This window comes from Elaeis guineensis, chromosome 14, assembly GCF_000442705.2.
Source record: "Elaeis guineensis isolate ETL-2024a chromosome 14, EG11, whole genome shotgun sequence".
Taxonomy (NCBI): Eukaryota; Viridiplantae; Streptophyta; class Magnoliopsida; order Arecales; family Arecaceae; genus Elaeis; species Elaeis guineensis.
In genome coordinates, this window is record NC_026006.2 from 25515701 (window position 1) to 25659879 (window position 144179).

A 144179-nucleotide genomic window follows, 5' to 3' on the forward strand; every position below is an offset into this window, starting at 1 on the left:
CTTAGGGCTGAAAAGCAAGCTTGAAATCCTCTTTTCAAAAATCTCTCTTCTTAATTCTACTTCATGATTCCCACCTTTTTGTCCCTTTTATAGCTTTAAGGAATGGTGGAGAACAATCTGGGCTGAAATAGAGCCATTAGACCACATTAAATGAGCATTAAAAATACTTAAAATTGGTTAAAAACTAGCCGTTATGGAACATTCCCGTCATAGGGGTCGACTCATGGGTTGACTCATGCTCATGGGTCGACTCATGGGTCGACCTCTGTAAAAAAACAACAGAAAACAACCAGAAGACAAGGTTTTGTAATTTTTGGCCTAAAAATAGCAGGGGTCGACTCATAGGATCGACTCATGCTTGGGTGTCGACCCCATGGGGTCGACTCACAGACTGTGCCAGCCAAAAAAAATCTGCGTGCCAATCAGCTCATTGTGCCATGAGTCGACTCATGGGTCGACTCAAATTTTCAAACATGGATATCTTTCAAAATACAAGTCTAAAAATAATAAAATTTTCATCAATGGATCATAAATCTTTTGTTCTATCACATGATGCTTTCAAATCAGAGTTTTGGTAAAATTACAATTTTACTCCTGAAAAGCAATAAGTCTTTTTCAAGCGAAAATTATTAGTACCCCTTCAAATGCTTTGTAATCATCAAAATCAATCCAAGGAGCAACAAGATATTAATCTGATTTTTGGAGCATAGAATCATGAGGAGAAGATATTCCAGATCCTACCTGAGTGGATACTGGTAGAGGCCAAGCGCTTGCGTGGCTACATCAGAACCTCAGACAGTGCTGCGATCATCTACAAGGTAATTAGATTACCCTTAAGGTATGTCTATATTTCTCATACTTTTAGATTTAATTTTAGATTTTAAATATCAGATAAAAAATTAAATCTAATAGATATTAGATCTCAAATAGCATAGGATAAAAATTCTTTAATTTATTTTACCCCAGATTTGATGAAATCTGGAAGATCCTACACAGGAAAAAGACAGTTTTTCTTTCAAGTGGTATCAGAGTCAGGTTGTTGGCTCTATTTCAGATCTATTTTAGATCTGATTTTAATTTTAATTTATTTGATATTAAATGATTTCAGATATCATATCAGATCAGATAGGATCTAAAATCAAAATATCTAAAATTAAATCTAAGAAGATCTAACATGCATGAGATGCATAACTAGACTAGGATTAATTGAATCCATGAATAGTCTTAAGTTTTATATTTTAATGAGATTAAAATATGAATTAAATATAATTTATTTTCTATTTTTTAATATTATAATTATTATAATTAGATCAAAAAATATAAAATAAAATTTTAATTATTTCATAAAATTAATCTGTTGCATGCTTAGACTAGTTATAGAATTGTTCAAGTAACTTGTCTAGAATAGTTTTTATTTTGAATAGTTCAATTTAAATTCTATTTTTCAGATATTACATGTGATGTATTAGATCTAAAAGCATGTTAATTAGATTAATTTTTGATACATGAGATGTATGCAAAGCATGTATTAGTTAGATCTTAAATTGTATATGTGATATGTTAATTTAGATCTAACTAGTTTTGTAGTTAAATTTATATTTTTGATTAAGATGTTCCTCATGGACGTCCGATCATAAGAACAAAGTAGGGTTTTAAGACCCTCTCTTCCCATTCAATGGGGTGTTCATATGACATGTAGGGGTGCCGCGCATTCATCCTTAATCAGAAATCAAAACTTACTTTTTTGCAAAATCTTAGATCCTGAAACCTGAGGATTTATTTTACATGCTTTGTTTAAGAACCCAAACTTAATTAATGTATTGAGCTTATAAAATTAAGTTAGATCTAAAATTGAGAATTTCAGATCTAAGACATTTTCATAAGATTGGGTTCGGACTTGGGTAGCTCAATTAGGTCTAGCGGTTGATCAAACCGAATCAAGAGTTGGTTAGGTGGGATCATGAAAGCTAATAATTGACTAGCCTAATAGGATTAAGTCTGAGTCAAGGTTGAATCATATTTAGATGTGATTCAATCAAGTTAAGACCTAATTTAGCTCAGTGGTTAGAGCCTGGATTTTAGACTAACTCAATTAGTTCTGGTTCGATAATTTGGTGTCTAAGGTAAGTTGGACAGATGCGACCGACTGATTTTTAATTGAGAGCTACTCGACTCGAATGTGTTCTTGTCGAGTTAATGGCATATCCCTCCCATTGGTCTCACTTACCTGGCCATATGTGTTGACCCAGTTCTGATTTGAGGTAGCTAACAATTCGAGCTGACCCATGCCACTAGGTTAGTCATAATTGTTATGACTATGTCAAGTCAAGTTTAAAGAGACCTAAATCAAATCTTCCTAAGAAAATATTAAGTCTAGATCTTCCACCATTGTGGATGTGCGGGCCCTTCCCGGAGTTGATTGTTCTCGGCTGGTTACAGTGGCTCAGTTGCACCGGAAAGATGCAACCATATCCATTAGGCATTGGATGCTACAGATTAGAGGATAGGTTGGGCTAAATATTTCGGATACGATGAAAGACCCAATCAGGAATCTAGTTCGTGCAAATGGTGGGTTTGGCTTAACTAAGGATTGGAGCAATATCCCGGATACGGTGAGCTTCATGAATTAGAGACCAAGTTTTGGGTGCACCATGATTAGAGAATCATTGAACAAGAGTTGTCCACTCATCGGTTGATCCATCATCAATAACTGTTAGGTGAGGTGATGAGCCAGTCGGTGAGACTGCACCACCCACTAGAAATCACTAATCATGGAGATTTTCACATCTCTACCAAGGGAGTGTAGGGATCTAAGAAAATAGTGGGAGCCTAATTTGTTTAAAAATGAAAATCCTAAACAAATTGGTTGAGTCTAATTACAAAATCTAACTAGAAATTTTTGACTCTCTACAGGAAACATATCTGCCTCAAACTCCTTGACCAAAATTCTAGACACTTATAGACTGACTGGACCAAATTTTAAGGACTGGTTGAGGAACTACAGAATTATTCTGGATTTCGAAAAATTGACTCATGTCTTGGATCAGGACCCACCTGCCATGCCAACATGTCCGACTGCTGAACAGAGAGCGTCTCTAGAAAAGTGGACGGATGATGATAACAAAGTCAGGTACTACATGTTGGGTGCAATGTCTGATGATTTGCAGCACCAACATGAAAATATTTTGACTACCCGTCAAATGTTGGCTCACCTACAAGAGTTGTTTAGTGAACAGAGTCGCGCGGCCAAGTATCAAGTCTGTCAAAGACTTTTTAAGACCAAGATGCATGATGGACAGTTAGTCCAAGATCATTGTTTGACAATGATCAAAGATCTTGAGGAGCTTGAGAAGCTCGATATCATTTTAGACAAGGATTTTCAGATTGATGTGATCCTTCAGTCCTTGTCTGATGCATATGGTCAGTTCATCATGAACTTCCATATGCATAAGATGCAATGTACCTTGGTCAAGTTAATGAATATGCTGGTTACGGCTGAGCTTTCAATGAAAGGTTCAAAAGGCTCAGTTCTTACTGTGGAGCGGACTTCTTCCAAGAAAAAGTCTTTTGGAAAGAAAAAGAAATCCATGAAGAAGCAGAAGGTGGATGGCAAGAACAAGAAGACAGGACCGAAGAAGAAGGCTTCTGAAAAGAAAAAGTGTTTCCACTATCAGTCAGAAGGCCATTGGAAGCAAAACTGTCCTCAGTACTTGGCCACCCTGAAGAACAAGAAGGATGGTCCTTCTGGAGGTATGCTCATTATCGAATCTAATCTTACGATTTCTTCTGCATCCAGTTGGGTGCTTGACTCTGGTTCTAGTGCTCATTTGTATACTTTTATGTAGGGTCTTGAGGAGAACAGGAGGCTGAGGGATGGGGAGATGATCCTATGTGTCAGGAATGGAGCAAGAGTTGCTGCTGTGGCCATAGGAACCTACCCTCTGCGATTACCGTTGGGATTAGATTTAGTTTTAAGAGAATATTATTATGTGCCAGCAGCAAGCAGGAATTTGATTTCTGTTTCATGTTTAGCACAAGAAGGCTATGTGATTAGCTTTTATAAGGACCATTGCAACATATTTTATGAAAATAATAAAGTTGCAAATGATTTTGTTATTAATGGTCTCTATCAGTTACATGTTGATGTATCTGTTTTTAATATTGAGCAAAATATGAATGCCGTAGGAATTAAAAGGCCTAGAGATAGTCTAAATGATAAGTATCTATGGCACCTAAGGCTAGGTCATATAGCAGAAGACAGGATTAACAAATTTGAGAAATTCGGACTACTGAGTCTGTCGACTTCCGAGTTATATCCAGTTTGTGAATCATGCTTTCAAGGCAAAATGACCAAGCTCCCTTTTGTGGGACATGGGGAAAGGGCCACAGACCTACTTGCCCTAGTACATATGGATGTGTGCGATCCATTTGATGTACCGGCTAGAGGCAACTTTGTCTACTTCATTACCTTTATCGATGATATGTCTAGGTACGGGTATGTGTTTCTAATGAAACACAAGTCTGAAGCCTTTGAAAGGTTCAAAGAATTCAGACATGAGGTAGAAAAACAAACATAAAAGCCCATTAAAGTTCTTCAATCAGATCGAGGAGGTGAATACCTTAGTCGAAAATTCCTAGACTATCTTAAGGACAATGGTATAGTCTCTCAATGGACTCCACCTGGAATGCCTCAACTCAACGGGATTTCAGAATGGAGAAACCAGACCCTATTAGATATAGTCCGTTCCATGATGAGCTTCACGGACCTCCCAGAATTTCTTTGGAGATATTGTCTCATGACAGCAATTTATGAATTGAATAAGGTTTTCTCTAAAATCGTTCCTACCACACCGTATGAAATATGGCATGGTAAGAAGCCAAGTCTGAATCAACTCAGAATTTGGGGTTGTCCGACTCATGTCAAGAGACAGCAGACGGACAAGTTAGAGTTCAGATCTTTTAGAGCTCAGTTCATAGGATATCCTAAAGAGTCATTAGGATATTATTTTTATATTTCGGAAGACCACAATGTGATTGTGAGTCGAAATACTATTTTTCTTGAAAAATAATTTATTCAAGATGGTGGCATCGGAAGAATAATTAAGCTCAAGGAGAATGTCTCCCAAGAGCAACGAGCTAAAGAATCTGAGGAACCTAATCAATCAGAACCAGTCCTAATACAACCTCTTCCACCTCGTAGATCGACTAGGATTTCCCGTCCTCCTGAAAGGTACTTAGGTACTATACAAGAGGATGTAGAGAAAATGTTCCTCACGGGAAATGAGGTTCATGGTGATCATCCCAAGACCTATGACGAGGCGATATCAGATATCGACTCTGAGAAATGGTTAGAGGCATTGAGATCAGAAATTGACTCGATGCACTCAAACCAAGTCTGGACCTTAGTAGATCCACCTGAAGGTATTGTACCTATTGGGTGTAAATGGATCTTCAAGAGAAAGATAGATGCAGATGGAAATGTGGAGACATTCAAGGCTAGGCTTATAGCGAAAGGTTATAGTCAGCACGAAGGCATTGACTATCAGGATACCTTCTCGTCCGTAGCCAAGCTAAAATCTATCCGCACATTGCTTGCTGTTGCAGCCTATTTCGATTATGAAATATGGTAGATGGATGTGAAAATGGCATTCTTAAATGGATATCTTGAGGAAGATATCTATATGGAACAGCCGCTTGGTTTCACATCCAGTGATGATGATCACAAGATCTACAAACTGCAAAGGTCCATTTATGGACTTAAGCAAGCATCTCGAAGTTCGAATACTCATTTCAATGATGTGATCAAAATATTTGGTTTCATCAAGAATGAGGAGGAACCATGTGTGTTCAAAAAGGTCAATGGGAGCGCAGTTATCTTCCTCGTATTGTATGTAGATGACATCCTTCTAATTGGGAATGACATTCCCATGTTGACCTCAGTCAAAGTATGATTGTCTGAGTTCTCTATGAAAGATCTAGGAGAGGCATCCTTTATACTGGGTATTAAGGTCTATAGAGATAGACCAAATAGGATGCTGGGACTTTCACAGAAGATGTACATAGAGCACTGGACTTCTGTGAAATGTGTCCTTAAGTACTTGAGAAGGACTAAGGATATGTTTCTAGTCTTTGGGAATGAAGAACTCCAGATTCAGAAATTTACAGACTCAGACTTTATGTCTGATATAGATGATCGAAAGTCGACATCTGGAAGTCTGTTCATTTGCAATGGTGGTGCAGTTAGCTGGAAGAGTTTCAAGCAAACGGTAATTACAGATTCTACCATGGAGACAGAGTATATTGTCGCATCAGAAGCTGCGAAGGAGGTATTGTGGTATAAGAAATTTGCCGCAGAGCTTGGAGTGATGTGATCGGATGTCATACCTCTTTACTGCGATAATAATGGCGCCACAGCCCTAGCTAAGGAGCCAAGATCTCACCAGAAGTCCAAGCACATCGAGCGGCGATTCCATCTGATCCATGATTACCTCGAAAAAGGTTATGTCGAGGTCAAGAGAGTCGACTCCACAGATAATGTGGCAGACCCGCTGACTAAGCCATTGGACCAACAGAAGATCGAAGCCCACCTTGAGAAGATGGGACTTAGATATGTAGCCAATTGGTATTAGGTTAAGTGGGAGTTTGTTAGATGTGTGCCCTAGATGCCAGATCGGCTGACACATTCCTGTACAGAACTAAGGACAAATTTGTAATTTTGACTATAAATAAATAAAAGGGTTATTCTTCTATCACATTATGTACATTGTGTCTGTGATACATCCTTTGAGTTAGTAGAAATATAAATTCATATTTTCAAGAGTTGAAAATTTAAGGCATGAATTTACATAACTAACTCATAAACTGCTCCTGACCATAGGATCATCATGAGGATGGTGATCGATCCGGAAGGTTGGTGTACGATCGCTTTCTTAGGATAGATGAGTCTTGAGTCTACGGTGTGTAGACACCAGAGCGAGAGTACAGGTATTCATTGAGAACGAGAGTACTGAGCGTGACCACCTCGAGCAGTCATAAGGAAATCTACCTTCTCGTCGATGACTAGCTCGATGTTACAGTTGTGTGTCAGTTCTTTGACCTGAGGTGCATCGATGGTTCACCTTGAGTATGTTATAGTTTGACTATACCATAACTCGATCTTCTAGCTATTCAGAATCCTGAGGTGTATGTTGGCTATAGCATATCCATTGTAGGAACCAGATCGCATTAAGATGAGATCTATCAACCTCGGTAGATGAGAGGAGTAGTCCTATGATGATCGAAAGATCGAGTCCTTAAGCCCATGGCCATGGCAGAATGAAATAATGAAAAAGAGTTTTCCATTGAGTTTCACATCGGACTCGAATCGATCGATTGATTCATATGACTGATGTTGGGTTTGACGAGTTCACCTTAACCCTAATTCAGTCGGGACTCATGATAGAGGAACTCAATCACACAGGTAGCTGCACCAAGAGGTTCATCTTCAGTTCTGATGGGTTACCACCATATACTGCTAGGTGTCACTGATAGATTTTGGGAGCAATTAGAATGATTTTGATGATCGATCATTCTAATTGTCTGAATCAAAAGAGTTCTAGTCCATCGAAAGGAGTTTCGATGATGTCGATGATGAGATCACGACATGTCTCATTACCATACAGAATTGAATCTAACTGGATCATACAAATAAGGGTTAGAGTCTGGATGTCATCAATTAGGCTACCCCAATTGATTTGGATAAGATCCAATTAGGTTCAAGGTAATCGTGCTAGCACTCGATTGAGCCTAACTTTCTCCTCGTGTAATCTTTTCTGTCTCTACTGAGCTAAATATGATCTGGCTCATCCAGAGAACCTTGAAAAGGTTTCTCTCAGTCTAATTGAAGCTTGTCTAGCTCAGAAAAGGCTTGTCTTAATTCATGAGATGAATTTAAGACAATACCTGCTAATTTCTAGCACCTGCCAATTTCATTTTAGGACATCTGTCAAAAGTTGACATATGGGTCTTAAACTGAAGAGGATTCATTGAAAGATTTTTATGGAGTGTCCACATATCCAAACCACTTCAAATTGGGTGCCATAATTAGATTATGACATGAGCTCAATTGGATTTAAGTGGGCGCCCCAAATGGATAAGAACCAAAGAGTCCTGATAAACTTGGACTCTTTGGCGCCACCTTATTTGTGCTTATCCAATGTTGGTGCCAACATAGGAGAGAGCATGGAAATTTTTATCTGATGTGATCAGATGACATCATTCCATCAATCAGAATTTTTTCAAAATTTATTAAAATTTTTTGATTGGTCGAATGATGTGGCACTGCGCAGCATACAGGATCTATATAAACCCTGCTGCACCTAGGGTTTCGAGATAGAACTTATTTTATGCAAAAAATCCATTAGCTGCTACCCCCTCCCCTCTTCTCTACATCCTCCCTGCTCTCCTTTCTCCCCTCTTCATGTCCAAGAAGTTGGACGTTCATCTGGCAAAGGTACAAGGCATGGTGATGCCTGGAACAGAAGGCTGCAGGACATCTTCGACGGCTGCTGCTCCAACTTCAGAAGGAGTTCTAAAGTACTTCCAAATCAGATATTGATCTAATTTTTGGACTGTAGAATCACGAGAAGAAGACGTTCCAGATCCTACCTGAGTGGATACTGGTAGAGGCCAGACGATTGCGTGGCTACATCAGAACCTCAGGCAGTGTTGCGATCATCTACAGGGTAATTAGATTACCCTTAAGGTATGTCTATATTTTTCATACTTCTAGATTTAATTTTAGATTTTAAATATCAGATAATAAAATTAGATCTAATAGATATTAGATCTGAAATAGCGTAGGATAAAAAATTTTTAATTTATTCTGCCCCAAATTTGATAAAATTTGGAAGATCCTACACAGGAAAAAGATGGTTTTTTCTTTATGATGCCCCTTCCCTCATTCAAGCGTTAAAGATGGCACAACTTGTCTTATGCCTCCCAAATCATTGGGTATGCTAAAGCACTCGTTCAATATTTACAACATATCTTGTGGCTGAGCATTATCGAATCTATGGCTAAACTCATCATTTATTACCATCAGCATAATGTAACAAACCATAGTTCGATCGTTGAGCCACTTCTGATAAGTATCTCGGACTGTACTGTGGGTGTTCGAAGCTAACTCCTCTGATACCGGATCTATCAGTACGTACAAGATCTGTTCGTGCTCTAGGACTATTTTTAGTTTTCGATACCAACTATCAAAATTGGGTCCTATTAATTTATCACTATCCAATAGTGATCGGAGTGACAAAATGGTGGCCATAACTGTAAAAAAAAACCAAAACTTAATTAGTATATGAATTGATTAAGTCTAAATATATAAATTTTAGTCTAAAGATTCTTTCATTATTTTATTCGAATTGATAGTCTCTACCTCCAATTCGAGAAATTACATTAATTTCTTAGTGGGTACCAGAATCCTCACAGGCTGTACATGAGCGCGAGTATGGCTCGACCAACCCCTATGCATCGATGGATAGATTCTTAACCAATTGTTCCATCAAATAATTTTTAGCATTTAATTTTGCCCCAGACACCTCTTCAGCAGGCGTGTGACGTCTCCACTGAAAGTTCTGATTAAGTCCAACTATTAAAATGTCAAAATTTAGTACATCTCACAAATAAGTGACTAGGCCTGAGTGTGGCTCGGCCAACCTGATCATCATTAAAAAGACACAACTAAATCAATATATTATGAATGATAATTCTGACAGTCAAATAAGCACCAGACGTGTGGTGCCTCCAATGATTATCTAAACTGTTGGATCCATTATCATCCAACTTAATGGAAGGCTATAATCTAGTAATCATCATAACTATTTTATTTTTAAGGGTCTAATAATTTTAAAAGATTTAATTAGATGAAATAAAAGATGAGAAAAGACTTGACCAGTTAATCTTAATCCTCCCACTAACTTCACCAAGTCAGATCAAAGAAGACTAGGCATAAGCTGGTCCAGTCAATCAATCATAAATCCTCTTACTGACTTCACCAAGTCATGAAGAGGACTTTAGACAAGTTGAACTAGGGGCACCTAAATCAGTCATACTGATTTTCTAGTTAGCATGGGTCAACCCTAATCATTAAGTGATTTGATCAAAATATGATTCATCATATTGGCCAGATAAGTAAGATCGATAAGAAGGATATGCCATTAACTCATTATAGACTCAACCTATGTGAGTAGCTCTCAATTAATGATCATCGATCAAGACTACCACACTTATCTTAGACACCAACGGGTTAATCCGTTTCAATTAGATAAACTTATAGACTTGGGTTCGACCACGGAGCTGCGATCAAGGTCCATCTTAGTCTAATCAAAGATATGGACTCTGACTAACTATAACTATTGAGAATTGATCAATAAAAAAATTAACCCAATTAGAATTAACCATTAATTAGATTTGATCAATTACTAATATAGTCCATTATCAATGATTTCTAACCTTAGGTCTAGCTCAGTTAAACGGACCTAACTCAAGCTAACCCATAAACCCATGATTTATGAAATTTATGCCTTAGATCTTTGATTCTCAAATCTAGATCACTTAATTCTTAATTAAGTTTTAAAAACAAACCGACAGTACTATCACTTGTTGGGCACATCAGCCTTTCGAAGATCATGTCACCACAGACTGAGGTGGAAGCTCAGAAGATAGAGAGAGTGCCATATGCCTCTGGTGTGGGAAGTATTATGTAGGCCAGATTCAACCTATGCAGTGAGTCAGGTGAGCAGGTTTATGGCACAGCCTGGCAGGAAGCACTAGCGAAGCACTGACGGGTATCTTCAGATACTTGGTGAGTTCTGTTGGAGTTGGCATCTACTACAAACAGCTAGGAGGTGCTGAGAGATACTTCAATATGTCCAAGAAAGCTCAAGAGCAAATACAAGAGTTTGTGGATGCAGATTTTGATAAAAATATGGACACCCGACGTTCAACAATAGGTTTTGTGTTCAACCTATATGGAGGTTCCATTTTATGGAGATCTTGCTTGCAACCCATAACGGCCTTATCCACTACTGAAGCTGAGTATATTGATATCATAGAGGCAGCGAAGGAGGCCCTATGACTGAAGGGCTTGACGTTGGAGATGGGCATCCCACAAAGGGCCATCAGAGTGCATTGCGACAGTCAGAGTATACTGTTGCTTGTACAGAACTTCATTTATCATGTGAGGATGAAGCACATCGACATCAGATACCATCAGATCAGAGAGCTCACCGAAGATGGTGAGGTGAAGCTGGTGAAGGTTCATGCTAAGGAGAATCCAGTTGATGCACTTATAAAGGTACTTCCGTGAGACAACTTTCACTATTATATGGGACTGATGGGCTAGATAGACAGGACGGAGTTTGCTGAGGCCTTGAGGCACCAAGATGGAGATTGTAGGATCTGGTGTGGTGCTCTCAAGGCTCAAGGGACTAAGAAAAAGGCCAAGGTCTAAAGTCCATGAGGCATTCTGGGAGTTCTAGGGCTAGTTTGGGCCCTAGGGTGAAAGGCTGTCAGCTTTCACAGTTTCGAGATCTAGGAGGTTTGGACCTTGAGGGGCTAACTTGTATTAGGCTAGGCTTGAGTCTAAGAGAGGTGAGATTGGGTCAAGTCATGGGTGTACATGAGCTTAGATGAACACAATCTCACATTGGGTTAGCCATGAGAGTTTTTGGGTTGGGTCACATTAACCCTATATATATATATTGTATTGTGATTCTGGTTGAACCAAGCTGAATACAAAGCTATTTTCTCTCAATTTTTCTCTCTCTATTTCTTTGTCTTCTCCATGCTACCAGCAGCCATCCTAGGGTTTTCTAGGATTTTCTTGGCTGCCACCTTCAAACAAGGAAAGTTTGAAGGCGCTAGCTTTGCTTCCTTATATTGTTGCCGTATGTCCAAGGGGTTCCACGAGTTTGTTGCCATCTAAAGAGGATTCCTCATCTTTGATCCTCTAGTCTGAAAGTTTTCAAGGTGGAGTTTCAGATCTGGAAGCAAGAGGAAATGATCTAAGGCTCTTCCAAAGACCCTTGTTGCTAGTTCCACGATCATCATGCATCAAGGAAAGATCCCAACATTTTGGGCATGAAAAAAATTGCATAAGAACCTTTCTTGCATGAAGAAAAGGTGGGTGCAGAGAAAAGGTGGTGCATAGATTGGTTCAATTCGAATTCGAATTCTTATTTAGTTAAGTTTTTAACCCAACCAAATTAGGTTACACCCAATTAGACCACTGAACCTAATTCAATTAGGTAACAAATAGTCTCGATTGAATCTTAATTAATTCAAAAATTAATCGAATTCAAATTTCGATCAAATTAGGAATCGAATATCCTTAGCGATTAGATTATCTCATAACCTTATCAGATCAAATGAAATTGAAACTAATTCAATTAGATTTGATTCAAACCTCAATACTTAATCAAATTAAGCTAATTGACAATCTAATTGCTAATCAATCCTTCTACAATTCACCAACAATTAGTGAATTAATTTATTATAACTTTTGTACAAGATTAATTATCAATCGAGTTGATGATTATATCCTAGAATGATTGTTAATCATTGATCAGCCATACGATCAGTCAGCAACTTCTTTTGAGAGTGATCCCATAGGTTTGAACCTAAGTCGATAGCACAGAAATAATTTTTCTATATGAATCAAAGTGACCATCTAGCAATGGTATCCGATGTCCAGATAGGCCGAAAGATTGTAAAGTAATATTCAAGAATCTATTGGTATATGGTTACTATATAATTCATTTCTTTGATCCTAATACTCAAGGTGACTAAGGATTTAACTGTCAACTCTGAAAAAATCATCCATATTGTATTTCAACTTTCAAATCCATTATATGGATTGCTTCGATCGGAGTTTTACTGAATTAAAATACACTGATGTATTAACTCCTATTTATTTGGAAGGATCAATTCCATCTTGACTCACACACCGACTTCGCAAGTACTTGATTGTGCCTAAAAATTTTTTATCATTTAATTAAAAATTTAGATAGTCTAGCATAAAAATATAATGAGTTGCTTACAAGTCACCGTAGTGATCTCAGATCGGAGGAACACTTACACGAATATCCTTCACGAGCTACTCTTAATAGTAGAGTGCTCAACAGTTGGTCACGTTCAATGAAATGTACCTCTACGTCTCACTTGCATGCCATGCTAGTGTCTCCACATTTTTTGGTTAAGAGGACAACCAACTCACATGGCACACAATGATTTATACTTGATATAGCTATCATTCTAATAATAGCACATCATTTGGTCTTAAACCAAGTTTAATAACTAAACGATATATCCTTTTATATCGATTTAAATAGTCTTTAAGAACTTCATCATGAAATAGAAGTTCAAATAAGATGTACACAGAGTGATGAACAAATTAAATAATATTTATTATTTTAATAATTCATATATAATTATAATAATTAACTCAACTGTCAACAGACTGACGATTAGCTTTGAGACATAATTTCCAACAGCTAGCACCCCAGTGACTTCGACAACCTTTGATTGGGCAAAGTACTTCGTGTGGATACCTGTGGAGGTCGAACAATTGTGCGGCTTAAGGAACCTCATCAAATCCACGGATCATCAGTTGCGGTATATTTTGACCTGCGCAAAAGTGAGATCTAATCTCAACTCACATAGTAGATACGATCTGTTAGTAGATGTGATCTAGATTACATAGATGTAATCTATAATTTAATTTTAAGATTGCATGCATGTCATAAGATCCATGATTAGGTAGTTTTCAGATCTGATCTGATGCATATTAGATTAAAAGGTTTAATCTAGATCTGTTCCGCTGCGTGCTTGATCGAAAAATTTTTGAACTACATGTATGAAACTATCGGTTTCTAATATTATCTATCCGAAGGAAGTGATCATACACCAATCTTTCGGATCGATCACCGTTTCCGTGATGATCCTACGATTGGAATTAATATCAAAATCAATTTACAAATTGTGTTCTAAAAGTATTTTACAAGTATCAGCTAATTTGATTCTTAGGACATACATCCAACAGACTTCTCATCGAATAGATTCATCCATGGAGCCTTCGAGCTCTCAGTGGCTTAAGCTTGGGGCATGGAGCTTGACCCCTAACCCTCTAAGCTCGACTGTTGGCCCGGCTCTTAGGATCGTAAGCTCTACTCTTAGTTTGACTCTTAAGATCCTGAGCTCTACTCTTGATGAGCTTTGGGCTTGAAATCTTTGCTCTCGAGAGCCCTCTATTGTCTCGATTGCTGCTAGGTCTTCTGTTGCACTAGTCGCCATTGAGCTTCTTCATGTGGTTGCCATAGCTTAACACATAACTCTTTCTTGGGCTTCAGATGCTACAATCACGGTCTCCTAGAGGAGAGCTTATCCGAGTTGTCCTTCATTGCCCTCTTCCTCCTCACCTCCCAAGTAGGCTTTAGTAAAGTTTTTTTGGGGCAATCTCTTTGGATATGAAAAAAGTATAGCTCAGTAAGACACATAAACCAAGGTAAAGATTAGAATAATAATTACATATAATGATGATGATGTGGTTTATCCAGAGACATAAGCTTTCCAAACCCAGCTTGGGCCAAGTTCTAAGTAGAATAGGGCTAATTGGGTGTTAGTGCTTCTAGTCATTCTATGGTATGGATTATGTCCTTTTCCAAGAAGTACATCTTGTCACATTTGCTAGAGACAAATCTCCAACTAATTTCAATCGATTAGGGTTCATATAGAGAGACAGCTATAACAAAACCTACCTTTTCATCTTGAAAGAAAGATGGATTACTGGGTAAAAACCTAATTTCCTTCTTAGAGGTCGAGTATCCCCATCCTTGCTTCTTGGGTTACTTCTTCAAAATGAAAAGGAGACCTAAATACACCTATACCGATTCTAAGTTGATGGTAAACAAAATAATAGATGAAAATCTATAATTATCCTCCAAAAATTGGGGACAAGTTGTGTAGGGGTGAGCTTATAAGATCTCAACAAAGCTTCTAAAAAGGGATAAATAGGGATCTTAAAGCCCTCCCAATAGGGCAAAGCAATCTAAGACTAACAAAAGCTACGATTTTTTAGGATCTTTTTATCTAATCGAAGTTGGCCTTGGGATATTTTATAATATGATCTTAGAAGGTTATAGCACTCCACACGATGGTTACCATATTATCTAAAGGGAACTCCAAATTTTATGGCTATCAATAAATCCATGATCTCTGTATGAAAGGTGAGAGAATTATCTTTCTTATTTTTTATTTTTTTTATTATAATTTTTTTTTTTTTTTTAACTTGAGCACCCAAAAATCCGTTGGAAATAGCTCCAATGGGTTCTCTGTCTAACCAATTGATTAATCACATCCAAGTAGGGCACGTTGATGCTTTTTTATCAAGCACCCCCGGAAGGCAAAAGAAGTACGGCTGCCTATTCTCCCGCATGTATAGAGTATGGTGTGCGGTTGTCCGGAGCGTCCGTGGCAAACGCCGAGTCAGGAGCTGAAGGAACAGCCCGTCGAGCCCTTGATTTTATGCTCGACGGTTCTGATCTTTAAAGCGAGAAAACCGCAGATGTAGTCTATCGGCGCGAACGGGGGAGTCCCGTTTCGCGTTCTCCCTTCTCACCCACAGCTAGGAAACAGAATACCCCACAAGCATCGTACTATTTACGCCATTCCCTCCACCCCCTCCGGATTTGGGCCACGCCCTTTAAAACTCTGAGACAGCTGCGATCTGAAGGGGAGACGAATCGAGAGAAAGAAGAGAAGCAAGACGAGGTGACAGAATCGAAGGTAGCCTCCTCCTCCTCTCTCGAATCCTTCCACGTTGTTTTCTTGTATATTTTTTTCTACCTGGCACTTCTTTTTCTCTCTCGGCCCCTCTTCCCGTGCTATTTCCCGACCCCCAAACCCAGCGGGCGATCAAACCCTGCTCTCTTTTTTCTTTCTCTGGGAATATATTCGGTGATGGGATGTTGGTAGAGAATCACTTCATCAAGAATTTCTGAAGGAGATCGATTCTTGGCCCTGGAGAGGTTGGAGGTAACGCATGCTTCGGATTGAAGCATCCTGGCCTTCTCGTGTGATTGCTAGCTTTGATCGGATGGTTTTTTTTGTTTCTTTTTTTCTTTGGAGAAAGAAGATGGATTTTTTGCTTGAATTTGTGTTAACAGAGGAAGATGTATCGCAGAACTTTTACGATTTGGTGAGAGCAACAATTTTGATGAAGATTGTGTTGATCACTGACACTCGATTGGAGCAAATGCCATCGGAGCTCGTGTTCAGTTCTGTGGTTTTGGCAACTAATAGTAACGTTTCAATGAGAAATTCTTTGATCAAGTTGTTCTTGCTGTTCTTTCTCCCTTTCAAGTACCGGCAGGGTCTGGAAGCAGAGATGGGAGAAGTAAGAAATAAACCAGAAAGGGCAGGGGCACAAAGGAGGGGTCCACATGTGAGGCTAGGGCATGGCTGCCTATTGTCCTTCGAAGAAATTTATTAGAGATATTATCAGGCTTTCTGAAGTCATTATGCTGTTGTTTGGGACTCTTGGTGTCAATTCTTATTAGACAAAATTGGTGCTTTCTGGTTCTTGGACTACTCACGACAGTGGAAGGTCTCACCCTAGATTGTGTCTCAGGTCGTTCTTGCTGAGTTTATACAATGTAGTTGACCTCAACTGTTGTCTAGGTCTTGATTGGACTTGGTCGGTTAATAAAGAGGTACAAGTGGTAACTTTAGGGTTCACAGTTGGTTAGGGGATAAAATTGGTTTGAACATTGATATATTGATGAGTGGCATGGAAAGATGAAGAGTGTGCCATATGGTGGGGGGGAGGGGGGATAAGACTGAAGGAAAATGTTTATTTACTGCTGTTCTTTGCTATTATTAGAAGGGGTGCAAACATGTTTTAATATTTAGAATATGCCTATTCTGGTGAGCATTACTTATTGTTTTAAAAGGCTTACACAGGCCAACTTGTGTGCTTGTGTGATGAATTTCATTATAATTTTCTTTCTATTACATGTCTGCAAGAAATTAATGATGTGACAGTGTGATAAGTGGTTTCGGTTTGTTTTAATTTATATAAAATATACTTGATTTACTTTGGAGAGAACAGGGGGATTTGTTCTAGTTAAGAAAGATTGAGTACAAGTTAAGAAGACAGTAGAAAAAGTGGGGCCCAACCCATAGTGTGAGATCTAATTCTTATGTTCTGATGTGTTGATCATCCTCAGAAAAGACAATGTTGACAAGTTTTGTATGCTTGATCAATCTTGGGTTAGTCAAAATTTTGTTATTGAGTTATTACCATAATGTAACATGAAAAAAAAGTGAAGAAATTGATAGGTTATCCAAAAAATAACATTGTTTATGAAGCTCCTTATGAAATCATAAAAATAAGTTTAGTGTAGCAACATGCAAGTAACGAATTGATTATGCTAAAACCTCGGTTTGCAGTACTGTTTCTGTACCCATACCGATACACAATCGATATAGTGTTGATATGGTCGGGTTCTTGGTATTGAATCGGTATAGGTAGCATATCGAGTATTGATTCTCTATCTCTACAAGTTAGTTATGCTTGGAAGTTGGAATAGACCAATATGGTTTGATACCACAAACCATGGTCTAGACATAGCAATTACATGGAGATAATTTAGTAATTCCTAATGAATTCAATAGAACGAACTTGTAGCATTTGGTATTTAGTCAATTGTGAAAAATCTTGCAAATTATTGGGTATCATTGAAAAAAAAGACTTGTTAGTTGTTACTATTTTCCAACATGCTTCATTATCGAGATGGTAAGACCAATGGAAAGACTATTTGCTGGGGAAGAACTTGTCAATTGATGGAGCTGCGTGTTAATCTTATTTTCCTATTCTTTTATTTTTGAGGTTGTGGGGCTTCAATATGTTCTCTGGCACTTTATCTGGTGGCTTAGCTAGTTCCATTGGCCAAATTAATAGATTTCCTGAATGCTTATTTTCGTCTTTTAATGTTTTTCTGAATTAGTTAGGTTATGTGCTTTTTTCATTTTTAACTTTTTATAATTTATTCTCTTGAATATCTGAAACTTTGTCTTGACTTTTTTCTTCTGATCTCAGCATTTTCCTATTGCAGGAGTGATGCTTACCTCAGACTTAAACTTGGGGCACAGTCATTGATGATCCACCTTATGGGCCTTTTCTCTTGTGTCCTGTTTAGTTTTGAGCTTCTCTTGACAATTGTATATCAAGGGACAAATTTCATTTGAAACATTCCATGTTGTACATATGTATGTAAAGCTACAGTCATGTTAGTATCAAGTATTTTGGCTTCTCAACTTTGTTGGACTCTGTTATTTTGTATGTGAACCAAGATTATGTCATATCTGCATACTTTCTCACTGAGTTTGTGACAGCTTTCATCAAAATTCGTGGATGTAATTTTGATTTTACGCGGGACGGAGAATCAACTTGCAATTAGTCCTGGAATCTTGATCATCTGAAATTTGGAAATTCTGGCTGTTTTCTGATCAATGGAGAGCTTAGCACAGCTGGAAGCCTTGTGCGAAAGGCTTTACACTACTCAGGATTCAGCTGAACGAGCACATGTGGAGAGCACCTTGAAATGCTTTTCTGTGAATTCTGATTACATTTCACAGTGCCAATACATTTTGGACAATGCTTTGACTCCTTATGCTCTGATGTTGGCTAGTTCAAGCTTGTTGAAACAAGTGACAGAGCACAGCCTTTCTTTGCAGCTACGGCTTGATATCTGTAATGTTCTTACTTCTTATCTACATTAGCTTGTAAATAGAGCTAATTTTGCCACATAGACAGGCTTTTAATTTGTTGCCATATTCAGTTTAATTGAATGACTTTATTTAGTTCAAGACATGAAACTTTCACCTTACTGCTGCTGTAATTGCCACATTTCATTCTGCACATGATTAAATTGCTATAGCATGGTCTTGCTTTTGGTAGAGATAATGAAGCCTGTAAAAATAATGTATTATGTAAAGTTTCATCCTTTCATGTAGTTTTATAATTATATTTTTTTTTCATTTTTTTAATACTTTCCATTTGTATCCTGATTTTATAATTTATATTATGCACATCAACATACTTTCACTACTTCCCTTGCCATATTCGAAATTGACTTGTCTGTGATCTTATGAAGGGAATTATGTGATAAACTATCTAGCTACTAGAGGACCTGAACTGCAGACCTTCATAACTGGATCTCTGATTCAACTATTATGTCGAATTACAAAATTTGGGTGGTTCGATGATGACAGATTCAGAGATGTTGTTAAGGAGGCAACAAACTTCTTAAGTCAGGTACATTCTATCTAGCACATTATGTTTCTTTTTGTACAATCCCAATCTTTGTATGAAACTCAATTTGAATTCATGAGATAAATGGAAGTATGGAACAACATAGGTGTTTAGCATCTTTAATATTTGTTGATGCATGTGTTATTTAATGTCACGGCAAATTCATTATGCTTTCTTACTGCTTCTCCCATGCTAATTTCACTTTGAAAGATAATGATACTTATCTTTTTCTCTATCCAGTCATTGGTTGGCTTCTTTAGCACTTAGAGGCCAACTCTCATGCGGAGTGAGCAGGATTTTAATGATGACAAGGATGCATTACTAGAAAATCATGATATAGTTTTCCAGAATCTATTCCTGCATTTTTTTTTCAAAATTTTTATAATTTTATTGTTTCTTTAGGTTGCTGTTACGCTTCTGATTTCACGTGCAACTTGCATCCTGCCATCACTATCATGGCAAATGTTGTGGCCTAGAGTAGTATATTGGTGCTTTTCACCAAGTTGACCATTTTCTAAGTCTAGAAATTAACCTGCTTATGCTAGAGAACCTACTTTCAGTCATTAGAGATGAGTAAGCAGGCTACTGTCGCGTAAATAACAAATGATTTGGCCTAGCATTGTGCAACACTCTACCTATCTTTCTTATTGCCACATTCACTTTCGTCCAAGCCTGCAGCTTAGCATGTGCCAGTTAACTAGACACAAGCATGCACCCTTGACTGACAGTGTAGGGAAATTTGTCTTTTAGTGCACAGGGGCCTTAGGAGGCTGGGGACAAAACCTTTAGCTTGCTGAAATCTTAGGTTCATACTGAATTTTCAATGAAAGTGAACTAGTAAATCCCAAAAAGATAAGTAAAAATCTAACATATGATGTGTGCTTAACTTACAGTTATGAATTTAGGGCTTAAACTGATCTTTAGATCTGCTTGTTTGTGAACTAAGAAAATTGATTCTGATGATATGAAGAATATATGTATGATTATGGAAAAGATCTAAAAAGTAAGATTTTAGGCTTTGGTTGATGGAATACAGATTATTAACCCCCCACCTCCCTGCGAAAAAAAAAAAAAAACATATCTGAGTGTAAAAGGAGAGGATGAAAGAAGCAAAACAATGTTACTGGGATTTGCTTTAGAGATTTATTCACCCTTGAGACTTGACACTCTAAAGCTACGTTTGGTTTGCACCATTCTAATTCCCTTTCTTGGGCACAAAGTGACGGAGTTTTATAGAAAGGTATGAAATTCCATCTATTATTTAATTTAGCTTATAATTAGAATAGAATCAGTTTATATTAATTTTTTGAATATATCCATGACCAAGAATTAAACCAGATTTTTAAATAACAAGCAGTATAATGGTTTTGGAGGCTGCCCATTGTGAAATATTTTTTTAATTTTTCTATTTTGTAATAATAGTTTGTTTCACATTTCATTTTCTTTCTTTTATATTTTATATTTTCATTTATCAAATTTTCTTACATCTGTGTTTCTCTGGTATCTTCTGGTGTTCTATTCTATGTTTTGTTCTTCTATTTGGTGTTTTGTATTTGTTTCGTTTTAACTCGATTATTGATTGCATCTTTTGTACACATATTTATTTCATCATGGGTTATTATATATATATATATGTGTGTGTGTGTGTTTTGTATTTGTTTCGTTTTAACTCGATTATTGATTGCATCTTCTGTACACATATTTATTTCATCATGGGTTATTATATATATATGTGTGCGCGCGCGTGCGCGCACGTTTCGTTTTAACTCGATTATTGATTGCATCTTCTGTACACATATTTATTTCATCATGGGTTATTATATATATGTGTGTGCACGTGCGTGCGTGTATATATGTGTGTATGCATGCGTGTGTGCGTGTATCTCAGACTTAGCATTTTCTTTTTAATTAATGTTGCCATTGTTCTTGTTTGTTATTATATGTACATAATGGACACTAAAAAGTAGCTGTTTTATTGTTATACTGGTCCTTTTTTCATTTTATTTTGCATCCTGATGAAGTGTTATTTCTAAGAACTAAATGTTTAATTAAATCATTATCTTCATTCTACATCATAAATGCTGCTAATTAATTCATACCAAAGACATCATTCATTCTCATTTTATACCATCAATGCTGCTAATAGTTAGTACCAAAAATATCCCTACCAAAAATAGTTAATACCATCTTGCCCATTAAGAGTGGATTGTAATTCCTTTATTTAAGAGAATGATAATTTCAAAGGAAATATGATTTTGCTTGTTGTGCAAACCAAAAATTGGAATGGGTCCAAAGTTGAAATTCTCATTCCATTCGAACCCATATTTGGTGAACAAAATTTAGTGCAACTCTTTAATCAATGGATTCACATCACAAAGAAAAAGTATGTTAAAATCATAAGTTCAGGTCAAATAACTTCATCGTTTTCATTTTTTGGTTCATTAAGAGGTTATAACCATGCATAGTTGGTGCAGGAGCATAATTTTATTTTTATTAGTTTAAGTGTTTTTTTCTTCTTTTTTAGTCTTTCCTTATGTTCTTTGGATTAATAAGTGGTCATGTGATTGGCATGTGACTTTTAATGAGTTTGGACTGCTCAGATTAGAAGTTGCTTATGTTTGATCAAGGGTTAAGATCTGTTTATGTCTGAAATCCTAGTATAAATAGGTCTTTTAGTCTCTTTGTCATTAGTTATTTTTCTTCTCAATAAACATTATTGGTTTCTCTAAACCCTATACTATCAAGTCTCTGTTCCGGCTTCAATCTTTCTCAATTCTAGCCTTGTTTTGGTTCTTTTTTGCTATCTTTTGCCACTCCAATTACGTCAAGTGGTATTAGAGTGAAAAAAGATCCTAACTTTCAATTAGGTTTTTCGTTCGGATGCAATGGTTGGACGTGGAAGAGGTCGTGGAAGAGGCAATCAAGCCCAACAAACAGTGTTGGCTTAGATGTGACTTATGATTGAGGATTTGTCATGGGCTGTTTAAGCCTTGCAGCGGTAGGAACTTGTGGAAGCCCGTATGGAGATTTTGGTAGACGACCACGATCCCTTGGACATGCAGGAAGGTGGTCTCAAGGATAATAATGATGATGGATTTGATGAAAATCTTTTTCATGATGTCGGACCTGTGAATAATGCGATAAGAGGTGGATTGGAAGAGCGATTGCTTTATACCCTAGATTTGAATGGTGGTGGAATAAAGGTAGAGGTTGTTGATTTTCATGGAAAGATGCATGCGGAAGATTATTTAAATTGGGAAGCTATCGTGGAGAATTATTTTAGGTGGAAGCCGATGGTGGATCAGAGGAAGGTGCTGTTTGTCAAGGTTAAATTGAAATGTACAGCGCTTCAATGGTGGAAGAGAGTTGAGGAGCAACGTGCATGATAAGGCAAGCCAAAAATCAGTACTTGGGAGTACATGAAGGGTAAGCTGCGAAAGCAATTTTTGCCTGCAGATTATGGCATGGAGTTATATGAGAAATTCCACTCGCTAAAGCAAACTTCTATGTCGGTAGAGGAGTATACATAGAGTTTAACAATCTTTCTATTAGGGTTGGCTGAAGCGAGACTAATAAACAGATGACTTCTCGCTATTTAGCGGGTTTGAATCAATCTATTAGAGACAAGATGGGGATAGTTCGTTTATTTAATCTGGAAGATGCTCGTCAATATGCTTTAATGGCTGAAAAGAAAGTTGCACGTTATGGGACAAGAAGACCGACCTATAGCAAGTTGGGTGGCAGATTTGATGCTGTTCGGAACAATTAGAATGTTCAAGCAACTAGTAAAAGCAGTCTGGGGGCTGCCACTGGTTACAAATTAGGTCGGAATGTTGAAAGGAGTAATAAGGGGAAGAGTTTAATGCCTTATGAAAAAAATAATGGCTTTAGTAGCAATTTTTCTAAGGCTGGCAGCAATTCACAAATTTGGTGTTTTACTTATGGCAAACGTGGACATAGTTCTTATGCTTGTCCTCAAAGAAGGGTGCACTTAACTGAGGCCGAAGAGGAAGTAGATGTAGAGGGAGAACCTATTTATGATGATGATAATGTCGTGGATGATGAAGTTGATGTGTATCCTGTTCAACGGGGGTCTTTGGTGGTTTGACGGGTGATGACTATGACAACCAAAGATGAGGAAGATTGGAGGCGACATAGCATATTCAGAACACATGTCCTTTGTGGAGGTAAGGTTTGTGATTTGATTATTGATGGTGGATGCATGGAGAATGTTATTTCCAAAGAAGCCATTGAAAAATTGAAGTTACAAATAGAGAAGCATCCTAATCCGTATAAAATTAGGTGGCTTAAGAAGGGCAATGAAATACCAGTGACATCACAATATTTGGTGAAATTTAGTTTTGGCAATGATCTGGATGATGAGCCCTTGTGTGATGTTGTACCTATGGATGCTAGTCACATTCTTTTAGGCCGACCTTGGCTGTATGATCATGACATGGATCACCGTACCAAACCAAATACTTATTCTTTTCTAAAGGGAAATAAAAAGTTCATATTGCATCCTCTTAGGGAAGATGGTATAGTAGCAGCACCTAGTTCTTTAAAGTGCAGCAAAATTAGTAGTTTGTTGTCTGCAGAAAAGTTCGAAGCAGAAAGTAGAGAACTTGGAGTTGTGTATGCATTGATTGGCAAGGTAACAAGTAATGACCAGCCCACAGAATTAAGTCAATTTTCTCTTAAAGTACGACAAATTTTGGAGGATTTTGCAGAGACAGTCAATGGTGATGCTCTATGGGGTTTATTGTCAATGAGTAGTCAACATGCCATTGATTTGATTCCTAGAGCATCTTTACCAAACCAACCAGCATACAAAATGCCACCTATGCAGCGTGCTGAGATGCAAAAATAGGTGGAAGAGTTATTGACTAAGGGATTGGTGCGACAGAGCAAAAGTCCTTGCGCTTGTCCAGCTTTACTTGCTCCAAAGAAGGATGGTTCTTGGTGGATGTGTGTGGATAGTCGTGCTATAAATAAAATCACTATCAAGTACAGATTTTTTATTCCACATTTGGCCGATATGCTTGATCAACTGACCGGTTCCAAATTGTTCTCTAAAATCAACTTGAAGAGCGGATATCATCAAATTAGGCTGAGAAGTGGTGATGAATGGAAGATGGCATTCAAAACACCTGATGGGCTTTATGAGTGGCTTGTGATGCCATTCGGACTTTCAAATGCGCCGAGCACCTTTGTGCGAGTTATAACTGAGGTACTTAAGCCTTTTTTTGAAATCATTTGTTGTTGTTTATTTTGATGATATTTTGATTTATAGCCAAAGTGAAGATGAACACTTGAAGCACTTGCGTCACGTTCTCGAAGTTCTTTTTGAGGTGCAGCTTTATGTTAATTTGAAGAAGTGCACATTCTTACGCTGAGAGGTCATCTTTCTTGGCTTTATTATTTCTAAAGATGGCTTAAAGCCAGATTCTGAGAAGGTGCATGCAATTAAAGAGTTGCCAACACCTTAATCCATTAAGAATGTTCAAAGCTTTCATGGGCTAACTTCTTTTTATCGGAGGTTTATTCGAAATTTCAGCTCTATCATGAGTCCTATCACAGAATGATTGAAGAAGGACAATTTTGAGTGGCCAAATTTAGCTGAAAAAGCTTTTCAACGTATTAACTATTATGACTGAAGCTCTAGTACTTGCACTATTTGATTTTGAGAAGCTATTTGTTATGGAGTGTGATGCATCTCATAAGGGGATTGGGGCTATTTTCAGTCAAGATGGGTAGTCAATAGAATTTTTCAGCGAGAAATTGTCTGATGCTAAATGGTGATATTCAACCTATGACTTGGAATTCTATACTTTGGTGCAAGCTATTCAACATTGGCAGCATTACTTAGCTTATTGTGAGTTTGTGGTTTATTCTGATCATCAAGCTTTGTGATATTTAAATTTCAAGAAGAAGCTTACCGGCAAGCATGCAAGGTGGAGTTCTTTTTTGGATGAATTTAATTTTTCGCTGAAATACAAGTCGGGAGAATCTAATGTTGTAGCAGATGCATTGAGCAAGAGATTTGTACTATTAACTGTGATGAAAACTCAAGTTACAGGCTTTGAAGAGCTCAAAAATCAGTATCACACTGATCCATATTTCAGCCACATCCTAGCTTAGTTGCAGGAGAAAACAAGTGCAAAAACCTTATCTTACAGATTGCATGATGGTTACTTATTCAAAGGTAATTAGTTATGTATTCCAGAAGGCTCTTTGTGTGAACAAATTTTTAGAGAGCTTCATGGTAATGGCTTGGGAGGACATTTTGGCCGAGATAAAATCATGGTGATGGTGGCTGAATGTTCTTATTTGTCGAAAATGGACAAAGACATGAGCAAATTGGTGGGAAGATGTTTAGCTTGTTAGTTTGACGAGGGAAACTCACAGAATACAGGTCCATACACGCCTTTACTAATGTCGGAAGCACCTTGGGTTCATTTGAGCATGGATTTCGTCCTAGGACTTCCCAAAAGAGCAAAAGGATACGATTCCATTCCTGTTGTCATGGATTGGTTTTCTAAAATGGCTCACTTTATTCCCTATTCAAAGTCATCTGATGCAACAGATATTGCTGCGTTGTTCCTTCGAGAAGTTGTGAGGCTTCATGGAATTCCAACTTCGGTTGCATTAGATAGAGATGTCAAATTCATGGGCCATTTTTGGAGGACTCTCTGGAGGAGATTTGGAACACAGCTGAAGTATTCTAGCACTTATCATCTTCAAATGCATGGTCAGACAGAAATGATGAATTGAAGCTTGGGTAATATGCTGCGATGTCTTGTTGGGAATAATGTGAAGACTTAGGATTTTGTATTTCCACAGGCTGAATTTGCCTACAACAACTCAGTGAACAGAAGCATAAAGAAGACTCCGTTTGAAGCTGCCTATGGGTTGAATCCTCAACATGTGCTTGATCTAGTTCCACTTCCACAAGAAGCTAGAGTAAGCGATGATGGTGAGGCTTTTGCAGAACATGTCTGAAGGGTTCATGAGGAGGTTAGAGCGGCATTGAAAGCTAGCAATGATGCATATTCTTCTGCTGCCAATCAATATCGTCGATTGAAGGAGTTCAAAGAGGGGACTTGGTACTTAGCCATTTGAGGCGAGAGAGGTTTCCCAAGGGCACTTATCACAAGCTAAAGTCGAGGAAGTTTGGACTTTGCAAAGTGTTGAAGAAAATTTGCTCTAATGCTTGTGTTATATAGCTACCACCTGAGTTACAAATCAGCCCTATTTTTAATGTTTCTGACTTATTTGCTTTTGAGGGGTTTGACAATGAGGTTGTTATTGAAGATCAAGTTAGTAGCTTGCCAAAGGTTCAAAAGGATACCATCGAAGATGTGTTGGATGTCAAAGATGTGAAATCCAGAAGAGGCAACCATTATCGAAGGTTTTTAGTCAAATGGCTAAGCAAACCAGCAAGTGAAAGCACTTGGGTTGCAGAGGATGAGCTGAAGAGGATTGATCCAGAGATGTATGCTGAAATCATCAATGTCTTCACACCTGAGCTTGATTTTTTTCCACCCGGAGAGAATGATGCAGGAGCATAATTTTATTTTTACTAGTTTAAGTGTTTTTTCTCTTTTTTAGTCTTTCCTTATGTTATTTGGATTAATAAGTGGTCATGTGATTGGCATGTGACTTTTAATGAGTTTGGACGGCTAAGATTAGAAGTTGCTTATGTTTGATCAAGGGTTAAGATCTGTTTATGTCTGAAACCCAAGTATAAATAGGTCTTTTAGTCTCTTTGTCGTTAGTTATTTTTCTTCTCAATAAACATTATTGGTTTCTCTAAACCCTAGATTATCAATTCTTCGTTCCGGCTTCAAACTTTCTCAATTCTAGTCTTGTTTTGGTTCTTTTTTGCTATCTTTTGCCACTCCAATTATGTCAATAGCTACATAAGACAATAAATCTTATGGTTAGGAACTTTCCAAAATTATAAAACTTGCATTCTAGGAAACCTATGTACAAATCCAAAAAAAAAAAAATCACTTGAAAGCATGATCTTAATTACCTTTTTACTTTCCTAATTCCATTTGTACATGAAGATTGACAAAAATCCTACTGAATAATGACACCAAAGGCCTACCAAATATATAGCCTAAAAAAAATTAGTTAATATAAGAAATTTGAGACAAAAATTCCTAAATTACCATTGATTCTACCCAAATTGGTAAAAAGGAAAAATCAAATCAAATAGTGCTTCTGCATCAAATGCCTTAGCCTTTTGCTGTGTAACATTGGAATCTTCCATCTCCTTGCCAAGTCTGCCTTCCGCCAAACCTATATTTTAACCTAGCTGTACTGGGGATCGATGTTCAGTCATTGGATCAATCAAACATATGGAAAGTTTGTGTCATCTAACTCCTCTTTGTCGAAAATCTTACCTTTTCCAAGGAAGTTGTTTTTTCATAAACCATGATGCAATTCGTCAATGGATAGAATTGCACTAATTGGTAGATATACACATATTGTAACTGTTAAATTTACTGTTCATTAAGTCTTTTGTTTTATATACAGCAATAAGAAGTCATTTGCTACTTCAAATTGTTGCTTGATCCCCTTCATCTTCTTGAAAAGCAAAATTGAGTGGCCTCCTCCCCTTCTGGTTGTATCTGCTCCTTTTAAGATTTAGATCATATGGAAATCACTAGGTATATTTAGAGATTTAGATCATAAAAAAATAAGTAAGTTAATTTTCCAAAGCTCTCAAGATATTCTCGATGATGATGGTGATGCTCAAGGTTCGTCGTTTCAGTATCAGACCCCGAATTGGTACCGGATCTGAAATCAGTACCATGCTGTTATAGTGTTGGTATGCCTAGTACATGAGTCGGTTCGGTGTGCTGAGAATCGGTATGCCCTCCATAGTCCATACTGAGCTTCGGTTCGGTATTGGTGCGATACAGTATGCTGGTATGGGGCAATACTGATTGGTATGGTGAACCTTGATGGTGTTACTTGTTTGTGATGTATTTTAATTTGATATACTTTGGATAAATGCAGCTGTGCCTTTAAAGTATGTGTGCATTACTAATTGGTTAGAATTTTAGGTTTCTTTCAGTGATTTCCATGAATCTATATTGTCATAGAAGTTACCATGTTTAGACCATTTTGTGATAGCCTATTTTATTTGGTTTATACATAGTACACTTATCAATATAATTTTACACAAGACTATTGTTTGCTGCTAACTTTAGTGTATCTGTCAATATTTATTTTTCAGGCAACACCAGATCACTACTCCATTGGTTTGAAGATATTAAATCAACTTGTATCTGAGATGAATCAGGTTCTTTTTTATTTAGAATTTTGTAATCCCAACTTGCTTTTCTCTGCATGTTAAGGCTTGGTATAATGATTCTTAAAAATATAGTATAATTTGAAAATTATTTTTTTTAACGGTGAAGATATTTAGGTGATTGTTATATGTTTTCTCAGAAATGTGAGGTTATCCAGAAATTACTGGTAATTGTAAACTCTGTTTTCTTGTATTTTGTTTATGCAGAACGTGTGGTTAAATAAAATGTCCCATGTACCAACTTCTCTTTGAATCAATGATCCCATTGATCGGTAAATACATGGTTAGATGCTTGGGAATCATATGGATCAGCATATTTTGATTTTCGTCCTTGACACAGAAAACATCTGAATAGATATAATATTCGAAAGTACATTTGTTGAGGCATTGCTAACATAAAATGACTAACATATTAAAATTCATCTTTTTATGTTGTTTTCTGTAGATTATAATCCACCTATAGTTTCTATTTTAGGCTTTAAGATCACCTTACATTTTCTTTGGATGGAATGTATGTTTAAGTGAAAAATAGTCTATAGCTATGGTCCCTTTCTTCTGTTGTATGTCTATAGTTTATATTCTACATGTAGTCTCTACTTTATACTTCAAGATCAATTTGCATTTTATTTACATGGAATGTATGGTTAAGTAAAAATTGGCTACAGCTGTGGTCCTTTTCTCCTGTTGTATCTCCATGTACAAACTGTTTTTAAATCATCTAAACCATCAATTGGGAAGTACATAATTAACCCATTTTTCCTGCTTTCCAATCTACCTGGATTAGCAGAAATGCAAGTCCGAGTCAAGTTCCAAGATTTTAAGCACTATCTTTTCCTTTAAGGCTTAAGATAATAACCATAATAATGGTTTTAGAGGCCTCCATAACCTTTAATACATGAATAATGTGCTTTTAAATGGCGATTGTGACTAAGGGGGTGTTTGATTCCCCATAAGTGAAAGGAAGTTAGACATGAAAGCAACTTCCATGGGTGTGATGGTAGTCAACAAATTGCTCAGTTTATGCCTTGACTTCCAACAAGCACCAGATTGTTTTCATCTGGGGTGGTCCTAAATCACTTTGGCCAATTTACAGCCTACACAACTGACCACCTACAGGGAACCAAACATTCTCTAATCCATTATCTTATCCTAACAATTGCTACATAATGAAAATAATGGCCATTGTTCATGTGAATAAAATAATATTTTTCAAAATCAAAATTATGTGCTAGCTGAGAAATAATTAATTATTTGGTGAACAGTGATTGGTGCAAGTAACTCAGTTAATTTTGTTTATTGTTTTTTATACTGTTATAATGGGGAGTGGAGACTATTGTAAGCTGTTATTTTTTATTCCTTATAAAACCATTCATGGTTGAAGTGCATAAATAATATCATTACTTCTATTATAGTGGAATGTAATCCTTTAAGAGGAGGTCCATTACTGAAGCATTTGGTGAGAACTCATAATGCTAATGGACTTTGCCTCCTTGTCCCCCGCAACCCCACCTCTCACTGTAATATATATATATATATATATATATATATATATATATATATACACATATATATATATATATATATATATATAAACCCCCAAAACAATGGGGGCCTTATCAACCACATTATCTTCAACCAGTCCATCTTTGTCATCTTGGGTCCCATTTCATCACCTCCTTGGGTGCCACTCTAGGATACCTTGGCATCTCTTTTGGTGCAACAATGTCTGTTATGAGTGATGAACAAAGGAAGATAAAGAATTGGTTGGGATTGAGGCCAGCAGAGGGAAGAGGGCTGTACGAGAGTGAGAGTGGACTAGAGAGTTAATTCAAAATAAACAAAGGATGGGAAGTAGAGAAAAGATTGTGTCAAAGAACATTTAATTCTGATTTTACTATAATTTTGGATAAAGATAGCTCATGAGATAAAATGGCATTGATATAAAAGATTAATACCTAAATTAAGCTTTTGGGGGTGGGTGAAATGTGGGCATATATGGAACTAAGCGAGCTGTTTACCTCTTTTTATGAGCTGGATTGTGTGGACTTTAGAGACTTTATAGATAAGTTAAGTTCATGCCTAGATTTTTTCAAACTTCACATGCCATTGCCTTTTTGTTTTCAATTTTTCGACATGTATCTAGATTCGGTCAATCTGTTTTGTCAAATCATCTAAAATATAGTCTTATTTTTAAATTTTATTCATTCAGTTAGCAATCCTAGAAATCTGTTAGGTTTCTAGGCATATAAAGGTTGAGTTCAAGAATTTTATCAAGGATGTAGATCGGCTAGTTATACTTGCATGTATGTGTATATATATGTGAATGTTTGCCAAATATTTTTTGAAAAAATAAGATAATGTGCCATTTTATGGGATTCATTACATCTTAAGCTTTACTATCTTCAAATGATATTATGCCACTTTTAACTTGTCATCTGTAATTAGATGAAGTATATAATATTTCATATGAACAATTTTGTGCCACATTTTCACCTTCTTGATTCTTGACTTTGGCAGCCAAGCCCTGGATTGCCTTTGACACACCACCGTAGGGTCACCTGTTGTTTTAGGGACCAATCATTGTTCCAGATATTCCAAATATCTCTGACTTCATTGGGTCAACTTAAAAATGATGCAAATATGCAAGGTTTTATATCAAGTTTTGTTTATTTAAGATTTTCATACCTTGTGGTTGGTTTCCATATTGATTTAGTATTTACTTTCTTAATTTCTCTATTCCATCCTTATGCAGTGTCTAATGTGTTGAGGCAACTTACTCTTTCCCTTTCACTGAGGTGCTTGTCTTTTGATTTTGTTGGAACTTCATTAGATGAAAGCTCTGAAGAGTTTGGTACTGTTCAGGTAATATATTACTTGACTTACATAAATTTGGGCTCTGAGTTTATAAAACTCATTCTTTATGTAAATTATTTGATTGTATTCTCTTGTTTCTGTGTCAACTATATATTATCTGGTTCTTGCAGATTCCATCTTCCTGGAAACCGGTCTTGCAAGATCAATCCACCCTGCAGACTTTTTTTGATTACTATAAAATTACAGAACCTCCTCTCTCAAAAGAGGTATATGTGTGTAAAGCCTATCTCCTGTTTGCTTATTCTACAGCTGTCATGTCTTACTGTTTAATTCTTGTAATCAGTTTGCCATGTAGCATAACCCTCACAGACTTCCTTAATAGGCAATTTGTCTTTCCAGTTTCAGATTTGCATTGACTTCATGTGTAAAATACTTTTTAATCTCTTTGATCTATCTATTTTTGAATTTTCTTTGTTGGCAACTGTTGATTAAATTGAATCAACAACATCTCAATTTACTTGCTTTTGATGTGCATGACGAGAATCTTAGTCATTTGTGTTAGCAGTATCAATATTTCTTCACTTTCATCATTTTGAATTGTGCCACGTAGTCATTATTTGCTGCTTTTTATTGCTTTGCTAATCTCTTCTATTTTTATGTCATTGTTAACATAACATTGATGGTGATTGACTTGCTATGTTTCTACATCTTGGCTTCTGTAATATAACAAGATCTCCTTAATCATCTTACATTGATGCAAATTTCTCCATTTTGTACTTTTGCACCGGGCCCAAAAGTTTTCTTGTTTACTCTTTTCCCTTCCAAATAACTTTAAAGAAGCAAGAAATGATTAAGCTAGAATGCTACCAAGAAGACTAATATTGATTTGTGCCTGAACCCTATTGAAGCAAATTATATGATGTACCATTCAAACTCTGAATACACACTATTAGTGATGATTCGTAATATTTGAAATGTTTAGAGTGCAAAACTCAAATTCTATGCAGGTTTTGTACTGATTCACCTTATGATCAGAAAATTGACAGAGCAATATAATGATTTAGAATGATTGACAGCTTTGAAGAATCAAGCCCATTGAAATTCTTGGTTTGTAGTTGTTACTGGTATGCATCCTTAATGTATATTGCCTGCTATGTATTTTTTTCCTTTTCCATAAGTTAGTTCAATATTTGCAACCTATGATTGGTCAGTTCATTGATAAGAAGCCTCCCTAACAATTCTCTTCTAGTTTATAGAACTTTCTAATTGTTTGGATTATGATCAGTGGCGTGGATTTTCAATGTAGATGGTCTGTCATTTGATTCACACTGCTAGGATTCAAAGTTGTTTACTCCTAATAAGATTCTAGTTTAATTGAAGATAATTATTTCTCAGTCTAAGATAAATGCAAGAGTTAACATTATTCAACCAATATTCTAGACTCGGGAGGTCTCTTCATGTGGGAGAAAATGAAGCCTTTTGGATGACCTGCATAATAGTTCTGCTGTAATGATTATGTTGTGGACCTGTGGTGCTTCAAGGATTTAAATCCCAGTGCTGACCATCTTGTTAGTTTGATCTTGGGTTGGTACAGTACTAGGACATGCCAATATTGACTCTTGGGATGGTCTAGTGTAGGGGTGGCAATCGAGATGGGTCGGGCCATAAATGGGTTGGTACAGATGCGGGTCGGGTCAGAAAAGTTTAAACCTAAACCTGACCTGTTTATTAAACAGGTCAGATTTTGAAATCCAAACCTATCCTGTTTAATAAACAGATTATCCGACCCGACCCATTTAACCTGTTTATTAAACATATAACCTGTTTATCCAGCCCAACCTGACCTATTTAGCCTGTTTTTAGGAGAACAAAACCATTATGATCCTGATTGGGAGTCATCACCATCCTCCACTAACAAAATTTGTATTAAAATCTTAGATATCTCCTCGAATATCGTAATAGTAAAAAGCCTACTGCTAGCACCAAAAACAATGGATGGATCTGATAGATTACAGCCTTATAATTGGATGCATCTGCTAAATGAATCAACTGAAACCTGATGCAATACAGTTCTAATATAGCAAATTTAAGGGGGGAAATTAATGTAAGGAAAAGAAAATATTTTCAGGAGAACAACACAAATGCTAAACAAATCATGAAATAGCCACTTTTCATTCTGGAAAAAAACTTGAATAAAGAGCTTTCTAGGAACTCACCAGATGTTGTTCCCTTCTGTCTGAAAAACATTAGGCTTCGATCCAAGCTTCATATACTTCATTGTGCCGAAAACAAGAAGGTCACCTCTTCTTCACTACCAGAAACCTGGTGGTGAAACCTTACGCCTCATTCCCCTGTCCCTAGCTCATCATATGCATAGCTACACAACTGCCCCACGTGCCCGGCAATCTATAGCAACAGAAATAAAGAAAATCCACATTTGGGGGAGAGAAGCTTTGAAGGTGGGGTGGTTGAACCTGAGCCTGATTTCGATGATCACATCACCTACAAAAGCAAAGACAGCATCTGGAGGTGAGGGGAGGAGATGCATTGAAACCACAGACAATGAGCATCTTTTCCAACAGTGGAGAAGGGGGTGTAGGGAGAGCACATGAACAACTGCTGAAAGGAATCTTTCTCAAGTTGAGGAAATCCATGTTGAAACTCCTATACATAATGATCAAATAAAAGCCACAAAGAGTTGAAGAATGATAGTAGCAGGACAAAAGACCAACTTCAAATCAACAAATGCAAAACCGACATTACAGTGAAAAACTAGGAAAGGAAATTGGATCTTGTGTATATATAGGATGAGTTCCAAGAAATTGCAAGCTTAAAAATAAATTAAACCAGATGAATGGTAGAATTCAAGGAAAATTTATTACTTTTAAAAAAAAAAAGAAATCTATACGAGCATGCAATAGAAATTCATTAAATGCAACCAAATTATATGGGGTTGAAAAGGAAAAACATGGAACAGATCTCCACCAACCCAGCAAAAGAAGAACAACTACTGAAAAAATGGAAAATTTTTCCCAGAGCAAAACACCAGCCGAGAGGAGCAGTTTCAAGATTGATTAAATGCACCACAAATGATGATAATAAGCAAAAATTTATAAAAGAATACAATGGAAGAAGTGGTAGAAAGAAAACGACGATCTTTCTTCATAAAGTGGGGGAAAAAGATCTTTTTCATGAAATAACCACAAAAAGGAACTAAATCCAAGACCTTGTGAACCTATCAAAAGAAATTGAGAACAGATACATGAATCTTTAGAAAAAAAAATGTTTTGCTATAAAATCTCCAAACTTCAAATCGCAAGAAAGAACAACTTTAAATCTCGTGCGTCTTCTCTTTCCTCCTGTTCCCTTCTTTCCCTTGGGGCTTGGAGATCCTTTATTTTCTAAGAAGAGAGAGTGAGAAACCCTAATTAGAGAAACTCATCTGTCGATGGAAAATTGGAACCAAGGGTTCGTCCGGTAGAGGAAGGCATAGGGGAAAGCGACAAAAATCTAGCCATTGATGGAAGTAGCAAAGGCCAAAAGCTCTAACGAGAGAATCTTAAAACCCTAACAATGGAATAGAAGCCTTTGGAGTTTGGATAGAAAGTGGGTGGCGTAACTATGCAAGGCTCTGCATGAGGCTAGTGGCTAGTCAGCACTCTCTGCAGGAGGCGGACGGGTTCGATCCAATTTCCCACAGAATGATTGAAGGTCCAAAAGCCTAAATGTCGAAAGGCTATATAAAGTATAAATCCTGTTTAAATTTAAACGGATATAAATGGGTTTTATACTCGATCTGATCCGACACGTTTAGTAAACAGGTTAAATAGGTCAGCAGGTCAGAACCCAAACCCGACCTATTTAATAAACGGGTTAAATAGGTCGATTCATTTATGATCCGAACCTGTTTAGATCAAATCCAAATCTATTTATGATAGGTCTAACATGGGTCTGGTTGGCAGGTCGGTCCATACTGGATTTCTATTTTTTGTTTTCATTCTTTTTTTTTTGTCAGATAAATTTTTAATGAATATTGATATGTTTTAAGGTCCTTACAAATTGTTGAGCCTTCTTCCCTCCTCTCTCTCTCTCTCTCTGAGCCTGAGGCATGAGCAAATGAAGATAGGAGAAAAGAAAGCGTGACCTACTCCCTGCTATTTTCTTTTTCCAAAGATAAAGAGAAACATGCAGTTTTATTCCACACATCTTGCTTTTTGATTTGGTGCATTTTTTTTGGAGAATCTCTTTACTCTAGCTGATATATAATTATATGTATTTAATTAGCCTTCATGATCTCTTTTGGATGTTAAATTCTACAAACGTATATGTTGTCAGGGATTCAGGTCCTAGCGGGATGTCTCGAGATGTCCGATGGGACACCGGGATGGAATACCATCTTATGTTTTGGGATAGGCCATCTCGTTAGCGTCCTAGCATTCCGATTGGGATGTCTTGGGACATCCTCTATCCTAAGTGTCGGGATGGGATGAGACGGCGATGTATTCCGTTTCATAGAAAAATCAAGACAGTCTCGTCTCACGGGATTTAAAACCTTATCTGTTGCTGCAGAAATTTATTTAGGTCGGCTTGATTGGAGCTGATCGGTGACCACAGGTCAGCGACGGCAGGACGGTGGTGGTAGAACCTGCAAGATAAGTCTCTGATCGGAGTTGGCTTTGGTGGGGACCCTCCAACGCTCAAGTTAGAGTTCTGAAATAGATGGAAAGGAGTGAGAGTGTGTTGGGAGAGAAATGATTTTATACTTTGGAGGTCCCCTGTGGGCTTCTATTTATGGGCAGAGGTTGAAGGGCTGTGAGAAAAAAGGAGAATCAGATGCTTATCCTTGACTTATTTGGTGAGATACTCCCGTTGTCTTCTACTTTATCTGAAGAGATATATTTATTATCTCCTGTCTCATTGAGAATAAAGGAGAATCAATGGTTAGTCCTGCTTTGTAGGATTAAATATTCTTGTTATCTTTTTTCTTATCTGCTCATAGTAGGTTGTCATGTGGATTCTGAAATTTTTTTCGGTTGGCGTAAATCAAGGTAGGCTCTGATACCACTGTTGGGTTCCGGTGGTGCAACGGAATGCCCAGGTATTTAAAATTTTCTTTCAGAACACCCTAATGCCCAGAAACCCTTGATAATACTAATCAAAGCATAGATCTACAAGAAGTATTAAGAAGCATATCTTTTGAAGTCTGATTTGGTGAAGAATTACTTCCATAAGACACACAAGTGTCTGTCTTCCAACGATGATCCACACAGGAATCGATCCAAGGACAGCGCTCCTTCACTTTGCTTCAAGAGTCCTAACTCTTAGAACTCGATTAGCCTCCAACTGATCAGACCCTCCTTTAGATCCAAGTCTAAACCTCTTAGAATCTCTTTTTGACCTTGACCTCCTTCTTTAGGACCTCTTAAACCCTTTGTCCTATTAGGAATAGGCTTGTCTTAAAAGAACAAATCTTGTCCTAAAGACCTAGAGTTGTGTGAGAGGGAGAGAGAGAGTGGATAAGGCTTGCAGGAATTAAATGATCAACCCATCTGCCGTTCCCTATTTATAGAATTAGAAGGGACGTCAAATGAGAAGTCATGCCTCACCTGAAAAGCGATATCACAATAACGTATCAGATATCTGAGAGTCTTCAAGCAGAAGGACTTATCAGAGTTGATATGTCGATTCCTGCCTTCCCACGCGCCTCGCAAAGTAAATGGATGCATATGGCGTCCCATCTGGAATCAGATTCATCCAGAAATTGCCACGTGGTGAGGGCATTCGAATCAGATTTTAGATGATAAAATAAGCAGATATAGGGCACCTCCTTTTGCCAAAAGCAGGACTCTTCATGCGACTCTTCGCATGATCTGCTTCTCACCCATGCATGCCAAGAAAAGTCAGGCATCCCACACCCCATTCAAAGGCATTTCACTTTTTAAAAAGTGTGCCAAGGAAGTAAGAGTCTGATCTCCATGTCCTAAGGGTTAGAGATCCAAAGGACTCTAGTCCTTCTGCATGCCAAAAAGCAAGTGGGCATGCGCCGCACTTTATTTTTAGTGCCAAGAGTCCCTAACCACTTGGACTTTTGGTTTCTTGATGTGGATAAGGGCTTTAGGAGCCCCATTTTAGGTTGCCTCTAGATGGCTAAACCTAATCCAAGTGCTCATCAAATTGGGTTAGCCAAAAAGCAAGATTTGAGATCAAATCTGATCTCCAAAGGAGCTAGGGTTAGCCACATGTGCTAGCATGCTTACCGGCTATCTGATTGGATCCAAAATTTCAATCAACCATATAAAATGAGTCCTTGGTCAATTTCTTTGTATGTGACCCATTGAGTTCCACATTTAGCCAGCAGTAGGTCTGGATGTAAGTTAACCTAATTTGATTAGACTCTTTTTTAATCGATTAAGGTCCAAATCATTTCTAACCCGAGTTCAGCAATTAGAACTCTTTCTAATTGACGATCAAATTAAACTCTTTAATTCGATTAAACCTACAAATCAAGATTTACATCTAGCAACGTATTATAACTACCTAGAAGATATGAAATTTGGTGGAAATGCCAAATATATCCTTCAGTGGTAAGTTATCGTATAATTCAATCCTTTGATCATCCCGCATCCCGAATATGTTCACGAGTATGAAATTATGTCAAACTCAAACACATATTCACATTGATTCTCCATCAATCAGTGATGACTCCGATGATAAAGCATTAGAAATTCTTTTTAATCTTCATCTTGCTTTGGCTAAAGACTTTCTGAGTTATCTAGAGATGAGAATGCACAGCAAGGTATGCTGAACCGGTACTGCCGGTCGTTTCGGCCGGCCGACGGTACGGTTCAGTATGGCTTCATACCGTATCGAACCGAATCGAACCGACGACCCGAACCGGAAGAAAAAAAGAGAGAAATAGAGAGAAATAGAGAGAGAAAGAGAAAGAAAAAAAAGAGAGAGGGGAAGGAGCCGGTGGGGCCGCCGGATGGCCTCCGACTGGCCGCCTGGCCGTCGGAGGGCACAGTCCACGCGCGCGGCGCCGCAGGCGTGAACAGGGGCAACGCCCTTGTTTCGCAAATTTTTTTACAAAACATGGTTTTAAGTGAAGTCAGCAAACGATTTGCCGGCTTCACGATTTTTGTTTTTTTTTAAAAAAATTTTTAAGTCGGCAATCCAGTTGCCGACTTCATAAGTTTAAAACAAAAAAAAAATATTGAAACAGACATCGCCTGTTTCGAAGAAGGGGGTGGAGCCGCGGAGTCCGTGGCTCCACCCGCTCGATCGGTCTCAGACCGTCGGTGTCGGCTCGCCGGCCATCGGGAGCTTTGCAATAGAGGCACCGTTTTTCCGGTAGGTTCCCCGCCCTCCCTCCGAGCGCTCTCTCTTTTTTGCTCTCTTGAAAGCCCTATCGGGCGATACGGGGCTCGGAAGCCCTCCGACGGCCACAGCCAGCCTCTGCTGGCCTCCAACGGCTCCCACCTCTTTCCCTCCCCTCCCCTCTCTCTCTTTCTCACTTTCCGTTCTTTTTTCTTTGATACCGCCGGTGTACCGATTTTACCGGTCGAATCGTGCTGGTTCCCCGTCGGTCCGGTACGAGATGGGGTGTACTGGCCGGTTCGGCACGGTATGGCAAATCTTGATGCACAGGATGTCATCTCTTCTTATTAGGAGTGATTGATTTTTTGTGGACCGACTCACAACCTCTATATACATTCCACCATATCTAGAATATCTCGTACACGTCTTAATGTCATGCCTGGACATGAACCAAAATATGGATTCATGTGCATAAGATTCCATAGTGGTCTCAGGTTTAAGGATCACCTGCACAACTCTCACTTAGAAAATCATCTTTTGACATGCAAGTAAGGCTCCATAAGATATTTTCTGTCGGCGAGTCAATTCAGTGAACTCATTTCCTAATGAGCAGCCACATCTTTGTATTAGTCTCATACAAGTGACTTATGAAATAAGCCACCCTTTCCATCGAGCATACATAGGATGTGCCAGTCTATTTGGAATATTGATCCTTGACTCAATGTTCCTATGATCAGGAATGTTTTGGATTAGGATTTTAGGATTTTAAGTTTCACAAGCATGAACTCTTCATGACCCTAAAATCATTACCTTAATCTATGGGGTTCATCATAATCTTAAACACAATAAGATGCAGCTATAATGATGAATCAATACCTCATTGCATTAACAAATGAATAATGTTATTACATAAGTTGGAAGTTTACAAAGAAAAGTCTCATCGCATCACTCATGCGATTGGTTTGTAGGGTACTCTTCTTTCAATTTATCTCCTGCCTCGTTGGGAATGAAGGAGAATCGATGATTAGCCTTGCTTCGTTGGGCGAGATATTCTTGTTATCTTCTTCCTTATTTACTTATGGTAGGTTGTCACGTGGCTTCTAAGATTTTTTCTAGCTGGCATTAATCAGGTACAATAATTTTTCGAAATATTAGCAGATGTCGGCCATCATCAAAATTGGACTGGGCCCAGCTTCCTTGTGCGTCTGCTTTATTTGAGGAAAGAATTTCCTACACATAATAGTATCATTTCCAAGCCAGACCTGAATTTTATATGATTCTTAGAGTTATGCCTTGTTGCTTAGTCTTAATTGTATTACCAAAATAGAATAACTAAATATATGTTTCTGTAGCAAGGATTAAGAACTAGCATGAGTCTTGTCCGTGTTAGTCAAAAGACAACATGTACATATTCTTCTGTGTGACGCATGCTAGTGATGTTCCCAACCATGTGCTAAGGCTCGTGGCCGCTGAAATTGGTTTGACATGCAATGGCATGGACTGATAGGGGTTGGCATGGACTGGCACACACAACACAAGGGTAAATACCTCTGTGTCATGCTGTGTGAGTACCTCACTGGCACTATATGTATTGTATAGCATGGGTATAATATGGACTGGGAAGATACTTTAGTACATGTTTGGTTCTATAGCAAATGGCTTTTGTTGAAGCATTTCATGGAATTATAAGTGCTTTAAAGAAACGCATGTTTTTCATTTGTTATTAGTTGCCTCCAAAATGCAAAAGCTCCTTTTAAATGATAGTGGAATGGGAGATAAAGGAATTCTAGAAATTAATGACTGAAGCATCATGCGCTTGTGCTATGTTGGCCTAGCATTGGCCTGACATGTGTCATGCCCTGCCCTGCCATGCCAATGCCTGGCATACCTGGCGTGCACTAGCATTTGCTGGACTCTGCTAATGTTGGCTATTGGTAAGCCACTAGCGCAATACTTGCTCTACTGTTCTGATGGGCACTTTAAATTGTGATGGAGATATAGGAGTAATTAGTTCTGATGGGATTTGGTCTTGATATAAGCCAGATATAACCTAAATGGTTTAGGATTTTGGCTTGAAACCAACCCATTTATTTGAGGGATGGCTTTGCATTTGTGCTTGAGTTTAAATGTTTGACCTTGTTACTTTTGTGCCTAAGAGCAAAATATTAGTTTTGCTTTTCTTTCAATGCAACTGTTTGATTTCTGTTATCAGACTCTGTTGTTGATTACTACAAACATTTTGTTTTTTAATACACTTATTACTTGTTTAAGCAATGTCAAAAACACATTTTTACCTTTTGCTGCCTTAAAAGTTTGCACTTGGAACAATTGGCAGCTGTTTGCTGTCAAATGGCTGCGACATTTATCTGTTTCAGTCCTACTTTTCCTCTCTACCTTCTCTTATAATTCTATGCTGGTGCTTGGCTTGTCCAATAACTACCAGTATGTCATAAATTCTTTGACTTGTTCTTTTTAGATAAATTTGGAACATTAATTTTACTTTATAGCTGTATGTTATCTTACAGTCAATCCTATTTCACATGCTGTTCCTTTTGAATGTTCTCAATTTTTGTCCAGGTCATCAATTTATTTTGTTCAACTTTTGCATGTTTCTGAGTCTCTCTCTCTCTCTCTCTAATTGCCTATTTGCTATTTCACTGCTTCCTATTTCTGACTCTCAAATTTTCACGGTATCCCTATTTGTTATTTTCCAGGCTTTGGAATGTTTAGTGCGGCTTGCTTCTGTAAGGCGGTCTTTGTTCACGGATGATTCTGCACGATCGCAATTTCTGGCTCATCTAATGGCAGGCACCAAAGAAATACTTCAAACAGGCCAAGGTTCATGTTACAGAATGCTGTCATTTTCATTAGTACTTGTGCATTACTCTTTGAAACTTCTTTCTTAAAGATTTTTTTTTCCTATATAAAACTTATCTTGACCCTAAAGATCTTATATCATCATCATGAGTCCAACAATAGCCAATAAGTAGTTCATTTTTTTTGAACCAAAAAAAGTAGTTGATTTATTAACTAGTGTGGAACAACAAAAGGACTAAGTTGCATAGGTATTCAATTTATTTTTTTAGAGATGTAACTGTAAATTGCTCTTGCCAGATTGTTGGCGCACAAAAGATGTGGTATGCATGTAGCGTCGGGAAATTTAGGAGTAAAGAGTGTACAATTGAAAATTTGAAAGCAGATGTTATCCAATAACTTTTTGAGAATTTAATGCTAACCATTAACAATACACATGGAAGTTTAAGGTATCACATTAACCATTAGCATATACACAAGGATGGCTTTGAAAAGAGTTAAAGTACGCTGGACTAGTATCATGCTCCATATCAGTCAGCTACCATTTCGGTACTGTATTGACATACGGTATGGTGTGGCATGCCGATTTTGAACCAGCATGCCGATTTCGAACCAGCACACCATTTATTTTAATTTGTTTGGCATTTAATGAAAGGTAATCAATGTTTTTTTGGTGTTTTGAATGATTTTAACTCTAATTTGATGTTTCTTGATGTTTTTATTAGGTTAAAACACTAATTTGATATTTTTATCACCTAGTACTACTTAAATGATTTTTGTTGACCTTGAGTTGACATTGGAGTTATTTTTCTGCATTACCATGGCATTGTGCTGAAATAATGCTACCCTGGGGAAGCAAAAATCTGGCAAATGTGTTATTGGGTTTGCTACCCTAAGTGATACTTTTTGCACGAGTGGAAAAAAGATTCTGATCCAAAGCTGACCATAGATCTTTGAGTAGGTAGTTAACTGGCGACAAAATTTCATGGTAGTATAGAATCAAAACAATGATGGTTTTTAAAGCATTAGGCCAAAACCAAAATGAAAAGGAGAAAAGCCAGAGATTCCAACCTCTTACACTTGGATAAGCAACATACAACATCTAAAATTAATTAGTGATATTTAAAATATGCAATGATACAATAAATTAGATATATTTAAAGGAAGATTCGTCATTTTGGTATCGGACCCTATATCAGTACCATCTTATTATCGGGTCAGTATGTGGTACTTTATGGTAAGGCTCAGTGTAATGAGTGTCAGTATGGTATGATATAGCGTATCGGTTTGATACAGCATACCAATTCAGTATTGGTATAGGACGGTGCCGATCAATATAGCAAATAATTTTTTTAAGTACAACATACATACTGACATCTCAAATTTGGCGGAGTGTTCGTAGATATCGTGATCATTAGCAAATCAGGAGACATTAATCAACCCCTCCAACTAGGTGGCATTGTAATCCTATACGCTCATCCCATAAGGAACATGTCTTGGTTTATAATGATCCCGAATCTCTTACTGAAATTCTAGCTTTGAGAGATATCCTTTATTTGATAATACGATTATGGAGAGGCCCATCCAAATATGCCAACAGTAAAATTTAACTTGTAAGGTGCTTTATGCTGCGTAAGGTAGTAGTCACTAGAAGATGACACTCCAGATATATCAAATTCATATTTATATGGATCATAGGCTACCTATGGTTGCACGTAATAGCATCTAGCATACAACTCAAAGCCTAAAATGTCTAAGGATCCTACTCTACGTGTGAGGGTAAGGATCCTACTCTACGTGTGAGGCTATCTATAGCTTCTGTGTTCTCCTGAACGACCTAGAAGAGCCCATATCCATGCAGTCCTATCCTCACAGGCTTTCCTTGCTTGTGCACTGTGGTCCTTATTCTGTTTGGCATGCATAAATTGGGATTCATGGTGAATGGAAGACCATTATGTGACTGTCTCATAAGTGCTGGTCTCATGTTCTTCATTTCCTCGCTTGCCACTAGATCCATGATCATTAGAACTATCATTGTTGCTCTCCCTGGTCTGAGTCTTAGTGAGCTGACTGCACCTCCACTCTCTCCATTGGGGCTGCAATTGTCTTTACTTTGCCTTTCAAGATGCTTTGAGTTGATGCATCCTTTTCCTTCATCCCTCTCTTTGCTTGACTATTCTGGAAGGATTGATGTCGCCCTCTTGACTGAGTCGATCGGATAGCGTGGTAACCTCATCTAAGCAACTCTCAATCATATCTTTGGGAGGATGTCTCGGATATATAGTCATGAGATGAACGGCTCCCCACTGATCCTATGGCTATGCCTGATCGGTTAGATGCATGCACGAAATGTTGTGATTTGCCTATTGCTCTGGATCTGTCCTAATCTTGTGGGCTATGAAATTAGTTTGTCATGGAGGTGATCCTAGCTCATTGAGTTCCTGCTCCTACTGGCCCACAAGCCATCCAATGATGGAATCATCTTAATCCTGAGCAAAAGCATTGTGGATTAGATCCATGTACTTTAGCTCTATTTCCTCCTGAATTCACTTCAGTCGGAACCTCAAATTGTAGTGGACATATAAGAAGTTATTAAGGTGCCACCATGTTAGACGATTCCTCTACTTGCTGTGGATGAGAGTAGAGGTAGACTAGATGTGCTTGGCCACTTGAGAAGACTATTTGGAAGAGGATCCGAATGGCTAGTTGCTTAAGATGTCTCGCTGATTGATCAAAATGAATCCACTATTCAGCTGTAAAAGTATTATAAAATATTACATGAAATATAGTATCATATTAGTAACTATAAAACATCACAACACGTAATATTTATCGTTGATATCTAATGTACTTGAATTCATAAATTTTTACTTATGATAGCTATTGAGACTCCAAAGTTATCAGTGCCCTTTCTAAATATTTTTCTTTATAGAAAAGAGACATGTTATAATATGTCAATGATCGAAAACACAAGTCAACTTATGCATTTCACTTAAGTTAACTTACATCTTATTAGACACAGGGCTATGACTTTTGGATCAGGCTTCATCTTATAGCTCGCATTGTGCAGGGTGGTCAGAAAGTTGTCTTTCATATTGATCCCAGGTAGTTTGGTTTAGGTAGCAAGCTACCAATATAATTTGCAATTGTTTAAATAAAATTTTTATAAGTAGGACTGTAGTAGTCAAATTTTCAATGTTTTTTTTTATTTACTCGATGCAACTCTCTATCTATCTGGTAGCTCCATCTCTACTGAATGATATCAATGTACTCTTGGGCATGCTTTGGATCTACCTCTTTGATCGGTTCTTTGTTTTCTCCATCATATGATATAGCAAGCCCATCTGGAGGTACTTGTCATTGTGCACAGTTTGAAACATGGTTTGCCGTATCGGGCCGAACCGCCTGGTACGGGACGTACCGAGTCGGACCAGTCCGGTTCGGGCCTGCTTTTCGGAAAACGACCTCGAACCGCACCGAACTGTCCGGTTCGGTGCGGTTCGAGCCCATACCGCCCGGAATCGGGCGGTATAGCTCGGTTCGCCGTCGGTTCGGAGTGAACCGAACCGTACCGCCCAGGGGTTCACATTGGGGGGGAGGGGGGAAGGTGGGGGTCTTTTCACGTGGTTGGGGGGAGGGAGGGGGAGAGAAATGGGCGTGACCCACTTCACATGGGGGGACTTCACATGGGGGAGGATCTGGTGCTTTAATAAGCACCAGGCCTTCGGTGTTCTCTGAGAGTTCTCAGAGAACACCCATGGCCGTGGGCAACTTAATCGTTGAGACCTCCAAAAAATTAGAAAAAAAGGCAAAATTTCGTGAAATTGGAGTGATTTGAGAAGAGGCTGATCTTTGGTCGGAGGTAAGATAATCTGTTATTTTGTTAGTAAATATTTTTTTTTTATTTTTGTTGTTAGAAATAGGATAAAAATGAGATAAAATAAAAATAGGAGAAAATCATGCCAAAATCTTATGATTTTGGTATGATTTAATTATATGTGATAGATCTTTGGAAGATTTACACGATGACACCAAAATTGTTAATTTTTGTTAATTATATATTTTTTAAATATTTTTAAATATTTATTTATTTAAAAATTAAAAAAAATTAAATTTTAGAGAAAAAAATTAGAGTTTGAGAATCATGTTTAGAATGATTCAAGCTACTTAAATCTAATTTCAATTTTTTTTTCAAATATTTGAAATTAAAAAATTATTTTTTAATTATTTAAATTAAAAAATTTAATTATAAAATAAAAAATATATAAAAATAGTGTTATATTTTAGTTAATTTAAAAATATTATTTGAAGTATATAACATTTATTTTGAATTTATAAGTTTTAAAATAATTATTAAAATTATTTTAAAATTATATATAATTATTTTAATTATCATTAAACTATCGTGTTTTGTTATACTTGCATATATTTTAATTATATATATATACTGCGAACGATCTTGCACGTGGAGTAGGATCCATGGATGTATCTGGATCATCCTCGCATTATGGATCCTATTATCTACAACCACCTTATGATCCATATGCATATGGTGCATCCGAGGCATCATCTTCTAGTGGTTACTACCCTATCCAGTCTGGAGCATCTTACGGATCAGATTTTGCTACTGGCATATTTGGATGGGCTCCTCCACAACCATACCATCATCTTGAGGATACTTCTCACAGTCAGAATTTTAATGAGAGGTCTGAGATGTCTTACAATTCAGAGAGGATGTCTTATGGGATGATGAATATTCGAAAGTACAGTGCAGCTTGGCTAGAGGGTTGGACTGATATCCCTTCAGACTATGTTGATGATCCAGACATCTACGAGCGTCACAGACACTCGACAAGAAATTAAATACAGAGTACATCTTAAGGTTCGTATATCAATTATTACGCTTTGTACTTAAATATTTAGATACATTTTAATGCGTATTTTATATATTTTTTCTTTAGTTTTAAGATGACATAGTTGAAATATAATATAAATAAATATATGTTTGAAATTTTGGATCAAAAATCTTTGTACCGCAACCTAACTCCAAATTGAACCCAAATATGTCAATAATATGCAATATAATGCCATATTGAGGTTGTATTTATCAATTATTAACTTCAAAAATCCAAAAAAAAATTAAAAATCGAAAAAAATATTGTGTATCGGTACCGGACCGGTACGTCTGGGCATACCGTGTGTCGGTACGGTATGGTACCATACCGTACCATACCGATTTGGCACCGGCACGCCGTCCGGTACCGGTACAGTGAACTTTGGTCCGAAACACTTCATAAATGGCTTGATAGCCTTCATTATTTTCTTGGCCCACTGTCAGCGTGCCTGCCTCATCACCAAGCTCTCTACATGGCTCACCTTAATGTTGACCCTCGCAATCTACTCTCTTACCACTCAGCACTAACAATCATCTGACACAGGCCTGCTGTCCTCCCAAGGAGCCTATCAATTGCATTGTAGTTAGTAAAAACCATGTCATAGCTAGTCTCAAGATCCTCTCTTATGTGTCTCCTCATCAGTGATAGGATCCATGTGTAATTATAAATAAATCTGGTGATGGATCGGGCTATCTCCAGTGTCTGCTACATCCTAAAAATCTTCCTAATCTCCATCAACATGAGATTGATACAATGTGCAGCATATGGGATTTAGAAAATATGTGGCCGTCGTTCCATCAAGATCTTCCAAGTGGTCGTATATGATGGCACATTATTAGTGATGACCCACACGATATTCTTCTCTTCTATCTGATCAGTCACCTCCATCAATCTGAGGATGTACGTGGTGTCGTGCTCCTAATTGGAAGCATCAACCGACTTTTGAAAGGAAGTCTTTGTGTCACAATATATTAAAAAGTTGATGATGCTTTATTTGGTAGAACTGGTCCAACATCACATATCATCGTCAGTTTATATATGGATCACTTGCTCTTATATGAGGCAATCCACTTTTGCAACTTGTTGTTAAAGAGCTCATCATTGCTGTCCTTCAATTTTGGAGGATCTGCAATTGAACTGGGAACTTGTATGGAGAAAATGGTAGACCTATAACACGTGTTGCTTGCTACATTCACTAAGATGTGGCTAAAGTGGAACCAAAATGAAATAGCTTGCCACATATCATTCTTCTTGTCCTTTTTTAGCATGGTATTAATCTTCTGCTGCTTCGAATCTTGATTAAGCCATGTGACTTTAGATCATGGATGGTGGTTTCTGGGGGAATCTTTGTAGAGGACTTCGTTCGATTGCCAAAAGCCCCTAGCATAGATGCAAGTCGGCCACCACCTCTATGATAGCCTCCTTGATTAAGGAGGTTCTCCTGAACTCTACATTTGCTTCGTCGATCCCAAAACCAGAGCCCCACTCGTACTGTGAGGGCCAACATCAAGCCCTTTGCTTGGCCACCTTATCTTGTTGCTACTGATCATCCAAGTTTGCCTGAATGATAGCTTGGATCTGTGCCTCCTTATCATGTGGAACGAAGGCCTTCTTTGACTTTTTGGAGTAATAGGAAGATGGTTCTATTGCTTGATGATCCACCTCCATCTTCTGGTAGTCCTCTTCATTGCTCTGAAATCACTGGTGCTTCTTCATTTGCTGTCAAACCTTCTATAGGTACTAACATTCATAGATGTATTGGGATAATCACTAGCTAGGTGTTGCGTTGACTTGGTTACCCATCTTTTTTTGAACTCTATGTTGCACTAGTTGCACCTTTAGTGATGCCAATATGAGAGCACTTGTCTATGATCTCAACCAATGTCACACTCTGCATCTTTCTTTCTCAATCAATCCATTCCTGTAGGTTATTGAGCACATGTTAGTATATTAATTATTTAAAAATAGTAAAATTTCACTATGATGAATTTTTTTTTTGTACGTTAGAAAATACTTTCAACTTATCCATATATAGTACTAATTTTTCATATTTTTGTATTATTTATATATTTTTAATAACTTTTAAATCTAAAAGAAATTAAATACCAAATATTATGAAAAAAATATTTTCTACTTCAAAAAGTACTTTTGAATTATCTAATACGTAGTACTAAATCTTTATTTTTTGTGTATTGATTATATTTTTAAAATAATTTTAAAATTAAAGAATATTTTTTAAGTATAAAAATTTTGAAAATTAATTTGAGCTCAGATCCATGTAGCATCTATTGTGGATGCTCCATATATTTTTCTAAGTCCATCGGCATACATCAAAGGCTACTTATTTCTCAATTTTATCTGAATTTGAGCCTAGACTACTGTGCGCATGATTGTCCAAACTTGTATAAATGAATGCCAAATTTAGAAAAAAGTAGTTTGTAGCCCTTGAACAAGCTTCTAATTTTATAATTTTATAATTTTTAATTTTTGTAATTTAAAAATATATTTTTTAGTTTAAAAATTCTAAATTTAATGAAAATTAAAAATTTTAGTCTTATTACGTAGATTATTCATAGATCTGTAATATATCATGAAATCATACCAAAACAAAAAATTTTGGCATGACCTTTTTTTTTCATTTTTCTTACTGATTTCAGCCTAAAATAAAAAAAAAGAAGAAATAGAGAGGGGGAGAGTGGGAATACCTTGAAAGAGGCTTGGATCTTGCATTTTATTGTTGAAATCAGTGTTTATTTTTGATTTTTGGGGGAAAACTGGGGTGGACTTTGAAGTGGGGGGCATGAGAAGCAACGGAAGCTTCTCATGGACTCTCTCTTCAATTATAAGTGGGTGGGGTCTGGTTCAATATTGAATTGGTGTGAGTTGGGCAGTTCACACTGGTTCTGCTTCAAACCAAGCAGTTTAGTGCGGTTCACACTGTTTCGGTGCCTATTTCAAATTTTGGGGGCAAACTAACCCGATTTTCGGGCGGTTTGGTTCGGTACGTCATGAACTAGGTGGTTTGGTATGCACCGAAGTAGGCGCTTTGGGACATTACCATATACATGGTTAGAGTTCACTTTCAAGAGCATAAGGAATAAATATCAGTTCAAAATAATTTAAATGGATATAGCTATCGGTGTACAAATGGATTATAAGTTGATAAGAGAGCATCATGGACTTTGTAATAGGTTTTAGATTTTCTACCATTTCTGAAAAGTCAAAATTTATGTTAACCTGTATAGTAACTACAGTAACTGAACTTTGTTAGAACTCTTTGATAGAAAGGAGTTTACCATGAGTGGGTTAATAGGATGAACAAGTGAAATGCTCATAGCATGGCAATAGTTTTATTTGGCTACTGGCCCACAGGCCTCTCCAAAACATGCATTGCTGGCATTGTCCCTTGTGTGCACAAGATTTGTTCTTTTGATTTTTGATTGCTATTTTAATGTTTTGCTATTTTAGTATATTTAATCCTTGTGCCAAGAATTGGTCATCACACAAATTTTATCAAGCTCTTATAAACAATTGCATACTTGCTGTATTTTGTTTTTTAATATTTGTGAGCTTGCTAGCTATGCAAATCCTTGTGCATAAATTCTTATTATGTGCTTACTCAGATCCACAGAGAAATGTTATTACTATGATGCTTCTGGTTAGTGAATTTGGGTACTGTTTATTTTCGTGCTAAGCACACTGCATTCCCTAACTTCGTTTTGTTCGATTGACTTTGAAATCCTTATATTTCCAAGTTTTCCCATGTTAGGAATTTAAATTAGTCCCTTTTCCTAAATTTGCCATTGACATCAGGTGCAATTAATTCATTTATAACTAATGTCATGTTTAGAGCAAACCATTAATCATACCTTGGTTATAACCAATCCATATAGATATCAACCAGGCAACGAGGCTCACAATCAAACATAATCTATCAAGGTTTGACTACTGGACTGCATAATGATAGAAGATCGGTACAATATAGGTACTGATAATATGTCGAATGGTACCAGAACTCTAAAAGTAACATTTTTTTCTGTTTTGAAGGCATTTATGCTTTGTCCCTGATATTTTAAGATTAAAGACACCATGAAACTAGGCAGCCCACCTAGTTGTCATAGGACTGGCACCTCTTTCGTGGATTTTGAAGTTTTGAACCATAAGAATTTTATTTATTATTTAATTTTAACCATCCAACTAGATAGATATAAAATAGGTATTAATCATTTTGAGGATGAGTGTTACACAATAACATTTTAAAGACCAAAATTTTGAAGACCAAGATTTTATATAAAATAATAAATATGAAATAAAACTTTATATTTATTTAATTTTGACTAATTAGTTTAATAATTTTTAAAAGAATATGAAATAATAAAAATATTTTAAGATTTGTTTAATTTATATTTTATATTGAAAATGGAGTAGTCCAACTGAGAAATTATATGACTTTAGAATATTTGCTTAGTTGAAGAAAAAATTTTATAGGATGTCATACGACAGCTATGCTTTATGTTATAGAATACTGCGTAGCTAGAAAACAATATACACGAGACAAGTGTGACCAAAATGAGAACATTGAGATGGATGTGTGGTAACGCAAGAAAGATAGACTAAGAAATTAAGTTATTTATAAAATATAGAGATAACATCAATTGAGGACAAATTGAGAGAAGGATGACTTTGACGTGTTGGACATGTACAACATAGTCTGAGCAACGTGATAGCATGGAGTGATTTGATAGGTGAACAAGGAAAGAGAGATAGAGGTAGACCTAAAATTATATGGAATGAAGTAGTGAGGAAGGACTTGATATTGCTGCATCTTTTAGAAAGTGTGGCCCTAAACAGAGTATAGTGGAGGAAAAGGATTCACACAGCCCATCCCAAGTGGTTTGGAATTAAAGCTTAGTTGAGTTTGAGTGTTTACACAAAGGAAAATAAGAAAGAAAATAAAAATTAATGAGTGGCTGTTACCTTACTAGTGCAATTACTTATGGGCCTCAGTGCAGCTGGCCCTTACTAATTTTATTTCGGTGCTGCTCACAGAAGAAAGGAGGGTTTAAAATGGTACAAACATTCTACTTTCTTTTTTAGACTTTCAACAAATTATGAATTCTTCTTCTTGACTGAATTCTTTGTCCTTTAGTATCTTTGACTGATGGTCAACAAAAGAATTATTTTGCTTGTCTATCCCTTTTGTAGTTCTCGTAGATTGCAGGTTAACACCTTGGAGGTTTCACGTGTCTCCCTTGTCTGATTAGAACTGTAAATTAAGCAGAACTCTCTTCTAGCTGCTCCTTTTGAATTTGTGGTTTTGGTTAACTGGTTTGTTTTGTGGGGCCCAAAATGGGTGCTTTACTTTCTTCTCTCCGTTTCACATCCGAGGCTTCTTTAAGAAGGGATTTCCAATTGCTAAAAAATTTGCTGGGAACACCAGCTAGTATCTTTTGATTCTTTTATTTGGTCCTGGCCATCAATTAGTGGATCGTGTAGCTGCATCCGTTCTTATTTAGAAAGTTGATCAATTGGTCGAAATGGATGATCTCTTTGTCCAAAGTCGATCCTTGCTACTTCAAATAGATATATAGCCTTCTCATAGAATCCAAGCTATGATTTGAAGATTGAAGGAATTGAACATCTTCTGCTCAGTCAATCTGGTTTCCTCCTATTCCATGATGCCTTGCGCTAAAGCTGTCCATAAAAGTTGAGCAGATCCTCTTGGAAGACTAAATTGTCAAGCACCAACAATTATTAGCGTCTTGAGCATTTTTGATGAACGTTACATTCCTCATCCATTTAAACCAACAATATTTATGTTTGTTCAGCATTGATTTAAATATTTGTTATGTCATAATATTAATCTAATAAACCATATATTTTTAAAATTATTTTTTTTAGGTCTTGCTGATCATGATAACTACCATGAGTTTTGTCGCCTTTTGGGGCGTTTTAAAGTAAACTATCAGGTAAACTTTGTCCCTTCTTTGCTGATTAAATTTCTAAACTTATACAGTTCTACAAATATTGGTTGATTGCTCGTATACCATGATTATGAGATGCAAATGACCAATGCTGTGATGTGGAAGAATGTAATAGAATTGGCTGCCTTATTGTCCATTCTACTTGTTTCATTTTTTCTTCTAAATATTAATTATATAATTATATATTATATCAATTGTGTTATTTTTCACGCTCATGTGTATGTATTTATGTACATACACACATACATATGTATGTATATGTGTACATGCATATGCACGCCCACACACATATATGTAGATAGACAGACTTGACTACACTTGAGCAGATCTCTACTTAGATTTGATTAGGTCAAGATCGGATGATGGGGATCCCACATGGATGATCCAAAGCATTGGATGTGATCTACTATCTATAAATTTCATACTCATAAAAAATCACGTGATTTGGAGACCCTTAACCCACGCATCAAATGATTAAAATATTATTTTGGTTTAATTCACCTATTCAATTTTTTGACCGCTTGACACATGAGCTAAGGGTCTCTAAATCACATGATTTTTGGTGTGTAAGCAATTTAGAGGTAGTAGATTATATCCATTGTCTTGGATCATTGATACAAGGCCTCCATTGTCCAGTCTAGACTTGATCAGATCTAAGTGGAGATCCACTCGAGTGTAGCCAACTCTACCTCTATATACACAAGCACATGTGTACCAATACATATGCACATACATAAACTTATATCCATGCATACATGCATGCCTATATGCCTGTGCATGCATCTTACAATTGAAGGTGAGATTTTACTTTATGCAGGTTTTAAGTGCAAAATGTTGATCATCTTTAATTATTTATCAGTTTTTGACCATTGTGTACTGATTTCTCCTTTGTGTTAGAATAACATGCTGGTTTCATGGCAATATTGTGCATTGTTTGCAGTTCTAGGGCTGCTCCAGTAGATATTTGTAGACAGTGTTTCCAAGGTAGTAATGGACTATCTTCCTTAACTAGCAAAAAGTACTACATTTTCAACTTCTTGTATTAAAGGGTTTCCTTAGACTCATAGCGCAGTGGGTTGTTATTCTGTTTGTTAGGTACTTGTTTTTCTGCTTTAATACTTTTTGATGTACCTATTCCAAATTCATTTTGTTGCTTTAGTGTGAACTGTGATGATTGCTGATGGGTTCTTCCATTCGTTTACATTAAAAGGAAAAAGAACCATGATCATTGCGGCTGAGAAAGTTCCTATTGTTTAGCCATTTAATCCTGTGGTTTGCCTTTAAAGAAATTGAAATTGCACGGTTGATTGCCTTTGAATTCTTTTGTTTATCTATGTTGTTTCTTTAGTATCTCGTATATTTAATTTTCTTTTAAAGGTTAAGAATATATGGACTTGTCTTTCATTATTCTGATAGGAGAGGCTTCTCTTAGTATTGGATTTCGCTCAAAATTATATTGATGTTAGATAATAATTCAGAGATGACCCCAAGTAGTTTTGGTATGCTGTTTATCTGTGGAATATACTCTAGAAATGTAGATATGGAATTGGGTTGTACAAGTAGCAAAATTAACTTGAAAATGGAAAAAATGGTAGTAAACAGTTACCATCGTGCTTAACTTTTATTTGTTATTTTGTTTCTTTATTTAATTATTCATATATTGTTTTAAATTTGTCTTCCTTTTGTTAGTAACTCAGGATGGAACTATTCACCCACCATCTATGCAATCAATGCCCTAAGGTAGGAATATCTGTACAATGTCCTTTCTTGGGAGGTGTTGACAACCAACCATAATAAATCTGTTTAATTCTTCATTAGGAACACCATCTCCCTCCCAACTTACAGTTCTGCTCCATTACAAGGCCCATTTTGATGGGAAAAAGGCTGTCAATCATCACCATGGTTGTCGTTGTATAACATCACGTTGTGGACTAAGCTTAGCCTTCAACAAAAGAGCTTGAGTTGTGTATAGTATTTAATGCAAAGTTATCTGCCTCATATTGGACCATATTAGCCAAACACTGGATTCAGTTATTTTAACTTTGTTTTATTGACATGCATTTGGTTCCTTCTTTTCTTCCAAGCACGAGCTTTAGTTTATACCATTGTTTGCTGAACCATCCAAACAGATGGTTCAGGCCGTGCCGAACCATATTGGCAGGATACCGATTCGGTTTCGGCATGAAAAATGGCATAGCGGCCATCTCAAATGGAGGGAGAAGAAAGAGAGGAAGTGAGAGAGGGGGGAGAGAAGAAGAGGGAGAGGAAGGGAGGGCCTCTGATGGCCGTTTGAGCTCTTTTCGAGCTCGGTAAGGGCAGAGGGAGGGAAGAAGAGAGAGAGAGAGACCTCGTCGGATCACTGGAGGCCCTTGGAGGCCTTCGAACGGGCGGAGATGTCACCGCGAGCTCTCCGACGGCCGGCAAGCCAGCGTCGAGGGAGCGGAGGGCGGTTGTCTCCGGCCTCAGCCACCCCTTAGCCTCCCTTTGCTTTGGACGGGCGGCGCCGCCGCCGTGAGCTCTCCAATGGCCGATGAGCCAGTACCGAGGGAGCGGAGGGCGGCTGCCTCCAGCCTCAACCGTCCCTCGGCCTCCCTTCACTCCCTCGATGCTGGTTCGTGGGTCATCGAAGAGCTCCCAGCGGCGTTGCCACTCGTCCGGAGGCCTCCAAGGACCTCTGGTGATCCGGTGAGGTCTCCCCTTCTCTTCTTTCCTCCCTCTGAAAGAGCTTCGATGGCTTCCGACGACCGCCGGAGGCCCTCACCCTCTCCCCTCCTCTCCCTCTCCCTCTTCCTCTTCCTCTCCTTCTTCCCCCCTCTCTTCCTCTCTTTCGTCTCCCTATCCCCTTCTCTACCTTGTTGGTTCGCACTGGTTTGGTCCGGTACGGACCTGTACCAACTCGTACCGTCGGTTAGCCGGCATAGGTCCCGGTTCCGGCTCCGAGAACCTTGGTTTATACTTATATCAAGTTTCTTCTTTTCTACTCATGTTTATATAGAAAAAATTTTGAATTCCTTTCTGGAGCATTAGGTCTTGTGTTATGCATGTACAGCTAATAATTATATCTTTACTCTTTAGAGTTTGAATCCTAGAAGCAGGTACTAGTACATCATTGTGCTGAACACATTAGTTTCTGTCCTAACTCCCTCTCTTGCTCCTCCTCTCTGTGACACATTAAACTGAGAACAACAAAACATATATTGTATTATGCACTCTATGAAACACATTCCTGTCCTCACTTCTAAGATATAAATAATGGTTTTGTCACCATTTCCTTTATATTTGTTCCATAATCTTGCAATGAGCATCTCTACGGGTCTACATCTTGGCATCCTGGGTTATTTGTCTGAGATGGACATCATGCAATTATTTATCTCGTTCTTGCCAACATATTGGCATCTGGAGTGATTTGATGGTCCATTTTGCAGGATTATTGAGGACTTTGAGCATAGTGATAAGGGAGTATTATAGTCATAGTATGGAATGGGTTTAGTTACAGGCCTGTTTGAATGAACTCGGTGTTTATTTACTAACTTTGGCCTTACTACTACCACTGGTTCATATAATTTGAAACACGTGGTCCATGCTTTGCTTCATTATAGTTTGAAACATGTGTTCCATCCATCAACAAAGTAGTCGTTACTACTCTTAAGTCTGTTGAAAGCAGTAAGCTTGGCTCCTGCTTCATATTGTTTTGAGTTTGAGCTCCATAATAATATGTGGGTCCTTTCATCTATGGATAGTTACTTGGAAATTCTTCAAATATGAAATTTCCTGCTGTATAAAGATCTCTTTAAAGTCCCAACTGTTATTTATTTTAATGGAATTTTGCATACATGTATCTGTACCTTTGTCAGTGTGACTTGCCACAAACACTGTGAATTACTTGGTATACTCTGAATAATAGAATGATGTTGAATATTACAAAAATAGGCTTGATACACTGTTAATAATAGATGAGATCATGAAAATGACATTGAAAATTTTACGAAGAAGTAAATTTAAGCTGCATTCTTCATTCTGTCCTGGTCAGATGTTATATGAAACTTTGTCTGGGATGGTGTAACCTCCAATCAATCAAACATCAAATATACAGTAATCTAATTTCTGTTGCTTGAAGTGTCTCATTATGGATTTATACTTTGGGGGGCTATTTAGCTGGGGAAGAGGGTAATTGCTTATCAGATGTTTTGTCAGCATTTTTCCCTTTGTTTTCTTAGTTTGGGTGAGAACTTGGGATAGAAGAATTTATCATCAAGTGTGGAACGCCTTTGGGGAGATGTGCATTCTAAATGGTCTACTATGTTCAGTATTATGTTCAATGAAATGAGTCTTAACACTAGGTTTTAGATTCATCAGATTATGCATGTTATCTAATGTTAGCTCTGCTCGTGCCTAGTTCAATTACATCTATAGTTATGGCTTTGTATTCAAGATTGACTTAATCTGATGTCATATGTAAATGCCTAGTTGTGTTCTAATTGGAGGATTTGTTAACATTGATTGATGTGTAAGATAGGAATGTAAGTTCTAGGCACTAACTGCATGTTAATTGTTTCATATGTTCAATTGTATGCTTCAGTTGTCTGAGCTTCTGAACATAGAAATCTATGGTGACTGGATACGTTTTGTAGCAGAGTTCACTACAAAATCATTGCAGTCATGGCAGGTTTGTTTGGTATCCTTCACTCTTTTTGTGTTTTTTGGTGGAATAAGATGTCGATGTTTATTGACTGTTTACTATACAGTGAGCTTTCTACAATGCAGACAACTAATGTTGTTTTATTGCCTCTTTGCTAGTGGGCTAGCAGTAGTGTGTACTACCTTCTTGGGCTTTGGTCCCGGTTGGTGACATCTGTGCCTTATTTGAAGGGTGACACACCAAGTCTGCTAGATGAAACTGTGCCTAAAATCACTGAGGGTTTTATCAACTCGAGATTCAATTCTGTTCAGGTATAAGTTTGTCCTCTGGATTCCTTTTCTCATGCAAAAGTGCAGTCTTGTACTGACTATATCCATATCAGGCTGGTTTTCCAGATGACCTCTCAGAGAATCCCTTGGACAATGTTGAACTTCTTCAGGATCAGCTGGAGTGCTTTCCTTACCTTTGCAGATTCCAGGTTGGTATCTTTTCAGTTTTGTGCTTTCTAGCTTCTTCAATATTTATCTGGGGTCCCTGGTCTGTGTGGAAAATTGATATCTATTCAGTCTCTAGGATTTTTATCATTTTAGTCTTTGGAAGATGTAGAAAGCTGATCTTCAAGCTTGCATTGTTGTTATTAATGCCTTATTTTACTCCTGAGCTGCAGTATGAAAGCAGTAGTTTATACATTATAAAGATTATGGAACCTATTCTGCAAGCTTATATGGTATGTTCTCATTGTAGATTTGAATGCCATTATTATTTTTACTGAATTAGATTTTTTTGGAGGGACATCAGATTATTCCCCTCCCCTACGTGAGGATCTACAGCATCTCTTAACATTTGTAGGAAAGAGCAAGATCACCAGTTCCTGGAGATGTCAGTGAACTTCCTGTGATTGAAGGACAGCTTGCCTGGATAGTTCACATTATTGCTGCTATTCTCAAGATCAGACAGACCATTGGCTGTAGGTATGTAAATGTTTTTTGTGTTAGTTTTCTAAATAATGTTTGAAGTGGATGAGGTAATTTTATCTTTTCACTTTGCTGTTTCAGTATGGAGTCACAGGAATTAATAGATGCAGAACTTGCTGCACGAGTTTTACAGTTGATAAATATCACAGATGGTGGGTTGCACTCTCAGGTAAAGAAGCAGAAAATGGGCTTCTCTGCCATTCAAAATTTGTGATACGCAGTAAACTTAAGCATGGACTAAATACTTCCAATATCACGATTCGTTTATGCTTTTGTACATGCATATGATTATTTACTGTTTTGTCCTTTGGTAATATGTAAATGGTATAAACATGACATGGACACCACAACAACTGGGGTATTTTATTTGAATGTTTGAAAATGAAGAAAATGATCTGATATTCAACTGGGTTTCTAGTTGGTTGGCCAGTTATGCTTCCATAAGGGAATTAGCGAAGGGAAACTTATTATAGTCTGTCATTTACCCAGACTGCCTCTACACTCTCATCTGATATGTAATTATATGTTAAAATATGCTGAAGCATCATTTTGGTTTACTCTCACATTCCCTTTTTATGTTCCTACTTGTCCCATTTTGGTTGACTTATGCATAGCTTGTGAATTGTATCTGGTGCTAGTATTAAAGAAAAGGACTGTCAATTCCTATGTTGAAGTTATTGTATCCTTATGGATGATGAGAATTTAGATATTATTTCTTAGTTTTCCTTCTCTGTTCTGGGTTGAAAAATTTGGGAGGGAGCTCTAATTTGGTTCAGGTTGCTCGTTTGCAAGCTGGATGAAGTTGGAGTTGGATATAATGTAGGTAGGATTGGGCTTGGTTCAGCCCTTCACCCAACCCAACATACCTAAATTTCACATGTTGTTGTATTTGCTATAGGGTTCCAATGCTGGTAGCTCAATGAAGATTTGATATTATATTATTATATATTTGGAGAGAGATGCACCCACAGGTCTGTCACTATAATTACCTAGGTCCAAATATATAGGATGTACCTCCCATGACTTGAACCTAGAACCTCCAGTTGCTAGGCTGAGGGGTGTGACCACGGGCAAACTCCAATTTATGATATTCTATCGTACGATACTATAATTATCATGAATGTCGATTGTCAGATCAATATCTGATGGACCTTGTGTTCAAATCTGGATGGTAGCATTTGGACCATGTCTTACACAAAAGAAAGGGAGATTGATGTTTATATGAATGTATAAATTTATACACTAGAACTCTGTATAACCGTTGATAAAAATTCATATTTGTTTGTGTGAAATGTCTGATCCTTAAAAGATTTGGATCCAGGTTGATAATCTGTTTGATTAGTCAGATTATTGGATTTGATCTGGTTAACAGGTCAGTTTCAGGATGCCCTCATTGCGGTCCAAACCTGATTTCTTTCTTGACACTTTTATCTTTAGTGACTGATACTTTGATCAAATGTTATAAGTAGAAATAGAATCAGTATTTCTCTGGTTATTATTGTGAGGATGAGATCTCATTTCAAAATTTCCTTTTTGATCCTACATTTTTGCTGCTTTTTGTCTCGTTATAAAGGTTTTGCTGTTTAAAAGTCAATAAGGAAAGCACATATTGTTTGCTGCATGTAATCCAATTTGTAAAACATTTAGATATCACACACCTTAGGTGATCTTTTGACCATTTGAAGTTGGATTTATATAGACATCCCTATTCATTTCCACGAGCACTTTCGCCTCTATATAAGTAATTTTTTACATCCCTTGTGTTAAGAATCTATGTATAGGTTCTTCTCTTCTGTTATCCCCCTTTTTTCTGCTAGTGCCTTCCAAGGTCTTTTTCACCATTGCTATCCTATTTTGTTATATTCTGCACCACATCATCCTTGATTAGTATAACTCCTATCTGTGTGTTTCACCATTTAGTTCTAAATCAGGTGGTTAGTGTTGTGCCTGTTACTGACCTTTTTTTTGATGGATATCATAATACCTGTATAATGAATTCTTTTCTCTCCTCAGAGATATTGTGAGATAAGCAAGCAAAGACTTGATCGTGCCATTATCACCTTTTTTCAAAATTTTCGGAAGTCATACGTTGGTGATCAAGCCATGCATTCATCCAAGGTAAGGGCATTCAGTATTCAAGTTGTATGCTTAGATTTATTTTTTATATACAAGTTTGGTGCCTTCACTTTTCCTGCAGCAGTTATATTCAAGATTATCAGACCTTCTTGGTCTCCATGATCATTTGGTCCTGCTTAATGTCATTGTTGGAAAAATTGCTACAAATTTAAAGTGCTACACAAAGGTGAATGTTCAGCTGTCCTTCTGTATTAATGTCTCGCTTTAAGGATCTAGTATTGAATTTCTTTTTGCATATGCATGCAGAGTGAGGAGGTTATTGAGCACACTTTGTCCCTTTTTCTGGAGCTTGCCTCTGGGTAGCTTCTGTTGCTGAAAATTTGTCCTATTTGTCCAAATTTTGGTGCCAAGTTTCTCATTATTTGGAGTTGCTTGCAGATATATGACTGGAAAGCTTTTGCTCAAGTTAGATACTGTAAAATTCATCATTGGACATCACACAGTAATTCCAAACCCCAGATATAATTTTCTGCTTCATATTATTATTTTGTTTTGGTAATTGTTTTGGAGTTCTCTATAGGCTTTTACCATGACCTTACATTTCAGAGAGAAAACTTTCCATTTCTGGAAGAATATAGGTGCTCCTGCAGTAGAACGACCTTTTACTATACTCTTGGTTACTTGATCTTTATGGAAGATAGCCCTGTGAAATTTAAGTCTTCTATGGAGCCACTTTTGCAGGTGATTGAGTCCTTCTTGATAATTCTGAGAGTTGTCCTTTCTTTTGGCTTTAACACTTCTTTTAATGCCATACTTAAGCCCTGAAGTGATGTTTGTGCTATCATAGGTCATGGTTAGATTGGAATCAACTCCTGATGCTGCATTTCGCACTGATGCTGTAAAATATGCATTTATTGGTTTGATGAGGGATCTTAGAGGAATTGCAATGGCAACAAATAGGTACCATTTCTTGCCATCTTTAAAATTATAGGTTGTATGAGATGGTGTCGTTGATATCTTTGTGGTTCTTTCACAGTCGTAGAACATATGGGCTCCTTTTTGATTGGCTATATCCATCACATTTGCCACTTCTCCTGAAAGCCATCTCACATTGGTCAGATGTGCCAGAGGTGAGTTCTTGTAACTAATTACTATGTGAAGGCAAGTAATATCGTCTCTTTTCATCTCAAGCCATGCTGCTTGTCTTTGTCGATGCTACATGCATCTTTTGCCCTCTTTATGCCATATTCTATTCTTGCCATTCTGATGTTACTTTTGAAACAATGAGATTGACAAATGACAATGTTGTGTTTTAAACTTACAAATCTGGTAGGAGGGTAAGAATCCTTGTTTTAAATAATTTTTTACTGTGTCTACTAACAATTAGATCATATAAAATGAAGAAAAAACTTGAGCACTCTTCAAGATCTGGACCTGATTCCTGTTCATGGGAGTAAATTGTCTTCAAAGAACTCTTGCCCTGTTGATTTCTCTGGGGTCATTCTCTAGGATTAGAACATATACATGTTATTTTGCATCGTGATAGGAAAGGAAATCTTTTTTGGACAACTCCTATGCGATTGCTGTTAAGACTTACAAGTTTTAAGATAAGTGTCCTCTGTTTCTGAATACACTGAACCTACTAAGATATCATTAAAATTTCAATTGAAGAGGGAAGAGAACCTGAATACTGTGGATCATGAGTATCTATTTTAAAATTTGTAAATTACACAGCAATTGAATTCTTTTGTGAATCTTTTCTAGATCAACCAATTGGGGTTTTTAAGAAGTGTTATTACATTAAGGTTATTCCTATTTCCTGGTTTATTAGGATTCAGGTTCAGTTTTAGCCTTATATTTTTCAGTTTAGCATGCTTATTTGAAATTTGAACATTTAATTTCAATTATGGAGCTTTAGAAGAGTTGAAAAGACGGCATCTAAAGCTTTCCATCTTAAAGAGTTGAAAATATGGCATCTAAAGCTTTCCATCCTAAAATCAATAAGCATGTTGCATGCTTATTGGAGGGCCAGTTGATAGAGAATAAAGGAATAGAGACAAAAGAGGGGAGTCACTGATGGACACCCGATGCCTCTTAGGCACTCATAGAGCCCTATCATGCCTCTCTCTCTCTCTCTCTCTCTCTCTCTCTCTTTGTGCAAACCCTAGGAATGGCCATTAGAAGGTAATTTAAGGTTTTTTTTTTCTTTTTCCTCTAAAGGTTCTTTCTCATAGTCTAGTTACGAAAGGGGAGTTCTTTGATATTTTAGGGTGGGTGAAAGTTCTTCAGAATAGAAGTTGATACTGCTTCCTCTTGAAGCTTTATGAGGATAATTTTCTCTTTAATTTCTATCTTTGAACCCTAATACGTCCTCCTATATACACTTCCATCTCTCTCTTGCCTTTGTCTTTTGGATAACTTTGCTGCCTTTTCATTTCTAAAATAATTAGTCGTAAGTCTGAAAATAATACATCGCAATGGCCCTATTCATTGTTATCGTATCAGTAGGGCTCTGGGTTAGCTTCTGGTATTACAGATTATTGGGAACTGTTGTTTAGGCTATACCCCTCACAAGGTTGTCAAAAGCAAACAGTGCAGATAAGGTGATAGGACATCACCCATATCGCTTAGCACCAAAAAGGCACTCACCTGTAGATAGCAAGGCATTATTTTTTGACAAATTTAATAAATAGGTTAAGAAATAAATATTGTGGGCATATGAAAATAACAAAAACATCCAAAAATATTCATTATTCATGTTCAGCATCTGAATTCATAATCATCTAGAACATCACACATCATGTTCTGCATTTGTTCAAGCATCACCTTAAAATACAATTTTTGTAACATGTCATCAAAAAGGCAGCAAAAGTAAACATTTGGACACCCTAAAGTAGCTTCAAAGTCTAACTTGACGTCAAAATGCCACTTTTCTAGACTTGTTTGTAATCAGAAGATAATGCAAAAATAAATTAATGGACATCCTAGAGTTGCTTCAAGTGTTCAAACATTGTCATCATGAAAGGGATGTAAAGAATAGTGCTGGAATTAGAAAGTTGCTTGTGAGAATGCCTCTCCCTTTGACCAGGCACTTATCCAGATGGTGCCTCACTAAATTTCCTTGCTTGGGGTCTATTGAAGTGCTCCGGGGTTGCCTCACCTTGCCCGAGCATCTAGATAAGTGCTTGGAGAGCATTTGATAAAACTGAGCTCTCTTCTTTTCAGACACTAGTGTAATTTGTAGTTTTCTATATTGTTCTTCTAGTACAGATGCTTTTCTTATGCCATAGTTCCTCCCCCATTGGGGATTATCACTATCATACGGTGTTTTTCATTTATGTTTCAGTTGATTCTTTTTTTTTTTAGTTCTTGATATTCTGCGGCAACAAACTGCAGCCAACCATGATAAGGCCTTTTGGGGGAAGATGCTGTTGTGAAGCTTATGCTTTATGCAGTTGAATATATTTCATGTTGTAGTACAGGAATGTTTGTTTTATTTTGTATTTTGGCTTTTTTGGCACGTGCTTGATTATATGTTGACCTTAACAGATGCTTATAACTGTTTTGTCAACAGTCTAGTACTAGACCATGAGTGCACTGCAAATTAGTAGATGGACTGTCACGCCCCCGATTCGAGATTGTGAATCGAGGGTCATGGCAACCGCCGTATACTTATGAAGAACTCTCTCCATAAGCATGCAAGGCATCTCATCACGATATCAATGCATCACAGCGGAATAAATTCAAATATTTATTATTCGACTCTAATTCAAGTAATTAAAATAAATATCTTACATTCAATAAAATTTTACTAAAAATAAAACAATAGGTCTAAGTTCAATGAAGTTGACAATGCTAAATCTCGCCTATAAAAGCTCTGTCCCAATATATCTTCCCACGCTCGAAATTAATTATCTGAATCTGAAAAATAGAAAGAAAAGTAATAAGCTAGACAGCCCAGTAAGTAACAATTATCTCAACTAGATATTTCAGATATTATATAATTTTCAAGAACAATATTGCAAATAAACATAAAAATATATTTCATGCTAATTTAATACAAATCCAATATTTTCAAATATTCACATATAATATAATCATAAATCCGATTCGATTCAAAAACACTCGTAACTCAACAGCCTTGACTATGACCAACGTTTAACCCCCATTGGCGGGGTCCACAGAATACCAGCACACAATCTCCACTGGCAGGATCCACAAATACCAGCGCACAACCCCCACTGGTAGGGTCCACAAACATCAGCGCACAACCCCCACTGGCAGGGTCCACTGAGTACCAACGTATAATCCCCATTGGCGGGGCCTACTGAAACATAGTTAGGCTGAGAGCATAAATCCGATCTGTATCAAAATACTTTGTATCATAATATATCATAATTTTTCACTGAACATGTACATAAATCGACATACTATAATATTTCAAAAGCACTTTTCTTTCAAAACATAATTTCATAAATCATGCATAATTTCAGAGAATAATTATTTATTTTCAAAATAAATATGGAATATCTCGAGAAGATGATTCATTACTTACCTTTCACGGAGCACTGAATGAACAGATCGATTAACTTCTAGGAGATTCTTCAGTGCCTATTATCCAAAATTATATTTTTACATTAATTTTAATTCAAAATTCAATCTAAACAGATCCCAAATCAAAACCTTAAAATCAGACTCTTTCCTAAACTTGATCAAAATCATCAAATGAAACCTTCCACTACGCTAATCCTAGAGGAATAACTTTAGAGAGAGAGGAATCCACCAAGAGAGAGAAACAATCTAGAGAGAGAAAATTTTAGAGAGAGAAAGTAGAGAGAGAAAGTCTAATTTCAGAGAGAGAAAGTAAGGGTTCAGACTGAAAAGAAGAGAGAGAAGAGAGAGAAACTCTTTCTCATTCATTTATTTATTTATATATATATATATATTTTTTTTCTTTTTTCTCTTTTTTTTCTTCTTTTTCTTCTTTTTTTTTTCTTTTCTTTTCTTTTCTTTTTCTCTTTTTCTTCTTTTTCTTTTCTTTTCTTTTTTTTTCTTTTTCTTCGGGCTCCTTCCAGGCTGAACAGGGGACGGCAGTCCCCTCCTTGTGCCGGGCCGTTCAGGCCGCGGTCGCCGTGGCGGAGGCCGGCGGCAGAGAGGGGCCACTCCCCCGGTTACGGAGGAGCATGGCCGGCGGTCGATTGCGATCGCCGGCACCGGAAAATCCAAGAGAAAAGAGACCGAAACAGAGGTCTCTTTTCCGACCAAAAATCGGCGACTACCGTCGCCGGCAGCCGCGCACAAATGCACGGGAGGAAGGAAAGGAAGAGAGGAAGAAGAGGAAGACTCACTTCGGCCTCTGGTGACCCCACCGGCGGGCAATCACGGCGAGAATCAAAACGGTGTCCGCAGCTCCGATCGGGAAAAACAGAGAGAGAGAGAGGAAGGGGGCCGATGTTGGGTTTTTAGGAAAAAGGGGGGCTTCTTATAGAGGGCCCTAGGACTTCGAGAGGTCCTAGGACTCCCAATTTGTCCGGGTCTCACCGGAGAAGAAGACTCCTATCGGGAGTCTTCTTCCCGATTTTTTCTCTATTTTTTTTTTTTTTTAATGGGCTTGGGTCTTAGATAGTTGGGCTTGGGTTTGGTTTTGGGCTATGACATTCTTCACCCCTAAAAAGAAATTTCGTCTTCAAAATTTTTTATACTTGTCACCAGTGTATTGGAAGCCTGTGCATTCTGTTGAGTAAGCGCATAAACTCTTCCTTGGATTTTAGAAATCTGTCCACCACCCTTATGTTGTCTTTCATGAGTTCTTTGGCCAACTTGATTTTCAGTATTTAGTGGGCAGCTAGCAATTTTATGATCCATCTGACCACATTTGAAACAAGCATCTGTATTCCAATAGCAATCCTTGTCTGCATGATTTTTGCCACATCTGGAGCATTGCTCACCATCAATCTATTGAGTCTTATTATCTATTGCTCCCTTAGCTGATCTTTTGATGTTTTTATTATTCTGCCCTTGTGTATCATTTGATTTTGCTCTCTTTCTTTGCTTTCTTTCTCTTTCCATGCGTTCTTCATTGACTTCCCTTTCAATTATCAGTGTTTTGTTTACCACATCTGCATAAGTTGTCAATTCATATGGAACCACTTGTTTTCGAATCTCAGTTCTCAGTCTCATCTCAAACTTGTGAACACGTTCTTGCTTACCATCCACTAATCTCGGAGCAAATTTTACGAACTCTATAAATTTTGCTTCATATTCAGTCACACTCATACCCTTTTGCTTTAAATAAATAAACTCTTGCTCTTTCTGGATCCTTATCTCCGAGGGAAATATTGATCGTAGAATGCAACCCGAAATCTTTCTCAGGTAAGTATTTCGCCGTCTTGTTCATGCTTGCGCTGTAGTCGCTGACACCAGTTGTATGCTTCTCTTTGTAGTAAATAAGCTGCATATCGAATCTTTTCTTCATCAAGACTCTTGGACAGCGAAGGCCTTCTCCATCTCCATTATCCAGTTATCAGCCTCCAAAGGTTCAGTAGTCCCCTTGAAAGCTGGAGGAGCAAGCTTTTTAAATTCTGAAATGTTATTCCGTTGTACTGGTTGCTCTCCATGTTGTGGTGGTGGATGCTGATGTTGTTGTGTATCTCGTTGTATCTGCTGTTGTTCAAGCATTTGCTGTTGTATTTGTTGTTGTGCTTGTACCATCCTGATTAGGATCTGCATTAACTGAGCCATATCTGGTTCCTGACGTGCTCTCGAAGTACTTCCATTAGGATTTACGACTCCCTCCTCCTGAGGGGTGCCACTGATCAGATGGAGAGTGCTACCATCCCGTGGTTGTGATGTCTCTCTTGCAAATCCTTGAGTAGTTCTTGTCATTCTACGGGGAGGCATGATAACCTTGTAGTAGTAAAACCTTATTAGATTCATTTATCTATTTGTTAGGATAGATTTATTATGATGCTCATACTTTAACGTCCCAATATTCCTAATGTTTACCCACCTACACTCATACTATGTCAAATTCTATGTGTCATAATTTATCCACTTATGCTCTGATACCATATTAATTGTCACGCCCCCGATCCGAGATTGTGAATCGAGGGTCATGGCAACCGCCGCATACTTATGAAGAACTCTCTCCATAAGCATGCAAGGCATCTCATCACGATATCAATGCATCACAGTGGAATAAATTCAAATATTTATTATTCAACTCTAATTCAAGTAATTAAAAAAAATATCTTACATCCAATAAAATTTTACTAAAAATAAAACAATAGGTCTAAGTTCAATGAAGTTGACAATGCTAAATCTCGCCTCTAAAAGCTCTGTCCCAATATTTCTTCCCACGCTCGAAATTAATTATCTGAATCTGAAAAATAGAAAGAAAAGTAATGAGCTAGACAGCCCAGTAAGTAACAATTATCTCAACTAGATATTTCAGATATTATATAATTTTCAAGAACAATATTGCAAATAAACATAAAAATATTTTTCATGTTAATTTAATACAAATCCAATATTTTCAAATATTCACATATAATATAATCATAAATCTGATTCGATTCAAAAACACTCGTAACTCAACAGCCTTGACTATGACCAACGTTTAACCCTCATTGGCGGGGTCCACAGAATACCAGCGCACAACCCCCACTAGCAGGGTCCACAAATACCAGCGCACAACCCCCACTGGTAGGGTCCACAAATACCAGCACACAACCCCCATTGGCAGGGTCCACTGAGTACCAACGTATAATCTCCATTGGCGGGGCCCATTGAAACATAGTTAGGCTGAGAGCATAAATCCGATCTGTATCAAAACACTTTGTATCATAATATATTATAATTTTTCACTGAACATGTGCATAAATCGACATACTATAATATTTCAAAAGCACTTTTCTTTCAAAACATAATTTCATAAATCATGCATAATTTCAGAGAATAATTATTTATTTTCAGAATAAATATGGAATATCTCGAGAAGATGATTCATTACTTACTGTTGGGTATAAAATACCCACAGCCGAAGTCCTCAGCGGAATCGACTACATGACAACTCCGCCCGGACTCCTACGGGAGCCGGACTCCGCCAACAACTACAACCGCGAGCAGACTTCGTCCGGACTCCTACGGGAGCCGGACTCCGCCAACCACTACAACAGCAAGCGACCTCTACCCGGACTCCTACGGGAGCCGGACTCCGTCCTCAACTCCAACCACTGGTAAGCCCCTGTCTGGACTCCTACGGGAGCTGGACCTCTCCTTTGACTTTAATTGCAGGAAGACTCCGCTCAGACTCCTACGGGAGCCGGGCTTCATCCTCGACTCCAACGGCTGCAAGACAGACTGCGTCCGGACTCCTACGGGAACCGGACTCCGCCGACGACTTCAACAGCAAGAAGACTCCGCCCGGACTCTTACGGGAGCCGGGCTCCGCCCGGACTCCTACGGGAGCCGGGCTCCGTCCTCAACATCAACTGCTGGTAAGCTGTCCGGACCCCTACGGGAACCGGACTCCGCCGATGACTTCAACAGCAAGAAGACTCCGCCCGGACTCCCACGGGAGCCGGGCTCCACCCACTACCCCAACCGCAAGGAGGACTCCGCCCGGACCCCTACGTGGGGTCAGACTCCGACCACGGCCGAACTTCAGCCGGCAGATCTGCACTCCCAGGCCGCAATCACGGCCACGATTCTGCTACACTTCCTGCGGCGGATTCCGCGCAGCTCCACCACTCCCTGACAGGCCGCAGTAACGATCGCAGCACTGCTCCACTCCCTACGACGGATCTCACGCGGCTCCATTACTACCTGACAGGCCACGATAAACGGCCGCGATCCTGCTCCACCTCCTGCAACGGATACCGCGCGATTCTCCCATTCGCTGGCAAATCACGACAACAAACGCCGCCCCACTTCACGCGGCAGACTCCACGTGGCACGCCCCAGTGATAGCCACGGGTCCATTCCACTACTCTTCGCAGCAAACTCCGTCTGACCCTGGGCAGCCCACTGCCAGACGGTTACAGATACCGCCATCAATCCGTTATCTTCCCCGCCTATAAAAAGGGGGAACCCAGATACGTTATTCTATAAGCTCATTTCTTATCTCAAAACTCTGCTAAATTCTCCGTTCGAGCGCTCCATTCTTGTTGAGGCAGAGAACTGACTTGAGCGTCGGAGGGTCTTGCCGGAGCAACCCCACCTCCGGTTTAGACTTTCCTTGCAGGTCCCGGCGGCGACCGCGACTTTCCCGACTCCAGCTTCTCCGGTGCAAGCGGATTTTTGCACCAACAGGATTGGCGCTAGAGGAAGGGCTGAACCTTCGCAGTACCCTTGTTCTTAAAGGAGCGTTCAACGGAGCCGCCTCCGATCATCTCCTCCGACACCCACTCCTTATTTTCCCCCGCTGGGTCCACACTCGATGCCTCCACGCAAGGCGTCCACGCGACGGTCCACGGCCTCCGCGGCCAGGTCTCAAGCTCCAGCCTCCCCTCCTATTTCTCAACCTCTTCCTCCTCCAGCGGCGGCGGTCGGCGCGGAGCAGTTTGACTTGCTGGCACAGCAGGTCAGAGGCCTCGTCGAAGCTGTGCAAGCAATGCAGCAGCAGCAGCCGCAGGCGTCAGCGCACCCGGAAAGGGCGTCTCCGGAATGCCAGAACCCGGCGGCGGGGCGGGCCACCTGGGCCAGCCGTCCCGTCCTTCCTGGGAAAACAAACCCGAGGGTAGAGAGCCCTCAATCGGACCACGACTCCACCCCTGGAAGATCCCTGCCCCCGTTCTGTCAGAGGACCCTCGAGACTCGAAGTCGAGAGGATTTCCTGGACCGGAGGCTCCAGGAGATGAACCGGCGGATTGAAGAACTCCGCCATGCGCCCCCCGCTTATGGTGAGGACATTTGTACTGACCCTCCCTTCTCCCAAACGATCATGCAGGAACCGATCCCGCCAAACTTCAAGCTTCCCCAGTTCGAAAGCTACGACGGGACTTCAGACCCGGTTGATCATCTGGAGGCCTTCCGGACGATGATGTTGCTTCACGGTGCTCTTGACGCCATCTTATGTCGGGCTTTCCCGTCTACTTTGAAGGGAGCAGCGAGGAACTGGTATTCGGCTTTGAAACCGGGTACCATCTTCTCCTTCGATCAAATGAGCCACCAATTTGTGGCCCATTTTGTCAGCAGCCGGCGCCCCCGGAAGGGTTCGGAGTCTCTCATCAACATCAAGCAGAGGGAAGGGGAGTCCATACGGGCCTACATCAACCGCTTCAACATCGCGGCGTTGGAGGTCCGGAACTTGGACCAATCAGTTGCCATGGCCGCCCTGAAAGGCGGCCTTCAGAAGAATGATCTTTTGTTCTCCCTGGAGAAGAAGTATCCCAGGGATTTTGCCGATTTGCTGGCCCGGGCTGAGGGATACGCCCGAGCGGAAGAAGCCTTCAAAATGAAGGATGAAGAGACAGCAAGGGAGCGGCAAGCGGGAGATTCGAGTAAGCCCGCAGTGGAGAAAAGGCCAAAGGAAGTCTGGCCGCGTTCTCGATCCCCTCCTGGGCATAAGCGCGCCCATACTCCACCCCGGGCATGCAGGCAGAGAAGCCCGGACCGCGGGGTTCGGCGGGGTTCCCCACCAGGGAGATTCCGCAACTACGCCCCTCTCAACGCCTCGAAGGCCCAGGTATTAATGGAGGTCAGGGAGCAGCTCCCTAGGCCGGAGAGGATGCGCACACACTCCGGGAAGCGCAACCCCAACAAGTTCTGCCTCTACCACCGCGACCACGGCCACGACACAGAGGAATGCATCCAGCTCCAGGACGAGATCGAGGAGCTCATTCGGCGAGGTCGACTTGACAGATTCATCCGCCGCAGGCCTGAGGGTAGGGGAGACCGGCCAAGAGCCCTTCCACAGCCTGAACCGCCGAGAAGGGAGGAGCAACCCGGGGACCGGCCTCCCATCGGGACCATCAACTCTATCATCGGAGGGCCTCAAGGAGGGGCGGGCCACCCGCGACCAAGGAGCTCGGAAAACCTGTAAATGTATCACTTACGATTTCGCCTTGAATCTAATTTTCTTTCTACTTAACGTACTGGCATGGATTTATTATGACTGGATACGACCCCACCGAACGCTTAAAACATAGCCATGTCAGGAACAGGAGGAGAACCTCGTCCTGACATGAGCAAAGTCAAAGGCCCGGTTCTTTTAGACCGGATGGGGGGAGAGGCCTTACAACGCCCTAATGTGCCCCCACAGCCGTGTCAGGAACAGGAGGAGAACCTCGTCCTGACATGAGCAAAGTCAAAGGCCCGGTTCTTTTAGACCGGATGGGGGGAGAGGCCTTACAACGTCCTAATGTGCCCCCACAGCCATGTCAGGAACAGGAGGAGAACCTCGTCCTGACATGAGCAAAGTCAAAGGCCCGGTTTTTTTAGACCGGATGGGGGGAGAGGCCTTACAACGCCCTAATGTGCCCCCACAGCCATGTCAGGAACAGGAGGAGAACCTCGTCCTGACATGAGCAAAGTCGAAGGCCCGGTTCTTTTAGACCGGATGGGGGGAGAGGCCTTACAACGCCCTAATGTGCCCCCACAGTCATGTCAGGAACAGGAGGAGAACCTCGTCCTGACATGAGCAAAGTCAAAGGCCCGGTTCTTTTAGACCGGATGGGGGGAGAGGCCTTACAGCGCCCTAACGCACCCCCACAGCCAAGCCAGAAACGGGAGGAGAACCTCACACTGGCTCGAACAAAAAGGAAGACTTCACTCGGACTCCTACGGGAGCCGGGTTCCGCCCACAAGGAAGACTTCACTCGGACTCCTACGGGAGCCGGGTTCCGCCCACAAGGAAGACTTCACCCGGACTCCTACGGGAGCCGAGTTCCGTCCACAAGGAAGACTTCATCCGGACTCCTACGAGAGCCGGGTTCCAGCCACGATGCCAGGGAAGACTTCACCCGGACTCCTACGGGAGCCGGGTTCCGGCCACGACGCCAGGGAAGACTTCACCCGGACCCCTACGGGAGCCGGGTTCCGTCCACGACGCCAAGGAAGACTTTCGGCACCGATTAGGAAGACAACGACATCCCCGAAATAATGTGGGACCCAGACGGCCAAGCTCGGACTTGCGGCCACGCACGACGAGAAAGGCGAGCTAACGCATCGACGACCGGGCGCCCCCTGACGACGTCTACATCAGACAAGTCAAACGACAAGAAAGGTTCGGCAGACGGCAATATTAGTGCAACGCGCAGACGAGGTAACACAAAACGCTCTTTTTATTCCATTTCCGATATACACACTACAAAGCCAGGAAGGCCAAGGAAAGAAGGGCAAAACGACAAAAAGGAAGTAACTACATGACAAGACAGAAAGACAAAAAGAGCTCTAAGAAGGCCCTGCTCCCTCCGACCTAGAGTTATCTATTCCGTTCCTCAACCAGGACTGCCTCAGATTCTCAATCTCCTCTTCTAGCTCTTCCCTCTTCCGCAGCGCGTCCTGGAGCGCCCGACGAAGTTGCTGGCTCTCAGCCTCCGCCTCTCGACGCCTCTTCCTCAAAACTTCGGACTCCGCCTCCGCATCCGCGATGGCCCGCCGCTCGAGTGCCAGTTGGATCTTCACTTGCTGCAGCTCGGCTGTTTTTTCCCCGAGAGAGACAGAAATCCCCTCCATGGTGCCTCTTAGGGCTTGGAGCTCTTCAGAATCTTGGGCGGAAGTAAGCTGTGCCCTGCTAGCCAGCTGTTTCTGGAGACGGACGACTTCGTCGGCTGCCGTCCTGAATCTCCTTTTGTATTCTTCCACTTGCCTGCGCCAGCTAGCCCGTTGCACGTCGTGGCTCACCTCGGCATCCTGAAGCTGCTGCTGAAGGTCGGAAACCTTCTGCGACCATCTCTGGTCATCGTCGACCCGGGCCAAGAGCCGGGATGAATTTTCTTCCAGCTGGCCGATCTTCCCCTTCGCAGCTGACAATTCCACCTTGAGGGCGCTGATCCTGGCGGCCTGGGCCCAAATCCGGTCGCTGGAGCTCTTCTTGCATTCCTCGAGCTCCTTTGCGAAGTTCGCCTTCCTCCGGCTATACTCCATGATCCCCTTCACATGGAGACTCCGAAACTGGGCGGCCTCAGCGGCGGCTTCAGAGTGACCTTCTTTCGATTTGCGGAGCTCGGCTTCCGTCTTCTTTAACTTCTTCGTCAGGTGAAGGGCCTCCTTTTTCAACCGCTGGATCGTCGATTTCAGCGGGACCCCCAAGGGCAGAGGGAGTGCTTTTGCAGGACACTGCCATCGGAAGGTAAAGGCGTCAAGGAACGATTCATTGCAGGAAGAAAAACAGAGGAGAGGGAGGAGGAAAGAGAAGCCGTCCGCAACGAGAAATTCAACTTTATTGACTGAATGATTTTTAAAGACAAATGGAAAGGAAAAATTGCGACGAAATAAAGGTACAAGATCGGAGGTCTCAGACCTCAGGGGCGGGGGGTGGAGAACTCGGCGCGGGGGCTGCGACGGCAGTGGCGGCTGACGAGGGGCCGGCCTCGTCCTCAGACTCCTCGCCTAGGAAGCTGAGGTCGAGCTCTGAGAATTTTCTGGCCACCTTCTCTTGGCAGAGCTCGAACCCCTTAATGAACGCTTCCTGGCCGAACTGGATATTCAGGTCCTTCATCTCCGCGGAGGCCTTGAATTCCTCCACCGCAAGGGCTCTGGCCTCCGAGACCAGGACCGGAGTTTGCTCGACCAAGTGGGCGACCTCGGCCTCCGCCTTCCTCGCCGATTCCTCCAAGATCTGCCTCTCCTCCTCCCGGGCTTTCTTCTCCCTTTCCAGGGCCTCCTGGAGGGCGGCTACTTCGGCCGTCTTTGCTTGGAGGCGAGCAACCTCCGCCCGACAGCGTTCCTCCACTTGGAGGATGTCCCTCGTGCGGCTCATCGCCTCGATATAGGCGAGGAGCTGGTGCCCAATCTGCAAAGACAGCTAGGGAATCAGTACAAAGGCCGAATAGCCATGTAAATGAAGAGTCGCTCACCTCAAGGAAGGACCCCAAAGAATCCCAAGCCCGCTGCTCAGGATCGGCGCGGTCGATCCTCTCCACGACGTCAGGCAGAATGCAGCCGTCGATCAGCCGCCTGATCAAGTCCCTATCATTGAAGGGATTCTCTGACCCCTCCTCGGAGCAGAGGGACTCGTCCGCAGCATTTCGGCGGCTACTCGCCCTGCGGGCCACCGATTTCCTCCTTTTCCCCGCGGCGGGCGCCTCCGTGGGGCGGACCCCCGAGGCGGGGGCCCCAATCGGCGGACTCCTCGAGGAGGCCCGGGGAGCTGTTGGCTCGGCATCCGAGGGAATGTCGATGGCCGGAGCCGCCTGGACGGGTGCCGCTGAGCTCGTCTCCTCCGCCCTGGCCCTCTTCGCCGATCCGGAGGTCGTAGCGCCCTTTCTCTTGTGGACCCTCATGCCCTTGGCGAGCCTCCGCACTGCTTCGGCGTCCATTCCTAAAAAAAAAAAAAAAAAAGAAGAAAGAGAACAAAAGAAGAGAAGAAAAGAAGAGAGAGAAAAGGAAAGAAGAAAAAGAAGCAAGCCAATCAGTCAAAAAAAAAAAAAGAAGAAGAAAGAGAACAAAAGAAGAGAAGAAAAGAAGAGAGAGAAAAGGAAAGAAGAAAAAGAAGCAAGCCAATCAGTCAAAAAAAAAAAAAAAAAAAAGAGAAGAGAGAAAGAAAGAAACAGAGGGGAAAGAGAGAGAGAGGGAAGAGGAGGTAAAAAGAAGAAGAGAAGGGAAGTATGAAAAGAGAAGATAAGGTAAAAGATGAATACTCGCTGGATCCTGGGGACTCAGGCCGATGTTGAAAAGAAACTGCTCCCTCAGAAGATTGGGAAGGGAAGGAGCGGAATAGGCTAGAAGCTTCTGGGCGGCCTGGAGGTCGTCCTCCCCCAGGCTGGGAGCCCGGCGGACAGAATCCCTCAGAGAGCCCCAAGGGGGCAGACCCAGTCTCAGGGTCGGGCAGTGGACGAAGAGGAATTTTCCCTTCCAATTGTGGATCGAAGAAGGGGCGCCTTTCAGCAACCCCTTCTTGCCGAACTGGGGGGAGAAGTACCACCAGTCCTTCGCCGAAGGATGGCGTTTGAAGGTATAGAAGTGCCTAAACAAGGAGAGAGACGGCTGGACCTCGACTACGTGGCAGAGGGAGAGAAATCCTATCAAGAACCTAAAAGAATTCGGGGCCACGGAAGCCAAGGAGATATCTAGGAAACGGAAGAGGGCAACGACAAAGGAAGGAAGCGGAAGCCGGAGTCCGGCACGGAATGCTTCCTGGTACAAACAGAAGCGACCGGGTGGGGGAGTGCTGGCCCGGTCAGAAGGGCCCGGCAGTTCCAAGTCGTACTCCAGAGGAACTCCATACTGAACCCTTATCAGAAGGAGTTCCTCCGAGGTCAAGGAACACGGAATGGCACCCGGCGCGAAAATCAGGCGGGGCCCAGCCCCAGATGCAGGTTCGTCTACAGAGACGGGGACCTGGGGGTTTGAGGCAGAAGAGCTCTCAGAACTGCCGGGAGCAGAAGAGCCAGAGGACATTTCGAGTGGTTTCGAAGGGAGGCTCTAAAGGACCCTAAGAAGACGGACAGAAGGGGGAACGAGAGATCACAGACTAACTCGGAGGAATGCAAGAAAAACAATGACAGAAAAGAAGTCCCTAGGTGATGAGAAGAAGGTTGGCGGTGCTGGAACTAACCTATTTCACTCTGAGGGACTTGAGGGACGAAAGCAGGAGATGCCTACGGCTCGAGAAGACGCTCACTGAAACAGGGCTCTCGAAGAGAAGGCAGACGCTGGTGAGAACTCAGGAATGGAGTGGGACACCTAAAGGTGGGAGGACGGGTTTAAATAGACCCTGGGATCCGGCGTCATAATGATCGCGAATCCCCCCAGGCCGGTCCGCATCCGACATGTGTCCCACTCCCCCTGGCAGGCGGCTAAAAGCGGCTGGCGGTTGGCAGGATTATAATTGCGTCGTACCTAGGCCAGTGTACCTGCGGGAATTTCGAAGCGTCCCCTCGTACCACTCCAATTCGAAAAGACTCCGGCATGCGCACATTTAATGCCGAAATATCTGGGTGCGGCAGTGCGCAGGATTCGAAGGGACGGCTTCGGCTGTGCCCATCTCTCTCTCTGTACTTCCTTCGTTTGAAATTCAAACTCGGAAGTAGGGGGACTGGTGTTGGGTATAAAATACCCACAGCCGAAGTCCTCAGCGGAATCGACTACGTGACAACTCCGCCCGGACTCTTACGGGAGCCGGACTCCGCCAACAACTACAACCGCGAGCAGACTTCGTCTGGACTCCTACGGGAGCCGGACTCCGCCAACCACTACAACCGCAAGCGACCTCTGCCCGGACTCCTACGGGAGTCGGGCTCCGTCCTCAACTCCAACCACTGGTAAGCCCCTGTCCGGACTCCTACGGGAGCCGGACCTCTCCTTTGACTTTAATTGCAGGAAGACTCCGCTCAGACTCCTACGGGAGCTGGGCTTCATCCTCGACTCCAACGGCTGCAAGAAAGACTGCGTCCGGACTCCTACGGGAACCGGACTCCGCCGACGATTTCAACAGCAAGAAGACTCCGCCCGGACTCCTACGGGAGCCGGGCTCCGTCCTCAACATCAACTACTGGTAAGCTGTCCGGATCCCTACGGGAACCGGACTCCGCCGACGACTTCAACAGCAAGAAGACTCCGCCCGGACTCCTACGGGAGCCGGGCTCCGTCCTCAACGTCAACTGTCGGTAAGCTGTCCGGACTCCTACGGGAGCCGACCTTCGCCTTTAACTTTGATTGCAGGAAGATTCCGCCTGGACTCCCACGGGAGTCGGGCTCCACCCACTACCCCAACCGCAAGGAGGACTCCGCCCGGACCCCTACGTGGGGTCAGACTCCGACCACGGCCGAACTTCAGCCGACAGATCTGCACTCCCAGGCCGCAATCACGGCCACGATTCTGCTACACTTCCTGCGGCGGATTCCGCGCAGCTCCACCACTCCCTGACAGGCCACAGTAACGATCGCAGCACTGCTCCACTCCCTACGACGGATCCCACGCGGCTCCATTACTACCTGACAGGCCACGATAAACGGCCGCGATCCTGCTCCACCTCCTGCAACGGATACCGCGCGATTCTCCCATCCGCTAGCAAATCACGACAACAAACGCCGCCCCACTTCACGCGGCAGACTCCACGTGGCATGCCCCAGTGATAGCCACGGGTCCATTCCACTACTCTTCGCAGCAAACTCCGCCTGACCCTGGGCAGCCCACTGCCAGACGGTTACAGATACCGCCATCAATCCGTTATCTTCCCCGCCTATAAAAAGGGGGAACCCAGATACGTTATTCTATAAGCTCATTTCTTATCTCAAAACTCTGCTAAATTCTCCGTTCGAGCGCTCCATTCTTGTTGAGGCAGAGAACTGACTTGAGCGTCGGAGGGTCTTGCCGGAGCAACCCCACCTCCGGTTTAGACTTCCCTTGCAGGTCCCGGCGGCGACCGCGACTTCTCCGACTCCAGCTTCTCCGGCGCAAGCGGATTTTTGCACCAACACTTACCTTTCACGGAGCACTGAATGAACAGATCGACTAACTTCTAGGAGATTCTTCAGTGCCTATTATCCAAAATTATATTTTTACATTAATTTTAATTCAAAATTCAATCTAAATAGATCCCAAATCAAAACCTCACTTAAAATCAGATTCTTTCCTAAACTTGATCAAAATCATCAAATGAAACATTCCACTACGCTAGTCCTAGAGGAATAACTTTAGAGAGAGAAGAATCCATCAAGAGAGAGAAATAATCTAGAGAGAGAAAATTTTAGAGAGAGAAAGTAGAGAGAGAAAGTCTAATTTTAGAGAGAGAAAGTAAGGGTTCAAACTGAAAGAAGAGAGAGAAGAGAGAGAAACTCTCTCTCTCATTCATTTATTTATTTATTTATTTATATATATATATATTTTCTTTTTTCTCTTTTTTTTCTTCTTTTCTTCTTTTTTTCTTTTCTTTTTCTCTTTTTCTTCTTTTTCTTTTCTTTTCTTTTTTTTTCTTTTTCTTCGGGCTCCTTCCAGGCCGAACAGGGGACGGCAGTCCCCTCCTTATGCCGGGCCGTTCAGGCCGCGGCGGAGGCCGGCGGCAGAGGGGGGCCACTCCCCCGGTTACGGAGGAGCATGGTCGGCGGTCGATTGCGATCGCCGGCGTCGGAAAATCCAAGGGAAAAGAGATCGAAACAGAGGTCTCTTTTCCGACCAAAAATCGACGACTCCCGTCGCTGGCAGCCGCGCACAAATGCACAGGAGGAAGGAAAGGAAGAGAGGAAGAAGAGGAAGACTCACCTCGGCCTCCGGTGACCCCACCGGCGGGCAATCACGGCGAGAATCAAAATGGTGTCCGCGGCTCCGATCGGGAAAAACAGGGAGAGAGAGAGGAAGGGGGCCGATGTTGGGTTTCTAGGAAAAGGGGGGGCTTCTTATAGAGGGCCCTAGGACTTCGAGAGGTCCTAGGACTCCCAATTTGTCCGGGTCTTGCCGGAGAAGAAGACTCCTATCGGGAATCTTCTTCCCGGTTTTTCCTCTGTTTTTTTTTTTTTTTTTAATGGGCTTGGGTCTTAGATAGTTGGGCTTGGGTTTGGTTTTGGGCTATGACATGGACACATAACTCATCTTTCCCGGTTTCTCTCCTTTCCTAGATCCTCATCTATACACCTTAGTCTTACACCAATCAAAGATTCTCTGTGGTTCTTGACAAAGGCTTTATTATATTGACACCATGCACCTTTTTAAAAGAGAATAAAAGGCCCCCTCACATTTTGGGTGAGAATGTTAAAAGCTTATACCATTTAATGGTGCATAGGTTGTATGGTACTTACTGCAGGTTTAAATGTTACTGGTGGTAGGCTTATGTGAGTACAGATGTGCTTGTCAACTGAATCTTGGAATTGATATCCAGAATTGGCATGAAAGCAGTTATTATTTGAACATGAGTAGCATTTGAGGTCACATAGATTGGAATTAGCCTTGGGCTTGGGAAAATAAGAAAGGTGAAAAGGAAGAATCAGCAATAATTGCAATTCTATGCTGTTTTTAAGGTTGTCAGGAGTTTCATTCAAGGACAAGTGAAATACTAACACTGAGCTGTCTTAAAGTTCTTATGGGAGTAGTTTAATAAATGATGAGATTTAACTTTACACCCATATCTAGAAAATAAAATAATGCTGTGTCCATACTCAGCAAATTTGATTGATGCTTAACTTTATTACTATATATGGGCTGCTGCTTGTTGGGATTCGGATGCGCAGTGGAAGATGGGATTTAAAAATTTATACATGTAATCAATGATTGAAAACATAAGATCTAAACCCAAAACCAAGATCACCTTGACGATTACAATCAAATACCAACCAAACAACAATCAAACAAGAGAGAATAATATGGATACCTCCAAGAAGATCTTAGATTGAATCTTGCTTGATTGATTTCCACAAGGCACCCAAGCAAATGCCCTCCAATGCTAGTCCACATAGGAACAGATCAAGGACCTCTCCTTTAACTATTCTGCCGACTCACTTCTCAAGGAAATCAACCACCCACCTTATTTATGAACCCTCCAGGACGTCCGCTCTCTTTGCCATGAACTCCCTTGGGTGTGATACAATCACGCGTGAGGAGACGTGAGGTGTGAGGTATTTTTCATGTAATCCCCACTTGGGCGTGAGGGTTGTGGCGTGTAGCACCTTGGGCATGAGGCCTCAATCCTCTTTATTACGTGAGAGGTTTTCTTAATGTCAAACTCTTTGACGTGAGAGGGGCATTAGGGACTCTTGGGCATCAACACTTTGACACGTCAAATCTTTGATGGATCACAATTGTTAGGCATCCAAACTCTTTGGTGTCAAACTTTGATTGTCCAAGTTGTTGAGGGATTAGTTAGGGTTTGACATGTGCTAGCATGCTTATAGCCCTCTTTAGGATTTCACATAAATTTATAATCCTAGTCCTTGATAATGATTCCATAAGTGTATGATCCATTGGGTTCCATGTCTAGCCAGCAGTATGCCTAGGCTCATATCCACCTAACTTAATCAGAACTTTTCTAATTAGTTAGACCCAAAACATGTTAAGCCCAAGCACATCAATTAATTAGAACTCCCTTCTAATTAATTACTAAATTGAACTCTTTAATTTATGAGAATCTATAAGTCAAGATGGACGTTTAGCAACGTATTATGACTATTCAGAAGATGTAGAATTTCAGTGGAATAACCAAAATATCCTTCTGTGGAAAGTTATGTGTAATTTATTCCTTCGATCACATAACATCCTAGATAACCCATAGGCATGGAATCATGCCAAATCCAAATACGTATCTATATGTATCTCGATCTAATGATAATGATTCGGTTGATAAAACATTAAATTTTTTTTTTAAATTTTCATCCTGTGTTGGTTAAAGACTTTCCGAGTCATGATCCTATGAGATCATATAGGATGTTTTTTCCCCTTATAAAGAGTGACTGATTCCTTGTTGACCGCTCACAATCTCCATGCATACTTCATCATGCCCAGAACATCCTACATGTCTCGAAGAGTCATGTTAGGGTATGGACTAAGACATAGATCCATATACGTAAGAAACTATGGTGATCTCAGATTTAAGGATCACTTGCACCACTCCTTACTAGAGAATCATCTTTTGACATGTTAGTCCCATTAGATGTTTTTCCTGTGGATCAGTTCAGTGAACTCATTCTCCGATGAGTACCTACATTCTTATATTAGTGTCCTCATACAAGTGATTGTGAGATCAATTATCCTCTCCTTTGAGCATACATAGGATGTGCCAGTCTTATCAGTATCATTGATTCCCAACTCAATGATCCTATGATTGGAAATATTTTAGGTTTGGGCTATCAAGGTTTTAGGTCTTACTGACATGATCTCATCATGGTCCTAAAAATATTGTCCTAATCTATGGGATTCATCATAATCTTAATTAAATCATAAATGAAATAATAAGATACATGATATGATGAAACACAGTGTCTCATAGTATTAATAAATAATCAATGTCATGTATATAAGTAAGAAGATAAAACAGAAGTCCCATTACATCATCTATGTGATTGGCGTGCAGGACATTATTCTTTCACTTTTCTGACAACTTAATACATTTCATACTTTTCTGTATTCATTTCTATATTTACATGTTTCTTCTTGTTGCCTGTGGTAAAATTTTAGAACAAGTTACAAGGTGAAAAGATTTGTGATTCAAAAAGTTGATAACTGATAATGTGAGAAAGTAGAGGGAAAAAAAGAAAAAAAACAAAAATCTACATGTGGGATGTGTGAAAGAAGGGGAGAATGTAATAGAGTAGGATGCTGAATAATTTCAAAATTTTGTAGTACACTTCAATCATTTGAAAGGAATACTTGAAATTATCATTCCTTGGATTGACAAATTGTCATTTTCTCATTCTGTCTGATCTGATTTAGATTCTTTGCTCCTTGCCACTATCTTCCATCTTGTTATGTGAAATGTTCTGTTTCTTGTTAGCATTGTTTCTCCTTGATGTTGTTAACAAGTAGTTGTACTGATAGGTTCACAAAACAATCAATTGTTGCAGGTTACAACACCATTGCTAAAGTTCATGGCAGAATTTGTTTTAAACAAAGCTCAGCGATTGACTTTTGATTCATCATCTCCTAATGGGATTCTTTTATTCCGGGAAGTTAGCAAGTTAATTGTGGCTTATGGATCCAGAATCCTCTCTCTCCCAAATAGCACAGATATGTATGCTAACAAATACAAGGGAATATGGATCTCATTAACCGTTCTTTCAAGAGGTGAGCGCATGTTACATTTTCATGCTCGTGCCTTTCTTGAATGTGAAGTGGTAATAGTAATAACATGACCTTGTTGTTTGCCTTTATAATATTTTTTGTACTGTACTAAAATCCAGAACCTTTCTTCCAGTTGATATTTACTGCTGCATATTTGCTTATTACACATGCTAACTAAATAAACAACAAATTGATCTTGCTCATCCTTAATTTTTTAAGCCTGCATTCTTGTTGAGGATTTGACACCTTTACCTTGTGTCAACTTGGTGTGGCACATAATTGGTAATTAGTCTTGCTAGTGCATGCCAAGCATTGGCATCACATGCCAGTGCATGATGTGACATGTATTGTGCTAGTGTTGAACAGGCATGCCCCATCATGCGGCACTTACAAACATAACTTATTATGTAAATCAGCTGTTTTTGGTGCAATGCTATCTTCACCAACATGCGGGTCCAGATGCATGCTAATTGAACGTGTTTCATCGCTTGTCTTTGTTATTGCTGGTGTTCATTGATTTAGATGCATTCTTCTTGTACTGTGACTCGATTATGGGCTTTCACTATTGGTTTGGCTATAAGGAAGTTTGCTTGCAATAAACCTCAAAAGCAAGGTTTGCCGTCTCGCTCCTGGACCTTGTACTGGTATAGTGGTGGTATGACCAGCACGGGGTTGGTTTTGTATACCGAGACTTGGTACGCCCCTTGTACCATCTCAGTTCAGTACTGATATAGGGTGGTACCAGTGTTGGCGAATGATGCTGGTGTTGGATGTTGCCCTGAGGTATCTGTTATTCATGGACTAGTAGTTTTAAGTGATTAGCTATGGATAAAGTGGATGCTATATTGGTTTTATAGAGGAAAGCATTTACAGACAATGAATTTGAAATATTTCAAAGTAAAGGTTTCAAATGCTGGCATTTTTGTGATGCATTTGCCTTTGGCTGCAAGGTGCTGTTAAAATGGTTTTGTTTGATGTATTGGCTAGTATGCTTCAAGCTGAATTGGGAATGCTGATTGAATAGAGACATTGACAATTGGTCACAAAAGAAATAAAAAATTGAAATATATTAGGAAGTTTAATGTACTAAATATTATATGTTGGGATGATGAGTCTGTCAGACAACCTCGAAGCCACCCCAACCCTTGTACAAGGGATTGAGAACGATCCTCTACAGCCCTCAATCTCATGAGATCTGGACCGTTAATCACACTCTGGCAACAAGGTTCTATGTCATCCACCAGACTGAGTTGCCCGTCTCTTTTACAATCAAGGATACGGTTGTATGAGCCTATAGAACAGATCCTGTTCAAGTAAGGTCGTGTACTAAATATTATACATAGAAGAGGTTTTTGACAGTATGTAGAGTAAGGGTTCAAATAGTTAACTATATTAAATTTAATTAAGAGTATGTGCCCTCATACTCTGTTGTGCCGACACATGGTAGTTGGTGTGATGTTTGCTGGCTGTCACCAAAAATTGTACCTGTGTTGCTGCAGTATGGTATGTATTGGTATCATGCTACACCAGTCCCTGACCAGTATGGGTACTGTCACGAGTAGTTCAATGCTTGTTGAGAACATTTTATGATTGGCTGTCAGTCTTTCAGAACCATTAATTAACGCTATACTGGTTTACATGTTAAAACCATAAGAATACTAATGTTGGGACAAAATGGCCTCTTTGTAACACCACCTGTTGGGATTTTATTTCATAGTTGAACCTAATGAGGTTACATATGATGTAATCTTGTTTGACTGTTGGAGATACGAATATAGAACTTTTTCCTTCTCAAGGAAGCTTTTACACATCCAAGTATTTTCATCTGCAAGTGGTTAGTACTCTTGATCTCCATTATGCAATATAAATATGTGAACTGATTTCCTGATCTACTTAATGCCATTAAAGCTGATACACAATGGTACATTTTTAAACAAGTCAATTGCTGGACAGCAAATTTTAGCAGGCCATTGTTGTGCTGATATTTTAAATACTGTTGCTTATATTCAGTTTGAATTTCTAACTTGTGTTTCAGTGAATGGTGTTCCTGAATATCTAGACCTTTGTTTATGATGTCTGATTAGTCTAATATTATTCATGTAACATATCACAGCATTAGCTGGGAATTACGTCAATTTTGGTGTATTTGAATTATATGGTGATAGGGCACTTGCAGATGCCCTTGATGTCTCCCTAAAGATGACTTTATCAATTCCTCTGTCAGATATATTGGTGTTCCGAAAGGTGAGATGTCTGATTTGGTTTAAAATCATGACTTCTTTTAAACTGTCATATAGTATTTTCGAAAAGTTGCTTTTTCTTTTTATGTTTCTCTCTTTTTTTTTTTGGAGTCAGAGATGGGTCAAACTTTACCTTTTCAGATGTTAATATTGTACCATCATTTCTAGCCTTACTGCAAATTGAATTTTAGGTCTTGTATTCATTCAGCACCATGACCATGTGACCTGTGCTATGTGATGTCCAAATGGCTAGGAGGAACTATCTGTGCATGTAAATGCATGTTTATGTTTTTTATTAATATTTTTTATCCATGTTCTGAGCTCATGAATATACTTTCTGCTTGTCTAATATTTGGACAAAAAAGTTGTATTATATGCTTAAATTTATGGTTGTATGTAAGCAGCTCAAAATGTTGATGGCTAAACATGATTTTACATGTGAGCCCATGACATCAATTGAAAGATGATTCTAGTTTATATTTGCCTATGCAAGTCCATAGCAAAAGGGCTTTGGACATAATGCATAAGATGCCTTTTAACATCTCTCTCTCTAGTTGTTGAAGGCTTTTGTTCATCTGTCTGACAGGTATTATTTATACTAAACTTTTATATACATGATATTTATAGGCAGCTTTCCTTTGTAAATATTATAATGTTGGTGCATGTGAAATATGAGTTCAGTGCTGATAAAATCCACTCCTAGTCCATTTAAGTAGATGATGATTCTCTGCTACCAAACCGTCACTGATTAATTAATTTTACTGAATTTTGGTATCCTAGCAATTTCCTAAGTTTCATACTGGTACATCAGCAAAAGTTGACGGACATATATAATAGTTAATAAGTTCATATGTTTTGGTGTTTGAGGTGCAGTTATATTGTGCCTTGAATCATAGGCCAAGTCTATTGTTGTTGGATTGGCTTGAATACATTGTACTTGTATGCAGGCATAATGCCATTTTGATGTCTAATGAGATTTTCAAAAGCATCTAACTGCCACATCTGTTTATTTACAAGGGTAATTTGCTTATCAAATCGATGCACTTTGTAGCTAAAAGGAATTTTTGCATCTCACGTGATTTTCCAGATTATTAACTGTTAATAGTTGTCACTGATTTCTTGTCCTTCTTCTGTCTTTGAACTGATCTTTTAGTATGTGTCATAATTCTTTACTCCATAATTAGAATGTATTTTTTATTTTGTTTTACCCTCTGAAATATTTGAAATGAACCACACTTGAGCTGTTGTTATTCAGCAATCTGATGAGTGTCCATTTGTAGGACCCACTAGAAAGGCCCAGACAGCAAATAATTTATACTTTAGAGACTGGGTGGTCCATTTGTAGGGCCCATTAGCAAGGCCCCAAACAGCAAATAATTTATACTTTAGAGACTCTGCTTGGTAAGTGCATTATTATGATTTGCCACTAATAATTAGAGCACTGGGGGCTGAACCTAATAATCATAGTGGTCGCATTCTTATTTGCCCCTAAAAGGTCTGCTAGCATACTGGCAATGACAAGCTCCTCTTGACAATCTTGGATTTAGAATAAAATAATTATATCAGCTGGAAATGAGCTGGATCCAGGCCTATATTTGGAAGCTTGGCCTTGGGTTGGCTCGTGTACATTCAAGGACCTGGTCAATACATGGACCTCATGATTGAGGTAACATGAGATCACTTTTAGGATGACTATGTCATTTTTGTGTCATTTGGTAATTAGTGTGTTTAAACAGGCCTTTTTTAATATTTTATGTTTTATATTTTCATATTTTTGTATTCTAGTGTGTCCAGAAAATTGCTAATTTTTGTTTTTATCTATATATTTCTGTCTTATGGATTGGAGAACCATCTCTAGGCATGCTTCCCATTCTTATTAGGGGATTGGAGACACTGAAATTGAATGATGGAATTGTGTGCAAAAACAATTCTTTTTGGAACATATTTCAGTTATAATATTTTATTAAGCTTTTCATATCTTTGATATCACATACATTTAGGGCTAAAACCGGATCGGATACGGATTAGATATCACCATATCTATATCCATATTTGTTTTGTCTGACGAATACAAATACGGATACGGATATTACTCGGATGCAAAAATTCATATCCATATTTGTTTTAAACGAATACGGATACTAGAGGTATGGATATAATTATAAATATTACTTAGATAATCAAACTTTATGACCATAGAATCAAAAATATTACTAAATAGATGATAAATCAAGTTAATAACATGTTTATATAGTTGTATATTTTTCTTAAAAATTAATAAGTACTATATAAAATTATATAGGATTACATATAGATTCGGATATTCGGATACGGATCGGATAGTTTTCTATCCATATCCATATCCATTTTTCTTTGATGGATACGGATATTAGTCGGATCCTCAAATTTCTATCCATATCCGGTTTGATTCGGATACGAAAATGGATCCGGATGGATGATATCCATATCACTTTCACCCCTACATACGTTGATTTGTTGTCTCAAGAATTGCCTTTCTCCTATTGGTTTTGAGGACCTTGTCAAGTGAACTTCACATATGTTCTGTCTCTTTCAGCTTATGAAGGCCTACTTTGCATTTGTGGAGGTTTTGTTCAACAACCATATTTCCTTCATTTTGAACCTTGACACAAGCACATTTATGCATATCGTTGGCTCACTTGGATCTGGTTTAAAAGGGTTGGATGCTGCTATCTCATCTCAGGTATATGTTGGAATAACTTTTCTATCCTGCTCGAGAACTAAGTATATAATTTTATAATTATATATTTCTATTTATTTAAATTTGGTTTTTCTCATCACCTATTCTTCACTCAAGGACTCATCATAAATGTTAGAACAATTGTGTTAATTTATTGTGCACCATTTGTATGCCACATGATTATAACATTCTTAACAAAACATTTGTTTGTTTTGTATGTATAATTACTTTTAAAATTCTGGTTTACTTTAACTGATTTTGTTTTGCTATCAGTGTGCATCTGCTGTTGATAACCTGGCTGCTTTTTACTTCAACAACATAACGGCAGCAGAGGAGCCCCCGTCACCAGCTGCACTGAATCTTGCTCAGCATATTGCAGAGTGCCCCAAGTTGTTTCCTGAGGTGTCTGTTACTAGCTTTACAAAAAATGTTATTTGCTGACGTTTTTATTAATTTTTTTGGTACAAGATACTTTTATTAGTATATAATTTATTATTTTATTTTCCTTGTCCATTTTGCATGCACACAAAGTCCATGAATTAAAATAATGTTTTGATTTTTAATGCTTGTCTCTTTATCAACCAATTGCTGATTTTTTTTTTTCCTTTTCATGTAATAGAGGTAGTGCATCTTCCAAATCTGGATAGATCTTTGCAAAGTTGCAATAAACAGTTGCCATGAAGCTATTAAAATACAGTGAAAGCAGTCACAACTTTTCCTTGCTCCATGTTTCAGTTTATAATAGAATACCTTGCTGCAGTTCCGGGAGAGGTCGATTTAGTTCATATGTTTATGAATTTATCCTGGTTTTGGTTGGAGCTTAGTCTAAATGCATTTTTTCCCAAAAGTAAGATTTACTAGTGAGATGAAGATCATGCCAAGAATTAGCCTCTGCATCCTACACTTCATTTGCATGTTTTGTCTAGAATTTAAGTTTTGTAACTAGGAGTCTAGGATAGTACGAGAGATGTCTCAGTATCCAAGTTGGTAGCGTGCAGAGAGGGGTTGATCCTCCAATGCCTCGTAATATGAGCTGATATATCAATTAATTCTACATCACTTGGAAAATGATAAAATATGAGTGTTAGTGCAACCTCCTAGTCTACAGGAGAGGTGTTATTGACTTGAGCCATCATGGTGGCCTCACATGTTATGTCCACTAAGATGACCTTTAATTGGGACTTGGAACACCACTCAACTGCTTAAGCTAGCGAGTTGAACAACAACAGTGAAAGATAAAATGCCTTCCGCAACCTGGTGTAAGTGGTGGCCTACCTGAGATCCATGAGATGCACAAAAATGACAAAAGTTGAAATATTAATGTGTTAGGTTTTGCCAGCATAGTATAGTCCAGATGACTGGTACCTGAACTAGTAACCAGTGGGTGTGAGACACTTGACCATCTGTTGTTTGCAGCATTGGCTAACCAACTTACATCCAAACTTTTATAACGCTATGACTTGACAATGGTATGTCAAATACCAGAGTGATTGTGATGTAGAAGCAGCCATTGGCTTTGAAGTAGGACCAATAGTTGGGAGTTATGATTGTATGGCCTAAACATCTAAAATTTATAGGATTTAGGTCAATCTTAGCCTAATCATTAAGTCAGTCCCCTGTTTTTAGCACCGTGAAAGTCAGAAAATCCTCATTACAGACCATTTAGTACCTTATGTAAACAACAATCTTATATCATATTGGCTTAATGGACCCCATAAGGAAAGTTGAAGTTTCGTTGTGAATGAAGGGCTATATGCTTGAGTGATAGGTAGGTCAGCTACTGAAAGATTTTAATTTCAGGATTTGAGATTAAAGATGGATTTTTGCAAAGTTAGGTGCTTCCCTAGGTTCATAAGCGATCCTTATGAGGGAAGATGGCCATATTCTTAATGGCTAGCCTTCATCCTCAGAGTTTTTTGTCTGAATGCTGGACGTGAGTTGTGGGGACTTTGAAGCGTTTTGCATATGTTCATATCTTTTATCCTCTCATTTCTTCCAGGACAAAAGTAGTCCTGCATTGGCAAGGATGATTGCCTTTGTTGCAACAAAAAACAGCAGTGATGGCTAGCTGAATTGGCAGTGATGGCAGTGGCAATGATGGGTGTCCCAACTGTGGCAACATCCCTGTAGTCATCCTTCCCCCCTCCATTGCTCTTCTTTCTGCCCCTCCTCCCCTATTTTTTGCCCTCTTCACTACCTCTGCCCTCTCTACATGTATGTGACATCGCTGAGATGTACTTGCTGATACATGTTGACATGTTCTTTCCTAGTTAGACTAGCAAATCAACATTACATTTCTAATAACCACATTAATGAGGAAGCATTCAGAATTTTCCTTTTGAGCTTATTGAACAATTCAGTGCTTAAGAATATTCAATTAAATCTAGGTGCTATTATAATAACTATTATTTACTAATGATTTTGCATGTAATAAAGACATGCTCTGCTAGTATTGGAGCTTTGAATCATGATTTTTTTGAGCATAGAATGGAATGCTGCATAATACTTGTTTAGTTTTTGCATGTACCAGAGAACCACAATAATGCACTAGCTTATTTAGGCAGCCTCTCTTTGTGCTCGTGCGTGCGTGCATGCGTGAGTGCGTGGGTGGGTGTGTGCACCTGTCTGTATGTCTGGCTGTCTTTGAATATATATGGTGAACCATCATGTGCTAATATCTAATACTTACACAAAAATCAATATCGAATGTGTAGTACTTGGTTAGACCATAGATCCAGTGGTACGGTTGGATATGAAAATCTTGTTTGTCATTGAAGCTAGCTTTCTTTTGTGCAACTCTTGTTTCACCCCATTCCTACCATTACCTTAATATATATCAATTCCATTGTTTGGGCAGATTCTTAAGACCCTGTTTGAGATAGTATTATTTGAAGATTGTAGCAATCAATGGAGTCTTAGCAGACCAATGCTGAGCTTAATTTTGATAAGTGAACAGGTGACTTTCATTGATTTATATTTTACAACTAATGTTTTTTGTATATTGTGTTCATACTCTATGCTTGAAATTCATCTTGTGTAGAAAAATTCATGAATTAGATGTTGACACATTGTGACAGTTTAAATGAGAATTACATTGATGTAATGTATATTTTGGGTTTTGTGATTTTTATATGTGTAATCTTTCTATGTTATATAGTTAAAATCCTTGCAGGATTTATACTTTCTTGGTCTATGAAGTGGAAAAGTTCTAAAGTTTAATTTGTTGGAAATGCACCTATCTAATAAATAGCAAACTAGTGTACCTGTTGCAGCTCTCATACTCATTCTTTTTCATCAGTAAAGTTTCCAATGCAGGCCCTTTTTTGGGTCTTTGAGGCAAATGAATTCAAGTAGAATGAAGTCAGTATGTCAGAATGAGGCTTTTTATCTGCCTATATATGTTCTGTTGGTTTGTCCTCTGAACTAGGAGAAGTTGGCAGTTTGGATGGATGGATAAATGTTAATATACTATTGCGTGATCTAACGGTCTTATTTTGGGATAACTGTTACAAAAAATGAAAGATTTGGTTGTCAAGTCATTAATCAATATTATGCATTAGCTTTCAACTATAACTTCCATAAAAAAATTAAAATGGAAAGAAAGCTCAAAAAGCTGTCTTATTAATATACAATGGGTGGATCTAATTAATGTCTGACAACTTAGCCTTGTTTTGCATAAAGGAACTAGACACCATAGCGAAACCTGATGGTGGTGACAAATGGCCAAGGGTTAGTTAAGTCACCCAAAAGCAACATGCCATGACTTTACATGACCGTGATGAAAACCTTCTAGGTTTGCTTGACTAGTGTCACATGGAAGAAATTTGTGACAACGATGCCTAATTAGAGTATAAAATGACAAGATGGTCTGTTTCAACCTTCAAATGGAGCATAGGCCAGGAATGATGCTTGATAATAATCATGCTTCTCACTTAGAAAATTGGAAGGTTTAATAAGAAAGAGTGCGGATCATGCAAGGGCGAGTTGAATTACTTGGAGCACTTACGAGCATTACTGGTGAAATGAGTTGAATTTTTAATCATTATTGGATTATTTCATGGGTCACCCTGATCTCTTTAAACTAATCATAAACCAATGTCTAATATTTTTAGCTGTAATGTGATTAAATAATTTGTGCATCATATAGTGGTTGTTGTGAGAAGTGGAGAGAACTTATGCTCAGTTGGAATATGGAGCAAAGATTTTGAGGTTGAGGATATCAAAAGTAAACTCAAAATCATGGAATGTCGAACTATCTCGAACTGGATGGTTTCGAGCATGTCGAACTATACTGGTGGCTAATCAGTGTGGTTTAGGCATTCGATTTGAAACACCGGCAAAAATAAAGCGAAGGGGAAGGAAAGAGAGGAAGGAGGGGAGAGGGAAAGGCTGGTAGTTGTCCGTCGAGGCTGTCAGAGGGCTGTCGATGCCTTTGGACCTCTGCGATCCTCCACGAGAGAAGATTAGAGAGATAGGGAGAGAGGCAACCGGGAGGCCACCATGGCTGTCGGATGGTCGAAATCGACTCCGCAGGTGCCATGGGTTCGAAACAGGGGCAACCTACCCCTGTTCATCACTTTGTCATGTTTTTTTTTAATGCGATGCACAGTGAGCTGGCAAGCTATAAAATATTTTCTCACCTGATTTTTGAAATCAATGCATGAATTTAATAAACGATATTTTATTATTAAATATATCTTATTTTAAAATATTATGATGAAGCATGATTGAAAGTATTGATCTTATTATGCATTGCACTCGATTTATTTTGATACCTCATGATTATGTATTCTTATTGAATTGAAATATGAAATGTGATTTGTAAAAATAATTTTGATTCAAAATGACTTGGACTCTTAGCCTAACTATGTTAAGGATCCCGCTAATGGGGGCTAATACGTTGGTATTTGATCGGTCCTGAGGGTTTATATCGCTAGTAGATACATGACATGTTGCAAGTAGATACGTGACATACCGCTGGTAGATTCATAGTTTCTAATGACTTTGCTACAAGATATGTAGCATGCTGCTAGATGACATGCAGTCCACTGCAAGCAAACACACGGTATCATGACTCTGTTATCGAAAAAATATGGTCATAGCTCATGACTGATGGGATGCTAGCTTCACTGTGCATTGTGTTTAAAAAAACGTGAAATGATAAATAAGGGAAGGTTGCACCTGTTTTGAACCACGACGTCCGCATGGTCGATTTTGGCTGCTTAATGGCCACGGCGGCCATCCGGCGCCCTTCCCGCCGTCTTCCCTTCGCTCTATTTCTCTCCTTCCCTCCCTTTCTCTAATCTCTCGTGGAGGATGCAAAGCTTCGGAGGTCTCGACGGCTCCCCAAGGGCCTCCGCGGTCCTCCGATGGCCATTGTAGGCATCTCCACCGGCCTCCTTTTCCTTCTCTCTCTCTCTTTCTCTCTCTCTCTCTCCCCCCTCTCTGTCTCTTTTTTCCTTTCCAGTTCTTCCTTGTTTCCTTATCGGTTTGGGCCTGGTATGATTCAGTATGGGGGTATACCGACTCGTACCACTGGCCGACTGGCATAGGGTCTGGTTCCAAGTTGGCGAACCTTGCTCAAAATAGAGAATATGGATGCTTAGTGACTGAAGTATATTCTTGACCACAAACACTTAAAATATATCACGTTTCATAATATTAGGTAGTAAAGAGGTTCTAAGTAAATAGGATGAACATGGTATAAATGAGAATGTTGAGATGGAAGTGTAATAGGTTTGATTTGGGTGGATGAAGAATTGTGTAATACAATTATAATTGGTTAGATGGACTTGAGGTGCTTTTAGGATATTATGTGATGCGCCCGTTTATGTTAAAGGATAGGATTTGGGTGGATGAAGTGTTGAGATGCTTTCAGGATGTAAAGTGACTGATGCATGCCTAAGTGACTTGAGGGAAAATATTGTAAATCAAAAGATCTTGAATTTTGCATCTTTTGCAACCAATCTGAGGATGCCAATGCAGACTGTCTTAGTGGATCTGTGAGACAACAGACAAGGGTGAGAGCTCGCCAGATTGGCTTCAGTCATGCCTTTTGATGATTAAGTCAGAGAGGGTTCCAGAGGGGAACAAAAGGAGGAAAGAGCAGTGAAATAGTCTCCCTTGGCTATAGTGATTTTGCATTAACTTTTTGGAGGGCCTTTAGATTTATTTATACTTGGGATTCCACATCTCCAATGAATCATATATCAATAATCTTGAGGTTGTGCTGCAACAAATTGTCGATGTGGCGTAAAAATCTTGAGGGTGTGCTGTAATAGGTTGACATGTGATGGGATTACCCAGGCCTTATGCAAACTTGAGGTGGAGGGACTGAGTTGCTTCCTTCATTGGAAGATCCTCCTTTACTAGGGTTGGTGGCCAAGTTGAGTTGAGAGATCAGCCTTGGAGGTTGGCTGCCGCAAGCCTGCTTATTGTGGTAGAGGCCCAACCAGAATGCCTTGAAAAGTTTTAGGATGTGCTTGTGCTGCCACAAGTCGTGAACTGGATGAATCTCATTGTGCCATATCACCTTGGTTCTTAAATGCCATAAAATTGGTGCCCCCCCGCCCCCACTTTTGAACCCGATGCACCACTTTGGTTTGGGCGAAGTAGGCACCTATTGGATTTCACATCACCTTGAAGAGTGCGTTAATTCATGAGTAGTGAATCTTCTTCTTGATGGTTGAATACTGACTATTGATCTCTTGAAAGGGTGCTAGTTATCAAAGACAAGGAGGATGCAACTCATGCCCGCCGATCTGTCTGTATTGACTAATCCAGGCCGTTCAAGATCCTATAAAGAGAGTGAGGATGGCTTCTTGCAAATTTGCCATTTCTAAAGAAGTTCAGGAAGTCCTTTCTATCACTATGAGAGATTCACGTTGAACTAGCCTATCGATTTGTCTTTGGCTATGGGGGTTTTATGGCTTCCTCCCTCTCCTTTCCTCTTAGAAGGTCGATCTTCCTTATTTACTTCTCTTCCTCTCTGCCATAGGATAACACTCTCATGGATCTTCCATGGAAGGGAGGTCTTTAAAATCACTTTGGAGAGCTCTAGTTGGCTCTATGAGGGCCATGGAGAAGGTTGCCAAGGTGGAGGCTGAGTTTGAATCCCTTTGAGGCCGGCTAGTGATTGAGATTGCTCCTGTGGACGCTGAATCCGGCTAGAGAATTGCTGAGATGGATTTTAAGCTGAGGGCTATTGAGGATAGGGCTGAGGTGGCTGAATTTTTGGGCTTTAGGAATTGGAAGGGAATTGCAGGTGTCAGGCAGCAAGTCGCTAAGGCTGAGAAGAGAGTTTCTTCGAGCAATAAAGGAGTACAAGACCTCGGTCAACATTCAATTGGAGATGACAAATTCCTTCTGATAGTGTTTCTGGAAATTCCAAAGAGGGACAACAATGCTCTTGCCTGATCTTGTTTGTTTTGTCCCTAGCGAGAGCTGTCCTAACTCCCAAGAGGGGGCAAAATTCGTTAGGCGAACACCCTTCGTCAGAATGGGATGGGTAGCCCATTAGATGTATCTTGTTTGTTTTGTCCCTAGCGAGAGCTGTCCCAACTCCCAAGAGGGGACAAAATTCATTAGAGTGGGATGGGTAGCCCATTAGATGTTAGATAGGTCTCCTTCCAGGCTTCTTCATGAAGGAAGTTTTCTGCAGCACGCGTTGGATCCCGATTAAAACTTATTGCAGTAGAAGGGATCCGATCCGACATGCGCATGTATGAGATCGTATCTCATATGTCCAGGTCGGGATCATGATTTTAAGATCAAAAAATAAAATATAAATACAGAAAATAACGTAATGATGAAGATCGCATCTTCACTTTTGCGTGGGTAGATATCCACCACGAATCTAATGATCGTGGTAAAGCTTCGAAGTCCGTCGATCAGCCGCACACACATCCAGCCTTTACGGGTATCCACTCGGGATCGATCTGGGACTGTCCTCTGTGATTTGATCGTTCATCTCCATGAGGATCTGCATGCACTTTGATAAGTGATCAACTCTTGATCCTGATCATCTGGATCAACTCTTGATTCTAGATTTGAGCTCTCTTTTTCTCTGCTTAAATTTGGATCTCCTCTTCTATGGTGTAGATCTAAATCAACATGTAGATCAGCCCTTAAATCCTTGAGCATAGAAGAGAGGATGCCCAACTCTTGGACATAAGAACTTGATACACCCAACTCTTGGGCGTGTAAGAGAAAGTGAGAGAGAGAGAGAAAGGGAGGGTGTGTAAGAGAACTCTAGGCATGAGAAAGGGGGCGCCAATCTTATTGGCATGAGATGGGGTGTGCTCCTATTTCTTGGTGTGAGATATGTTTGAGAGGCATAAGAAAAGTTGGCGTGAAAACAATTTTCAGCCATCCCTTGAGAGCGTGAGAGCCGTTTGATTTTAAGAGATCTCATCTCTTAAACAAACAAAGGGTCCTAGGGTTTTAAGCCTTTGACTGGTCAAAGACTTAAAGCAGGACTCTACTTGAGGTGCCTCCTCTCTTAATTTTTTCACACCAAAACAAATTGGGGCGTACGCTCCAAATTATCACCGTAAGAAACCTTAGGTGCTCCAACTCTTGGGGTGCCCCTTATCCATCCAAAACCCTAGCGACGTCAGGGCTTATCCAGATGGGCGTGCACCCCTGGATCTTATCCAAAAGGGGGCGCACACCCTCTCTCTTTTCACGGTAAATAGGTGGGGCGCCAACTATTGGTGCCCCTTCTCTCCAAGAGTTCCACGCCCAAGAAAGGTAGGATGAGATGCCAACTCTTGGTCCGCATCCTTATCTAATTGCATGCATTGACTTGATCAAAATTTTTATCCAATAGGGAGTCCAAGTCTAAAGAGGAATTGAGTTTAACCATGTGCTAGTATGGTTTCTTAAATCCAATTGGATTTTACCAAATCCAAGCCCAATTAGGACTTCACTAGCCCCAATTGATCAATTTCAGACCAAATATCTTATTTGTGTGATCTCATAGGTTCAATTCTGTCTGGTAGTAAAATAAATTGTGATCTCCATCATCAATATCATTGAAATACTTTTTAATTGATTGGAACAATTCCAATTCAGTCAATTAAGAATTATTCGATCATCAAAATAATTTTTATTGGTCTCACAATCCATCAGTGACATCTAGTAGTATATAGTGACAATCCAGCAGAACTGAATAATAAACCTCTAGATGCAGTTATCGTGTGATTCAGTTTTTCTATTACGAGTTCTGACAAGACAGAGATTATGGATAACTTGTCAAACCTCATCGCTTATCATATGTAATATTCAATTGACTTGAGTTCATATGTGAAACCTTATGGAAAGTTCTTTCCATCATTCATATTACCATGGTTATGGATTTTTGAACTCAGTCTTATGAATAACATAGGACTACTCCTTTCTATCAAGATCGATAGATCCCTTCTAGGTGCACACCTTACTTCTACAATGAATCTACTGTAACCAACATATACTGTAAGGTTTCAAATTAGCCAAGGCACTACAGGTAAGGACTACTTACATCATTGCAGCATCGAGTATGTCACTGACGAGTGGATAGACATCCATATGACTACTCGTGTTGGTCATGCTCAGACCATTATTTTCTAACAATCACCTGTACTCGCTTTAGTGTCCACACATTGTAGATTCGAAACTCGTCTATTCAGAGGAAAGCGATCTGTACATCAATTTTATCGGATCAATCATCATCCTCGTGATGATCCATCGATCGGGAGTATTTAGGAATTAATCACCAATGACATATATCTCAAATTTGAACTCTTGAGAATGTGTCATCATCTTATTAATTTCTCGGACGATTCATGGACACATGACAAGAATAAAAAAAATAATCCTATTTTATTTATTCAATTACAAAATTATCTCTAGAAAAATTACATGTATCAATCAACTTGGCTTTTAGGGCATACATACATCTAACAATCTTTCACTTGCACTAAAGTCAATTGGCTATAAACTCAAGCCTCATCTTTTCAAGATGAACATCAGTTTTTAGCTAGCTCAACAGCTTAGTCAACGGGTCTATCACGTTCTTCGTGAAGTCTACTCTTTGCACCTTGATGAACTTCTCAAGGTATTTGTGAATCAGATAGAATCGTTGCTTTATGTGCTTAGACTTCTGGTAAGATCTTGATTCCTTAATCGAAGCTATGGTACCAATGTTATCGCAGTAGAGTGACATGATATCTCTTGTCATCACTTCAAGCTCCGCAACAAACTTATGAACCAGAATTCTTTCTAAGCACCCTTAGAAGCGGCGATAATCTCTGTCTCCATGGTGGAATTTGCAATGAACGGTTGTTTGGAACTCTTTCAATGTACCGCATCACTATAACATAGGATATACATCCTGATGTAGACCTTCTATCGTTAATCCATGTATATCTCAGAATCCTAAATTCTTCTCCTCTAAAGATCAAGAACATATCCTTAGTGCTTTTCAAGTACATAAAGATATTCTTCACAGATATCTAGTGCTTAGTCTGGATTTGACTGATATATGTTCGTGACACTTATAGCACGAGTTATATCAAGTCGTATACAATGTACATGAGACTCCTATTGCAAAAGCATAAAAGATTTAGCTCATGCTCTGAATCTCCTCAGATGTGTTAGGGCACATCATCTTGGAGAGATGAACTCTATCCTTAAAGGATAACAATCTCTTTTTGGAGTTTTCATTCACCCTTCGGTATTTTTCTATGCAGAATTTCTGTGTAAACCAAGCATCCTCTTAGATCTATCTCTATGGACCTTTATTTCTAGAATATAGGATGCTTCTCCTAAGTCTTTCATAGAGAATTTATTCGACAACCAGACGTTAACCTAGATCAGCATGAGAACATCATTCTCAATGAGCATGTCATCCATGTACAATATGAGGAATGTCAAGCACTCCCATTGATCTACTTAAAGACTTATGGTTTTTCTTCATTCTTGATGAAATCAAATATTTTAATTGTATCATGAAAATGAGTATTCCGACTCTGAGATGCTTGCTCGAGTCCATAAATGGACTTTTTTAGTTTGCAGAACTTATGATCTCTATCACTGAAAATGAAATCCAGAGGCTGCTCCATATAGATATCTTTCAAAGATATCCATCTAGGAATGCAATTTTCACATCCATCTGCCATTTCTCGAAATCGATGACTATCATCGCCTCGTAATAGTTTTCAGGATTATCTCCATGTTCTCTATCTCTCATGAGGAACATTTTCTCTTCATCCTCTGTACACATCTTGTACCTTTCAGAAGAATGGGAGATCCTATTATATTTACAAGGTAGAGGAGGTATACCATTTATTGGCTCAATGGATTCTACAAGTTCTATGACTTGTTCTTGCTCATTAGAGACTCTCTTCGAGCTCTATTTACCTCCCACTATTTTCATTATGGATAAACTATTTTTTCAAGAAGATAGTATGTCGGCTCACAATCACATTGTGATCTATTAGGAGATAATAGTATCCTAAAAATTTTTTTGGATACCTCATAAAACGAGCTCATAGGCCTAACCTCTAACTTGTCTGCCTGCTGTCACTTGACATGGGCTGAACATCCCCAAATCTTGAGATGATCAAGATTCGATTTCTTACCATATCATATCTCATATGGTGTGGTAAGAACAGATTTAGAGAGAATCTAATTTACTAAATAATTAGTAGTAAGCCAAGCATGTTCTCTAAAGAAATAATAAAAGATCAGTGATGCCCACCATGGATCGAACCATATCGAATGGGATCCGATTTCTCTATTTTGAAATTTCGTTGAGTTGAAGCATTCATGTGGAGTCTATTGTATTGTGAGACTATGTCGTTTTGCACGAGATAATCTAAAAATTTTCTACTTAGATATTCATCTTCGATCTGATCGAAATACCTTTAGGTTTTTTTTGATTTACGGCTCTACTTCATATTCGAATTTTTTGAACTTTTCAAAAGCTTCAGATTTGTATTTTTATACACATCTGTACTGTGATCGATAAAAGTAATAAAGTAAACATAATCTTCTTTGGCTAGCACATCAAATGGATCATACATATCAGTGTATATTAGTGCAAGTATCTTAGTGGTCCTATCCCCATGTCCTATAAAAGGTAGCTTGATCACTTTTTCTTGAAGACAAGATTCACAGATTGGATATGACTCAGTAGTCATTAAGCCCAAAGGCCCATCTTTCTCCAATTTGTTAATCCTTCTCCTATATGACCTAGCCTAAGGAGCCACATATATTTAGGATTAGTCTCATTCCTAGAGATCTCGGATCCTACGGCACTCACTATCTGCTCAGATAAATTTATAGATACATCAACATGTAATTGATAGAGATCGTAAATCATAAAGCCACGTCCAACTATTTTATTTCCCAAATAAATGGTACAATAGCCTTTATAATTAATCTGTATATGAAATATAAATCAAATTTCTATTAGCAGCAGGTTCATTATAACAGTCCCTTAGAACTAAATCCAGATGGTAATCACAAAGGATGGGTGATGATAGCCACAGCAACAACTCTTGCCCTATTGTCAATCCGAAAGGGTTATCTTATCTTCCCTAAGCCTTCTACTTCCTTCAAGATTCTGCATAGAAGTGCACAAGTGTGCACAAGAACTAGAGTCTATGACCCAACTAGGAGTAGAAACTGTAAGGTTAGATTTCATCACGAGCATATCTGATATACGTTCTAAAGCTGTGTCCTTTTTATTTTCTTTAGGTTATGTACGCAGGATAGTTCCTCTGCTCTTCAGCGAGAACCATGGCTCTTGAACTCTTCAAAGTCCCCTCTGTTGTCACCAACATGTCTAATAATTTGATCAGATTGCAATCTATCTTGTTCATATGGATTTTATTATAAACTACTCATACAAATCTATAAGGGATTGTTGGATCAAATCCGTTTGTAATTTCTTGTGCATGGTCATGCCGAGCTTTTTAAGCTCCTCCAAATCCTTGATTATTGTCAAACAATGATTGTGGACATACTGCCCTGATTCTTATCTTACTGCTAAAAAGCATGCTGATCGGCTCTCCTCATCATACAATCCTTGTGAGTCCACATAGCCCCAGTAGTCTACATGACCTCATGCTAGCATTACATTTGAAGCCAATTTATGGCACCTGACCTTATTATCATCTGTCCATTTATCCAATTCTTCCCATTGGTCAGTGGTTGGACGGTTTGGTAACACTGGAGTATCCTGATCCATAGCATAGCTAAGCTTCTCGGAATTTAAAACAACTTTCAAATTCTTGAGCCAGTCCTTATAATTAGGTCCGGTTAGTCGAATGGTTTCTAGAATAAGGAAATTTTCTAGCAGAGAGAAGAAGATTCTAGTTAGATTTTTGTAATTGATTTATTTAGTTTGTTTTAGGGGTTCTATTTTAAAAATAAATTACCTTCTACTTTTTTACGAATTCCTACACTCGAACGGGGAAACGAGAACCCCTTCACTAGTTAGAATTTTTAGCAGATACTGCGGTCTCACCGATTGGCACACCACCTCATCTGACAGATCTTGGTGATTGTGTCAATTAAAGAGTGGACAACTCTTGTCCAATACTTCTCAAGTAAATTGCATCGGATTTGATCTCTAAGTCCTAAGACCTCACCTGACATATCTTGGTATCATTCCTTGGTTAAGTCAGACCCACCATTGAGCACGAGTAAAGTTGTCATTGGATCCTCATCTAACAGATTTTGGGCCCAACCCATCTCCGCCCTGTAACATCTCATGCTAATAGAGTGGTTACTTTTCTCCTGATGCAACTGAACCATTGTGTCCAGCCGAGAATAGTCAACATCAGAGAGGGCACGGCATTCTACAACGGTGGAAGACCCTACAACTTAATATTAATGAGGAGATTTTTAATTTAGGTCTCTTTAATCCTAATTGTTAATTTACATTGTATGTAAATCAACAATTACATTGGATCTATTGGTGAGATCCTGGCTTGGTCTAATCAAGACTGGACTCATGGTACAATGCAAATGTAGTGGACTCAACCTTAAGCACCACAAAATTGAAATCAATCCCCAAAATGGCCAGGTAAGAGATGGGTGGGAGGCTCCCCGCTGTCGGTGGCAATGGTCCTAATTAAGTAACCACCATCTAAACACTTGTCTAAGACACCAAATTGGTCCACCAATTCGAGATTGGGTTCGCTTTGGTTTTTTATTGTGAATTACAATCACAACCATCAAATCGTGTAATCATGATACACCCTATACCAAGGGTTGTAGTGATTCATTGCGATGACCACATATATCCATGAAAACACCATGCGATTATCTTATAATCTTAAATAAAATCTTATTTTATTTTAGGGTTCATCCTTTTCTCAAAAGGTATTTTGGTTAGGGTTTCATCTTCAATCTCATCAAAGATTAACCCTAAACTCATCTAATTAGATCTTATGATTCAAAATTCTGTTTTTAATCTAAATTTTAGATCTTAATAAAGTTTAGATCTAATCTAAATTTAAAGATCTAATCAAATTACAGGTCTAATCTAAATTTGAAACAAAAATTCAGATCAAAGCAGAATTTTTAGATCTAATCTGAACATGAATCATATAAACAGATCTAATTAAATTACCGGATCTAATCTGATGTTCAAATTTGATTGAATCTTAGATCTAATCTAATATTTCAGATCTGATTTTGATCGTTAAAATCATGATTCCATAACTTAAAGGCTCTGATACCACTTGAAGGAAGTCTTCCACCGCGCGCGTCGGATCTCGATAAAAAATTATTGCAGCAGAAGGGATCCGATCCGACACGTGCATGTATGAGATCGTATCTCATACGTCCAGGTCGGGATCATAATTTTAAGATCAAAAAATAAAATATAAATATAGAAAATAATGTAATGATGAAGATCGCATCTTCACCTTTGCGCAGATAGATATCCATCGCGAATTTGATGATCGTGGTAAAGCTTCGAGGTCCATCGATCAACCGCACGTGTCCGGTCTCTACAGGTATCCATTCGGGATCGATCTGAGACTGTCCTTTTTGATTTGATCCTTCATCTCTATGATGGATCTGCATGCATTTTGATCAGCGATCAACTTTTGATCCTGGGTCATTGGATCAACACTTGATCCTAGATTTGATTTCTCTCTTCCCTTAAATTTGGATCTCCTCTTCTATGATGTAGATCTACATCAACATGTAGATCAACCCTCAAACCCTTGAGCATAGACGAGAGGATGCCCAACTCTTGGACATGAGAACCAGATACACCCAACTCTTGGGCGTGTAAGAGAAAAAGCGAGAGAGAGAGAGGGAAGGAACGTAAGAGAACTCTAGGAGTGAGAAAGGGGGTGCCAATCTTATTGGCGTGAGATATGTTTGAGAGGCGCAAGAAAAGTTGGCATGAAAACAATTTTTAGCCATCCCCTGGGAGCGTGAGAGCTGTTTGATTTTAAGAGATCTCATCTCTTAAACAAACAAAGAAGAGTCCTAGGGTTTTAGGCTTTTAATTGGTCAAAGACTTAAAGCAGGACTCTGCTTGAGGCGCCTCTCAATTTTCATGCCAAAATAAATTGGGGTGTGCACTCCAAATTATCACCTCAAGAAACCTTAGGCACTCCAACTCTTGGGGTGCCCCTCATCCATCCAAAACCCTAGCGACGCTAGGGCTTTATCCAGATAGGCGTGCGTCTTTGGATCTTATCCAGAAGGGGGTGCATACCTCCTCTCTCTCTTTTCACGATAAATAGGTGGGGCGTTAATATAGTTGGTGCCCCTCCTCTCCAAGAGTTCCGCGCCCAAGAAAGGTAGGATGAGGTGCCAACTCTTGATTTGCATCCTTATCCAATTGCATGCATTGACTTGGTCAAAATCCTTATCCAATAGGGAGTCCAAGTCCAAAGAGGAATTGGGTTTAATCATGTGCTAGCATGGTTTCTTAAATTCAATTGGATTTCATCAAATTCAAACCTAATTGAGACTTCACAGGTCCAATTGATCAATTTCAGATCAAATCCTTGTTTGTATGACCCTATAGGTTCAATTCTGTCTGGAGTGAGATATATTGTGATCTCTATCATCAATATCATTGAAATACTTTTCAATGGATTGGAACAATTTCAATTCAGCTAATTAAGAATTATTTGATCATCCAAATAATTTTTATTGATCTCACAATCCACCAGTGACATCTATCAGTATGTAGTGGCTATCCAGCAGAACTAAATAATGAATCTCTAGATGTAGTTATCGTGTGATTCGGTCCTTCTATCATGAGTTTCGACAAGACAGAGGTTATGGATAACTCGTCAAACCTCATTGCTTGTCATATATAATATTCAATAGACTTAAGTTCATATGTGAAATCTTATGAAAATTCTTTTCCATCATTCACATTATCATGGTCATGGATTTCTGAACTGTCTCATGAATAACATAAGACTACTCTTTCTATCAAGATCGATAGATTCCTTCTAGGTACACATCTTACTACAATAAACCTACTGTAGCCATCATACACCGCAAGATTTCGAATGGTTAGGTAACCAAGTATTTGTGCAGTCAAAATACAGCAACCCCATTGTGAATAGTCAAGGTACCGCAGGTCTAAGGACTACTCACAACACTGCAGCATCGAGTATGTCACTGACGAGTGGATAGACATCCATATGACTACTCGTGTTGGTCATGCTCGGTGTCATTGTTCTCTAACAATCACTTGTACTCATGCTTTAGTGTCTCCATATTGTAGACTCGAGACTCGTCTATTTAGAGAAAAACGATCCGTATACCTATCTTACTGGATCAATCATCATCTTCGTGATGATCCATCGATCGGAAGCATTTAGGAATTAATCATCAATGACGTCTCAAATTCTCAACTCTTGAGAATGTATCATCATCTTATTAATTCTTCAAATGATTTATGGACACATGACAACATGAATGAAAAAATTAATCCTATTTTATTTATTCAATTATAAAATTATATCTCTAGAAAGATTGCATGTGTCAGCCAACTTAGCTTCTAGGGCATGCATCTAACACTTTGTCATGGGGGTGTAGGATGAGGCGCTAGAGTTTGGTTAGCCTATCCCTCCTTTTCTCTTCTCACTTTTTTCTTGTAATGTAATAGTTTGGCCCGATCTTTTACCTATCATGTAATCGTATAGTATTAATGAAAGGAAGAAAACTCTTATGCATACATCTATTGTTTGGATGATTTGCTTGAGGCCGTCCTAAGGACACTGAGGCGGGCTAGACTAGGCTAGAAGTGTGAATCTCCAAGGTTGACCAAATAATGCCAGAGAGCTGAGATGGAGCCATAGTTAATAGAATTCAGATATCTGATATTATTTTAATAATTTATGATGAGGTCATAACATCATAATGCCCTTGGGGACTAGTTGAGAGAAATATATGACCAAGAGATCATGACAAGGTAAGACCATAGCAAAATGAGCTGAGCTGATGCAGAGGCTGATCGGGATAGTCATAAGTGCTTTAGAAACTATGCCTCTTAGAGTCAGGTTAATTCATGAGAAGAGCTCCATAGCAGCCATGGCACTAAAAATATGAGCCAGAATGTCCTTGGAGCTCATTGGATAATCAAACCAAAAGAACTGATCACCATCGATCCAAAGGTATGTTAGATTTTTTTCCTTTATCGAAATATAATGTAGTTTCTTATAGGCTTTTGGTTGGTGATTGGTTGGGTTCTTCTAGTCAATGATGCTCAAATGATTGAACCGAGCGCACTTCTATCTGAGTCTAGGTGGTACTAAGATTTCTGATTGGTTGGGTTCTTCTAGTTGGCGATTCTTGGGTAATTGATCCAAGCATGCTTCCTTCTATTTAAGCCTATTTAGTACTAGGACTAGGAGTACCTAGAGTTCAGTTCTTCTGGTTTAGCTCCCTAGCACGTGGGCTCACAAAATGGAGGTCCTAGTCAATCCTAGGATGTCTCCATGGGAGTATTTGGGGTTCGGCTTTTCGGGTTTAGCTCCCTGACCATGTAGGCTTACACGACGGATGTCCCAGTCAATCCTAAGGTGCCTTTGCAGGTTAGTCGTGTTGAGGTGAGACAGTGTATTGGGGAAGAGTTGAAACCCAATTTTATTAGCAGCAAAAGGTATAAAGCTAATCTACAAATCTTACTGTGCCAGCCCAAATGCATCAGAGCTCAGTTGTATGGTGCTCTCCTTGTCTAGTGGCCTTAGTTCGTTTGGGATCTGACCTTGCTACTTGGGTGTACGGTGCTCTCCTCATTTGGTGGCCTTGGTTCGTTTGGAATCCGACCTTGCTACTTGGGTCTCTAAGTCATGAGCTTTCCTCTATTGTGAACCCTCCATGGATTAGGGCGATCATCCCGATGAGTTGCATGTTTTCTTGTTCAATCGAGGACTACCCATCCCGCTTGGCATTTTCCCTCCAACTACCAACATAGCGCAAAGATTTCCTCATTGAATGAGGGCTTCAATCTTATCCCTTAATTGGACACATTCTTTGGTGTCATGCCTATGATCCTTATGGAACCAGTAGGACTTGTTTGGATCCCTTTTGCTAGTTGGGGTTTTCATCTTCTGGGGTTGGTCGAGATACCTCCGGCTTTGCATTTCCATCATGATTTGGGCCGTTGAAGCATTAAGAGGATCGTGCCTCTCGAACTTGCAAGGTGAGTCCCGAGGCCACACGGTGGTCCCTTTGTCTTGTTTATGCCTCCCATGCTTACCCCTCTTTTCATGGCTCGGGCATTTTTTTACTATTCCTTCTTGCTGCCTCTTTTTGAGCAGCTATGGCTTCCTCGAGTTGCATATATTTGTCCGCCTAGGAGAGGAGCTTAGCTAAATCTCTTAAAGGCCTCTTATCCAGTGAAAAGTCAAAGCATGGGGCAACCTGTTCACCATTGTGGCCATAGCGATGAAGGGATCTAACATGCACCTCTAGGGTTTCAGTGTTAGACTGGCTAAAGTAGCTTTGGAGGGACTCCTCCCTCTATTTAATAGTGAAGAGGTCAGTGAAGATCTTCCTTTGCCTCTTGATGTGAAGGAAATGGCTGACAAACGCATGGTTGAGCTGATTGAAAGGGTTATTTGATCCCCATCGAAGACTTGAGAACCAACACACAGCAGCTTTTCTAAGGCTGGTATGGAAAGCTCAACACATTATGGTGTTGTTAGCTTCTTATGATAGAGTGAGACCTTTGGATCTCCCTAGATGGTCTACAGATCAGTGGTACCGTCATAGTGCTCAAACTATGCCGTATTGAATTTTTTGGGGCACGGGCTCCTCTAGGATTTCCCTTGTAAAGGAAGGACCATCGATCTCCCTCAGATCATCCTCTATATCGACCATCTGCCCTTGCAGGGCTTTGATTTGGTGATGCATCTCAATCTCACAGTGGATGCCTTCCACTTGGGGATTTGTCTCGGTCGATACGGGGGAGAGTTATTGGAATTGGAACTTGCTTCCTGAAAACGACGATCATGCCATCAGCCTTGCTTGGGGCTTTAAGGGTGGTGATGGCTGCTACTCTATGCTGAGGCATCTTTGGTGGTTTGTTGGCTGGTAGGAGGGTTACCAACTTGTTGCTGCAGGTTCTACATCGCATATTGTAAGGGCTTGTACTTGCCAGGCATGCAAGCCAAATCATCCAGCATTGTAAACTCCTATGGTGGGTTGACATGATTGGGATCTCAAAGGGTTGTGTGGGAAGCCATCTAGAGGTTGGGTGGATGTTCGATTATTACTTCTAAGTTTTATTGCTTCTCTCCTCTCTTCCTTTGGATAAGGCCAATCTATTGCCACCAATTTCAGGACATTGATGCGGATTGCCTCCATGGACCTACGAGACAATGGACAATGGTGAGCACTAGCTGGATTGGTTTTGACCGGGCTCTTTAATGCTTTAGTTAGAGAGGGTTTCAAAGGGGAACAAAAAGAGGAAGAAAAAAATAGTAAATAGAGTCCCCCCTAGCTATTAGTGATCTTGCATTACCTTTCTAGTGGAGGGCCTTTGGATTTATTTATGGTTGGGATCTCGTATCTCCAGTGAATCATATCTTAATATACTCAGGGTCGTGCTATAACAAATTGTTGACATGGCATAATAACTTTGAGGGTGTGCTATAATAGGTGGGCATGTGATGGGATTGCTAAGGCCTCATGTAGACTTAGGTGGAGGGACCAAGCTACTTGCTTCATGGGAAGATCTTGCTCTGCTTGGATTGGTGGCCGAGCTGAGTTGAGAGATATTGGCCTGCTTGTCTCGATAGAGGAGGCCCAACCAGAATGTGTTGAAGAGTTTTAGGTTTGGGCAGCCGCATGAGTTGTGAGCTGGACGAATCTTGTTGTGCTGCATCACTTCCATTATTAAACGCCATAATAACGTGGTTCATAGCAAGGTTCACCATGTGACCCTTGACTACATGGTTCGGGATGTACCAAACCTTACCGAGGACGAACCGGAATAGTCCTGTCCTTTGGTTCGAAACTTGGGCATTATCTTTTTTGCCGATTTTGAATTGAAATCGTCAAAAAAAAAAAATTAGGGATCTCTATTTCGTACAAATAGAGGATTCCTTATTTTGGTGATGGATTTTGAGCCCTGTCTCTCTCTTGGCCTCTTTCCCCTCTCTCCCTTTCTCTCTCTCTTTTCCTATCTTTTCTTCCCCTCCCCCTCCCTCTCCCTCTCTGGATCTTCCTGTACTAGTATGTCTTGGAACCGTACAATACGGATCCATATTGTACCGAACCAATCACTGGCCAACACCCCCTTTGATACTATTTCAACAAACATTGGTTCATAGTGTTTCATAATAAAGAGGATCTTGCTAGATGGACATGGTTGGAATGAAAATATTTAGATGGATGCTTGAATCTCCAGATCAATGTCCTTGTTTTCCATAAATGGCAACATTGTGGTTTTAAGTGGATAGGATGTCATGGCTTTTCTCATGAACTGATGTCCATCTCTCTCCTTGAAATGACCAGACTCTTGTTATGATGTACATAGCCTTCCATATTGTACCGATTGCATCTGAGATAGCTTTTAGCCTTTAAACAAAACCTACTTCTGGTGATGATCTTGTAGGTCTTCATGTAGTCAGTGGAGGTCTCTATTTGGTCAAGTTCCTGATTTCTGGTTAAAGAATTTCTGTAGGCAGACAGGCAATATTATGTTGCAACTTGCTAAAACATGCAAGTGTAGGCACTTTCATTGTATTCTTTCTTATTGAACAATAGTAGTAGCTGAGATAATTGACACTTGTGATCCATCATCATCACTGGAACATGATGGTCATGATTGCATGCTTTTTTGTTGTCCTGATTCATTATTATTATATAAGATATAAAACACGTAACTTGGGCACTTTTTTGTTTTGTTTCTTATTGAGGAACAGTAGCTAAGGTAATTGGCACTTTTTTAAGTTTCCATCACCATCACTGGAATAAGATGGCCATGGCTGTATCTTTTATGCTACTATTTGGATAAATCCAGTATTTGTTGTTATTCTGAAGTCCACTATCTCAAATAACGTTCTGATACTGCTTGGTACTGTCCTTGCCTCTTTTCTATCTTTGCTCACTTTGTGTTCCGTACCCGCAGATGTTCAATGATTTGAGAGCTCAGATCTTGGTTTCACAGGTTAGTACCAACTTCCACCTATTTAATCATTAACACTGTCACATTTTTCTGTCATTGATTAGGGATCAGACCACCTGTTTGTAAATGTGAGCATATTTCGATATGATATCTTCAGCATCCAGTTAGGGCTTCGGTCAAGTGGCGAAGAACTAGGATTTTAGGACTTTGAATATTTTGTTTCTCAGGTTCTTTCATATATATATATATATATATATGGTAAAGTGAGATGCCTTTGGTATTTGAAAGATTTTGCTGGAAGATGTAGGCTGCTTTGCACGTTAAAATTCTTAAAATATTTTTATTGCCATTTTTTTTTTTGATAGAATATTTTTCATTTAGGTATGTTTAGTTGCAAGGAAATTCATGAAAAGGAAAAGTGATGCATTTTCATGGAAATGAAAAATTTTTCATAGATCTAGAAATAAGCTTTTGAAAGTGTCAATTTTCTGTTGAAAGTGTCAATTTTCTTTTGAAATTGTTGTTTTTGTGCTTTTGCATTCCTAAAAATAAGTGAAATACCACCTGGAGATTGATGGTTGAGGTAACATTTCCATGGAACTTCTGCCATTCCTTGCTCTTTTATTTTCAATTTTTTGAAGCAATAAATCTTTGCTGCCAAAATCTCTAAAGATTTTACAGAAATTTTGAAAAACAAAGAATGTCATCATACATGTTTGATCAATCAAGTTCAACTTTCTTCTTAGATTTTGTTAAAACAAAAACAGAAAACAAAAGCAATACCGAAATGCCCTAGATTGTCCTCAAATAGTTCTCCATGCTGTTCTCCTTGCAGCCAAGCAAACCCTTAATTGTCAATGCATACAATTCCAGGCAATCTTTTTTTTTCTTTTTCCCCTCTCTATGAATCAGGTCTAGGAATCTACGTGTGTTAAATTGCTCATTCCTGTGTTCTGACAAAGCTTTTGCTTGCTTATATGCAGCCATCGGATCAACAGCAACGACTCTCGCTATGTTTTGATAAGCTGATGGCTGATGTCACAAGAAGTTTGGATTCAAAGAACAGAGACAAATTTACCCAGAATCTCACTATATTTAGACATGAATTCCGCGTCAAGTAGTGCCTGCATCCTTGGCATGACGTGCATTTTCTGGAGAAACCTTTCCAGTTGTGACCTGTATATACCCAGCTTCATTCCATTATATGATCCTCGGATTAAGATATAATGCAGTCATGAGAGTAGAACACTGTTGTGCTTACAGTTTAAAAATACTTTTTTTTTAGGGCTGGTGGGGTCTTTTTTTTTTTGGGGGGGGGGGGGGGTGGTGTTGAGGGGGTGGGGGGGTGTTGTGGGGGATGAGAAGTGGGGAATGGAGGGATACATGTCTTACTGTTTTCTTGATAGTTGTATCCATTTAGATTTACACCAGTGGTTTGTTGTGGTCCTTTTTTTACGGGGAATGAAAAAATGTTGGGGGTTTTACAGGGTTATTCTGTACAGTTGAATTTTAAATTTACTGTAAATGGGATAATGGTTGTCATTAGGTTATCTGATACAAAAATCCATGTATGCAAGGTCCTCATTCTTTTCTTAGATAGGGTGAAAAGGATAAAAGATGTAAATGCTGCTGTCTCTGTTATTGTAACTTCTGTTATTTTTGTTACCAGCTCATAGCATCCATGGCTTTTGAAATCTTCCTTGTGAAAGAAGCTTCTGTTTTTCATCCTTGTAGGGGTATTGCGGTATTTTGTTAATCATCGAATTGTTATGATGATCTGAAATTGTTTCTGTTTTAGAATCTGTTGCTAACGCTTCATTTGTATGTCTTGTCTTGCTTCCAAATGTTTACCAGTTTGTTCTGTGATGGTACCATGGGATCCTGTTGGATCCCTAACATTTGCTATTAGAACCATGCTAAGATATTTTATGACATACCGCAAAAGACATGTTGATTGAATGTGGTCGTTCTGCTATGAAACAACCATTGCTATTGCTTATGACGTTGATCATGCTGCTGTCATGACTCTTATATTTGTATTTTGTATCTTCTCCCTTTGCTTTTATATAATGCTGATTACAGTTTTGTAACAGCAGGTTTTCTGAGAAAATATCATATCAGCAGTGCTACGAGTTAAACGGCATTTTTTCAATCTATAAAAATATGGTAGGCCAATAGCGTAAGTCCATTATTTTGATTTAAATCGTTCTAGTGACAGGTCACTGGCTCACTGCTTTAAGTTGATGGTCGATATAGCAATACTGTTGGCAGTGGGTCCAACGATAGTTTTGAGAATCAGTTGTTCTGTTTACTTTATGCTGTCGAAGACAGAAGAAGCAAGAAATCTGTTTCTGTCGGCTATATTTGGTTCATGAAAATTGGATTTCCACACATGGAATCTGATTGCTACATTAAGGTGGCGTTTAAGGATCCAAATAAGATCACCATGGTGATGTTAAATCACTAGTGATGCTCATTTTGAGCTAATCTGATCCCTAATAATTTAAAGTTATTGTATTGGATTGGTTATGTTTTAGTGATTAAAGATTGTTAGGTATCCATAAATAATTTGTTTAAAATTTCATTTGACACCAAGATCATTGATCATATAATATTAGAATTATTTTTAATATATTTATAAAAATAAATTTATTAATCATATAAAATATATCATAATAAAATAGTAATATATTTATTAATATTACTAATATCTATGTATTTCATTAAAATGTATTTATTAGTTTGTAAATTATTAATCTGATATTAATTGGTATTATAGAACTAATATTTTTAACTATGTTTATAATATATATTTTCTAATACTAATATTAATTTTCATTAGAAAACAAGGAAAATAGAAGTAATATATTAATTAATTTGATTATATAAGTATGAAGTATAATAATATATTTTTACTATAATTTAAAATTATCATTGAATAATGATATGATTAATAATATAATATAATATAATATACATAAATATAATATGGAATATCAATATAGTATGATATCATATGTATAAAATTTATATAATATATTAATGATATATTGATATATTAATTTTTTGTTTGATTGAGGGGTTTGTTTTGTCATCAAATTTCAGCTCAAAATCACTATCTTCGGGTGATCTTAGATTATTAATGTCGCATCACTAGATTAGGTGGTGATTTGAAGAATGGGAATGATTTGAGAATATTGTCAGGTAGGATCATGGTGCAACCAAATACAATGGTTTCATTACCTCTACCGGTGTCATTCTTGATTTTGGGATGATCGTCTCATACCAAATGTCTTTTAAGGATATGTTTGGTTGGGCGTAGTTGGGCTCTCAAACGAGAATAACTCATTTTGGTTATTTAGTGGGGGAAGTCTTATTTTCATTTTGATTCTAAGAGAAAAAGAAAATGTCTCAATCTTCAAAAAATCTAATTAGACTCTTTCCTATTATTTAAATTTAATTTCGATTCCAATCACCAAATGCATTGGAGGGTAAGATTTTTGATTTCTATTCCAATCCATTCCTATTTCAATTTTTGTCATGGACAAAATGTATCCTAAGGATATTGAAATCAGAATTGAAATTTGAGTTGATTGGTGTGGAAATTAGAATAGCCATATATTTTGATGTTTTTGGTTTCTGACTAGAATCAAAATTAGAATTGAAAAATTAATTAGATAAAATAGTATTTTTTAAAAATAAATTAAATAGAAGTATTTTTGTAAAATCCATTTTATTAAGATAAGTAAATTTCTATTTCCCCTTGGAATGGGAATAAGAACCCCCCTAGGGAATAAGTTCAATGCCATCAGCCCGTGACTATCACATGACCGCACATGATCGGTAATTGATCTAATGTGGCAAATTAAAGAAGAATAAAAGTCAGTTAGTTTGGATAAGAAAATATCAATTAAATCAAAGAAAATTAATATTGCCCTAGTCCTCCCCCATCCTACCCTAGTAGCCTAGGGCTTCCTCTCTGATGTTGACCTTGCCCTGATCTGCCAAGCATGCTGCTTGCTAGACAAAATCAGGCGCCTACCTGTCCCCCTTTGGAATGCGGCCATTGTTGTGAGGAAAGGGATGATCATGACATTTCCTGTTGAGTGTGTTCCCAATATCAAATATGTGGCTGCAATTTGAGAGGTACAAGGGTATTATTCAAAATGTAGGATTATGATTAGAGACGTTAGGTTTTCTGCATGTGGGGTTTGAATTATATGGCGCTGTTGTTTGCTTCGATGTTGATATGTTTGTATAATTATTAAGTGGACCCCCTAATGTCTATTTTTGGATATTGATATGCTAAAAATATCATGGTATAATTGTTTAGTGGTTCCCTTATGCTCAATTTATGGTCTAGTATTGGATGCTGAAATGTTCAAAAGATTAATATATAATAGTTTGGTGGAACTCGTGTTTGCTCTAGGGTCCTGCATTGGATGTTGATATGCTAAATAGGTTAGAGATTCTTAATAGCTTATTATCTAATGGATTAGTAGATCCTTATGTCTGCTTTAGGGGCCTGCATTGCCTATTGATATGCTCAAGGGACTCCTCATTGGGTTTATATAAATTATTTTTGTATTTACATGCAATGTTTTACTGTTTACAGCATGGACGTAGTTGTTTTATAGTTGTTGTTCATCATGGTGGCTCATTGTTAACCATTTTGCATTCGATTATGTTGGTGGATTAATGATAGAGGTAGAGGATATTGATATAGACAAAGTATTATATATTGCCATCGTTGATAAGTTCAATGAGTTAAGTTACGTTAATATGGCAAAAAGTACATTATAGGGTACCAAGAAGGGACTTCTAACATAGCCTTAGAGTTTATACGATGATCAACAAGTTTCTGAGATATTTAGCCAAGTCAACCATGAGGTATAACGCATTTATATATTGAACATTACATGGATATCCATGAAGTCATAGACATTACTCAATATGTAATGTTGGTGAGAATGTGGGTGCTCGTGGATATAGGATGGGTGTGTGCCAGTGATAATGTTGGTACTATTGATAATTTTGGTAAAAAAAATGATTATAATATTGACAAACATACTAATAATAATATGTTGAAAATTGTGTCCTAAAATTAATCGTCAGTCTGTTGATGGTTTTGCTTATCATTGTACTTGTATATGAATTATTGAATTAATAAATATTATTTGATTTTCTCATCACTGTGTACATCTCATTTTGAACTTTTGTTATGTGATGAAGTCCTTAGAACTATTTAATTCAATATAGGAAGATATATCAATCGGTCTTTAAACCTTAAGTTTATAACCAAATGATATATTATTATTAGGATGATAGCTATATCAAGAATAGGTCGTTGTGTGCCATGTATGTTGGTTGTCCTCTTAACCAAGGAGTGTGGAGACACTGGCATGGCATACAAGTGAGACGTAGGAGTACATCTCACTGAACGTGACCAATTGCTGAGCACTCTACTGTCAAGAATAGCTCGCGAAGGATATGGGTATAAGTGTTCCTCTGACTTGAGATCATCACGATGACTTGCAAGCACTCACTATACTTTGATGCTGGACTATCTGAATTTCTAATTCAGTGATGAAAGATTTCTGGACATAGTCAAGTACTTACGAAGTCGGTATGTGAGTCAAGATGGAATTGACCCTTTCGAATAAGGAGTTAATATATCAGTGTGTTTCAATTCAGTAAAATCTTGGCCAGGATAATCTATGTGATGGATTTTGAAAATTAAAATACAATGTGGATGACCATATCAGGGTTGGCAGTTAAACCCTAGGTCACTTTGAGCATTTGGATCAAAGAGATGAATTATACGGTAACCATATGCCAATAAGTTCTAGAATGATGCTTCGCAATCTTTCGACCTATCCGGACATCAGGTATCATTGCTAGATGGTCACTTTGATTGGTATAGGGAGATTGTTTCCATACTACCAGCTTAGGTTCGAACCTATGGGGTCACTCAAAAAAAATTTCTGACTGATCATATGGCTAATCAACGATTAAGATCGTTCTAGGATAAAACAGTCAATTCGATTGATGATTAACCCTATGTAAAAGCTGCAATAAATCAGTTCGCTAATTATTGATGAATTATAGGAGGATTGATTAGTAATTAGATTGCTAATTAACTCAATTTGATTGAGCATTGAGATTTGGATCGAATCTAATTGAACTGAATTCAATTTGGTTTGATCCGATTAGGTTATGAGATGACCTAATCGCCAAGGGTGTTCGATTCCTGATATGATCAGGACTTGAGCTCGATTAATTTCTGATTTGATTAGTATTTGATCAAAGCTATTTGCTACCTAATTAGATTAGGTTTAATAGTCTAATTGGGTTTAACCTAATTTGATTAGGTTAAGAATCTAATTGGATGAGAAAAATAATTCGAATTCAAATCCCTTGCGCCTCCTTTATCTACGTCCTCTTATTCTTCATGTGAAAAATATTTTATGTGATTTTTTCTTATGCCCAAAAATTTTTTTCATATCCTCATCTGAGTCTTTTTAAATTTGAAATTGGTTGGTTTAAATTTGAGTTCAAATTGGTTTGAATTTTAACGAAAACCTAGAGTCCAAATTGAGTTGGACTCTCCTCTTCACGCCACCATATTTCTCCACGCATAAAGTATTTTTGCATAAGATTTTTTGCACCATTCTGATATTGGTCGACCTCTCTCTGAGTTCATAAGATAAGGATGAAGTTTAGTTCAAAATTTAATTCAAATTTGATTTGAATTGATGATGAGGATCAACCAACACTTGAATTTGAACCGAAACTACCTTATTCTTATCTTTATCTTCCATGGGACGTCAACCTTAAATGGGGATCAGTTTTGTACGACATTAGAAGTGATTTTTGGCATGAGAAATATAAGAGAGGGGATGTAAAAAGTTGAGAGTGGGTTGGGCTTCTATGCATGAGAAACAGAGGAAGTGTTCTTTCTCTCGGGTATGAGTTGTGGGTTCTAGGATTTCATCTCTAGATTTTGTGAGAAGAAAAATACAAGAGTGAGTCTTGTCCGATCTTTCACACAACCACCTCCTTATAAAGCTTCATTTTTTGATTCATAGGAGTTTGGGAGATCCGAAAAAAGGAGCTTGGATCAGCCATCCAGAGCCTTCGACGCAAGCTAGCACTCCCACGAAGGAAGATCCGATCAGAGCTTCGAGTGGACGATCTGTAGAGGTCGGATGATTTGTGTGGCTTCTTGACATCAGCAAGAGCTTTGTACCATGTTTATCAGTAGCAGAGATCATCGACCCACGAAAAGATGATGAGTTCTGAACTCTACCGACATAATCTAAAAGTTAGATCAGATTCAGGGCATCGATGTGATCGATGCAGTTTTCTATTTTATATCAGATTTTATATATAAAATTTTTATGTCATAGATCCTTAATGGTAATTTAGATCTAATCTAAGGCATGTTTAGAAAATTAAAATATTTAATCTTTTATTATTCTACTATAAAATTTTAAAAATACATGCTTTGAACTACCCATTTTTCCTTTAGATGGTATCAGAGCAAGGTTTCTTATGACATGAATTTTTTATATATAATCTGATTTTAATTATTTAGATTAGATCTAAATAGTTAATTTTGAATCTGAGTAGTACAGTAATATGATTGGATAGATCCTCATAGCCGTCTGGTCATAGAAAAAATCAGGATTTCACTATCCTATTTATCCATTCGATGGGATCTCCTATGGTGTGTAGGAGTGCTGCGCGGTCTTTTCCATAATGATGAACAACAAAAAAAAATATAAAATTTTATTTTAGATCTAAAATAATGTATATTATATCTAAAATTAGAGTCTTGATCGTTAGATGATTGATTGTAAAAATATTTTATAAAATTAAAAATTATTTTCAAATACCAAGCTCGAACCCATATCAGCCCAAATTTTAATTGAGAATTAAGCGATTTAGATTTGAGAATCAAAGATCTAAGGTATTAATTTCATAACTCATGTGTTAATGGGTTAGCTCGAGTCAAGTCCATTTAACTGGGTTAGACCTAGGGTTAGAAATCATTGATAATAGACCATGTTAGTAATTGATCAAATCTAATTAAAAGTTAATTCTGATTGGATCAATTTCTACTCTTGATCAATTTCAATAGATATAGTTGGTCAAGTCTATGCCTGTGATTAGACCAATATGGACCTTGATCGTAGCTCCATGGTCGAATCCAAGTTTATAAGTTGATCAAATTGAAAATGACTAACCAGTTGGTGTCTAAGGTAAGTATGGCAGCTTTGATCGGTGGTCATTAATTGAGAGCTACTCGCATAGATTGAGTTTATGTCGAGTTAATGACATATCCCTCTCATCAATTTTACTTATCTGGCCAACATGATGAATCATATTTTGATTAGATCAGTTAATGATTGGAGTTGACCCATGCTAACTAGGAAATCAGCGTGACTGATTTAGGTGGCCTAGTTTGACTTGTCTTGAGTCCTTTTCATGACTTGGTGAAGTCAGTGAGAGGATTTATGACTGATTGGCTGGACCAGCTTTTACCTGATCTTCTTTAATCTGATTTGATGAAGTCAGTGGGAGGATTAAGATTAATTGGTCAAGTCTTTTCTTATCTCTCAATTTAACTAATTAAATCCTCTAAAATTGTTAGGTTCCTAAAAATGAAATAGTTATGGTGATAACTAGATCATAGCCTCCTATTAAGTTGGGTGATGATAAGTCCAACAGTTTAGATGATCATTGGAGGCGCCATACGCCTGGTACTCATCTGGCTGTCGGAATTATCATTCATAATATGCTGTTTTAGTTGTGTCCTTCTGATGATGGTCAGGTTGGCTGAGCTACACTCGGGCTTAGTCATTCGTTTGTTAGATACACTAAATTTTGGTATGTTAATAGTTGGACCTAACCAGAACTTTCAGTAGAGGCGCCATACACCTGCTGAAGAGATGTCTGGGACAAAATTGAATATTAAAAATTATTTGATGAAACAATTGGTTAAGAACCTACCCATGGATATACAAGGATTGGCCAAGCCATACTTGGACTCATGTACAATCCATGTGGATTCTAGTACCCATTAAGGAATTAGTGTAATTCTTCGAATTGAAGGTAGAGGCTATCAATTCGAATAAAATAGTGGGAGAACCTTTATACTACAATCCATGTCTTTAGGCTTAATCAATTCATATACTAATTAGGTTTTGATTTTTCTTTTGCAGTTATGGCCAGCACCTTGTTGCTCCGATCACTATTAGATAGTGATAAATTGATGGGACCAAATTTCGATAGCTAGTATCAAAAGCTCAAAATTGTCTTTGAGCACGAATGGATCTTGTATGTGTTAACTGATCCGGTACCCGAAGAGCCAGCTCCAAATGCACGTAGCTTGATCAGAGACACTTATCAGAAGTGGCTCATGTTGGGAAATGTGTCCCAAAAAGCCAATCGTCAAGCTGTTGACGGTTGAGCAACCAAGTATTGTAATTGATTTGTTAATAAATAAAATATATTTGGCATCTTCATCATAAGCTTTCATCTTCTAATGAACTCCGTTGTTATGATGAAGTTCTTAGGACTATTTAGATTCGATAAAGAGAGGATTTATCGATTAGTCCTTAAAATTGTTCACGACCAAATGATAGGCTGTTAATAAGGACGACAGCTTCTATCGAGCATAGGTCGCTGTAGGCCATATGGGTTGGTTGTCCTCTTAACCAAGGAGTGTGGAGACACTGGTATGGCATACAGGTGAGATGTAAGGGTACATCGTCATTGAACGTGACCAACTCCAGAGCATTCTGCTGTCGAGAATGTCTCTGATGGGATATAGGTATAAGTGTCCCTTAGACTTGAGATCACCTCAGTGACTTGCAAGCAACTCACTGTGCTTTGGTACCGGACTAACTGAATTTCTAATTCAGGGACGGAAGGCTTCTGGGCACAGTCAAGTACTTGCGAAGTCAGAGTGTGATCGAGATGGGATTGATCACTCCAAGAGTTGGAGAAGAATGAGTCGCTGTATTTCAATTTAGCAAAACCTTGGCCAGGGTAATCCATTAGATGGATTTGATATTTTGAAATACAATGTGGACAACCTGATCAGAGTTGACAGTTGAACTCTGGGATGTCCTATGATCATTTTGGTCAAGGGGATGAATTATATGAAAACTATATCCGCATGGGTTCTAAGGATGTTGTTCTACACATTCGACCTATCCGGTCGTCGGGTACCATTGCTAGATGGTCACTTCGATTGGTATAAGAATTTATTTCTATGCTACCGGCTTAGGTTCGGACCTATGAGGTCACACACATTAGAGTTCATGATCCGATCGGATGGTTGATCAACGATTAAGAATCATTATAGGGTTAAATAATCAATACGATTGACATTTAACCCAGTGCAAGTGTTGCAGGAGGATCGATTAGCAATTCGATTGCTAATTAGCTTAATTTGATTAAGCCAATGGGCTGAGATTAAGTCTAATTAAATATGATTTAATTAGATTTGATTTGGGCTTGATTGGATCAAGTCCAATTGGTTTATTGGATAAGCCAAGTGCAAGGAAAGACTAGTCCTAGTTCAACTAGGACTTGGGTCAATCTAATTTCTAATTTGATTAGAAAATTAAATCAGATTTAAATCTAATTTAATCTGATTAAATTAGGTTTTTAATTAGGTTAAGACCTATTTTAATTGGGTTGATCTAATTTTGATTTGATTTGGTTTGGGAAACCAAATTAAAACAAGTTATGAGATAGAATCCTAGTAGGACTAGGATTCCACCTTGCACCACAAAAACCTTCTCCACGCCCTCTCTCTTATTCAACGCCAATCTCCACTTATTTTGTGCGACAAAAGCCCTCTCTCAGATCTCTCCCACGTTCACAAAAGGTCTCCTCTCTTCTTTCTTACATGGAAGGTGATTTGGATCAAATCTAAAAGGAATAAGTTTGGATTTCGAATTCTATGAGATAGAGTTTTAGAAATCCAAAACTCTTTCAATTTTGCACCGAATTTATCCAAATTTTTTTTGAAATTTTTGTGGCTTTTAGGGTTTACATTGTGCACCCTTTTCTGTTGATCCATCCACGAAAATATGGAGGTGCTCAAGAGTTGGGCGTCCCTTTACTTGCCATGTTTGGATAAGCCTTGACTAGGTGTTTGACCTAGACAAGGACTCTATCATATCTCTCTATATAAGACGAGTTTCTTTGTGAAATTTTATAGGGAGATAGTTTTTTGAGAGTCCTTTCTGCCATCCAAAAATCAGAGAGAAATACCTTTGGGTTGTGGAGATATAAAATACACAAGTTAGGGCATTTTAGAGAGAAAAATGTGAAGAAGAAGAGGGTCTTCTTCTAGGGTTTTTATTTTCATATCTTTCCTCCTTCCATCTTGAGTTTCCTGAGAGCGTCTCAGATCTGAAACTCCTCCTTCTACTTTCCATCTTTGGAAGAGTCCAAATCAAGAAGAAGGAGGCACCTGATCAACCATCAAAGAAGGATCAGCGCAGTACTAGCATACTGTGCTGATTTCCTGAAGCAGGACTTCTGATCGAGATTCGTGGGCTCGTGTGGACGACTCCTAGAGGTCGGACGCGTGTGCGGCTTGCAACATCATCCTTAAGCCCGGATCAGCGAGGTTAGAGCGTCTAACTTGCAAGGTAATAGATCTGATCTATTGTTTAATACATACATTAGATGTAGTATAGAAACATGTTGATATGATCAACATGTAGTTCATGCTTTATTTATATATTTTAATTTTTGATTTAATGCCATGTAATAATCATGTAATAGGATCTTAGATCTAGGGATTCTCTAGTTTTAGAAAATAAATTTTAATTTATTTTAGTCTTCCGCTGTATGATCTTGAAAAAGTTTCAAGATCTAACCCTGAAACCCTAGATCTGGTTCCTACAATTGGTATCAGAGCCTAGGTTCTTTATTACAAGATTATTTATACATGCTTAGATTATTTTTTAGATTAGATCTAATTTATAATCTGATTATTAAATCTGAAATTAAAATTTTAGATCAATCACAAACTGCAAGGTTGTCCTGCTGTAAGGTTTACCCCTTACAGTGCAAAGGTTATCCTAGTTTGTGTAGATCTATCTTTAATCATAAATTTATTAGATATGATCTAGATTAAATTTATGATTTATTAGATTTAAAAGATGTTTAAATCTGAAATAAAATCTCTTTGTTAATGATTTTTGTGCAAAGAAATTGTTTAAAGTTGAAATTGTTTCAATTACATGAACCTGTTTAGATTAGATCTAAAGTAGTTTCATGTTTATTTCACTTGCATCTTGATTCAGAATCAAACATACAATATGGTTAATAGAATCATATTGTAAAATTGTTTTACAAATATGAAAATGATTTTTTTTTGAAAAGCCAAACCCAACCCTCAGCCCAAAACTTAATTAAGAATTAAGAAGTTGTTTGATTACGTTCTAGGATTGTGAATTGAAGAACCTAAGACACAAATCATAACACATTGGGTTAATGGGTTAGTGGGAACTAGGTCCATTAATTGGGTTAGACCTATGGTTAGATTAAAGATGGACTTAATTAGAGAATTGACTAAATCTAATCAATTGTTGTCTTAGATTAGGTCAAGGATTCTCTAGATCAATTACAATAGTTGTAGTTGGTCAAGTCCATGTCTTTAACGAGAACCAAATGGACTTGATTCTTGGCTAAGCGGTCTAGCACGAACTGTTAGGTTGATCTAATCGAAACTAATTAAACCAGTTGGTGTCTAAGGTAAACCAGACCGGTGGTTTTTAATTGGGAGCCCGCTTACCTGGCCATTCATGATGGTGTCTAAGGCAAGCTTTGGCAGACCCTCCCACTGATCGAACTTACCTGGCCTCTTGGTGAAATTATGTTTTGATCGGATCACTTGACTATTCGAGCTGACTTATGTCAGCTAGGTAAATCAGTGTGACTGATTTAGGTGCTCCTAGACCAGCCCTTTTAATGGTCTCCCTTAAGCTGACTTGGTGAAGCCAGTGGGAGGATCATAATAAGCTGGTTCATCTGACCTCATTCTCTATATTATTTAAATCCTCTAAAATTATTAGGTCCTTAAAATGATAAAGTTATGAAGATAACTGAGTCATAGCCTCCCATTAAGGTGTTTGATAATGAGTCCATGAACTCAATAATCATTGCAGACCCAAAGGCCTGGTGCTTGTTGACTAATGGAATTATCACTCATCATATGACGACTTGGAAGTATCTCTCTAATGGTGGTTAGGTGAGCCAACCAAAGTTGGGCTTAATCATTCGTTGGTTGGATACACCAAGTATGATCATGTTAATGGTTGGACCTAACTGGATCCTTACAGTGGAGGCCAAAGCCTACTGATTAGGTTTCTGGGGCAAAATTAAAATTACTAGAAATTGTTTAGAGAAACAATTGGTTATGAACCTACCCTTAGATGTACATGGGTTGGCCAACCAAAGTTGGACTTGTGTGCAGTCTAAGTGGATTCTAGTACCCGCTAAGGAATTAGGGTAATTCCTCGAATTGAAGGTAGAGGCTACCAATTCGAATAAAATAGTGGGAGAAACTTTTTGATTAAAGTCCAAATCTTTAGGTTTAATGAATCAATTACTAATTAGGTTATGGTTCTCCTTTGTGCAAATATGGCCACTTCCCTATCACTCCGATCATTGTTGGACAATGATAAGTTGGTGGGACCCAACTTCGGTAGCTGGTACCGAAAGTTGAAGATAGTCCTGGAGCATGAACGGATCCTATATGTGATAATGGATCCTGCACCTGAGGAGCCAGCTGTCAATGCACGTGGAACAGTTAGAGATACTTACCAGAAGTGGCTCAGTGATCGGACCACGGTGCGCTGTATCATGCTGGCTGCTATCATGAGCGACGAGTTCAATCGCAGATTCGAGACGGCTCAGCCAAAGGACATGCTTCAAGTGTTGGAGGATGCCTTTGGCACACCCGATGACGTGGAGAGGCACAAGACTAGTTGTGCCATCTTCAACGCCAAAATACGGGATGGTGCCTCTGTCACTGATCATGTATTGTACATGATCGAGCTGATGGAACGATTGAGCAAGCTCGACTTTTCCTTGCATGAGCAGCTTGGGAAAGATGCAATACTGAACTCGTTGCCCAAGTCTTATCTCCCATTCCTCACTCATTATAGAATGACAAAGCCTGAAGAGAACTACCACGGGTTACTGAGGTTGCTTCAGAACTTTGAGAAGGATCACCAACTTCACAAGGAGTCGGTGAATTTAGTGGGAGGTTCGTCTTCTGGTTCTCGACCTTTTGAGAAAGGGAAGAAGAACAAGAAGAAGAAAGTAAAGAAGGTGCAAGTTCAGGCTAGGACATCAGTGCAGAGCCAGACCAAAAAGATCAAGCCTCATAAGAGTCTATTCAACTGGCAAACACCCTAGATTAGATAGTGTGTCAGATATCTACTTATGGCACTGTAGGCTAGGTCATATAAACAAGAACAGAATAAACAGGTAGACTCAAGAGGGAATCCTCAAAGTCAGTGATTGTGAATCACTTCCAACCTGTGAGTTCTGTCTTCTTGGTAAAATGATCAAGTCATCTTTTACTGGAAAAGGTGAGAAAGCTACTGAGCTCTTGAGCCCAGTACATACTGATGTATGTGGGCCCATGAGCACCAGTGCTAGAGGTGGATATTTCTACTTCATAGCTTTCACGGATGACCTATCCCAATATGGATATGTCTATCTGATGAAACATAAGTCGGATTCATTTGAAATGTTCAAACGATTCCGAAGTGAAGTAGAAAAACAAACTGGGAAGAGTATTAAAACTCTTCGATCTGATCGAGGAGGAGAATACCTTTCTAGTGAATTTCTCACATATCTAGGAGAGAATGGGATTCTCTCCCAATGGACTCCTCCAGGAACACCACAGCATAATGGTGTGTCTGAAAGGAGGAATCGGACTCTGTTAGACATGGTCCGATCCATGATGGGTGTTGCTAGCTTGCCGATATCCTTCTGGGGATATGCACTCGAATCGACTTGTTATCTATTAAATAGGGTTCCAAGTAAGTCTGTAATTAAGACTCCATATGAGATATGGACGGGACGTAAGCCAGCACTTTCACATCTTAGGGTCTGGGGGTGCCCGGCCTATGTCAAACGATTAGTCACAGACAAACTTGGACCTAGGTCTGACAAATGCTCATTCATTGGGTACCCCAAAGAGACAAAAGGATATTTTTTCTACCATGCTGATGAACAAAAGGTGTTCGTCAGCCTTAAGGCAATCTTTTTAGAAAAGGAGTTCCTTGGTGAAGGAACCGTTGCCTCTAAGGTTGAACTTGATGAAGTTCAACAGGTAGAAGGACCGACACCAATAGCTGAACCTGAGTCGGATATGATTAGATCACATCCGGAGCCCAATATACCTGCACCATTAAGGCGATCCGGTAGAGTACCGCGTCAGCCGGACAGATACTACAGTTTCTTGGTCCGGGATGGTGATCCCATCGAACTTGATGAGAATAATGAGGATCCGATCACCTATATGGATGCTATGCAGAGACCTGATTCCGAGAAATGGCTTGAAGCCATGAAATCCGAAATGGAGTCCATGAAGGTCAACGATGTATGGACATTGGTTGACCCACCTGAAGGGGTTAAACCCATTGGGTGTAAATGGGTCTTCAAAAGGAAGAGGGGCGTAGACGGAAAGGTAGAGACTTATAAAGCCCGTCTGGTTGTCAAGGGGTATCGTCAACGTTATGGTATTGACTATGACGAGACATTTTCTCCTGTGGCAATGCTCAAATCCATTCGGATAATGCTTACAATAGCTGCCCATCTGGATTATGAGATCTGGCAGATGGATGTAAAGATAGCTTTCCTGAATGGAGAGCTGACTGAAGAGGTGTATATGATACAACCTGAAGGGTTTACATCCACAGATGAGTCCAAGGTGTGCAAGTTTCAGAGATCCATTTATGGACTGAAGCAAGCTTCTCGGAGTTGGAACATGCGTTTTGATAAGGTGATCAAAACGTTTGGCTTCATTAAGAATGGAGAAGAGCCCTGCATCTATAAATGGGCAAATGGTCCAGTTGTGGTATTCCTTGTCTTGTACGTGGATGACATTCTCTTAATCGGGAATGACATCCCCGCACTACAGGGAATAAAAGTTTGGTTGTCATCACAGTTCTCCATGAAGGACTTGGGTGAAGCATCCTACATCCTAGGGATGAAGATTTATAGGGATAGATCTAAAAGGATGCTTGGGTTATCCCAGTCCATGTACATAGATACTGTGCTGAAGAGGTTCAGCATGGAGAATTCCAAGAAGGGCTATCTACCGATAGGCCATGGAATTTCTCTCTCTAAGAAGGATTGTCTGACAACTCCTGAAGAGAGAGAGCGTATGAGTAGAGTCCCATATGCTTCAGCCGTGGGATCTATCATGTACGCCATGACATGTACAAAACCAGATGTGGCATACTCACTAGAAGTAGTGAGTAGATACCAATCTGATCCTGGAGAGAATCACTGGAAAGTGTTTAAAGCCATCCTTAAGTATTTGAGAAATACTAAGGACCAATGGTTGGTTTATGGCAAGTCAGATCTGAAACTTGTGAGGTTCACAGACTCTAGTTTTCAATCTGACCATGATGACAGCAGGAGCGTGTCGGGTTATATCTTTACTCTGAATGGTGGAGCCATCTGCTGGAAGAGTTCCAAGCAGCATACTGTGGCAGACTCTGTTTGTGAAGCAGAGTATATCGCAGCATCAGATGCCGCGAAGGAAGCTGTGTGGCTGAGGAAATTCATCAACGAGCTTGGAGTAGCACCCTCCCTCGATGGTCTAGTCCTGCTCTACTGCGACAGCACTGGTGCCATAGCTCAGGTGAAGGAATCCAAAGTACACCAGCGGATGAAGCACATTTTACATCGCTTCCACTCGATCTGAGAGATCGTGGATCGAGGTGACGTCGACCTTCAGAAGATCGACAGAAAAGAGAACCTAGCCGACCCCTTCACTAAAGCCCTGGCAATAAAGGAGTTCGACAACCATAAGTCGAAGATGGGTATTAGATACTGTGCCGAGTGACTTTAGGACTAGTGGGAGTTGTTGGGAAATGTGTCCTAAAAAGCCAATCGTCAAGCTGTTGACGGTTGAGCAACCAAGTATTGTAATTGATTTGTTAATAAATAAAATATATTTGGCATCTTCATCATAAGCTTTCATCTTCTAATGAACTCCGTTGTTATGATGAAGTCCTTAGGACTATTTAGATTCGATAAAGAGAGGATTTATCGATTAGTCCTTAAAACTGTTCACGACCAAATGATAGGCTGTTAATAAGGACGACAGCTTCTATCGAGCATAGGTCGCTGTAGGCCATATGGGTTGGTTGTCCTCTTAACCAAGGAGTGTGGAGACACTGGTATGGCATACAGGTGAGATGTAAGGGTACATCGTCATCGAACGTGACCAACTCCAGAGCATTCTGCTGTCGAGAATGTCTCTGATGGGATATAGGTATAAGTGTCCCTTAGACTTGAGATCACCTCAGTGACTTGCAAGCAACTCACTGTGCTTTGGTACCGGACTAACTGAATTTCTAATTCAGGAACGGAAGGCTTCTGGGCACAGTCAAGTACTTGCGAAGTCAGAGTGTGATCGAGATGGGATTGACCACTCCAAGAGTTGGAGAAGAATGAGTCGCTGTATTTCAATTTAGCAAAACCTTGGCCAGGGTAATCCATTAGATGGATTTGATATTTTGAAATACAATGTGGACAACCTGATCAGAGTTGACAGTTGAACTCTGGGATGTCCTATGATCATTTTGGTCAAGGGGATGAATTATATGAAAACTATATCCGCATGGGTTCTAAGGATGTTGTTCTACACATTCGACCTATCCGGTCGTCGGGTACCATTGCTAGATGGTCACTTCGATTGGTATAGGAATTTGTTTCTATGCTACCAGCTTAGGTTCGGACCTATGAGGTCACACACATTAGAGTTCATGATCCGATCGGATGGTTGATCAACGATTAAGAATCATTATAGGGTTAAATAATCAATACGATTGACATTTAACCCAGTGCAAGTGTTGCAGGAGGATCGATTAGCAATTCGATTGCTAATTAGCTTAATTTGATTAAGCCAATGGGCTGAGATTAAGTCTAATTAAATATGATTTAATTAGATTTGATTTGGGCTTGATTGGATCAAGTCCAATTGATTTATTGGATAAGCCAAGTGCAAGGAAAGACTAGTCCTAGTTCAACTAGGACTTGGGTCAATCTAATTTCTAATTTGATTAGAAAATTAAATCAGATTTAAATCTAATTTAATCTGATTAAATTAGGTTTTTAATTAGGTTAAGACCTATTTTAATTGGGTTGATCTAATTTTGATTTGATTTGGTTTGGGAAACCAAATTAAAACAAGTTATGAGACAGAATCCTAGTAGGACTAGGATTCCACCTTGCACCACAAAAACCTTCTCCACGCCCTCTCTCTTATTCAACGCCAATCTCCACTTATTTTGTGCGACAAAAGCCCTCTCTCAGATCTCTCCCACGTTCACAAAAGGTCTCCTCTCTTCTTTCTTACATGGAAGGTGATTTGGATCAAATCTAAAAGGAATAAGTTTGGATTTCGAATTCTATGAGATAGAGTTTTAGAAATCCAAAACTCTTTCAATTTTGCACCGAATTTATCCAATTTTTTTTTGGAATTTTCGTGGCTTTTAGGGTTTACATTGTGCACCCTTTTCTGTTGATCCATCCACGAAAATATGAAGGAGGTGCTCAAGAGTTGGGCGTCCCTTTACTTGCCATGTTTGGATAAGCCTTGACTAGGTGTTTGACCTAGACAAGGACTCTATCATATCTCTCTATATAAGACGAGTTTCTTTGTGAAATTTTATAGGGAGATAGTTTTTTGAGAGGCCTTTCTGCCATCCAAAAATCAGAGAGAAATACCTTTGGGTTGTGGAGATATAAAATACACAAGTTAGGGCATTTTAGAGAGAAAAACGTGAAGAAGAAGAGGGTCTTCTTCTAGGGTTTTTATTTTCATATCTTTCCTCCTTCCATCTTGAGTTTCCTGAGAGCGTCTCAGATCTGAAACTCCTCCTTCTACTTTCCATCTTTGGAAGAGTCCAAATCAAGAAGAAGGAGGCACCTGATCAACCATCAAAGAAGGATCAGCGCAGTACTAGCATACTGTGCTGATTTCCTGAAGCAGGACTTCTGATCGAGATTCGTGGGCTCGTGTGGACGACTCCTAGAGGCCGGACGCGTGTGCGGCTTGCAACATCATCCTTAAGCCCGGATCAGCGAGGTTAGAGCGTCTAACTTGCAAGGTAATAGATCTGATCTATTGTTTAATACATACATTAGATGTAGTATAGAAACATGTTGATATGATCAACATGTAGTTCATGCTTTATTTATATATTTTAATTTTTGATTTAATGCCATGTAATAATCATGTAATAGGATCTTAGATCTAGGGATTCTCTAGTTTTAGAAAATAAATTTTAATTTATTTTAGTCTTCCGCTGTATGATCTTGAAAAAGTTTCAAGATCTAACCCTGAAACCCTAGATCTGGTTCCAACAGCTCAATGATCGGACTACGGTTCATTGTATTATGCTGGCGGCGATGAATGATGAGTTTAGCCATCGTTTTGAAAATGCTCAACCACAGGACATGTTGCAAATGTTGAACGAGTCTTTTGGCACACCCGACGATGTTGAGAGGCACAAGACTAGTTGTGCCATCTTCAACGCTCGAATGAGGGAAGGAGCATCAGTCACTAATCATGTATTGTACATGATCGAGATGATTGAGCATCTAAACAAGCTCGGCTTTCCCCTGCATGAGCAATTAGGAAAAGATGTGATTCTAAACTCTCTGTCCAAGTCCTACCTTCCTTTTCTTACTCATTTTTTAATGACAAAGCCTACAGTTAACTATCACGGTTTGCTGGGGTTGCTGCAAAACTTTGAGAAGGATCACCAGCTCCAAAAGGAGTCGGTGAATGTTGTGGGAGGGTCTTCTTCTGGACGTCGACCCTTTAAGAAAGAAAAGAAGAACAAGAAAAGGGTGCAAAATGCTGGGACACCCAAGCCCAGTGAGATTAAAAAATCCAAGTCCGACTAGAGTCAGACGGAATGCTTCTACTGCAAGAAGCAGGGGTACTAGAAAAGGAATTGTCCTCAATACATTGCCTCCCTGGATCCGAACAGGTCAAGAAAGAAGCAAGTTGTTGCTGGACAAGGTAATTATATGATAACACCTTATAATTTCTCAATTTGTGATTCTACTACCTAGGTATTAGATACCGAAAGTTTTTTTAATATTTGCAATTCGTTACAGGGTCTATAGGTCAGTAGGAGATTTGAAGAAGGCGAGAGGTTCCTTAATGTTGGATATAGAAGATCAGTTTCAATTCTAGTGTTAGGGACTATTAAGTTTGTATTCAAATCTAATGAAATTATTCTAAGTGAATGTCACTTTTATCCTTTTTTATTGAATATTATTTTCTATAGGCCTTTTGGCCATATACGGTTATAAAATTTTAATAAAAAAAAGATAATTTTAATATCATTATGAATGGTGTTAATGTGATGAATGGACAACTGAACAATGATATTTACATATTGTCACAACCTGTTAGTGTAATGTACACGTCCAACAAATGTCCTAGAATTAGTGATGTCTTTGATATCTACCTTTGGCATCGTAGGTTAGGTCATGTTAACAAGAACAGAATAAATAAGTTAACACAAGAGAAAATCTTTGAAATCAGTGATTGTTAATCACTCCCAACATGTGAGTCCTGTCTTCTTGAAAAAATGATCAAATCATCTTTTACTGAAAAAGGTGAGCGAGCCAGTGAAGTTCTAGGTCTGATACATATTGATGTATGTGGACCAATGAATACTAGTGCTAGAGGTGAATATTATTATTTCATTACGTTTACAGATGACCTATCGAGGTATGGGCACGTCTACTTAATGTCACATAAGTCAGAATTATTTGAAATATTCAAACAATTCCGTAATAAAGTAGAGAAACAAACCGTAAAGAGTATTAAAACTCTTCGATCCGATCAAGAAAGAGAATACCTCTCCAGTGAGTTTCTGACATACTTAGAAGAGAATGGGATTCTCTCACAATGGATCCCTCCTGAAATACCACAGCATAATGGTGTATCGGAAAGGAGGAATCGAACTCTGTTAGACATAGTTCGATCTATGATGGACTTTGTAAGTCTGTCGATTTTTTTTGGAGATACACACTTGAGTTGGCTTGTTATATTTTAAATAAAATTTTGAGTAAGTCTATAAGTAAAACACCATATGAGATGTGGACAGAACGTAAGCCAGCACTCTCTCACTTTAGGGTTTGACGATGTCCAGCTTATGTCAAACATTTGAAAACTGACAAGTTTGGACCTAGGTCTAACAAATGTCTATTTATAGGGTACCCAAAAGAGGCCAAAAGATATTACTTCTACTTTGCTGACGAACAGAAGGTGTTCGTCAGTAATAGGACAGTCTCTTTAGAAAAGGAGTTTCTTGGTAAAGGAACTAATACCTCAAAGATTGAACTTGATGAAGTTCAATCGATAGAAGAACCGACACAATCCAGTAAACCCATAGAGTTGGACTTGATTAGATCAAATTCAAAACTTATTGTAGAAACATCTTTAAAGAGATCCAGTAGAGTACCACGTCAACCGGATAGATACTATAGTTTCTTAGTTCGGGATGAAGATCCAGTTGAACTCGATGAGAACAATGAGGATCCAATCACCTATATAGATGCGATGCAGAGGTCTGACTCTGATAAGTGGTTGGAAGCCATGAAATCTGAAATGGAGTCCATGAAAATCAATAATGTATGGACATTGGTTGACCCACCTGAAGAGATAAAACCCATAGGATATAAGTGGATTTTCAAAAAGAAAAAGGGTACAGACGGAAAGATGGAGACCTATAAAGCTCGTCTGATTTTCAAGGGTTACTGTCAGCATTATGGTATTGACTATGATGAGATATTTTTTTCTGTGATAATTCTCAAGTCTATTAAGATTATGCTTGCGATAGCAGCACATCTGGATTATGAAATCTGATAAATAGATGTGAAAATAGCCTTCCTAAATGGAGAGCTAGAAAAAGAGGTGTATATGATACAACCTGAAGGTTTCATATCCATAGATGAGTCTAAGGTGTGCAAGCTTCAAAGGTCCGTCAATGAACTTAAGCAGGCATCTCGGAGTTGGAACATGCATTTTGATAAAGTGATTAGAACGTATGGCTTCATTAAGAATGGAGAGGAACCCTGCATATACAAATGGGTTAATAACTCTGTTGTAGTATTTTTTGTTTTGTATGTCGATGATATTTTCTTAATTGAGAATGACATACCTGCATTACAGAGAATAAAAGTTTGGTTGTCATCACAGTTCTCCATGAAAGACTTGAGAGAAGCATCCTTCATCCTTAGGATGAAGATCTATAGAGATAGATCTAAAAAGTTGCTTGGATTATCCCAATCGACATACATTGATACTGTACTGAAAAGGTTCAGTATGGAGAATTTCAAAAAAGACCATCTTCCGATAGGCCAAAGAATTTCTCTCTTGAAGAGTGATTGTCCGACAACTCCTCAAGAGAGAGAGTGTATGAGTAGAATTTCATATGCTTCGACAGTGGGATTTATTATGTACACCATGATATGTATGCGATCGGACGTGGCATACTCATTAGGAGTAGTGAGTAGATGCCAGTCCAATCTAGGTGAGAATCACTGGAAGGTCGTAAAGACCATCCTTAAGTATTTGAGAAATACTAAGGATCAGTGGCTTATCTATGGGGAATCTGACTTAAAACTTGTGGGGTTCACAGACTCCAATTTTCAGTCAGATCATGACAATAGCAAGAGCGTGTCGGGATATATTTATATCCTGAACAGTGAAGCAATCTGCTGAAAAAGTTTCAAGTAGCATACTGTGGCCGACTTGTGAGGCGGAATATATCGCGACATCCGATGCTGCGAAGGAAGCTGTGTGGCTACGAAAGTTCATTATCGAGCTTTGAGGGGCACCCTCCCTTGATAGCCTCATCTTGTTGTACTGTAACAATACTGATGTCATTGCTCAAGTGAAGAAACCGAAGTCATATCAGCAGACCAAGCACATTTTGCGCCGCTACCATCTACTCCGAGAGATTGTGGATCGAGGTGACGTCGAGCTTCAGAACGTCGATGGAAAGGAGAATCCGACCGACCAATTTACTAAAGTCCTCAGCATCAAGGAGTTTGAAGACTACAAATCAAAGATGGGTATATGATACTGTACCGATTGGCTTTAGTCCAAGTGGGAGTTGTTGAAAATTGTGTCCCAAAGTCAATCGTCAGTCTGTTGATGGTTGTGCTTATTATTGTAATTGTATATAAATTATTAAATTAATAAATATTATTTGATTTTTTCATCACTGTGTACATCTCATTTTGAACTCCTGTTATGTGATGAAGTCCTTAGGACTATTTGATTCGATATAGGAGGATATATCAATCGGTTCTTAAATCTTAAGTTCATGATCAAATGATATACTATTATTAGGATGATAGCTATATCAAGTATAGATCGTTGTGTGCCATGTACATTGGTTGTCCTCTTAACCAAAGAGTGTGGAGACACTGACATGGTATGCAAGTGAGACGTAGGAGTACATCTCACTGAACGTGATCAATTACTGAGCACTCTACTGTCAAGAGTAGCTCACGAAGGATATGGGTATAAGTGTCCCTCCGATCTAAGATCACGACAGTGACTTGTAAGCAACTCACATACTTTGGTACCGGACTATCTGAATTTTTAATTCAGTGATGAAAGATTTTTGGGCATAGTCAAGTACTTGCAAAGTCGGTGTGTGAGTCAAGATGGAATTGACCCCTTCAAATAAGTAGGAGTTAATGTATCAGTGTATTTGAATTCAGTAAAATTTTGACCAGGATAATCCATGAGATGGATTTTAAAAATTAAAATACAATGTGGATGACCATATCAGGGTTGGCAGTGAAACCCTAGGTCACCTTGAGCATTTGAGTCAAAATGATGAATTATACGGCAACCATATGCCAATAGGTTCTTGAATGATGCTTTGCAATCTTTCGACCTATCCGGATGTCGGATATCATTGCTAGATGGTCAGTTTGATTGGTACAGGAAGATTATTTTTATTCTATCGGCTTAGGTTCGAACCTATGGGGTCACACTCAAAAGAAATTTCTGTCTAATCATATGGCTGATCAATGATTAAGAATCGTTCTAGGTGAAATAGTCAATTCGATTGATGATTAAGCCTATGCAAAAGTTGCAATAAATCAATTCACTAATTATTGATAAATTATGAGAGGATTGATTAGTAATTACATTGCTAATTAACTCAATTTGATTGAGCATTGAGGTTTGGATCGAATCTAATTGAATTGGATTCAATTTGGTTTGATCCGATTAGGTTATGAGATGATCAAATCGCTAAGGATGTTCGATTTCTGATATGATCAGGACTTGAGCTTGATTAATTTTTAATTTAATTAGAATTGGATCAAAGCTATTTGGTACCTAATTAGATTAGGTTTAATAGTCCAATTGGATTTAACCTAATTTGGTTGGATTAAGAATCTAATTGGATGAGAAAAATAATTCGAATTTGATTCTCTTGCACCTCCTTTATCTGTGTCCTCTTATTCTTCATGTGAGAAATATTTTATGTAATTTTTTCTTATGTCCAAAAATTTTTTCCACACCCTCATCTTAGTTCTTTTGAATTTGAAATTGGTTGATTTAAATTTGAGTTCAAATTGGTTTGAATTTGAATGAAAAACTCGAGTCCAAATTGAGTTGGACTCTCCTCTTCATACCACCATATTTTTCCATGCATAAAGTATTTTTGTGTTAGATTTTTTGCATCATTCTGATGTTGGTCAACCCCTCTCTGAGTTCATAAGATAAGGATAAAGTTTGATTCAAAATTTAATTTAAATTTGATTTGAATTTGTGATAAGGATCAACCAACACTTGAATTTGAACCGAAACTACCTTATCTTATCCTTATCTTCTTTGGGACGCCAACCTTAAAAGGGGATTAGTTTTGTTGAAGATTAGAAGTGATTTTTGACATAAGAAACCTGAGAGAGGGGACGTAAAAAGTTGAGAGTGGGTTGGGCTTCTGTGCATGAGAAACAGAAGAAGTGTTCTTCTCGGGCATGAGCTGTGGGTTCTAGGGTTTCATCTTTAGGTTTTGTGGGAAGAAAAATATAAGAGTGAGTTTTGTCTAATCTTTCACACTTCCACCTCCTCATAAAGCTTCATCTTCTAATCTGGAGGAGTCCGAGAGATCTGAAAAAAGGAGCTTGGATCAGCCATCCAAAGCCTTCGACGCGAGTTAGGACTCCCGCAAAGGAAGATCCGATCAGAGCTTCAAGTGGATGATCTGTAGAGGCCGGACGATCTGTGTGGCTGTTTGGCATTAGCAAGAGCTTTGTACCATGCTTACCAGTAGTGAAGATCATCGATCCATAAAAAGGTGATGAGTTCTGAACTCTACCGACATAATCTAAAAGTTAGATCAGATTCAGAGTATCTATGTGATCGATGTAGTTTTCTATTTTATATCAAATTTTATATATAAATTTTTTATGTCATAGATTCTTAATGATATTTAGATCTGATCTAAAGTATATTTAAAAAATTAAAAAATTTAATATTTTATTATTCTGCTGTAAAATTTTAAAAGTACATGCTTTGAACTACCCATTTTTTCTTCATAATGTTGATGCTCATACTAGTGCTAATAATGATAGTGATATAAATGGTGATATTGGTGCTGATAATGCTGACTTTGATAGTGATTTAGTAGACATGGTTGTGAAGGGAGTTGGTGATAGTAGAGACTTTGATAGTGATTTTGGAGTAAGAGATGCACATATATAAGGACACCGATCCTTCTAATTAGTTCTTGAAGGATATGGTAGAAGGAAAGATGCTTGGATTTAATTATTCTAATTCTAATATTGTTAGAAGGATGAAAACTTTGAAGAGTTTAATATCATGATAGATTTGAAGGACCTAAAATTCTCAAATGGAATGATGATAATGATAAGGGATTTCATGATACTATAAAACATGGGATATTGAATGGATATAATATTATTTTTGAAAAAAAATGTTAATTATTATATTGTTGCATATGTGCTGTTGGTTGCTTATGGAGGATATTTGCTGCATGGATGAGTACAGAAAAGTCTTTCCAAGTTAAGTATGATTACTTTGAATACAAGCACAGTAGAAATGATGACATTGACCGATAAAATTATCATGGCTTGTTGGGTACATTTTCAAAAAGTTTAAGGTCAATCCTGATTTTAGGGCCAAGGAACTACAAGTTGATGTTCCAAAGAACCTAATTGTCAATGTCTCTATATATCGGTGTTATAGGGCAAAAGGGAGGATAACTTGAGAAAATTCAAGGATCTTATAAGATGTAGTATGCAAGACTGCCTGACTATGCCCAGAACTAAAAAGGTCTAACCATTGCCATGCATGTATGGAGGTCCCAAAATGAGGTAAACCTATTCTCCAGACGTTCTATGTATGGTTCAATGCATACAAGAAGGGATTTTTTACTAGTTGTAGGCCCATAATACATTTAGATAGGTGTTTCCTTGAATTAGTTTACCAATGACATATTTTCGTAGCAGTTGGGAGAGATGCCAATGAGCGGATGTTACTTATTGCTTAAGAAGTCGCAAAGATGGAAACAAGAGACTCATGAGAGTGGTTTCTAATTTTGCTTCAGGAGGATATTAATTTTAGATAGAAGAAAGGTTGGGTTTTCATGTCAGACCAATAAAAATTTAATGTTGTTACTTAATCAAGCTTTGGATTTGATTTTCATATTTTCATGTCTGACTTGTTCTACTTTTCTTGCTATAATGTCAGATCTGGTTCCATATTTTCAGCATATTTTGGAATGGGTTGAGCATAAGTTGTATGAGGCACATACAAAGCAATTTTCAAAAGAAGTATGAAGGTAAGATTCTTAAAAATGTACTATGGGAGGTAGTACTTGCCTATACAATGTGGAAGTATGAGGCTGCATGGAACACTTGAAGTATCTAAGTGAAGAGGCCTACAAGAATGCTATAAATAATAAGAATGCTCTTCCTCAAACATGGGCTAAAGCTTTCTTCATAGGGAGAGTATGTAGTGTTTCTACATAGAATAACACGTCAAAATATTTTAACTCATACATCTTGAAAAGCAGAGGTAGTCCCATTATCACGATGCTAAAAGGGATAAGAAATCCTTATGATGATAAGATTAATACAAAAAAGGAAAGAGATTAAGAATCATAGTTGTCTTGACATTCAAGCAACGATAGAGAAAGCCAAGGTGGATTGCAAACATTATACTTTAACTTATAATGGCAAAAGTGGTTATAAAGTGAGGCATGGGATTGATAGTTTGATTGTGGATCTGGCAAAAACAACCTATAGTTGTAGGGCATGGTGGCTGAGTAGAATCCCAGGTCCCCATGTAGTGACAATATTACAGTTCAATAGGCAAAGTGTGGAAGATTGTGTGGTATATTGGTTTTAAAATTGAAACTTATATGAAGATAAATGACTATGTCATAGAGCCATTTAGCAGAACAAGACTATAGGCAAAGTTTGGGTGTGATCCTCCAAAACAACCACTACTTAGAAGACTCCTTGGTAGACCTAAAAAGCAGAGGAGGAGAGATCCAAAGGAGACTAAGAATCTATGTAGGTGGTCTAACATGGGGAGAACAATGACTTGCTTTTAAGTGTCATATGGTTGGTTATAACAAAAGCACATGCAAAGTCCAACTACAGCTGCTATTAGTAGCTAAGAGAGGAAGAAGAACCAAGGTACAAGTAATGAAAGAGGTAGTGCACTAGTCCACAACTCCCAAGAGACAATGCAGATATATGAATGCCCTTTTCAATTTATTAAAGTATGTTATATGTTGCTTCAATAATATTCTGCATTAGCCTTTCAAAAAAAAAACTAATTTTCTGCATTAGTCTTCTCATATTGAATCCTAGAGGTAGAGGTAGACAAGTAGTGTAGATAGTATAAAAGTGGTACCAAATTAACAGCTAAGGAGGAGACAGAAAAGGACGGTAAATCATAAGTATAGTTTTTTTGAAATTACCTTGACAATGTACTAACAAAGATTGCTTAATGGAGGATGTTTCCCTCAAGAACTCTTGTTGGCTATGGAATGCATGTTTTAGATCAGAGTAAGACTTCTTTTGTGATCGAGAGATGCAAGGTGAATGTGAATTTTGTGTCGGGTTTCATGATACAACTGAGGGAAATATTAGATGATGTGATTAATTAAAAAATGACTATAGTTAAGTAAATAGTTGATGATATGTTAGTTATGATTTTATAAGATTTTAACAAAGAAAACACTATAAGATCTGATGAACAAGGGAGGAGTGTTATCAGTAGTTAGACATCGATGATAGGGTCCAATATTTCTAGTCAGTCAAGCCAAACATCATAGAACTTATATCGAGTTTAGAGGTGACGCAGACTGTGAGGAAATGCCATCACATGGCAATCTGATATGCATGCAGAGATTTTAAAAATTTTAAACATACAATAGAAGAAAATTTTAAAAATTTTTTAACATCGTTCTAGGATAACCATACAACATAATGATTCTCATTATGCTAGGACAACCTTATGTCAGAATAATATTAAAATAAATCTCTAATTAGATCTAATCTAATCAAGCATGCATATAAAGATCATATCTTAATATAATCCAGGCATTATCATATGTACAAAATTAAGATTCTAGCAAAAATAAAATCTAATTTTTATCTTTGTGTGGATAGATTTTCATCGCTATCCGATGATCCATTTATATCTTCATGGTCCATTATGTTGAAAATTATGTCCTAAAACTAACTGTCTATCTGTAGATGATTGTGCTCTTTATATGTAAATTATATATAAATTATAAATTAATAAAAATTATTTGACAATTCATCATAATCTGTACATCTTTCTTTTAAGAACTCTTATATTATGATGAAGTCCTTGGAACTATTTTCAAGCGATAAAGGAGGATTTATCGAATAGTTCAAATGATACGTTATTAATAGGATGATAATGCTTATCAACTATAGATCGTTATGTGCCATATAGGTTGTATTGGATTTCGATCATGCAGCAAAATATAAATTTTTAAAAATTTTAATATATATATCAAAAGCTTTAATAATTAAAACTAGCCAACTGAAACTCAAATCTTAGAATCACATTCATTACAGATGTCGAACAAACCAAAACCAAGCGTGCAAAGAGTTAGAAACTTATACTTTTTAAAATAAATAATATGGTAAAATGACAATCTTCATAAAACTCCAAAATAGAAGTCCTCCAATGGTGATCCATAAGAAAGATGATCAAGGTACTTCCCAACCGATGCAGCACTACAGCCTTTTCTTCACAAGTGTGCTGCTGGCTTTCTTCTCGAAGAATAATCATACCAACACCCATTTGCCTTCGATTCCTCCACTAGAACTACACCAAGAGAGTTCTCTCTAGAAATATTACAATCTAGAATTTGATTTTATACTTCAACATATGAAAAAAAATCAAATCCTAGACTGCACACCACACTTATCTTTTTTCTCACCTCTCTTCTTTCTATTTTTTTCACTTAATTTTCTTGTCTTTTTGCTTTGATTTTTTTCTAACTTTTTCCTATCTTATCACACACCTAAGAACTGATTTTTTTAGGATTTTAATCTATGTGAGATGTCCCATATAAATATGGGATGAAGGAACAGCAGGGAGTCCTAAGGGGCGCCAACTCTTGGTACTCCACCTTCCTACACAGAGAATTAAATCTTCGATGAATTAATTGGCATAGAAGAACTTTCATACAGAAGGATTCCTCTTCTTTGCCCCATAAATTTTTTAGATTAATTTAGCATGTGATAAATAAGAAATGAGTGGATAAACAGGAGGTGGTTAGGTGCCTTAATGCAGAAGGACTCTTCCTTCTCTTAGGTGCCAATAAATATGGGGCGAAAATAAATAAGTGGCGTGGACTTGATGGCATGGAGGACCCCTTTTCCCATATGAAACACTTCAAGATAAGAAAATAAATCAAGTAAATTGGATCTAATCTAATTACATCAAAGACAATAGGTTAAGACTAGCTTAAATTCATTTGAATTAACCTAATTGGGAACTTGGGTGAATACTATGTGCTAGCATATCAAATTAACCATCAAAATTTATATTAAACTCTAATTAAATTAGGTTAAGATCAAATCTCAAAGTGTGTGACCTATTGGGTTCCAAATCTAGCCAGTGGTGAACTCAGACTCTTGACCTAACCCTAACCCGATTAGACTAGGTTAGCCCAATTACACCAATTAACTAGGACTCTTTCTAATTAATTCTTAAATTAAATTTTTTTAATTTTTGTGAGTCAACAAGTCAAGATTGACGTTTAGCAATGTGTCATGACTATCTGGAAGAGATGAAATTTGATGTGTTACTGTACAATTCAATCCTTCAATCATACAATATCCCAGATGAGCTATGGGCATGGAATCATATCAAGTCCAATTACTTATCTAAATGCATCTCGATCAGAAGGTGATGATTCAGTTGATGATACATTAGAAACTTCTTTCTAATTATCATTCAGCTTTGGCCAAAGACTTTCAGAATCATCAACCTATGAGATCACATAGGATGTTCGCTCCCCTTATTAGGAGTGATCGATCCCTTATTGACCACTCACAATCTCCATGCATACTTCATCATATCTAAAACACCCCACGTAAGGATCAAAGAATCAAGTTTGAAAGTGAACCAAAATATGGATTCATGTATACAAGGTACCATGATGATCTCAGGTCAAAAGATCACTTGCACAACTCCCACTAGAGAACAACTAGCTGACATGTAAATAAGACTCCATCAGATATTCTCTTGTAGATCAATTCAGTGAACTCATTCTTTAATAAGCACCCACATCCTTGTATTAGTATTGCCGCACAAGTGGTTGTGAGATCAACCACCCTCACCACTGACATACATAGGATGTGCCAGCCTTATCGGTATTATTGATTTCTGATTCAATGAATTAATGACTGAGAATATTTTAGATTAGAGCTATCAAGGGGTGTAATCTCATCATGGTCCTACATTAATTGCCTAGACCTATAGGGTTCATTATAATCTTAAAACAATAATAAGATGCAGCATATAATGAATCAAAATACTTATTTTATTAATTAAAAATATCAAGTACATGAGTTTGGAAGATAAAATATAAAAAAATACTCTCCATATACAATTAGCTTGTAGGGCATAATTCTTTCAATCTTCTACATGCACTAAAATCAATCATCCCTATACTTGATGCCCATGCTATCTAGGTGGCGGTCAAACAGCCACAATGATAAGGTCTTAGTGAATGGATCTACTATATTGTTCTTGATGTCAACTCGCTCTATGATTACATCATATTTTTTGATTATGTCATGGCTCCTCGAATCGAAGATGGACCGAGCACGGATCAAGGTACAAACCAGATCGGGTCGCTGGACGGGTTCGAGGTCTGACCGTGCTCTTTTGAGATTTGGGCAACTTGGAGACCAAATCTGAGCCCTAGAATCATCTAAAAAAATATGTACAAGACTTAGAAGGAGTACCCAAGAGCATGGGGTCATAGACACGTGCTCCAAGACATATATTGGTGAGAATACATGCTGGTTCATTATCAGGTGAGAAGCTACTGCAATGAGGCTAATTCAGTGTTACGGGCTTATCTCGAAGCATGGGCCTAATTTCAATGATTGGGCTACATGGAGATGCATGCCACTGATGGAGGAATGTGGCATGAGTCCCAAGAAGATAAGAAACAAGCTGTACACATGTCTCCATAATAGAAACGCATCTCCCATGCGTCTCCATAATAGAATGTGGTTTTAGGCAGTTTCGGGGGTGCAGCTTTGATGAGTATTTTGAAAATTGCATAGAAGGCAGTTCAAAATAAGGATAGTACTATCTTGAAGCATTTTTCATTTCAAATCCAATGGATCAAGTTTCATTGTAATCCAAGTATGTTTGGGGTATGAACTTGGCAGTTCTAACTGATAGCGCAGAATCCTGTGGGAGCTTGGATTTCACAACTACCTAGAGTTTATCCTTATCTTGTAAATGGATAGTTGAGTTCGTGAGGGACTTGTCACTTGGGGTTGTTCCTCTTTAAAAGGACCCTTAAGGGTGGGGTTAGAGATCAGAGAGAGATCATTGAGGGATCTTCTTGTATCTGTGAGAGATCGAGAGACCGGGAGAGCTTCAATTGTAATCAAATGAGTGATTATTTAATAAAAATTCTCTTCCCCATATTTCTTTTTTTTTTCATGGTGTTCCTGGTGTCGTGTTCCACTGCATAATCTTATTGGGCATGGTCTAAGCCATAGAGACTAGATTCCCATGCTAGATAGGCTGATCGGTTCTCTTCAGCCCTGTGAAGAGCAGACCGAGCCACACGTCTGTTGGGATTAGCTCTGAGATCCTTTCATACATGTCAACTATCTCCCGATGGAGGTGGAACCACCTTAGGATGTGCTTAGATTTATGATGAGATCTCGGTTCCTTGACTTAAGCAACAGTCCCAGTATTGTCACAATAAAAAGGCATTGGTTATTCAATTTTCGAAACCATATCCAATTTTGAGATGAACTTCTTCATCCAGGCAGTAATGTACTCAACCTTAGTGATTGAGTCAGCAACAATTTGCTATTTGAAACTCTTCCAACTTGCTACTCCACTATACAGGATGAACACATACCTAGATATGGATTTATTATCATCTAGATCAGATGAAAAACTAGAATCAGTACAACCTTTTAGTTTCAAATCAGATCCTCCATATATAAGAAAAATATCTATAGTCCTTCTCAAATACTTGAGTATATTTTTCACAGCTTTCTAATGATCCCCCTCTGGATATATCTAAAATTTACTTACTATGCCCAAAGCATAAGCCACATCAGGCCTAGTACATAGTGTAGCATACATAATCGATCCTACAGTCGAAGCATAAAAAATAGAACTCATTCTATTTCTCTCTTTAGGTGTCTTAGGAGATATCTTCTTAGAGAGTTATATACCATGACTCATGGGCAACCTCTTTTACTTTCCTCCATGTTGAACCTCTTCAACGTAAGATCTATGTATCTTGATTGAGACAGCCAAGCATCTTTTTCGATCTATCCTTATAGATCTTTATACCAAGTATATAGGACGCTTCACCCAAGTCTTTCATAGAAACTTTTGTGATAGCCATATTTTGATCGATCGTAATATAGGGATATCATTCCCAATGAGTAGTATGTCATCCACATACAAGATCAAGAAGATAATAGTACTCCTACTAGTCTTTTTATACACACAAGATTCATCTATATTTTTGATAAAGCCAAACGATTTGACTATCTCATCAAAATGGATGTTCCAACTTCTCGATGCTTGTTTTAATCTATAAATGGATTTCTTTAGCTTGGATATTTGATTTGCTCTCCCACTAGAGATAAATCCCTCTGGTTGAGTCATATAGACTTCTTCTTCCAGATTTTCATTTAGGAAGGTAGTCTTGACATCCATCTATCAGGTCTCATAGTCATGGTATGCAATAATAGCAAGCATGATCCGAATAGACTTGAGCATGACTACGGGTGAAAAGATTTCTTCATAATTGTTAATGTGTCCCAAAGTCAATCGTTAGATGATTGTGTTCATTCTTGTAAATATATATGAATTTACATTAATAAAAGTTATTTGATATTTTTTATTATAAATTATCCATCTTTGAACTCTTGTGTTGTAATGAAGTCCTTGGAACTATAATTAATCGATAAAAGAGGATTTGTCATTAAGTCTTTAAAAATATTCGTGACCAAACGATATGCTATTACAGGGACGATAGCGATATCAAGTGTAGGTTGTTGTGTGCCATATGAGTTGGTTGTCCTCTTAATCAAAGAGTGTGGAGACCCTGTTATAGCATGCAGATGGAATGTAAAAGTATATTTGCATCGAATGTGATTATGTGTCGTGCACTATGCTATCAAAAATAGCTCAAGAAGAATATAGGTATAAGTGTCTCTCAGACCTGAGACCACCACCACGATGACTTGTAAGCAACTTACTGTATTTTAGTGCTGAACCATCTGAGTTTTTAATTTAGTGACAGAAGGATATTGAGTGCAGTCAAGTACTTAACAAATCGGTGTGTGAGTCACGATGAAATTGACCTCTCTGAATTAGTAGGAGATATGCATCAGTGTATTTCAATTTAGTAAAACCTCGGTCAGGATAATCCATGTGATGGATTTGAAAGGTTGAAATACAATGTGGATGACTTAATTAGGGTTGACAGTTAAACCCTATATCATCTTGAGTATTTCGGTCAAAGAAATAAATTATATGGTAACCATACGCCAGTAGGTTCTAGAAGGTTTCTTTGCAATACTTCGACCTATCCGATCTCAGGTCACCATTGCTAGATGGTTATATCGATTGGTATAGAAAATTATTCCTATGCTATCGGATTAGGTTCGAACCTATGGGGTCATACGCATTAGAATATTTGGTCAGATCTAATGGCTGAAGAGTCCAATTGGATTGGACTCTGGTGAAGAGTCCTACTCGGGCTAGACTCTATGAAAGAATCCCACTGGGATTGAGACTCTACTATTTATGAAAAATTAATTAATAATTAGATTATTAATTGACTCAATTTGATTGAACAAAGAGCTTTAGATCAAGTCTAATTGAATGAGATTCAGTTCGACTCAGATTGGGTTTGCTATGATCAATCCTGATTACAAAAAAAATCTGATCCTGATTCAATCAGGGTTTGGACTCGACTAATTCCTAACTGAGTTAAAAATTTGATGAGATATTTAAATTTCTAATAGAATTAGGTTCATTTCTATCAGTAGATTTAATTCAAATTTGATTTGGATTAGAATTGAATTATAAATGAAGAGTCCTTGTCAACTAGAACTCTATCCTTATCTCTTTGCACCACACTTGGACTCTTGCCAATTTCTCCATGCCTAATTAGATTTGGGTTATGATTTTTGTCATCATGATAGAGGGTCTAATAAGAGTGGGTAATAATATTTGATGAGTCATAATCTTATCTCCTACCTAATTTGAATGCGATCCGAATTAGAAATAAGATGTAAAGTAGGAAATTTTTTTTTCATATATGGAATATTGTTGGTGCCATATTTTTTTTTTTATTTTCTTGGAGAATACTTTGGTGTGTGAGACTTTAAAATCTTTCTCCATATCTTGATAATTTTTTTAGAATTTTTTGGGATGCCAAAAGGTGGTATTGGCTTTTGGCATGGACT

At 38.7% G+C, this 144179-nt stretch overlaps 1 protein-coding gene and 1 non-coding gene across 8 annotated transcripts; one reads left to right on the forward strand and one right to left on the reverse strand.

Annotated features, from left to right (window-relative positions):
* Nucleotides 1-15617: 15617 nt before the first annotated feature.
* On the forward strand, nt 15618-109940 carry LOC105033147 (uncharacterized). Of its 7 annotated transcripts, none has more exons than XM_073248427.1 (30): nt 15627-15825; nt 18156-18329; nt 18436-18793; nt 19197-19357; nt 28605-28670; nt 31197-31326; nt 31432-31541; nt 31664-31759; nt 41525-41648; nt 52421-52488; nt 57083-57169; nt 57301-57453; nt 57525-57620; nt 57810-57869; nt 57992-58113; nt 58198-58285; nt 60130-60234; nt 60314-60418; nt 60499-60551; nt 60631-60694; nt 60799-60933; nt 61040-61152; nt 61229-61322; nt 81847-82066; nt 84177-84307; nt 86879-87025; nt 87296-87424; nt 89880-89978; nt 108636-108674; nt 109616-109940. In XM_073248427.1, exons 3-30 carry the CDS (start codon nt 18553-18555, stop codon nt 109751-109753), a joined length of 3174 nt encoding a protein of 1057 aa, XP_073104528.1. In that variant the 5' UTR covers nt 15627-15825; nt 18156-18329; nt 18436-18552; the 3' UTR covers nt 109754-109940. The 7 variants fall into 7 exon arrangements, 6 of the variants coding, with proteins under 6 accessions (XP_073104533.1, XP_073104528.1, XP_073104529.1 ...); XM_073248428.1 differs by having other exon boundaries at nt 18156-18309; XM_073248432.1 differs by having other exon boundaries at nt 15626-15825; nt 18156-18793; nt 60317-60418.
* LOC114912877 (small nucleolar RNA U3) lies at nt 83175-83386 on the reverse strand. Its single transcript, XR_003798844.1, has one exon. It is a non-coding gene; the product is annotated as a small nucleolar RNA U3 (small nucleolar RNA).
* Nucleotides 109941-144179: the final 34239 nt, after the last annotated feature.

Coding starts and splice junctions, on each gene's coding strand:
- LOC105033147 (XM_073248430.1), top strand. CDS start 18,553: ATGGAGAGCTTAGCACAGCTGGAAGCCTTGTGCGAAAGGCTTTACACT. Junction 58,114..58,197: donor AGACAGACCATTGGCTGTAG/GTATGTAAATGT, acceptor TTGCTGTTTCAG/TATGGAGTCACAGGAATTAA. Junction 84,308..86,878: donor ATATATTGGTGTTCCGAAAG/GTGAGATGTCTG, acceptor TGTCTCTTTCAG/CTTATGAAGGCCTACTTTGC.